General features: G+C 36.6%; 3 protein-coding genes across 8 annotated transcripts; 1 reads left to right on the plus strand and 2 right to left on the minus strand.

Moving 5' to 3' along the window:
- Positions 1-24,289: 24,289 nt before the first annotated feature.
- On the minus strand, positions 24,290-67,868 carry LOC140673098 (ankyrin repeat and SAM domain-containing protein 1A). Of its 2 annotated transcripts, XM_072905758.1 has the most exons (18): positions 67,596-67,868; positions 58,516-58,596; positions 58,214-58,370; positions 57,817-57,962; positions 57,531-57,653; positions 54,455-54,681; positions 53,839-54,046; positions 51,771-51,980; positions 51,143-51,419; positions 50,263-50,940; positions 47,148-47,322; positions 32,796-33,110; positions 32,327-32,454; positions 31,869-32,249; positions 29,872-30,186; positions 28,979-29,134; positions 28,755-28,892; positions 24,290-28,646 (listed from the first exon to the last, which is right to left on the minus strand). In XM_072905758.1, the coding sequence occupies exons 1-18, from the start codon at positions 67,697-67,699 to the stop codon at positions 28,041-28,043; spliced, it is 4,425 nt and encodes a 1,474-aa protein (XP_072761859.1). In that variant the 5' UTR covers positions 67,700-67,868; the 3' UTR covers positions 24,290-28,040. The 2 variants fall into 2 exon arrangements, with proteins under 2 accessions (XP_072761859.1, XP_072761866.1); XM_072905765.1 differs by lacking the exon at positions 51,771-51,980.
- A 142-nt stretch (positions 67,869-68,010) lies between these two features.
- On the plus strand, positions 68,011-73,513 carry LOC140673335 (transmembrane 7 superfamily member 3). Its single transcript, XM_072906272.1, has 8 exons — positions 68,011-68,227; positions 68,788-69,129; positions 69,536-69,804; positions 70,481-70,649; positions 70,931-71,098; positions 71,203-71,355; positions 72,358-72,621; positions 72,691-73,513. Exons 1-8 carry the CDS (start codon positions 68,134-68,136, stop codon positions 72,900-72,902), a joined length of 1,671 nt encoding a protein of 556 aa, XP_072762373.1. The 5' UTR covers positions 68,011-68,133; the 3' UTR covers positions 72,903-73,513.
- On the minus strand, positions 73,488-108,961 carry Toy (paired box 6 protein twin of eyeless). Of its 5 annotated transcripts, none has more exons than XM_072905898.1 (11): positions 108,125-108,961; positions 101,926-102,223; positions 101,284-101,442; positions 93,802-94,054; positions 93,094-93,274; positions 89,667-89,943; positions 87,944-88,108; positions 87,478-87,548; positions 82,772-82,998; positions 82,192-82,454; positions 73,488-79,156 (listed from the first exon to the last, which is right to left on the minus strand). In XM_072905898.1, the coding sequence occupies exons 2-11, from the start codon at positions 101,936-101,938 to the stop codon at positions 79,068-79,070; spliced, it is 1,698 nt and encodes a 565-aa protein (XP_072761999.1). In that variant the 5' UTR covers positions 101,939-102,223; positions 108,125-108,961; the 3' UTR covers positions 73,488-79,067. The 5 variants fall into 5 exon arrangements, with proteins under 5 accessions (XP_072761999.1, XP_072762173.1, XP_072762080.1 ...); XM_072906072.1 differs by having other exon boundaries at positions 87,466-87,548; positions 101,323-101,442; positions 108,125-108,960; XM_072905979.1 differs by having other exon boundaries at positions 87,466-87,548; positions 101,314-101,442; positions 108,125-108,960.
- Between the last annotated feature and the right edge of the window lie 26,319 nt (positions 108,962-135,280).

Genomic DNA, 135,280 nt, shown 5'->3' on the forward strand with positions numbered 1-135,280 from the left:
GCTGCATCATTCAAGTGCTGCATTCTTTTATTAAAAAGGCTATTATTATTGTAGCAATATTTGTATATTGCTTATAAAAATAATCAAATTCTTTCTCTTAATATTATTAAAGTACAGCTTATTTTTTTTCAAACAAATATAATAATTTTGAGTGATTTTATATACATTATATATACACACAAATATATATATATATATATATATATATATATATATATATATATATATATATATATACATTAAATATATTAAATATGAAACATATATAAAATAAGCCTATTAAAATAAACAACAGCATAAACATAAACTTAATAAATACAATAATATTTAATTGCGTTCCAGTAGTATCATTGTAATACGTGATCAATCTTCAATTCTATTATTTTTTTCAGATATATATTTATTTTATATTTCTTTTTGCTAGACTAATCAGTAAAGAAATTGTGATCGCAAAAACTTGTCTATCTGACCAGAATAAAAAAGCAAAGTTTTTTTATGTAGTGAGAGAATCTAGCGATTGCTCAGTTCCCATATGTCAGTCCCAAGAGTGTGCCTTGGCTTTACTTTTTGTCTTTTCTTCCGGCAAAGTTTTTAAGCGAGAGAGAACACATTTACGACGTACATTCCGTTTCTTAGATGACTATGACAAACTTTTATAAAATAAAATGGTAAACTATTACGCGGTTTTGATAGGTTAAAATCGTTAGAAAATGGCGTTTATTTAAATTATTAAGCAAACCAATATATAAGGTATATTTTATTTATCTTAATTAAATTGTCACAATACTTAATATAAAAATTGATTTTTTTTATAGTCATGTAAAAAATATTATACCTTTATTTTGAATTTTACTTACACAATATTAAAGTATTTTAATCAATCTCTCGTTTAAGGAAACCAATGCAAACAAAGTATTAGTGAACAGAACGTTTTATTTTTTTAAATACCCGCAGGTTACATACGCGATGTGAATTAATAAATTATGTGCAAACCCCCGACCACTTTTTCCATTGCATTTTGTTTCAATCTCCATATTCAGATAAATATTTTCGCCTAATTGTTAGTTAATAAGCCGTAAAGCATGAAAAAATTAATAATTTTCGTATAAATGGAACATAATGATATCACCCGCTAAATCGAATTGCGGGGAAAAAACGCCGAATGATTGCAATGCATTTCGATGGTGGGAGGATACTGCACAAATCAGGATCGCTGGTCACGATAAAACAATTCTACAAAATGCTCTCTAGATTAAAATGCGTACAAAATGAGAAGCGCAAATTACCGAACAAATTGTTGGCGTATTATCGAATGCAGCGCTTGTAAAAGTAATATTCGTATTTCAAAAATGAAGGATGATCGTACACCGTGAAGAGTGCATTTCGCAAGCTCATTACACGACCGAGCATGAATGCAAAAATCTCTGGTTACGGGTATGGTAATCGAGAACGTTCACAGAATAATTCCCTTCTTCTCTTTATAACGAATCCTCGCCATCGGTGTACCAGCTGCGCGGAAAAAGTCGATCTGCATACTCCGCAACGTCCGTCGGAAGGAAATCGCTCTGACGGTCGTCGATCGAGCATGACGAAGCGCTTGTGCGATTTCCTGGTTCAGCGAAAAATCGTTACGATCGGCCTTCGTGACCGGCCTAATCGCAATGACAACGCAATTGTAAAACGTATGCGATGTAAAACGTATTTTTCCTATCCATCGCAGTTCGCTAACATTATAAATGATGCTCGCATTTTTTACTTTTTTTACATCGTCTTTCTACAGTCGATTTCATTAAAATTGATACGCTATTGAAAAACTTACTTATTCTTCGCAAGTTCATAGCTGACGTCGCGAAATCGTAAAATATCACTCATCAAATTTGGCCATTTAGTAGAGTACATTGTATCACGCGAAACGTGAAAATGTTTCAGTTTCCAGTAAAGCATCTTAGTTTCCGAGGCACGCGCGTTTCCAGCAACAGAGAGTTTACCTAAGTCCCACTCTCAGCTGTCAGCACGCGCTGATTCGCGAAATCAACGAGACCCGTGTGCTTTCACATACTTCGTCAGAAAAATTCGTGCGAAGTGTTCGGATGTGCTATTGTTTTCCCGACCCATTGTATCGACCGTTTATCAAATAGCTGCAGTTAATCCGGTTATGGGTGGTCGCGCGCGAGTCGAAGACGGCGGCGGGAGATCGCAGACAGAGAAAAGCGGGATGCTTCGGGGGCGGATAGAGCGGGGGGTTCGCTGATTGCAGCGAGTAATGACGGCAGCCGAGGGGTGTGCAGTAGCTTGGAAGTAAGTAAAAATTTTAAATTTAGTTACAGCTCGCGCGCGACCCCCGATTCGGCATCGTCTAACATTCGTTCTCGGCGGTTTACGAATCCCGCGAATGTATGGCGGAACAGGATGAGTCAGCGAGCATAGTAATCGTGGTGATTACGTAACGACGAGAATGACAATAATTTCATGCGAGGCAGGGCTGACAAAATATTGTGTACAAAAATATATCTTTCAAATAAAAATATAAAATAATTTAAAAAATATATACTTGTAAAATAAAAAATGCATGATATATGTCGCTGTAAAAATGTCATTCGAGAAACAAAATACATAAATACTCTGAAGGGTTTTATTCTGAAAATTTAATTCGAGATACACAAAATAGAAAAATATATTTTGCATTTCAAATATTCAGGCATTCATGTATTTGACGCACTGTCCAGCCCTGTAGGATAACGTCGCGAGGAGACCAATGATCCGGGTGTTGTTCGTGTTCATCGGGAACTGTGTCGGCGTCAGGAGGGTGGTTGCGAGCTTTAATAAGAGCTGCCGAATTTCACACTGACTTGACGGAGTCGGGCCGGGGGAAAGTTTTTCGCGGCGGCAATACCACCCCCGAGTAGCGGCCGGAGATCCGAAGGGACGAGCGGGGTGAAATCGAGGGCCGGGCAGGAAGGGAAAAGATTCGGTGAGGGGGGGGGGGTCGGGGGAAATTGGAAGGGAGGCGTGCGGTTGATCGGCTCGAATAAAGTTTAGGTCGCGCTCCGCGCGCGTGCCCGCGCCACGCACACGCGCGTTTCGTATATATAGCAGGCGAGCTAAGCGATCGACAGCCGGATTATTGGAGTATTAGAACTTGTCTCATAACTCACGGACCTAATGGCCTCTGACCCAGCGATTCGGCGCTGCGCTGCGTATTGCCTTTGACGCGGCGGAGGATATATGTCGGTTCGCCGCTCTGCACTTTGTCTGCCACGAACGCGCTCTTATTTTTTTTTCTTTTTTCGCTTTATTGTTTTTGGGCGACTCAAGAGTATAAACGATTGTGCAGATATCAGGCTTGAATTTTTAGCTGGTATATACATTTTCTACAAGCTCATTATCTTTATTCTTCTATATATCTTTCATTCTTTGTATAAGACATAAATATATAAATTTATTTTATACATAGAAAGCTTGCAGAGAAGTTTAAGCAAGAAGTTTTAAGTAATCTCGATAAAAAATGCGCTTGCAAAACATTATTGTTCCAACAATAGCGTTTTAATTATTGAATAAAATATTTATAAATAGAGTGTATCTCAAGAGAATAATATTCTGTACTCTCGCCAGAAACTAGTTCAGGTTAAACATAGAGTCGAAAAAATCAAGATTGCAAAAATCGAGGGCGCAGAGCCAAGATTCGTTTCACGAGGGACGCTCTGGTCAGGAAAGCGAACAGCTGCGAGCATGCCAGTTCGCACTCGAGAGAGCGCATCAGACGGACTCGCAACAGGATTGTTTTAATGCCATTTAAACTAATCGAATTAGAGAACGAACCGATGTGACGATACGACGATAAAAAAGGCCTGGGGAGGGGGAGGTAGGACTAGGACGGGAAGGGGGAGGGGGAAATAGGGGGAAAAAGGTAGCTGAGACTCGGATACGGGACGAAGGGCGGAAGGGGCTTTGGGACAGAGACGGGGGGGTGTACGGATGGGCACGCAAAAGGGGCGCGTGGATGTGCAACAACAACCCCTCAGCCTCCTGCAAACTCCGCAGCTGCCAGGCGCAGCGCCCGCTCGACCGGAAGTAACGCGACTACTGCCTACAACACGTCTCCGTCTCGCTCTCCTGCTGTCTATCTCGCTGCTGCCACCCTCCTTCGCTCCGCGTGCGCGCTCTCTGTTTCTCTCTGTCACTTCTCTTTCTCTCCTACTCTCATCATCACCCGCTACCGACTCGTACACCCCTCCACTGTCATTTACATGCGTACACACTCAGGGGATGATGCGCGTCTCTCTATCTTGCTCTCTCCCTCCCTCCCTCCCTCCCTCTCTCTCTCTCTCTCTCTCTCTCTCTCTCTCTCTCTCTCACTCTCACTCTCTCTCTTTCTCTCTATCTCTCTCGCGGTTGACTCCGCGCGGGAACACGATTTTCAGTGAGCGGAAGAGAAATGCACGGTTCTCTTTCACTGAAAAGAAACTCGACGTCGCGACATCCACGTCAACGCCGGCTATGACATCCCGACACGCTCACTAGTTGAAGAAATAACCACTCCAAAACATTTTTACACGATTTGCATAAACGTTATGTGTTGATAGCTTTTAATTTAATAAATTTTTCTAAGTCTAGTATTTCTTCCTAAAATATTTTTAAAACTATATAAAAAGCGTATTTTCAATATTTGTAAACGATTGCATTCAGCGCATGATTTAATACGTATGTAAATCGCAATATTTTAAATGACGTACCTTCTATACATCCACTTTTGATTCTTGTAGTGTACGAAATGTATTCGCGTCGAATCAAATTTTTTCTAGATGAACAACTTTGCACGTGCTTATTGAATGCGTGTCATTTATAAAGAGAACACGCATCTGACATGTAACAGCTATATATCTATATAAATCGTGCATCTTTCTCTAGGTATCTCTTATATTGTATTTCTTAATTAATAAATAATAATTAATTTGAATTAAAGTATTTAAAATATTTAAAAATTAATTTAATAGTTAGTTAAGTAAATTGCTGTTCAAAATTCGTGTTAATTTTTCTTTTTATTTACATATAATTTATTACATTTATACAAATAAATTAATATACTATTATTTGTAACAATGTTTAGCACTAACAATGTATTTTCTCCGCTATAAGAAAATTCATAGTTCTTTAATGTACTAACAAAAGGTGTCAAAACATGGCAATATTAGTTGTCGCATTGCAATGAGCATCACAATGTAGATAATACATATCTACATACCTTAAACGACAAATTAAATTGTTCCGCGACACCCCACCGCATATTGGGTGTATAGTATGCTTATTGCCTATTACAAGTCTCCTCTTTATTCTCTCTTTACCTGTTGTCCTCGTCAGTAAATTACGCACACCCTCTTCTTTCATTAATGCCTTTAAAAGGCACTCCAATACTACGTATCCGTTTATTTGAAGACATGATTATTCGATGATGTAATGTACGATTATGAAATAGCTTCTCGTAATATTATATAATAATTAATGAGGTAATATCGTGACTATAAAAGATCACCGTAATGAAATCGATTTACATTAATAATGATTATTTAGCTACAATATAAAAAATAGTAGAAAAATACGTATAATTATAAAAGCATTAAAGAAGCAGCAAATTGAGAATAAATGGCGTATTCTTTCTGGAAATTTATAAAATATTTGCATCGTCAGAGGTTTACGCCTCACTATAGCGGCAAATACTTAAAGTTTCTTGTAAAACAATTTCCAATTAAAAATCGTAACAATTAGCGATCTTTTTCGAACTCTACGGAATCTTAAAAGCCAAGAGTCACGATGTCAATTCCGTGAATCAAAGAATAGACGAGAGAGGAAATGCCGAACGCAAGAGCATAAAACTCGCGCGCGCGTCGCCGCGTCGCATGCCGCATGCGGTCCATGTGCTTCTACGCGCACGGAACCACGCGCCGATCCAACCCTCCGTCAAAAGCACCACAAGAGCGACCGGTAGCAACCCTCCTATCGACGTCGCTCCGCCCCTTGCCACCACTCTTGTTGCACCCCGATAGACGTCTGGCGCGTATAGTCGCCTATGGGGTTGCAACCCCGGTCGGTGCAACGCCATCGGGATCCGCCGGCATCCCTTTTCACTCCGTGCAACCCTTCAACGATGCGCTCGACCATCCGTCCGTCCATCCGTCCGTCCATCCGCATCCCTCTCGACGATCTACATTCCGTGCCATCCATCTCATCCGCCGTGGCAGATGCGGATTCTCGTCGTTTCCAAATCAACGACACTAACTTTTCGCGGATGCTCCTCTTCTCCATCTTCCGTCCCTTTCTTCTCGAAACTTTCAACCTTCGTCTGTTAGCTTTCATTTTCCCGGCACAACGGTGTTACTTGTTTCTTTGTTTACCAGGTCGCGTATTTGCGAATACATACACACGCATAAGGCAGAACCATTTTTCTTTGAATACTTAGCATGACACGAAAGTAAAAGAAGAAAAGTTTCAAGGGTTCCTTCTTGCATCATGTGTTAGACGTCTGGTCTGATTACAGAGAAGCGTGGCTTGCTCGCTTATTAAAAAAAAAGTAACCCTTTTTCTACATTATATTTAATCGATATGTAAACACTAGGTGTATTGGAAGCATTAAAATTTATAAAAATGCTATGTGATGTTATAACTCATATTGTTATTAATATATACGTATATATAATTAAATTTTTTAATAATATAAAATCGTAATTAAATATTACGTATTTGAAAAAAAGAAATCTATAAAACACGTCTCCAGATTAGATGTTAACTAAAACTTTTAATTAAAATAAAAATAGATATTTTTTAAATAATAAATATTGCATATTATTCGATTAATATATACATATATATATATATATATTAAATATGTTCATAAAAGCAAAATTAATACATTGCTAGTTTCAGTTCAATTTTGAATGTTCTCATAATTTTACGTATTGTTATTTCTTTATTCATAATTTAAAAAATGAAATGTAATGAAAAACATCAAAGTAAATGGTGGAGAGATAAAACTTTTTAAAGAGATAAAAAATTTTAATTAATTAATATAAAACATGTTTTCATTACTCGATATATATTATAAGATATTACAATTACTTGCTGATAGATCTAATTTCTGCAACATTTTTATTTTGTATAGTATATGATATTTTTATATCATTTATATTTTATATTGTGCATCTAATACATTAGCTAGCATCTCCGTGAATTAGGTATTCACCCTGATGCAAATTATTCTGTCGAGGCATTAATTTGCATATTGCTGAAGTATGTTTTTAAGTCTTAAACTTTCAAATTATATTCGTAGTACATCAACAGCAAAGAAACCATCTTCGAATATTATATGCAAAGATCTCGCAATTTGCTAGTTTGTCGAACATTTCATTGTCGACATTTCATTTTACAGTAATCTATCCTTTTGTTAGATTAAATCCCTTTGATTATATTATATTTAATAATTCTAACATATTCTTTTGCATATACATTTAATTAAAATAAGTAACGCAATTGTAAATAGACGAACGAATTTTTCGTCAGTGAAAATTATAAATACTACGGGAATGATATTTCGAATCTTCTTTTATAAATATTCTAATTCGAAGAAACATGGATAATTCTATAATATTCTTCGCCGCATTTTTATGTATCCTTGTAATTCACGATGAAGAGGACACATCGACTTTAAATCTCGGGCAAACGGGCAACCTGCAGACCTTGCTACGAATCTCCTTTCATTAGTTGAAGTGGGAAACCATCCAGCCAGCCCAATCAGCCAACCAACCAACCAACCTATCTACCTACCTGCCAACTAACCATACATCCAACCACCGCAACGACCTATTCACCACCACCACCACTATGAACATGGCATCACTGCGAACCGAAGCCTCCATGTTCCACTCTCGTTTATAGCACCCGACTTCTAATCTTACGTGCGGTTGACTCGTTTTCAATGAATACAATGCCATGGTAGATCATATCAAATATAAAAACGGAAAATTAACGAGTGCTTCAATTGTCTCGTAGCTCGTTGCTCGACCAATCTGAATTGGCATTTCCACCGGTTCGGCACTTTGTCGAATTAAATATTATAGGAACGATAGTAGGAACAAAAGGTGGAGCGGGAAAAAAAGCATAAAATATCGATATCATACTCGAGCATCGGACTTGTTGGAGATCTCGATAATATGATGAAGTACAATAAACGCGCGATTCGATAAAACCGCAGATTGAATTAATGGATAGACGTACGTTTTCTTCGAAAGGCGTTTGTAGACACGCACGCGCTAGTATTCCAATCTCTTTATTTCATATCCTTTGATGTTCACAAAATTCGCTGGTGAAGATTTCATATTAAAAGTAGTTGAACACGCACAGTTTAGAACGTAGAACCATTTTATTAATATTGATTAACTTCAATCTGAATTTAAATTATACTTTTTTGCCTTGTTCTAAATCTAATTCTAGAGAAGATAATTTATATTATTAGCGATTTATTGCGATTATGCTTTCTTTGTACTTAGTCTCGCTTACGAGGACTTGAACCCACTTCGTTAGGCGATCTACTTCCCGTTGTTTCCAAAGCACAAGCAAACTATGCACTTTATCCCCTAAACAACTACCAATGCCTTTAACCCACTTACAGCCCCAACATGTAAACAGATATTCACGACTAAAGTCCGCTCAAGTCGATCAATCCAGATCTGGATGATAGCACACCAACTGTAATATTCAATTTTCCAACGCACAATGCAAAATTATGCGAACAAATGCATGTCCCAACGTAAGTAAAGTAATTTAGCCGCACGGTAAGAAAGAATGCACATGCAAAAAATATGCACATGAATAAAAAATTCGATTAACCAGAGGTATATCGGATATCGGAGTCCTTCGCATCATTTCACTACATCCTCATACATAATATGCACGCCATATACGAACGTGGAAAGTTATAAAAGGAGTATATTCCCGTAATATCATGACGAAGAATGATAATCTCTTATGTCAGAGTTCCGGAATATTTTTTATATTCCACTCTACTACAGAGCTAATTATACATAAAATATCGATTGAATCGTAATTGACGATGCATAATTTTTTGAAAGTTATATCCATCACAATTATATAAAGTAAAATTCTTATATAAAAATATATAAATCTAATTGTAAGTAAAATAAGTCGAATGTATAGTGTTCAAATATTTTCAAGGATTTATTGATAAACGTAATATGATAAACAACACAAATGTCATTTACACGTAACGATTTTTTTGTAATTTTTTAATGATTTAAGAGAAAGATGGCAATGAAAATAATATGAGACCAAAAAAGACATTCTCTTCGTAGATGTACACAAAATGGTACTTTTTCAAGATGCAATAAGCTCGTGCGCTGTGTTTGAAACGAGTATCATAGTCACCGACTTGAAAAGGCCGAGCCAAAGAGGAGAGACGTAGCAAAAAGCGTCGGTCACGCATAATGTGAGAGGATGAATGTAAAAGAGAGATCGTAATTAACTTTCCGCATTTTTTTTCGATAACGTGCACCACCACGATGACAACGCGCGTAATAGTCAAGTATTCAGAATACGCGCACCGAGTTCATCTAAGGACTCTCGATCCTTCGATTGCTCGTACGTAGGCACGAATGCGAGTAGAAGGTAAAGACTTCTTCTATTACCGCTCCTCGACGTTGTCGCTACCGCTGCCGACGCTGATGCCTCCGCTATCTCTTCAATCCTTCCAGTGAGAGGGATCTCTCCCGGTAGTCGGTGCACAAAGCTTATTATGCCGGCTCGACTCTCTTCGTCCAAGGAGCTCCGGCAGCGTGCTCGCTCTGCCATGACACAAGCTAAGTTGATGGCACTCGACGAACATCCTTCCTGTCTACATCCCTGAATCGGTGGAATGCTTTTGCCCCGTGCGTCTCTACTTCCTAGCCTCCTCTCTTGTTCCCTTTACTCTTCGTCTCTTGACAAATTATATATACATACATATATATATATATGTATGTATGTATATATATTTTTATCTTTGCTACAGCATAATCAACATAAAATTATAAAAGCTTTTTTTAGTATTAAATGCATATTTAAATCAAACAGTATTGCAATCACTAATGATAGTTGTGCTTAAGTAGCGAAGTTTTAAATTGAAAAACCGTAGAGAATAAGCGAAATAGCCGAATTTCGCATCGGTCGATGCTGTACCGCGGAGTTCCGCGGCTCAACTGATCGCCGTTTACCTCGAAAAGCCTTATATAGGTTTCCCCGAATTTTGTGGTCCACTTAACTAGAAAACCTGGTGCTTATCCGACTCCGGAGCCGCTGCAAAATTACACGCTCCGGCTTATCAAGCCGTGAAACCGGTATTAAGCGTCAGACGAACGAACGCGCGGGAGCCGCTGCACGCGCACGAGAGGAACCTTCGCCTGCCTTCGCCAAAGAGCGGACCCAGAATGCACCAGTAAACTCGTTTCCTGGGGTCCCTGTGTGTAACTGTGTATAGGCGTTTCGTTCACCTGACCGATCACCCCGACGTTATACCGATCAGAACGTCCTGAGCGACTTACAAACGCCGGAGGGCCCTCGTGTTCAATTTTGCAAACAAACTTCTGACATTGTAGTTGCTTGCGATTTGTACGATGTTAACGACAAGAGTGGTGGGTAAATATAAACTATATTAAAAATATATTTATATAAAGTTTCTAAAAAAAAGTTTGCACATAACCAATGAGAATGAAGAAAATAATTGTGAAAATAAAGCCTTAATAATATAATATTAAAATTGTTACAATGTGCATCTATAAATATTCCCTTTATATTTATTATTATTAGACACTGATGTGCACAGACGAAGAATGGAAAACAGCAAACAATGCCGACATTAAATATTTATAGTTTAAGTTTGTCTAATGTATAAAATCGTATGCATTGCAACCAAAACAATGTCACAAATCGCGTAATTTTGTTGTCCCAATAATCAATCGCCGTAATATGATATAAAATGACGCCAGTGAATTGGACAATTCTATTAATTACTTAACCCGTATTTCATCAATCTCTCGAGTACTCGACGCCCGACTGCTTTTGAATCACTGCTTTATATCATATTGTAAAACACCGTTAAATTGCGCGACGTAATTGTACTCGGTAGATTAAATCAAACATTCCTCATTGATATTCTAGACGAAATTTAAATCAAAATTCCATTAGGAATATTCGAGTAATTATGTCATTATTCTCTGTCATACAATTCTGTTTACTATTCCGATTCTTGTAAATTGCTCTTTCACAGCTATCGAATTCAGCATTATTGTGATTTCTTTCATAAACATAATCGCTATATTTCTATCAAATATACTTTTTTTCGCTTTTTATCAAAATTAAACAAAAGCTGCGATACAAAAAATACAGAATAAATAATAAATAAAAAATATATGTATATTCTGTACATGTATTAAATGAGAAATAGAATATATATATATATATATATATATTGTGTTAAAAATTAAACATATTTTGTAAAAGTATTTAATAAATAATACTACATCTAAACTTTTTTTATATAAAAAATAACATGAAAATAATATGAAAATTTTTTATCGATCTTTTCTGTAAATGTTCTTTTTAATAATATAATGGCGCAGTACGCGGTCAGTGCTTTATTCTTCATTGAGGAAACAAAGGCTGCAACTTCGTAGCTTCAAAACAAAAGAACAGTGAGGAACCAAAAAGGGAGACAAGAGAGAGAACGATGCCGAGGGAAAAAGGATAGCGATGGCAATAAGGCGGATGAGAAACTTGGATACAGAAACAGATGCCTGCATTCTTGTTGCCCGACTTCACCCCCTTCAAGCCAACCCCTGCAATAACTGACTGCGGAGGCGCAACTAAGTTCTCTCTTGACAGAAAGTTTCTTTTTTTCTGCCTAATCTCTGACGGTTAGTAAATGAAGCTCATGTCAAAATGTAAATAAAAAAGACTCTTCAAGAGAACAATTAATAAAACAAAATGTTTTAGAAACTCATTATTAATAAAATAAAAAATAATATAAATTATATAAAAATATTATTTGTATATCTCTTATAAATATTTTATAGGTCAACACACAAGAGCGAATATTTATTATACCACGAATTGTTTTATATAAAAATATTCTGCATTTACAATTCCTTTTTATAACAATAAATGCGAGAGAAATGTATGAATCACGAGTGCACTCACCACAAAATATCCGATGAAAAATTAATGATATTTCTACGTTGTCAAAGCTTTCGACGATAACGATAATGACATAATTTTGTTGTGACATTGCGCTTCTTCCGCCCTTTTGGCATTATATTATTCCGCGTTCAGCCTGCGAAATGACACACCATATTCACGCATGCGTCAAAAATGGGGTGCAGGCAGATATGCGCGAACGATATAACCAGAAAACGTGCGAAATGACGGCTGCGAATTTCCGCAGAAACAATTTGACGCGTCTAAGAAGAAATCCATGCTTTGGTTTTAGCAGAGACTTTCATAAGCTTTTAAGCGCGTATTAGTATTAAACGTTTCCAAAATATCACTACTCATTATTTCATATTTATCATGACTATCTAAAATTACTCCATTAAAATATATTATTCTTTTATTCTTTTTTCGTTAAATACAAGATAATGAGAATGCAGCATAATAATTAAGAAATATATATCTTTGATTACAAATAAATTATCGAAGATAAGAGCTATCAGTTGAAATCAATTTAATAATAAATCTCAACTGTGCTTTAATACTTATAACAGTTATATAATATGAGATATTTCGCACATTTTTCTGAGATCGAGCGACTCGAAGCATAATCTTCGTAATCCCTTTTCTCGCAAAACGAAAACGTTTCTCGGTTGATCGGCGCCCGTCCATAGATGCCGACGTGAGAATCGACTGTGCGCCCGTGACGGCATCGATTTCAACTCCGGCGAACAATGTACGTGACTACGAGTGCCCAGAAACGAGAAAAGCCCCTCATTCTCCCCCCAAAACTTCGTCCCACCCCCGTCGCGCCACCCCTAACCGTAGTCGTGTTCCCTCCGTGCATCCTACGGCGGTTGTGCGCGACGTCGAGTAAGTCAAGCGTTCCGCACACAATGGAAACGGCTTAAACGGCAGTAATTATATTTGCGGGTGAGTGTCGGCTGGATAGCGAGAGGCTGCGAGTTGACAATGAAAAGACGGCTGGAAAATGTAATGACGTCGACAACGCCGTCGACGTTGTTCTACTCATTTATTGCATCGAATAATTCATCCGACGCGAATAATACAGAAGTTGTGCTTTTTCAACGTTATCTTGATATCTCGATATATAAAAAAAATCACATAGAAAACTCTCATAAAAATATTTTTTCTCGCGACACCGCATTTGACGTTTACGTTACACGTAACATCTACAGTGCGGACGTTGGGCGTGCGACAAGACGAGCGAGCGAGCGTGGTGCACCCCCGCCTCGTTATTAATGGCAATACAAATCTCGAGAGTCATCGAGCGCTCTTCAATCTGAATGCCTTCTGCTCGTGACGTCACGCGGAACCGGCCGATTACTCTGCCATTCTTGGATGTCTCTCTCGTTCCCTCTCTCTGTTTCTGTCGATCTCTCTCGCGTTTCGCGTCGCCTAGCGTTTCAGCCTCCCTCCCTCGAACTCGATAAAGTTTGTTGTGTTTTTATTCCCGGTGAGTATATGACTCAATCGGTTCGACTTTGAGACCGCGTAGCATAAGTGCGCGTAGAGGCGCGCGTGCCCCCAATGGGAGAACCCTCGAGGGCGCGTATCATCGAGACCGATGCACGAGCCCTGGTTCGTCGGCGCGAGCCGGATAGAGAAGAATGAGACGAGGAGAGAAAGGAACGTAGAACCTTCAATTAACTTCCCTGATTACATCGTGCCCACATGTGGTGGCACTCTTGAAATCCTCGTCGCGTGCGCCCGGCCACGCTTTTTCTCTCTCCCTCGCTATAGCTCTTAAATTATTTAATTGCGCCGCGCGTTACTTCCCCACTCCAGTATGGCTTTCGCGCTTTCTTTGTGCTTGTCAAGCAGCGTTCAAACAGACTTAACCGTCTGGTACTTTGGATCGGCAATCGAGATGAATAAGTAATAAGAGCGAATTAATGATAGCGGATCGATATTGCTATTGTCGATGGTGATAAAATATCGATGTGTTTTTTACCTGCATGTCGTGTGCGTAAACGAAAGTCTGTAATAACTGTTGTAGTGGCTGGATGATCGCTCACTATGAAAACTATTTTCTAAAAATTTCTATTTTAGTCACAAATACCCCGAGGCAGTTCCATTCGAGTCATCCTTGTGACAATATTTACATGGGACAACCATTCTCTGTCTCTATTAAATTTTGCATTTGATTTTTAAACTGCCCTTTCATACATTTTAAAAATAAATAATTTTAACATTATATTATACAGCGTTTCTGCACTGCTTTTAATAACTAAAAAATAATTAGTACATAAATATGACTAACAACCATTTCGAAGATTATTTTAAAAACATTACAAAAACGCAATAATTAAAAGTACAATACAGTTTTAAAGATTCGGTAACGTAAAAAAAAAAAAAAATCAAAGAAATCAATTTAAAAGAAAATTCTGTCGCATAGTATGGACAAATGATCGATCACATATGCACATATCTTTATTTTTAACGAAAACAATTCTTTAATCATACATTATTAAAGACACATGGTGTCGCTAAAATAAACGCGAGCTGTCTTTCTCTATTAATGAGATGCGTTACTCGATACACCGGAAGTGACGGCGTGAAAGGACATTGGCGATGTAAGCGTCAACCTTTAGCGACCAGAGAACATCGGTTCTCTCTCTCTCTCTATTACCGTGAATCGAATGATAATGAGATTGTTTGACGGTGTCGGATGCGGTGTCAGCGCCTCGGCTGGTCTTCTCCCTCGATCATTGCCGGCGGCTACTATTCTCAAACTATCCGCAGCTCGCATAGTGTACATACCTACCTACCTCCAATCGCCTGCTACTCTCCCTACGTGCACCTGTGCGAATGCGTGCACATGGACACACACTCCCTATCCACGAACTATAATGCAAGTCAGCGATGCATCGGGCGTCAATAACGAGATGCAGGAAGTGCGGACGTAGGTAGTTCATCGACGTGGCGTACATTGGGAGGGAGACAGAGAAAGAGAGAAAGAGAGAGAGTGGGAGGGGGAAGGAGGGAAGGAGGGAGGGAGGGAGGGAGGGAGAGAGACAAATGATAAAAGTAGAACGGAACAATAGAATGCCGGAAGAGAAATAAAGAGAAAAACTTAAACAGAAGAAAAGAGAACTATGTCAGAAGGAATTAGGAGTATAAAAGGGAAAGAGAGCAAAGAGAATAAAAAAGATAAAATCGAAGATTAAGAGAGTAACGAAAGAGAGGAGTAGAGAGATATATACATATACACACATACACGAGAGAGACAATACAGGTTGACTAGTAAACTCCGGCATCCACCCTTTTCCCCGAGGGTATGAAATCGGGGGTGAGGTCGACGGCCGAAGGCACTGATATCCGCCCAAATGACTGCCACGTAATCACCGGCTAATTATCCGATAGATACCCGGGAGCTTCCTCTCTCTCCCTCTCTCTCTGTTCCTCCTCTACCAATCTCTTCATCGACGCTTGGTATCAGCCATAGCTATTGCGAGACAGCGGTGAATTGCCAAAGGGAGAACGAAACGAGAAGCGAGAAACAGAGAGGAATACTATCAATATGGCGTATGCATGCTGGTCCATACGGAAAAGCATAGGTCCTACATCAATTCTAACAGCGAATTAACAATACTGGCAACGATCAATCATCCGTAACTGCATTATAAATGGTACATGCACATATATATAATGTATAAAATTAAAAGTTATGAAACAAATTTATCATCTTCCTTCACTTGGAACTATGTGAGGATATAGATAAAAATTAAAATTTACTTGATTTGATAATTTTTTTTCACTTCTTTCACACTGTAGTATTTTTGTGAAATACATTTTGTTAATATTTTTTCTGTTTAAAAAGCGATTTTAATAATAAATTAGGTGATAAAAGGAATTCACACTTCAACGGAGACGTAAAATCGTAATTACGTTTGTAAAACATTACTAGGACGTTCGTAATCTGTTTTCATGTAATTTGTTTTCATTGAATAACTACCTGTTTATATTGCTTTATTAATGAAAACTCTCCGAGAGGATCTCTGTGACACATTATATGCATAGCTGATACACGCAAACTAAATAGCAGCAATGCTAAATTCATTGATATCGTACATTTCGCACTGTTATATCGTCATTAACTCACATGCAAATAATATGTCTATAATTCCTTAAACTTCCTTTATGCAGTTTATTAATCTTCACAACTAATTGTAAGAATCTATTATACACAACAATATTTAATGTTTGACAAATCTTTTAGTTATGATGCAAATTAAATACATAAACTCCAATTCTCGGATATATATATATATATATATATATATATATATATGTATATATGTATATGTATATATATATGTATATATGTATATGTATATGTATATACGGAAAAATATATTATTATATCAATATAATTCAACAGAAGATATTTTGTCTGCCAGATACGATTTCTCGCAAATAAATCTTTGATCCAAATGCTGCAAAGATTCTTTTTATTCATAATTCCAAACAAATTAGATGACATAAACGTTTCATATCGGCATACATTATTCAAAGCAATTGTCGGGCGAGAGAAATAAAGTGTTCAATATAATTCTATTTTAGTAATGAAATATCGACGGTAAGAATTCAGCTACTACTACTATTTCCGTAAAATCCAATTACTTACTCAGAGGCACGTTTTTCGCTCATCGTTCAACTCGCGGGTCACCGTTATCCCGAAAGATTTACTTTCATCGTAAGCATCAGCGCGGAAGAACCGACCGACCTCGCCAGGCTGGCCGATTCAGACCAACGGCCGAAAGTCGGGCGCAGTTCGACGCGTTCCAAAACTTCCACGCTCGGCCTCGTTGCGGAATAATTAGTTAACGGTACTTACGTGTATGTACGTGTGTGTACATGTCCGAGTGTGCGTCGCATCGTATCCCTGTGCCCCGTGCGTTGCGTGCACCGTCTCTTTGCCGCATCTCTTAGATAACATCTAGATCCCGCTCGTCCTAAGTCTGACTGACGTTTCTGTGCAGGCGTGTCCCCGGGTGTCCTCGTCGTTGAGGACCTCTCTCCACTGATCTCGTAGATCCCGGTCGATGTTTTTTCTCGTCAAACGCTCTCCCCTACATCTCAACAATCTCTCATTCGAATAAGGTCAATCTCCCTTCTCCCCCTCCCCTTCTTACGTGTGCCAAGCGCGGCGAAAAACACAATTCCGCCGTTTTTCGGCCACGTGGCCGCGCGACACAATGCCGATTCATCGCGGCGACACGTAACAAATCTGGCCACGCACCGTTTGTCTCGGAGTTTGTACAAGCATTCGTCATGGCTCGAATCGAGGAAATGTGCCTCGTCGCTGTTAAAAAGATACAATCAAGAAGGTACTTTGATATACGATTGACATTCTCTTTGCTACTTTTATTTATAATCAATCTTTAAATATCGAACAAAATTCGGTAACATATATTAGTAATGTTACTGAAATTACTTATTTCTATTTTGTAAAATGATAATTAAAGAAATGAATGGGGAATTTTAGAACGACAAAGAAAAACGTATAATGTCTTATATAAATATTATTATAGAAAGGTCGAACGATATCGTTTCTGAAAATTTGCTTATTAAAATAGAGATTTTTATAAAATAGCTTTTGAAGTTTTTCAACATGAAACTATTATATCTATTACAAACTATTATTACAGATGTATGCGAGAAAGGATTGTCGTGTCTTGTTTTACTTTTTATTAGACTATGATTATCTACAGGATACATATAAAATCTTTACATTTTTTATTAATTAAAGAAAGTAGATAGTAAACAATTATATAGATAATAGCGTAAACAAGACTTTATTGATTATCTTTGCAAATTTAAATAAACGAATTTGATGATTAATTAAAATCCAAGTCTTCAGTTTACGTATACATATCTACATACGCATTTTTTCCGCGCTTATCGACAACTGGCCGTTCCATCAGTGGACAAAATAAACAACGAAGAAGGAAGAGCAAGAGATCGAGAGCGCGCGACCGGACGGTCTGATAGGAAAAATACGGTCGCTCGTTCGAGTGAAGTATTTCAATGAATATGAAAGTGACGGGCGCGTAATCCAGGGCAAATTTATCTGACCTCCTGGATATATCTCCCTCGCGTTGACCTGGGTCCACCACAGTGGAGGAAGTAGCGCGGATGGGGCGGGGCGGAACAGAAAGGCCCGAGAACCCCTCGCAGCAGATAACGTATCGCGGCTCGCGTCACCGTCGAGGACCCCATTCGTTTTATCCGCAGCCACCGCGTATATTACGCCTTGCCGCGGATCCGTAAGGATTGACATATAACTCATGCCCGATGACCTTTTTACGCTCCACCGAGGCACGAGGGACGGGCAAGGCCGCGGCGAGCGCGTTAATTAATTTGCACGACCCACGTCTCGTCAGTCTCTCCGATTACTCTACGCCTCTCGTCTTTTGGGAAACTTTCGGTGCAGTGATTCGTGCAATACGCCCGTAAGCGTCGACATTTTTCCACGTTAATCAACCATGATACTCAATTCTCCAACTTTATCACGCAAAGAAAATAGATGTATTAATATTAATGCTAATGTATTTTCACCCTTCGATCTTCTTACTTTCACCATAGAATTGATTACATCGAGAGACACAATTCTCTCGCTCTCTCTGTAGAGTTTTAATATTAATTATTAAGTAATTTTTTATCTGATAGAGAGTAAGATTTCAGAAATTTACAATTATTTATAGTTTCCTTTTTTAAAATGTGTTGTACATAATGTAATATATAGTTTAAATTTGAGAATAAAAGAAAGAAAAATATAAAATGTGCATATGATTTTAGCAATAAATAAAAAATAAAATTTCTCGTTAACGATGAGAGCGACAGTACGATCGAAGATGTTCAACGTCTTTGCGTGGTCGAGACGGCAAGATGATCGATGGAACAACAAGCGGATGACATTTTCTCGAGTAAATTGGATGGCTCTCGGAAAGAAAGCAGAAGCAGAGATATATGGGATACAAAAAGGGGAAGAGGCACGATTTGTCGAAAGAATAGGCCTGTCGACGGAACGGAGCACGATCTCGTCACTGAAATCGGCGATTTGCTCTTGCCAAGCACGTCGTTCTTTGCGGATCCAAGGTTTTTAGGATTCTCTCGACCGACTTGCGCGTCGAAGCCGTCACGCGCTTGTTTGCACGCACCTGCGTATATATAACAACGTCACGCACACACCGCGCGTTCGTTTATTTCTTTTGTTCCGCCCCGTAGCTAGGGGTGCTTGCCTAAGAGGGTGGGAGTGATTTCGACAGTCGGAGAGACGTGTCAGATCTTGGCAATAAGCGAGACGAAAGTCAAAAATATGAAACGCGTTATAATAGTCCCGAGTTCGTTATCAAAACGATTTGTCAAACCGAAATCCTGCAAATTGTATCTCCATTTTTCTTTATTTCAACAATACAAGTTTTGCCTTCTTTATACTATCATGCTGATGTGGAGATATTCTTAAAAAAATATTCCAGACAAAGATAAAGATAAATTGTTTTCTTAAATGATATCTCTTTCGTCTAGTATTTCTCTTTTAATTTTATAATTGTTGAGTATTTTGTATTTCACATTAGAGTTATATAAAATGATTTTTGCTACATTATATATTGTATATTCGGCTGCTTCGATAATAACATTCCAAGATAATATTTTTGAAGCTCAGTTCAAACAATTGTTGTATTCGAAGAAAATTCCGAAGTTTTGTTTTTACAACGCGGCTTGTAATTGCATTTTCCACTGAAAACCACGGAAAGTTTCGCATGCAGTCTCAGGTGTCAAGACTTGTGCGGACTAACTTCCTGAAAACGTGCCGGCTTGCCAATTGATTCTCAGCACTTTCTCGACAAATTTTAACGACGAAACTTCCAGGCTTTCTATTATTTTGCTGCGTTTCACCGGTACGATTTTAGGTTTGTTTGGGAAGATAATAGGCAAGCTTGCCCGCCGCCACAGCAAGAGAGGCCCGCATCGTATAACAATTTACTGGCTAATCGAAAAACTTTGTTAAGACTGAAACTTGGTTAATTAGCATCTTTGCCGAACTGCCTGCTTACCTTGCGGACCCGCTTCGTTGATCGGAAGAGGAAAGAAGAAATTATACAAAGTACAAGCTGCATTATCGATTCGGCGACTAACAATACTAATTTCACTTAGGAAAAGTTGAGGTCGCTTATAACACGGCTGTACATATTCTTCAAAGAATAAACTTCATCTTATATTAATTAGTAAGAATCGTAAATGAATTTTCTCAACACACGACAAATATGTAGATTTATCGCAAGACGTTATGAGATAACAGAATAAATCAATATTTAAATTAAGTAATTTAATTAAATAGATAATGTATATAAAAAAAGTAGGTAAAATAGGATTAGGAAAAAAAATTTACCTAGGCTTGAATAAATCATCAATGATTTCCCGCAAAGTATTTGTTTTATTTTCTTCAAGGCGTTATAGATATCCAGGGAATAATCTCTGTCTCATATATATATCATTCTAGTAAACATGAACAATAATAAATACAATGTATACAAGAACGTATATATAAGAAGTTTGCATCTAATCAGGCTGCTCGGTATAAAATAGCGCATTTATTATATGGCATCCCCTTCGACAACAGCTCCATAAGGATTTGTTCCTTTTGATTTCAAAAGACACCGACAGTTTATATGTCTTTTCTTTCTTTCTTTCTTTCTTTCTTTCTTTCTCTCTCTCTCTCTCTCTCTCTCTCTCTCTCTCTCTCTCTCTCTCTCTCTCTCGCTCTTTCGCTCTCACTCTCGCTCTATCTTTCTTTATATATTTGAGTACGTACTTACACTCGACCGCACAAATCCTATGTATGTCCTCGACTCGTAGCCGACGCGCCGGACTTCTCGAGTGCGCGCGCGAGATCGTAAAGCATACATAAATATTCATAGCGCGAAGTTTTCCCGGCGAATATCCTATTCACTTCCGTCGCGCTAGTATCTGAGAGTCTAAGGCTTTGTCGAGTCGACGTCAAGGAGGATCGACATCGTCGGCGTCGCATATCGCACGGTTCTACGACTAGCGAGTACACTCTCCGTTTTATTGCTCCACCGTGAATCTTGAGAATATACAACGATCAAGCCACTGTTCCCTGCCACATCAAATCATAAACATCCCGAGATCGAGCACCGTAAACGTTTTGATGTCTATAATGAAGGAAAAGGTGGAAATATAATATAGTTATTATGCATTTGATCTTATTTGATTTAATTTAAAATTAGATATTTCTGAAAGATCTATCTGTATTTTCCTGTGATATAAACGCAAATTATGTATAATTAATTACTAATCACACATTCGTAAATTGTATATTTTTCATAAACCTAGGTCACGTCTTGGTATCTCACACACAAGCTTCTATTTTTTCACATTCCTACTGTTTTTCTGTCAATTATATTGCAAAGCCACAATAGATAATAATAAATTATTTCTGATATAATATAATATAAAGGACGTTAAAATAAAAAAATCTGCACTATAGAAATCGACAGTTTAACAATGACATAAATACAATTGAGCGACAATCGTAATTACATTGTTCTTTTATAAGAATTTTTATTGTAAACTCACTTTCTTGTTAAAATCTTATCCTGCAATTAATTATGATTACATATTTAATTGCGCCATAATTATATATGGAGCGCTGTTGGGTAATAATATACAGATGATTCGTAAAAAAAACTTATTATTTTTTTTAACGGTGCGTAATAAGTAGCGAATGCAACACGATATTTCGGTTCGACTTCTACGTCTAATACAGATGTGGCACAATAATCACCAACAATTTTAATGCTTACCATGAAGATGATGGTAAACATTATGGTTATTCATCAAGTTCGACGAATACATCGTATAGGTACGTATTGATAAATTGCTTTCTACAATATGAATCATTTCCATAAAAATTATTTAATTGAAGTAATTGAATTGTAAACTGAGATTATTGATTTCTTGTCTTTTTTAAATTCTGCTTTCAAAAAAAGAGAGAAAGAGAGATAAATAAAAATAAAAAAAGAGAGAAAAAGAGAGAGAAAGAAGTCGCTTAAATTTCAATTAACTAAAACTAATATTTATGAGAACATTGTGTGTGAAATACAAAGCAAAGTTATATCCAGTTTTTTTCCGAATGTTCCATCCGTACAACATTCGATCCAAAATACGTGACCATTCGATACCAGAGATTTGTCTACTCTTCCGTTCCAACGATCATAGCATTTCGCGCCGTGACATTTCGACTTTTAAATCGCTTCTGGTTCACTTATTTTACATTTACTCTCGCTCCCGCTATGTACACTTCTACATACAAATGTGCGTATGTAAAAAGATTCATCTTTCATATTTTGTTCCTCTGTGGCCCAATTATTCCATTCGCTTTCAAGTGAATACAATTTCATTCCGTTTCGGTATTCCTTTAATACAATCTTGAACGTATTCAGAAGATACAAGCCCGTTGCAAAAAATGCCTGATTTCTCTAATGAGAAATTCTATCAAAGAGAAAGAGGAAATTTACAGAGTATAGCTTAAGACTAATAAAGAATAGCGCTAATAAAAAGTTGCTTCAACATGTACATGTGCAACGATCTAAGTGATTACAGATAGGTAGATTACGTGTTCTATTATTTTTTGCAAGCGATAAATATGTAAGCCTTAAGATATCAATTTAAAAACGCACTACAACTACTGTCACAGTCGATTAAATTATTGTTACAAAAGTTGAAAAGTAATAATTATTAATTTTAATACCGTATTAGGAAATGTAATTATTTATTTATTTCGGCAGTGAAAAATATTATTAGCTTGGCATTTATTGCCAAATTTATTGCAAGAAAGATACGCGCACAATTGCAATTTTATCGATGAATTTAACATTGTAAATCTACGTATGAGTAATCACGATTTGAATTACAATTAAAAAAAATATTTATGAAATATCTAACGAACAATAGTACATTACATTAACAAAGATGAATACAATTCTTATAAGCGCTAAATCCTTCGCCTTGAATTTTTTTTATTTTTCATATATCTTAAGAGTGTAAAAGATCGATATAGTGTTGGGATTGAATGGTGACGAAATCAATGACATATAATTCTCTTAAAATTCTTAAAAATTGACAACATCAAGAATTCGATCAAGCTATAAACTCATCAAAATTATTAAATATAAAACTTATCAAAATTATATCTGTTTTAATGTCTGCATCGACCGATATTTGTGCGCTTGATACAAAGCGCCAGACGCGAGTGCATACGTACACAATTACAGCTGTTAATAATTAACGATGTACACACCCTCCCTCGATAACACACCGTCGACTATGCGGAATTAAAGTTCAACTTCCAGCTGGCCATTACACGAGCGGAAAACGACCAAAGAACAAAGAAAATTAGCGTTCGCGAAAAATGTAAAAACATCTATTTACGTATGTATGTGCGCGTGTGTATGTATCTCGTGGAATGCCGCTCTTTTTACCGAGCTACATCTTGTGTGTGCGCGTGTATTATCCTACACATTCATCTCGCTTCACGAACTCTTACTGGCGCAGGTACGCGGTTAATACCGGGGAATATATCATATTTTTCGGAATTAATAACTTTCCGGGACTAGATCGACTCGTAGATTTCGTATATTAAAAAGTACGAAGTTCGTGCTCTCCGAAATATTAACTCCCGGCTTTAATATCCCTGGTTACGCGAAAATCAGGAACAGTTGCATTTCGTGTGTAACGATCCGCGAAATGCATCCAACTACGGCCTTAAAAGCGCACGAATTCGCGCTCGCGATCGAAACGAAGGTAATATCGACAACTGTACACAGATTTTTTTTTTTTCAACAACCACACAAAGGACTGTGGATACGCTACCACCGGAATCAGTTTACAACGATGCACATTTATGTATAGAATTAAAACGCTATTGTCGAAACCGTGTTGTATAATCGTTTTTAGAATCGGTCTTATTACATATACACATAAAATAACAACGTTATAACAAAAAAATCATGTTTTATTGTCAGCGTTCGGTGAATAACAAAAAATATACAGAAATAATAAGTTCATAAATAACGATGTAAGTCATGATATATAATTGTTAGAATGTCATTCTATGTGATGCTATTTATATATCTAAACCTCTATATTCAAAGAGAGAGAGGAATCTAAATACATTTCAGGGAATTGCACTGTTGCAGGACCTTTATAGAGTTAACCGACGACGCGTCAAAATGCATTTGCTATGCAAATTTGATTGGCGTAAAGCAAACGAAACTCTCGTTTATTGACATGTATGCGATAAATACATTCGGCTATATAATTATATACAATACCACATTCATATAAAATTAGTATGTATGAATTTTAAAAATGTTTATAATGGCGCTATTACTAATTGTTATACTGTCAATTCTGTTAAAATTATGTGCAACAAAACTTCATGTGCAAGTTACAAAAGAAAAAATTATCTAACAATAAATCATATTAAAGAACAATGGCTAATATGTTACGATAATCATTAAATGTACAAATCACAATGAAATAAATCATCACTCATAATCTCTTTGGTATTAATGAAAGAAACTGATTCACGGTGGTCCGTGTAATTTCCTATATGTATGTATATATGTACATATATTCTAAAAATCGTACTATATAATATAATATCGACAGCACACATATCTTATGCCGCTATCGGTACCAATCGGGCACAAGGTTAAATTCCATGCTTTTGTGAAAAAGTGCAGCGACGAGATGCACTGCCCTTAATACTCTAACGATAATCCGTAACGAGCAAAATGTTCTTGCTAGTTCTTGCTTGGTCCAAGAATCAATCTTTTCTTTTTGTGCGAAAGATTTTACGTTTCTCAAAACCCATCAATATCGATCTCAATGTCTCAACGAGTTTGTCTTCTGGATAATCGCAATAATTCGCACCTAGATCGGGTATATAAAAAGAAAGAATAATATAAGGAATAATCCGCCATTCACAAATATATATATATATATGAGTTTTGTAATATTTATATTACGTAATAATTCACGCCATTAATATGCTTTTTATTCCTATTATTATTTCTTATATTAATATTGATCGGCGGTTTAGGGTCTTAGGATAACGTGCACTTGTCAATGTATTGTATATTATATCTAAAAAATGAGCAAAAGGGAAAATTACAGGCAATATATTTACTCTATTATTATTTTCTTTTTCTTACGAAATATTTTCTCGGTAGACAAACAGTGAGATCGAATTGAAAATGTACGCGACAGGCTCGCGCATTGGCACTATTAATTGCATTGCGCGAATTTACACGAACAAATCAATTGAATTCGTTCGCTGTCGCGGCAAAATTATCGCGCGATCATCAATTGTTACGTACCTGCTTCTCCTCCTTGTTTCTTATACTGTATATCATTAAATGGTACCTATCGACACATCGATACAACATGCTGCTCCCTACCGACACTACTCACTAAACATAGCTGCTACATGAATACATCAAATGCGTAGAATACTTAATAGTTATGTCTCACGAAAATTTCAAATCATCGATGTTCACATTTATCTTGTATACCTTAATTGTTAACGTATAATGAATTATGTTGTAAACGTGACAAAGTGTACGTATAGCTATCGAGTGATGGTGGTGTATCGTTTTGGCAGTTTGTCGTTTTTCTTTCTTTCTCTAACGGCTCTCCCTACGATTATCCCTAAGTTCCATTATTATCTGTTTTTCTGTCTTTCTGTCTGTCTTTCATATAGTATTTTTCACAAATATATAAATATGTATCTATACATATTTATATTATATGTTTCTTTGGTTTAAATGAAATAAACAAACAAAGAGAGGATCTAATTAATAAGACTACATATATAAAATTTCGTTTCGCTGTAGATTCTTTTCGTTATATATATATATATATATATATATATATATATATATATATATATATACCGTCCAATGCATGGGATATATCATTAAATAGATCTTGTAAGATAATTACCCAATTTTTTTAGGCCCGCATGTTGTAAAAATGGAACAATATCCGTATTACGTTATATACGTACAACGTTATATACCAATATAATGTCATATTATCGGATATTTTTCGTGCAAACCGGTAATCTTAGTCTCAACTAGTTTCGACTCTGTCGATTCTCTATCTTTTCTAGATTATATAATTTTAATTGTATCATAGGTGAAGAGAGAGAAGAGAAAGTCAAGTTAATCATACTTTTTGCTAACTAGAAGTGACGTATATGTATATATAGTTGACATTTTGAATCGCAATCAATTGCGATGTATCTAAGAATTTTTTTTCTTATTTTTCGACGAGTAACGTTCGAGTATCAAATAGAAGTCGATAGATATTTGACATTACGCTCGCATATATTTTCTGTGTTCACGAGCTTCATCAAATAAATATATTAAAGTCTTTCTCTTTTCGATTCTGTTTTTTTTTCTATAAATGTAAATTACACTAAAAACACGAAATATAAAACGAGATAAGGACCCTCAGTCTTGAAGAATGAAACGATTGTAACTCGAAATCGGAACTTGGGATCGGGGAATGAGAAAATCACGAAGAGAACACGGGAAGAGTACGGAACGGATTCGTTGGTCACCGTTTACGTTTTACGAAGGATCGATATTGAGCATATGTGTTAGCACGTCACACTTTTTCCTCTTTTTTTTTTCCGCGTCTTTTCCTTTCCTGTGGTCCGCTAATAAATATCAATGCTATGAATAGCATTTCGATAAATAATATAATCGATTCACACATCGGACAAAAATCGGATATCTACAAACCGCCGAGCGTAATCGCGATAGATTAAAGCTGCACATTGAGAACTGCACATCCATTATTATAGCGCTTTCACACCTCGCTAGATAATATCGTGGTGAGCGTATCCATGCTCATTCTTTTTATCATTAAATCGTGACATAATAATAATACTGCTTATTATAACGACGCGTTGTAAGGAAGAAAGATCTAATGCGTTTCATTGTTCGCCGGAAGTATGTACGGCGAACGATCAATTAGTTACCTCGATGAATCACTTTGGCCAATACACGCTTCGCATATAGTTCAAGATCACAGTGTCACTGTTGTAAAATCAGTCGAATATCAATCTGAAGGTGCAGAATATTGCGACGACGCTACTTACCTTCGTCATTCTCGAGGCCATATGTGTCATTCGTTAAATTCCATAATAATCGAATATCTCCCCTTCCAGCGATGAATGTATACATGGCGTGTACTTACACGCCACCATAAATACATATTTACGTCACTGAAAGTGACGGAATCAAATCGGATAAAAAGTGATAAAAGACATTTCTGACAAAGATATTTCTTCTTACGCGTTAAGGAACCATACTAATTGCTAATCGTATAATATCAGGAATCGATCAAGAGAATATCGTTCGCATTTTTGCAATTGTTATTAATCTCGAAATCTCGCGAGTCGTGTATCTATATAAATGATACTTTGCTTAAATGTTTACGCGAATTTTGCGAATAATAACAAACTGTAACCGTCTCACACGTCCATCGTAAATGTCATTGAATATGCTGCTAAATTGAAAAGTCGAAAAGTCGTTATGACAGTTACTTCTATTGTTTATGCAATCCAAAGAATTCAGAAATAGAAGATTTTGTCATTTATATTGAAGCGAAAGCAACGCATTTCCATCACATCGAACGCTATCGCGATGCAGTTCAACCCGAGACACGATTTAGAGTTCCTCGGAAAGCGCGATCGGAGCTCTGGAACCGGGTTTCATATCCTTCACTCCGATACCAATATCATCTACCGGTGCCGGTGCTAACTTCAATTGATTACCGTTTACCTTGATGTCGTTGACAGAATGAGAACGACCATGGGTGACCAAGGGCTTAGTGGTCTGATTAGTGGTGCTGTTCGAGTTAGAGCTGGTGATCGAATTCGTGCTGGGGCTTGAGACAGAATTCGAGCTTGGATTGCAGTTCGCGGTGGTCGTCGAGCTGGAACTGGAATTGGAGTTACTGTCCTGCGTTGGATTTGGATTAACGGTATGGAGATTTGGATTCGGTATGGACTTTGATCGCGATTTCATCTTGGGATTCGCGCACGCCGTGGAATTGGAAGCCAGAGTATGATCCGTGTCTCGACTGATGGGATCGGTTGCGGAATCAGGAGACACGGACATTTTGGTCATCGACTTCGACGATCCGGCGAGAGTTGTTAGTTGATTGGCAGATTGAGACCGAATCGCGTGGCCACCGATCTTGTCCTTTAATGCCATTTGATAAGCTACCTCGAAAGCTTGACCCAAAGTCAATATGACCTCTGTCGCTTGATCCTGTAATCCAATAGTTGCGCTCCATACGTATTCGCCATAAATTAAATAGTAAAAGAATATGCAGTGTAAGAGCAATTTTTCCTACAACTCTCTAAAATAGATATTTACCATTGTTGAGACGCAAAATACATGACAGAAGTGTTTGCTACTGGTGTGATCCTTTGTGATGTACGCAAAGTGAGTAAGATCGTCAGCGTCCTGACAGGCGCAATGAATATTGCGAATTTCGTGTTCGCAAATTGGCTCCTGTCGTATTAGTTATGAAAAAGTTAAATTTCTAAATTTTCATCTTATACGCTTAGTATTTTCCGTCAGAGATAAAAAAATCTTACGTTAGTCACCGTGTTGAGAAAACGAACGCCACGATAAGAAATCGCCAGCATAATGTTAAGGACTCTCGGTTCTAGAAATGGCTTCTTCAGCTTCTGTATCGACTTTTTCGTCGACTCGGTACCACGTAATTCCTTGACGAAGGTGGAGCCCAGATACTATATTATTTAGAAATAGAAAGAATTTTTTTTCTAAAAATCGACAGCACAAAATTTAATAGAAATTATTATGCTTATAAAATTAATCACAAATTTTGTAACTACTATACTATACGTTAAACAATTCTGAATGTAAATTGATTCTTTTGAATTGGAAAATTCCGAGCAATTAATAGAGACAGAGCAATTTTCTGCACGAAGCTTATTATCGTATGTCACGAATTAACTATAATCACATCAGCCTTGAAGCGATTTAACGAGTGTTATAATTCACTCGTCACACATAATCAACGGAAGAAGACAACAGATAAAATCACAACAAAATAGTACAATTATACAATAATAAACTTATGCTAAAAGCTTATAATAATAACTTTTTTATAACGTTAATATAGTAACTCTTGTTTACAACACAAATAACGTATTTTTTAAGTAAAACACTTCACATGCATAATCCGCGTAGTTTACGATACAACAATTATATCTCGAAAGATAAGAAAAATTCACGTGTAGTTTTTCATAATTGCAATAATTGCAAAATATTTGCGATTTAAAGTAGCGTTTTATGTAAAGTATGGTAAAACAATCTGATATCTACTGAAAATTGTTTACTACTCGTTACGTTGCTCATTACGTTTACAGAATAAAAAGAGAGAGAGAGAGAGAACGAAATGTGTTTTTTTTTTTTCAAAAATACAAGATAAACATAAGCAAACATAAAAGCAGAAAGCACTTACATTAGCGACGTACGTGACGCAGCCGGTGACTAGAGCCTTCGGTTGGTGCCTCCACTGGGTCTTGAGGGTGGATGGCACGCCAAAAAGCAGTTCGGACGGAGCTCTGATCTCAAGCTGTTCCGGCGCCGAGATCGCTCCATTATGCGAACTAGGTCGTTGGGGTGGTTGGGGTGCCGGCCTGTTTTTACGATGCCTTAATGTACCCGTGGCCGCCGAATTCGTTCCGCCGGTTATCGACGTGCCACCGTTACCGTCTACCGTTGCTTCCGGCAATTTCTCCCGTATCTCCTCCTTCAGCTGCTGTATATTCGTCTTCTGCGAAAATAACAGTACGACCAGATTTGAGAGCTGCCTCGCATCACCCGGCGGATTATCCGACCAGCAATCCCGAATATATCAAGAAAATTATACAGGTCGTTCGTTCGCAGAATACATAATCTTTATGTAACGTAGTAAATGTGTAATAAATAATAATAATGTTTTTTGTGCTTTAGAATTGTGGATATTTATTAGTTTTTTTATTATCGCGAAAAATATTTAAATTGTCCAAATTTACTTTCTCTTCAATCATCGCAAAAAAATTGCATACCAAAACAAAGTTGTTTTTATACACTCTTACAGATAAATTCCAATTTCTGTGCAATTCCAAATAGAAACTGCCATGTCTGCCCCGAGGTTGCAATTTCTCTGACAGATATTTTTTTATAACTTTATAGTGACAAGAATCTGTTGAACTAATCGATTTTAACGAAATGTTGGGGCATGTGCAATGTAAAAAAAACTATTGCACCATTCTTTTATACGACATATTACGAAGTCGAATTCGTCCCGGGTTTACTTTGTGCGGCGTGCAATTACCCTTGTAAACGCATTGCGTTGCAAACCACATTCATGCTACACCAAAAAGAAACCTTTTACTAGCTATGCCAGAACACTGCATTGTTGTAGCATCGATATCACGATATTTCAGATATTGCAAATAAATTGGATTCGAACCGGATAGGCGCGACACTCGAATTCGGATTACAATCCGTATCGTTCGCTCCATCTGGCTTCTGAATATAATTCTAGGTATTGCCATTGTGACAAATTGCAGAAGACTTGGGCGAAAGAGAGATGAAATGAAAACTCGAGAGAGAACGAGTAAAATTTGAACGTTGGAGAGCGTATGGTCTACAACGAAAATCCGCAGGCGTTACCAGCGAGAATGCTAGCGGAGTCAAACTACGGTTCGTTGGATCCGATAGCTGCGAAAAATCAAGGGAGGAGAAGGCTAGTTGAAAGGGCAGAAGAGACCAATTTGTCGGGATTATCGAGCGCGAGAATGATGCGAGCCGAATGAATCCGGTCGCCGGAGACGTTTACGAGATTTAATGAGCTAATTAAGAGAACACGAGCGGGGAGACACGGGCGAACAGTGCGATGTACTTATCGACGCCTAACACGGTGAAGGCATCCGAACAAAAAGCATCGAGTGGCGCTCGAATGATCATCGCCGAGAGAGAGCACGTACGCGCGTGCATCACAATACCAAGTCTCCAATTAGCTACGATATTTAGATTATAACGCGATCGAGCGAGCAAAATGCGTCGGGAACGATCAGGCTTGCCATACCATCCAATTCTCGATTGCTGGTGCATCCTACCCTCGGCCTGCGAAGTGTTTGCTCTTGTCAGACACCCTCGTTCAACGCATTCTGCATTGAATTTTTCTACATCTCGATTCACGAAATATGTTGAATATTTCAAATTATAATTTATCAATAAAAATTATTTTGCACTATATATATTTGTTAACTCTTATTTTCTTATGCTTCTCTTAATTAATAAGCAAAGTGAGTTTTTATATATGTTTTTAATTCATATTAATTTCTATAATTTATTTACATGTATATAAAATTGATATATCCGTCAAGGATATTTTAAACGTCATTTACACAAATAAATTAATGTTGTATCAATATATTTGAAACAATTTAATCTGTGTTAATCACTTACCAATGTATTGAGATCCTTATTCAAGTCTTCCAAGTTTGTTCCCGTACCATTTCGAGTTTCCGCGCGCGCACTATTCGGGCCATTTACGGATGCAAGGATGCGTTTGCGATGCGCCGGCTTTTGGATCTCTAGGACTGCCGCCAGCTCGACCTCCCAGATTCGTTTGACCCGATCCATGTCAGTGTACAGATGCTTTCTAAACGTCTCCGTATAATTTTCCAGGTGGATGCTTTTCAGCCACTCCTCTACCGATTGGCCGTGACTGCCGCTACGCTTTTCCACTCGTTTGTTCAGCAACCCGACCGCATCCATGATCATCGCCCGTTCTTGATCGCTGCTGATCCCCATGTCGCGCAAATCCGACTCGTCCAACACCCCGTTCTGCAACCACGCGATTAAACGATTTCCCGCATGTTTTGCGATCGCAATCGTAATACGTGAAACGCATGTCTACTCACTATGAACTCGAGATCGTCGAAGCCATAGTTGACGAAGAGAGACTCGTAATCCGACAAACTTAAAGTGGACAACCATTGACCCACTGATGTGGAAACAACTGGACTGCTGCTAGTGTCTGAACTTAAACCTGATTTATACAAAATAAAAAATACAAAATATTTTTTGCTAAGAATTTGCCAAAATATCAACTTTAACGAATTTTAACAAAACATTACAAATACGCAAGATACAAAAAGTAATATATATATATAATATATAATTATAATTATTTAATATATGTATAATAATATAGTATAATTTAATACAAGAAAAAAAGTAAAACATTAATATACGTAGATAATTTCTAAAAAATTTACACAAATATTACCTCATTATAAGTTATACAAACTAATCTACGATTGAGAAGTTGTTCAAGATCAATATTATTATCGATGCAAAGAAAAATCACGTATGGTGAGATAAGATTACCTAGCCTCGTTTGAAATTCTTTCTCGAGCTCACTGACGAACACCGATTCTCTCACAAGACCAGTTCCGAACGATGCCATAATCTCCGAGATCTTTGCCCATTCCTCCTGCTCGTCGAAGGGACTCATTATGCTAAGGGACTTCTCGTCCCTGTCGCGATCCCGGTCGCCGGAAAGCCGAAAGGCGACTTCGCCGTCCTCGAGACGATCTCCACCCCCGCCGTCGCTACCAGTTCCCATCCCGGTCTGACCATAGACGTTCCGTAAGCGACGCAAAGTACGTGGTCGTTCAGCCGTGACGGAGCCCTTTAACAAACCTATCGGTATGCCAATTTAGATTAGATTACTATAGCTCTTCTCTTTAAATTCTCATATAATTACATATGTACAATTTCACATATCGCTCTTAAATATAAATTTTAAATTATATGTTTGTTTGGAATTATATAAAGACAAAAATTGAATGCTTGCTTTTTATAGTTTGCTTATTTTTATAATTATATGAAATATTTGAATGTTTCGTCCTCTCATTTTCGTCAAAGAATTTGTCATGAAAATTTCGTAAAACAGCAACATTAAAAGAGATTCTATAAATTATACATATACATCATATTTTATCGTTGCGATTTTTGTTATTTCTGTCAAAATCTAGAATCGAATTAATGCACTTCAAAGTTTACAACGATTATTGGTCGCTCTTCATTCCACAATTTCGACACCCTTCAAACGCATGTATTAACTATTTGCCATGAGTTCTCATAATACATATGCATCACAAACTGACGGATTTACAAATATGTTGAATATTCATTGCAGATTCCTTATTGCTTAACGCTTCGACGAGAATTAGCTCCTGGAGCTAAGGCAAACAAAATTATCTTACAATATACATATATGATTCTTATACAAACTTTTATAGTTTTCCTAAAACTTATGATTTCAAATCTGTATCTATATTTATCTTTCATGCAACACAAAGTATCGGTGAAAAATAATAATATCAATTAAAAACTCTCTAAATGTCAGAATAAAAAATTTAAGTTTACGCTTATTCAAATGTAGTTAACAATAAACTCATATTGAAAAGAAAATTCTTATGAATTATATTTAATTACATAGAAAGGAAAAATAGTGACATCTTTGCGAGTACTATACTTTCTCTCTGTGCAATGAAAAGATATTCAACGTGTGATCTCATGGCTCTTCTCGTAATTTCCTCTCAAGCGCGCGCGCACTCCGACATTGCATTCCTTCGCATCACATAAGTGCGAATAATTTCCCAATTTCCCCCTTTTCTCGTTCCTTTCTACGGTCCTTCGCTCATTTATATCACCGACCCTACACATATGTCGCGTAAAAAAGGTGCTTGTTACAGGTCTGCGTTTTGTAAGCCCTTCAAAGACGTATCGTTATTTGCGACAATCGACATCCCGTGTGAGAACATGCGATAGAAATCTTTTCATACAAATTCCGCAAATGAGGATTCACCGGTAGAATATAAGAGAAAAAAAAGGACTAATTTAACTCGTCGTCTCACGAATGTTTATTCAAAAACGTCTTGTGTTCTTCCCAGATTCGTCCAGGAGACGCGCATACAAACATGCTCAGATACACGCAAACATACACGCGTGTCCATAATGAAAAGCTCATAAAAATATTAAACAGAAGCGAGAAGAAGGAGAGAGAGTAAAACGTATACACGTTTTGCGAGAGAAGCAAACGTACGTAATTTTAATTAAAGCTCCATCACGGAGGGCGTCGTCTGCTTACCGCTGCCGCTCTTCAGTCATACACACGACACACACATATACACAGTTAGATATGTATAGTTATTCAAGTTCATATACACAAATTATTACATAAATATCCTCATCTTTTCAGCTTTCGCTGTTCATTCTTTTTAGTTACCGTCTGAGAAATATTCATTTGACTAATATCTATTTAGTGTAGTTTCATGAAAAGTAAGGACGGCTAAATATCTTCAAGGCAACTAAAAATATTAATAAATATTCTTTTAAATTCTTGTTTTAAACAAAAGTTTAAAAATATATGAAAACTGTCACGATTGAAAAAAATATGACTACTTAAGCTTGACAATTGTTTTCTTAGAAGTTTTTTAAAGCTATCCTTGGACCACTTAAATTATGACATTATGCCAAGGTGAACAAAGTAAACGATTAAAAGTTTATTATTACCATTGCATAATAAATGATTGCAAATTTAAAAATATTACATAAGCGATTGGAAAATTAGTCTTTTCTTTCATTTATATTTTACGATATTTCAACGTAAAATTTTTGTATCTCAATCACGATTAATCTCTAATAAAATTAATAAATAATAATAATTAATCTCTAATAAAAAAGTGTATATCATCTGTTTATTTTAATTCTCTTTTTCGTCGTCATAATTTTCTATTAAAATAGGAGGACAATCTGTGCAATGCTGCTACAATTTTTATAGACTATAAACATTAAAGTAATTCTTGCGTAAATAAGTGCGTGTGTCGCGCGACTTCCGGGATTTTGTCAAGAAAAGGAAGAAAAACCGGATTTTAGTGGATATTAAAAATGTATAATCATTAAGCGGCTCGTAAACGATGCGCCGTTACATTTTTAGAATCTGTTCGTGCGCTACTAGATCGACCAGAGACGTTATTAAAATTCACAATAAACTCAGTCTTATACCACACAAATCACCACCAGATAAAGACTTGTAATAACCAAACTTCCGCCTAGATAAGTACTGACAAATTACAAATAATATTCACCAAAAAAATCCTGAAACGACATATTGATCACAATTTTATAGCAATTTACTAGAAATCGGTTTTAATTTCTCACGAAATTTTAACGCGTTCATTTTCTTATATTAATGTTTATATTGGAATAAACTGGTAAAAGAGGATTTTTTTTAACACTATTAGATCGTAGATAAAATTCTACAAACCAAATAATGTTACGTCATCGTCCATAAATTACTTCAGCCTTCATTTAATTCTTAGCAGTATTATCCACTAGTAGTCTATTTATCTCCTTAAGTAACAAAGAAATTCCCTAATATTACTATTATCTTCCTAATTATGAGACTATACAAATGTCGAGGAACGATAATATACGCTATTGCCTCACACCATAGAATATAATCATTTAAGCTGCATTAAATTCACGATCAATTAAACTTAATTGGCCGTAGGTGCGACAAATTCTTAGATGAATTACAACTCTTGTGAAATCGTTACTCACAATAGAACCAGTGATCCGTGACCTATGTAAGCAATAACGGTTCCTATAGATAATTGCTGACCTTGCATATAGTCAGAATATAATGCGAAAATTCCTCGTTTGGAATTATAATGATATATATAATTCCATCTGTTTATAATGCGTTTTTATGCTTTACTCGATAATGTATTCACTAATATTTTATATATATGTATGATACATATAATAAGTAAAAATGTATCTTCAAATGTAATTCATATACACTTCTTTCAAATTATTAAAAATTTAAAAATTATTTTTTTACACATAAAATAGATGATTATTAAAATTAAATTAATTTAAAAAAAATTAATTATAACAAATCTATATTTAGTATCTTCTAATTATTATTTATATAATACATACACGCGCGTATAAGCATCTGTCGGATTCCGAGATTCTTTGTCTGGTTTATTATATGGATTACCTTTCAAAGATAATCATTATCTACATCAAATAAGAGGCGTGCCGTGTCACAAACGATTGCTGTATCGATTCTCTGGCAATGAGTGTTAACCGCCGATTATACAGTAATTAGCTATTCGAATTGTTAATTCGTTACTCGAATCTTTCAGCCAACGTATTATTGCATTCGATGCTTTGACATTGAGACGAATGTAACGTGCAAAATCATTTCGTGGAAGACCTTCGTTATAGGAAGTATTAATACTAAAGTGAACAAGAGCCGAATGAGAATGATGCCTGCGATTGATGTGGATTTGACTGGGAACCTTTAATGGCTTCCATCCTCATATCGCCCTATTCAATTATTCATGATGGAAATTTCGCGATCCAAAACATTTTATCATTTAAATTTGACACGCAATTTTTTCTGTTTTTTATGTTAGACTATTTTTATTAAAAAAAGAAAACATATATAGAATAAAATCCGTCGTGTTTACATCTCTATAAATTTCATATTGATTCAAAATGTATTGAATCATTATCTCAAATATTTTAGTCAGAGATTTATTGATCGAAATTTTTTAGTTCAACCTGTCATGATTTTATGTAGAAAACAGTAGCGAGATTCGCTTTATTCATGCCACGCGTCTAACTTTTGTTTTTATATACAACCTATACGGCAGCATTATTTTACACCATATTCATTAAGCAATGAAAAAGCAGAATTTTAAAACAATAATGTTTATCATGTACGTATATGATTGGTAAAATATTTTTCCTCAAACATGAAAACAAGCAAAATTATATTGTTTTACCGAAACATAGCGTACGCTAGAATTTTTATCAGTAATTATAAATACGTATAATGGATAAATTAATGAAAAATAGAACGGCTTATATTTCTGCTGTGACATAATTTCTGTTACGTTTGTTCTCAATATCACATGTATCTAATACTCGTAAGTTAATGTTATAATGTAATACTTGTAGCAAGACATGTGCCAAAACTAAAGATAGAATGTTGCCTAAGAATAACAGAATCGCGAATCTAAAATAAACGAGGCGAATAACACTCGGCGAAAATCCCTTGATTTGTGTGCAAATAGCTAAATATATACAATTTCGTTAAATTCAAATGTATAAGTATGTCCCTAATATATGTATAAATTCTTTTCAAGTAACAAATTAGCATATCTATTTTATACAATGTGACGATTTCTTTTATTTGTCTTTCCTTTTTCTTATATACATATAATATTCCATATAAGGAACTAAATAAGTGTGTGCACTCAGCTCTAGAATATAATCAGAAAACAATCAGAGAAATCAAGTGAAATTAAATCACACTTTCGAAAATTCGAAAAATTATTATATTAATAATTAAGGAGATATATGTAGTTTCGATAAGATAATATTGTTGTATAAATATCATAAATGTAACTATTATACGTTCCTTAAATAAAAGCTTTAAGACCGTACATATTTTACTCGTCATAGTAAACAGCCCGATATCTCAACAAGTACAAACTAAAAAAAAAAAAACTTTGTTACTTCCATAAAGTTTTCTTTTCGACTGGTCTTTCGTGATGTAATTGCCAAGAACATACTATTATAACATCAAACAACGTAACGAGCAACAAGTATCGCGCTTCTTGCGAGGCACGCCAGGAACTTTGGACACGTAGTGTTCTGCGGAGTGCACGCGGCGTGACAGCGGACACACATACAAATACGCGCGGCTTGGATATACACATACACAGAAGGTACATACCCACAGACACAAGACTGTCCCCCTATTTCAGACGCTGCTTGATGTCCATTCCTCGTCCCTCAACGCCGTCTTTCTCTTTCTCCCTGTCGTTCTCTTTCGCACCAAATAAACCTCAACACGCGTCCCTTTTTTTTTAGTCTCTTTAAAGCACATACGCCCCTTGGAGAATCCTCTCACTTTGACCAACCGACGAACGATTGTCCAGCAACAGCTTCCTGACCGACGATGGTATGCTTCGCGTGTACGATCCACCTGTCTGATCGATCGGCACAACAATGAGGAAACGACCGGGCTGTTCGATCGCGAGCGATCACGTCTCCCACCGCCTTGCGCAGGCACGTGAGCACCGCGCCGCTTCTGAAACGGCGACGAATTCCAAGCAAGTTTCGGGATTCCAACTAAAACTTCGTCGTCTGGAAATTCACGGCAACAAACGTGCTCGAAGTTAATCACCCAACTGGTCGTCGACGGTATCTTCCGCCTCGGAACGCGCGTTAGAGACTTTGCTTCAGTTCACTATTCTCTTCAACTTGTATTTGGTGCATGCGTTAAAGTGCGCAAACTCTGCTCTAGATTGATGCCTCGGGTTGTAAACGTCAACAGGTATATGGCTTAATTCACTAGAAATCGACTGCAACCAGGTCGACTGACCTGCTCAAGGCCATCCGATGGTCGTCGACCGACATGGTCGGCACATCACAATCCATTCTGTTAACGATATCGAAGTTTCAAAATCATGAATTCTTCCACGCGACTGTTATACACGACCGTAAAGGAGATGCTGAAGATCACGCTTGAAACCGCACGCACTTTTGGACTCGCGGCTTCTTATGTCGCTTATACTAAAATCGGTCAAGCGATGTATATGCGCTGGACTCTTCGGTGTGTCACGAGTCTGGTTAACGAGACGACTAATTCGAACGTGTTAGGTCCACGAGGAGGAGGTGGTCGTGATGGCAGTGGTAGTGGTGGCAGTATAAAAGGTGGCGGGGAGGAGGCGAGGACGGACTTTAGTCCACGCCACCCGCACACACTCTCGTCTGACAATAATATACGCGAGAGAAAGCGCGTACAGGAGGAACCGTGAAGAGAAAAAAGAAAGGAAACGAAGCCGAGAGCGGGACCGTAATGGTCGTGTTGGTGCAACGGCCCAGTGTGTTAGTAGCATGGAAAGATGACCTCAGAGATGGGACTATCATTCTCTGGGACCCCAGACTGAAACGCGACACTTGCTGCACTTGTTAGTGAGGTGAGGATCTCTCCGACCTTGCTTTCTTATTATCCGGTCACAGCGCTCGATCATTCATCTTGTCCCTTCTATTGATGCCGAGATGCAACGCAAAATTGTTGAAAATATTTATTTTTATGCAGATGTATTCTGATGATATTCCAAAAGAATATTTCAAAAGGTTAGTTTTTTTAAGTTAGTTTATCAAATTATTTTAGTTATTCAATCTATTCCGAGGTATTTATTATTAAATCTTTGATTTTCTAATATTAATATTGCTTTTCGTGATAATAATTTCACAATTTCTGATATTAATATGATAATCGATTTTTTTCTTATCGACACTGTTTTATATAAGCGTATTCGATATGAGATACGCGATAAAATTCTGTCAAATTTATAAAAACGATTTTTTTATAAGTTAGGAATACTGAAACTAACTGCACGACTATTACGATTTGAAGCGCCGGAAAGAGCTCCTCTTACCGGGACTTTCATCGACTGTCGACATTCGGCGGACATGACCTGCCTTGCTAAAATATGTTCACGATGCGGACGTGACGTGACGAACTTGACTGAATTCATATAGTTAATCGTAAAATATTTTTAGATAATATTTTTAGTAAATATTTTAGATGAAATATCTACAGAATAGGAATATATAAAATATATATGTATGTATACCCAAATAAAAGATATTTATTCACATTTTACCTAAATTAATTCTCCATTAGCGGTATTTAAATGTATAAATTTCGTTACATATGCTATTATGAGCTTTAGAAATTTACAACACAAATCTTGAAAAAAATCAAAACATAGCACGAATACTGATATTCGTACGTTTACAAATAGAAAAGGAAATCTACTAGATTTTGATCTAATTATTGTGATGTAACAAATAAAAAATAAAGTTAACTTAGATAAAATAAAACTGTTATATGTAACTTCATATTTTCGTGTATATTTATATGCGTATAATTTTATATGCATTGTCACGCGTACGTGCGTCGGTATAGTCCATACGATTAAGTTTCATGTTATTCAAAATTAAAATATACAATCGATATATTTTGTTTCTTAAATATTTAATTTATATGTACATATGTATATGTATATATAAACTTCTTACAAAAATTAGAGAAACATCTAATTTAAAAAAAAAATTCAGTAAAATTCAGCCAGCTAAAATTTCATTAAAAATGAATAAAATTTAAAAAAAAGAGATTTAAAGAAAACTTAGAAACTTTATTTTCAAAAGATATTCCTATTAATTTTGTTGCGTTTGAATTTAAATTTCGTTCATTTTTAACGAAGTTAAAGCTGGCTGAATTTTGTCTAATTTTTTTAAGAAAATTAGATATTCTAATTTTTGTAAAAAGTTTATATATTCATATATTTATGTGTGCGTGTGCGTGTGTGTGTGTGCATTTGAGTGTAGAAAATTTTTATTATATATATAGTATATTATATAATATATAATAATATGTAATTATAATTTATATATAATTATATACAATTATAATATACATATATATATATATATATATATACATATATGTGTGTGTGTGTGTCAGATTTTATAATATAGTAATATAAAAATGTATAAATTCATTATAACATCAAGATACTTTCAAAAATTGTCATAATAATAAAGCGTTATCTCTCAGACGACTGTTGGTGTCGCGCAGTCGACAAGTTCATTAATCCGCTTTTCTAGGAGACTTCTTGGAGGTCATGACTAATACAACATGAAATGGTATAATACGCATTAAAATGCTGCGTATTATGCGTGCCCGTATAGAACGCGAGAAACTCACTCTTTTCCCACCACGATTAAAAGTTGCAGACTTAAATTCTCATCATCTTAACAACTTCAATCGTACTAATCTGAAAAGAGGCACATAAGCCTTGATAACTATCGCGCCCTTTTACCACTTATGTAATGAGACGCACACATATACACACGCACATACACATACTTTTCCAAATCATGACACTATCAGAAAATCATGCACGGCAGGAAATTTTACGTAACGGGAAGGCTAATTACCGATTAGCAAATTACAGATTAAGGCCACAAGATAATATTTTGGTGTCCCAACACTTGTGCTTGTTAATGATTACGAAGGTGCGAAATGCTTTGCCTCTGCAATTGCGAGTATTCACTAGTACAGACGGAATTGCGAGTTCTTAGCGCGACGAAAGATTACTTCGAACCGAAGCGTTACCGCCAAAAGAACGAAGCGACTTCGTATCGCGTGAGTCACATCCCACGATCCACACATTCCAGCGTGATGTCATAACGTGGCAGTCACGCACACATCGCAATGGTCAAGCGCGGCTGCCGGGAAATAAACCGAGCAAAGTATTTTTTTCCTGGATACGAGTCACCGTTACTGCTAAACGCGCGGTATAGTTGACATGTTAACGATAGCAGCAGAACAAACAGAGAATAAAAAACCTTGTTTGTGCCATCTATCGAAAGTGACATCTTAGCACTAAAAATTGTCATAATAATCAATGTTTATTATGACTGTTATATATGTGTAAATAATCAAAATATTAAAAAAACGCTGCTTTTCATATAGAAATATTTACATATTTATATTATTTTTATATTTTTTTCTTATTTACATATTTTTATACTAAATCTTAAAAATTTAAGCATTTATACAGGAAATATGAGATATGTTATAATTAGAAATTTATTATTTTTAATTGTTTATTCTTGAATTATTTTTTTCTTAAATATACTCATTTGTATATTATATGTTATTTTTTTTTTTTAAGTAAGAGATTTCAAAACTTTATATATAAATATAAAAAACTCTCAAAATAAATTTATTAATATGTTTTTCTTTCTTTAAAATAAATTATCCAGTTATATTCTTCGTTTCAAGACAATTTAAATTAATTGTTATTTAAATTAAGTAATAGATGCTAGTTTTAATACAATTAACCACCGATTCAATGATTGAGATATTCATTACCGAATGGAAAGCGTTACTAATTGCAAAATGCGCAACATCCATGATTTATGAAACTGCCAATGACGAGTGAACGTAACTAATGAAGTATGACCTTTCGTAGCGTCCGGTAGAAAGTAATTTGTTGCATACATGTTGCTTATTATGTCAACATAATTTTTCACTGCAGGTAAAAAAAAATTTGACCCTAATAGCTACCTTTTCTTCATATAGCAACGAGAAGCGGGACAGACATTGAACGTTATCGAATGCATCGCGCTATCACATGACAAACAGGGTCACAAACGGAAAGTCGGTTATTCTAGAACAATGGTGGCTTATTTTCACAGCGCTAAATCCATAATCACATAAAGGGACTCTATAATTTCGTGCATGGAGTTTATTGTTCTTCCTGATCCGACAACAAAGGCAGCCATATACTTTTCCGTTATGGTTATAAATGGAACACCATGAAAAAATTAACTATAGTTGAAAGTGCATTTCTGCTTCTTTCGAGGAAATAGTTAAAACCACAATTAGATTTTCTCACCGTAAAATAAATCGCAATAATTATGTATCAATCTGTTTATATAAAACAGACGATCTGTGTGTGTGTGTGTGTGTGTGATACATAATTTTATTTTCTAATAAGTTTTGAAATCGTTCAGCTTTATCATTCTTTGGTCTACAGTTATTTTACTATGTTGACAAAGAGATTAGACAGAGAGATTATACACACCAAATATATTTTCATTGCGAAATAAGAAAATTATTAAATGTAACATCTTATTAAATGTAATGTCGCAATTGAAAAAGAAACATTCCGAGAGATATTTTTATGTTTAATAAGGCACGAAGAGAGTTTAAAAAAGAATTAGAAATTGAATAAGTCAAATTATCAATGTTAAATTAATTTCTCACGGTGTTTCAATTACTACATACTAAATGATTATACATATATATGTTGACGCAATTTATTATGAGTTAATATTGTTGGAAACGCATGGTCAGTTTGTATTCACTTGTAATGCGTATCCTACCGGATGTCATAATGTCGTTCGCCAAGGAAGCAATGTAACTATCCACTTTTCAGCCATAAGTATAACGCAATTCGCATTAAAATAAGTTGTAATGTTTCTAAATAAAATTCTTCAATAAAGCTATAACCTAGGACAATTGAGTCACTTGATAGAATTATAATAAGAGCCAAGTTCGTCTTTATCATCTTTATCGTCTTTATCTTTAGAGAGATAACGCGTTGATAATGTACGATATCGAAAAAAGTATATTTTATGTCCGACAAAGTATTATCAATAAATATTACTCTCATATAATTGCTTTGAATTTCTGCGTAATCACGTCATATCACAGAAGATGTAATGCATCATATCAATAAAAAATTATTTTAAAAAATCAATATAAAATTTCATAAAATAAAATTTATATAATTTCTATTAAGTTCTATAATTTCTTATATATATAATAAAAATAACATATCATTCATGAAGATTCATTTTGCTCCAATTTTGACCTATCTTTCGAAATACAATATGTATTATAATTTCGTTTGCATACACTCTCATGTCTCATTGTCTTATATACACAATGTATGAGACACTATTACGCTAATAATCACTAAAAATCACATATAATATTTAAAGATAATATGCAGTCAAAAAAACAATAAAATCCAAAAACATGCATATGTATAAAGTATATATGTATACCGCGATCCCTTGTGCTATTCCTTGTGCTATTTGTCAAACATAATTAATAAATCCGTTATTCGTATTCCTATCTCATATACATAACTTGAAAACGTCATTGCACATATAATTTAATTATACATATAATTAAGAATATATAGAAAGTGACAGTGTTCAAATATCAAATATCAAAGTGCTAAAATTCAAATATCATAGTACTAAAACACCTAAAAATGAGAAAAACAGAATGTTGATCTTATATATACTATTAATTGTTTTACACATATAATTTTATACATACATATATATCTAAAAAAATTACATAAAATACATAATGTCTCGTAATAAAATATTAATGACAATAACTCCATTTCCAATATAATATTCAAATTATTTTTTCAAACTAGTTTCTTATTAAACTTAAAAATTTATCTTGCTTGTTATTTATATTCTTTTATATTAAAATCTTATTTATATTTTATCATATTTGAGATAGAATTATTAAAAAAAAGTTTATTATAAAATATTGTCATTTATTCTATCATTTTATAAGTATTGAATAAAGATTATATCAAAAACACAACGAACATATTTGCAATTTGATACAATATTATTGATAACCTAGAAATTTTTGCCAAAGCTCAGAGGAGAGACAAAAGCGACAAAATGACTCAAGACATCGCATACAATAGCAGCATAATATTTATTAGCACATCAAAGATATTATAATAGACACTATAATTTCTTACATTTACAATGTAAATATATCTCGCATATTTATATAATTTGTATACATATACACAGACGTTGAGTCCTACTAATGTATTTAGGCGAAACATTTGACGCAAAATAAAATATTAATCGCAAAATAATATCTTTGTCACCACAGACGAATTTAATGCGTCACATGACAATTCTGTTTTTTATTTTAGCTTCTCTTAAATATATTCAAATAAAAGATCACAAAATTGATCACAATATGTTTAATAATTTGTCTATTAACTGTGTAGTTAAGAACTGCACTTATTCATACTTAGAATGAATAAATACATCTTTGTATATATATGCTGCAAATTAATTAATTTATATAAAATAAATATAAAAATGTGTGCAAATATTATTTTATATATTAATATATATATTAATATTTTTATAATATTAGCCATTTTTAGAATGGAAGAGAAATACAATATTTATTTTTAATAATATATTATGAGTAGGAGAGTAATATTTTAAATATTTTGTAATATTAGAAAGAAGAGAAACGTCAAAATCACAGATATTTATCTGTAAAAGACTGTGCAATAACATACAAACATACGAACTTTGTATATGTAACATTAATCTCTTCTGGAATTATCAAATGTGTCATGATTTTATTTGCGACAACGATTTTAATAGACTAGCTATGATATTTACCACTTATGTCAAGTAACATACGATCGAAATCCTGCATACATTTTTGCAAGAAGATAAAAGCTGATAAAAGTGAAGATATGTAATACTTAGCGATATGTAGGTACATCACGAGTGAAAATTGCAAAACAAGAAATAATATACTAATCTAAAAGGAACTATTTATTTTGTAATCGTATATATGTGCAAGACCTAATACGTTTAACATTTCTATGCAATGAATGCGAAATTAATACTCTGTTTCCGATATTTTTATTACAAATTGTCGTTCGCTACGAAGGATTCCATCTAATCCATTAGATTAACCGAGAATAACCATCGATAACCGGGAGCACCGAATTGGTCCGAATAACGAACTCAGATCGTTAGCTTTTTTACGCAACGATTGTGCTTGCACGGCACGTCTTTCACTTTGCGTCGGCAAAGATTGAAATCCAGATTCGACGAATATTCTATTATTACAGAAAGACTGAGGTCGTTTCGAAGAACAGATGCATCGATTAATATTCCATATCGACAATACTCAAATTAAAAAAAAATAAAATTTTAATAGAAATTTTAATAAAAATAAAATTGCTTTCAAACAATCACAACATGACTGAAATTTCGATTTTCTTCAGTGCTTGTGACATTAAAGTATGTCCGACTCAATTAACCCGAAAAAAATCTATGTCGCGCATTACACGCAATATAAGTTTCTTTCTTTTACAAGGAAAAAAACTTTACGTAATTTATTTATTCTTTTGGAAGCAAAACACACCAAGGGTTTTTTCGGTGCAATATTATAAAAGGGCGAGTGTATAATAAAATATTTTTCAAAAAGGTTAATGAAAATATAAATATCATTATGTTGATTAAATATCATAGGGACACAGGCATGCGAACAATTCTAATACATATACCATAGTTTGCACATAATATGCAAAATATCTATCTTATGAAATCTTTTTATTTCAATTTCTCTGATAATGTGTATAAGACAGTTTTATATTAAATTCAAATAATCCAGCTATATATATATAAGCAATAGAATAAATTATAGTTGCAAGCATTGTATGTATATAATGCTCTAATAATGTATCTCTTAGATACATAATCACACAGAAAGACTAGTTGGTTATTTTATATCTTATTATACGGATGAGAATAAGACCTGTATGCATTAGGATATTTCAGTGTCTTTCTTGTAAAGATAAAATCTTTTTCATAAAGGTATCATCCTACTTTCACGCAGACGCTATAAATATATATTTATATCAATAACAATGCGTCAAGACGAAAACAACTTAATATATACGTAAATCATTGCAATATCAGCACCAGGATTTTTTTTAAATACCATTATACATATGTACAATTCAGCTCATAGTTTTCTGCTATTTTTATCAACGAGTGAACGACATATCGTGTACTCAAACAATGGGCAGGTCGAGAGACTTGCTCTAGAGTGCGTAACCCCGGAAATGTCCCAATCGTCGCTCTAGCGGTGTTTGAGGCAGACGATAAAAAGACAGAAACGTAACACAACGGTTATGCATGTACACGTGGGCAGAAAGAAGCGTCATGCGGTGCAGCCAAGCGTGCGTTGCTGTTTACCTGCGAACGGCACGTCGCCGAAGTATTCCTCGACATTGTCGGTGGACATGCTCTTGTCGGACAGAGATACGCTGGATAGCGAACCGCTTGACGCATCCAAAGATCCAGCGGTGGGAAACTGCAGCAGATCCTCATCCGTTTCCGTCTCCATGTCGCGAGATCTTCGCTTGTACACCTATTGATGATAAATCAGCGCCATTTGAGAAAGAAGCGCGATTCTTCGCCTAAAGTTTACAATATTGCGTAAATACTGCAAAAAAAAGGTATTTCAACGCTTCGGTTTCCGAGTATTGAACATGTGCCATCGATCATGTCGTACTGATCATGTTGTTGGATTTATGACAGTTGCGTTTTACAATTTGCCCGCGACCGCTATTACTCTGCGCGTATCACCGTTATCGCAAAATTGTCAACATTCGTATTTTATATACGGATATTTACAGTCGATATAAAAATTCCCCCCTGTGAGTTGCGTCGCACCGCGTTAGCAAAGCGCACGAAAAATGAAGCCAATCCTATCGCGATGAAAATTTATTGAAACGAAACGTCCGCGCGCGCAGGCACACGAGAAATATGCCATGTAAATCGGAGGGAAAATAAATACGCGTGGTCAACCTAAAGCATATTTATTTATTCAAATAAAAATCTATACCTTTTGACATTAATTCTTTCGATTCTGCTGACGGCGAGTCATAAATGACAAATATAATACGATTTTTTCCAGCACTCTGAAATTTTATGATCCGCAGAGAATTGTTGCTGCAACTGTTGATGCAACACACATGTATCAGAATTATTTTATACATAAAAAATAAATTTTTTTTTTTATAAAAAAAAAGGTGATAGATATATGTAAGCGTGTGAGCGTGTGTTTATATGTATGTGTGCAAATAGCCTCAATACTAGAATAATTAAAGCTATAATTCGATTCAATTTATACAGATCACTCACACATACACGTATGTATTTTTATATTTTGTGATATTAATAACTGCAATCAAAACGGTCAACGTAACGACGCCTCTTATATTTAATAGCAACGCGTATAAACCACCGAGAATTGCATTACGCCACTAAAAGAGACTTGGCGTTTGATTTACTAAGTGTAAACTGCGAGACAGCAACCCACTATTTCATCGCACGTTGTAGAAAGGCTCTAACGCAATTAAAATTTGACATCAGAGGCTCGACAGACGCTCGCGGTATCATCTGTAAAATGCCGAGAGCGTCTCGAGGAGACAGCCGGAAACCGTCGCTACAAATTCGCGAATTTCTCTCTCTTATGGCAACGGAGAACGAGCGTTCGTGAGGCGAAGTCAGACAGGCATAGAAGCCGAGGGCTTCATTATTCAAAGGGTGTCGGCATCTTGCATTCTGCCGCTCTACTGGATTCGCGGAAGTTGACGGGTGAGAAGCAACCATCCGTAGACGAATGGTTCTCCCATCTCTTCGTCCTTCCTCATGTTCTCCGATAGATTCACGGAGACCTATGCTGTCTTCAGATGCCGTTCGATTCCTGTTATCGAATCATATCAACCGCTCAACGAATTGAGAATATGTTATTCAAATACATCGCAAGTCGACCAATGACGTTACGATATTGGCTGCGTAAATCAAGCAATGTAGTTAACTGTTAGCTTCCCGAAATATCTTTTCAATTGTTCACATATTATATAGTTAACGCCAATAAAACGGCTTATATTTTTTAAATTCATTTAAATTTATAGGCAGAAAATAGGATCGTTCTGCACTCAATGAAGACGAGAGATTTACGAGTCATCAAGTACTGAAAAGATGTATGAAACGTCGTAAGGAAAATATATATATCTACCAAACAAATGATCCGCATAATGAAGAAATCGATCATATCTCAAACAAGCAATGTTATACGGCAGCACACGAGCTCACCGTCTTCACCGCGTTCGCCCCTTTCGCGGACTCCTTTCCGGATATATTCACTGTGAGATATTTCGTCAAGCGTGTATAGCCGACTGAAAGACACGGATTGCGAATGCATATAGGGAACGGCAGAGAGAAGCCGCGATGGATGGCGGAGAGATATCGTGGAAAGAGCAGAGAGAGAACGAGAAAGAGAGAGAGAGAGAGAAAGAGAGAGATAGAGAGAGAGAGAGAGAGGAGCAAGAGTGTGTTGGAAGCTGCGTGGTATGCTATGGATATCCATTTGCTGTAGATGGGAACTGAACGTAGTCGGTCTCACAGCAGAATGATCATAGGACGACGCGCAAACGGTAGCAAACGAGCGAGACAAGCCGAAGGCGGTGGGAGCGAGGTGGATCGACTCCTTGTAAATCGCATCACAGATCAAACACAACTTGTATATTAAACGTAACCTGGTAAGACGCCATGTTGACTGCTTATCTACTGTCCAAGACACCAGGTCAAGTGAGAGCGTTAATGACGTTCTTTAGCGAGTACACGTTGCCAGGTACTTGTGTCACGAGTGACTTAAAGGACGGTTCTGGACGAATATTTTAAAGATATCCGCGATTTCGTGGATAAACCATCAAGTAGTTCGGAATCTGCGCAATTTGACGCACCAGCGGGACTATATCTTGGTATTCCTGACATATGAAACGGATATACATATAAACGTCTGCCTGTACTTCCAAGGAGCAGCCGAGGATGCAAAATTGAACGCCGCCGTTGCATGCTTCGCCGAGTACTGCGCGACGAATTGCAGAAACGCTTCCATTTGCCTGTCGTTTCAAACGAACTGCAGAATTCTCGCGGGGAATTGAGAATCTTGCATATACGCTCGCCCGAATTAATGCGGAAATCGGAAACGATATTAGTTGCTTAATGAATTGTTGATTTATAACTCGTCCACGTAACTTCTTGAGATAACTTTATTATGCAAAAGTTACACTTTTTTCAAAGAATTCCGTAGAAAGATATTAGAAAATAGAAAAATCTTTCCTTCAATAAATACGTTCGACAATTATTTTACGCAAGATTATAATATTGTAACATATAATTATGTAACAACGATTATATTAGACATGTCATAAATTATTCCCTACCTTTCTTGCGTCGTACGTGCACCAACGTGCCGTCCTTGCGAATAATAATTAGTAAGAGGGTAATCAGTATTTACCTGGCTGAGTGGACGAATGCGGTCGTGAATTGACTTTTCCGCTTGCATGGCAGACGGTGGCGGATGATCGGGAGTTGGCGGCTGAACGTAATGCGTAGGACTGGTCGGTAGCATCATTTGCACGCGTTTGAGACGTTTGTCGGTGGCTTCGCGATTCTCCGGATGTCCGTCCGTCATCTCACGCTTCTCGTCGAGCAGACTTTCTTGGGAAGACTTCAGAGTGAGAAAGGCATTCGACACGAACGTTTGTTCCTGGATAGCTGTGTCACCGTCGCTGCAGGGTGACTTATCGGTACACGGGCTGCTCTCTGGTTCGTAATTGTCATAAGCGTGTCTGCGTAATTTTCTTCGCGGATTCAACATCTTGACTGGCCGATTTTCGTAGATAGACGTTATGGCTACCGGCTCTACGTTGGATTCACGCTTCTCGTCGGTTCCACCCAGTCGTGATCTCATTTCTACGTACTGGTCCACGCTTCGAGTGACGTGTCGCAACTGCTCGCGTCGTTTTTGCAACTGTTCAAGATCAATGTGACTACGCGCACCGCTGCGCGCTAGGAATAAATATTCGTAATTACTCGGTCCTACGGAACTGTCAGCGGATAAAGACATTTGTGTCTGCAGATGCGTCGGGGATACCGAAAGATTTCGCCTGGGTGGTTTTTTGGGCGGTGTTGGCTGCGAAAGAAGAAGCGAACATTTCTTCACGGTTTCGCGAGGTTATCTCTTTAAGGTCAAATATTGAAAAAAAAATCATTTATTTAAAAAAGGACGAATATATATTTTTTTAATTTTTTTTCCCCCGATTTATATATACACATGCTCTGTCACAAATCTTTCCGCGTTCGTAACATTAATTTAGATTAATTGATATTCTTACCGAGACTTTACTGTTGGAAGCGGGACTGTGTAGCGAGCTGGACAGGGGAGCCATTGGCAAGTAAATCCCGGCAGCACTGGAATCGTTGGGCAAACAACGGCGATCCCGTGGGCTAGGTCCGCCGACGCTCGAGGATGACGACACGCTCAATTGGTCGGACTCTCTGCCGCCCCCGTATCCCGTGGGCAATGTCAAGGACAGGTCCTCCGACACGAAACTACCCTCCATTGTGCCGCGTGGCACGGGTGGAGTTTGGTACAGTCCGTTATCGGAGCCCCTGTGCAACCAAAAGTCAGGGTCTCAATGGGACCGATCGGCGATCTATTATTGATCGATGATAAATCGAGAACGTCGGAAGCGTACGCTTCTGCTCGATTAATCAGTGAGAAATAGAAAGTCTCACGTTTTCGCTGTTTTATTTTGTATGCGTTCTAACAGTATATCTCGAAATAAATATATGGGGTATTTGCAGGAGTTTTGAACAACATTAAATACGTATGAATATTTCTCAATAAATATTTTACATACAAATGCATGCATGTAAGCAATCGCTAAACTCAACATTACTTCAATATTAAGATGTTGTTTCTAATGCAACTACAGTGCAAAATGTTTGTATGTATATTACCGTGTAGTGTCGAGTGGTAATGTTCGTTTGGTAGTGTTTTGTGGTATATCTTCAGGGGTTTGGTCGGAACTTTCGAGAGTATTTATAGAGTTGAGAGTGTCGGATAAGGACATAAAGACGCTGTCGAAGACGGAACTGAGGTCGGAGTCCTCTGTCTGCTGGAGGACCCTTCGTACTCCGTTCATCGGTTCCTCGTTCTGCTCGTCTTCACTGAAACGCGCATTCCGTCATCGATTACCAACAATCAATCGCACATTCAAAGCCAAGCAATAATCTCGTAAATCGATCAAACCGAAATAATTATGCATCAGTAACATAGAATTTAACTAATGTTTGTAAAAACAGCCGATAGATTTTATATCACACTAACGTTCACAATATTAATGTATTCAATATTAAAAATTATATCATTTGCAAATGACAAAGTTATTGCTTAAATAAATTAAAATACGTAAAAGCAAAGAGCATATTATGTAAAGATATAAATGTAAATTGCATAGAGAAAAACTACTTTCACTGACACACAACGATTCAATTGAAGACATTCACGAGCAAGTGTTGATTTTTAATGAGGCCACCTTGACGAAGATAAAACATAGCGAACAACACGCGAAAGAGGAGCGAAAAAGGAACTCGTAGCCCTCGGAGACTGCATGCTCGAAAACAGAACAGAAAAGGGAGAGAACGATGGTTATTAGTTTTATGCTGAGACGGGCTAACATTTACATTGTTTAACGTGATGGATTCATTTCGAAACGACCAAACTGGGGCTACCGACGTCAAACATTGATGGTGGAAGTGCGGAACATCAACGGCAGATCCCACGTTCTCTCTCCTTCTTTCTCTCCCTTCATCACATGCGTATATATCGCATATCTCTGTTTCTCCTTCGTTCGCTCCCTTACTTTCTCTCTCTCTCTCTCTCTCTCTCTCTCTCTCTCTCTCTCTCTCTCTCTCTCTCTCTCTCTCTCTCTCTCTCTCTCTCTCTCTCTCTCTCTCTCTCTCTCTCTCTCTCTCTAAAAAACCATCTCTCTATCGCCCTACGTCTTCGTCTTTCTCTTTCTCGCTCGCTGTATGCCCGAGCCAGTCGGGTTTAGTAGCTAGAACGGTAGCGCTGGCACAGAGTACCAATGGGGTGATGCAACGGGGTGACCTAGGGGCGAACGAGGCGGTCGGACCCACCATCTCGCCTGCCTACATCAGGAAAATTAAACCAAGCCAAGCGGTGCTTAACGCGCTGGGGCTACATGCGGCCGTGCCACCTCCTCCAACCTCTTCATCCACCTTCGCGTTTCACCCCCGGCGCTATTCCATATCCAGGTTCCCTTTTCGGTCCGAGAACCTCCACCTCCAACCTTCTCTACTTTCTACGGATAAGAGCGGCAGTGGTAGCAACAGCACTAGCACCGCCGTCATCATGCCGGTGCTTGGCCGGTACTCACTCATTCACTCCGCGCTCCGTCCACGTCTCTACGCTTTTGTTTGTCCAACATCTCCTATATTAAAGCACAGCCGCGATTGCTGTACACAGAGAAAGAGAGAAAGAGAGAAAGAGAAAGAGAGTCTTTTTGCAAAATATTACGAACCCCGCGCTTACCCAATGCAATACCATCGCAGGTTTTATTCTCGAAGAAAAGATTTCTACAAAGATGATTTAAATGATACTTTCTTACTGCACATGCGAAATCATAATATGCTTGAGTAATTATATATGAGAATATATACATATATATATTGTTACGCCCGGAAACACAACAATATTATTACTACATGTATGCTACTAGAATGAATATTAATTAATATTTTAATATCTATAAGAAGATTCACAAAGTAAGACGCTGTCTTACTGTTCATGTATCTAATATTGGCGCAATATTTCACTTGGTGTAATGTTTGATTATTACCAAATTACGAACATATACTACATACAACAAACATAATCCATCACAGTATTATGACATTAAAATGGGAAAATAAAGTTCGACACGTAAATATAAAACAATGCTATACTAAATATGAAAAAAAATATTGCATACAGCACACACTCAAATTGAATGAAAATACTTACAAAGAAGTGCCGGAAACTCGACGATCGTCGTCCCGAGGCTTGTGATAAAATTGCCATTGAGTAGGCGACGTCCCTTCCGCAGGGGAAAGATCATCCCCCGGACGAACATTTTCGTAGGGGCTACCCAATGAGTCGCCACCCTGCACCGGAATTGGCGGCAAGTTCTCGCTGTCGGCATCGCTTTCCACACCGGAGGAAGACCGATGTCCTGTTCAATAAAATCATGTGTAAATATAAAATAGAATTGCAATACAGCGAATAAAAAGGAGAAATAACAAAAATATTGAAAAATTGTATTACTTTTGTTTAGTACATTTTCAGAAATAAAAATCTACGTAATCATAATTATTGCACAATAGTAAGATATAATACTAAATTACAGAAACATGTTATTTTGTGTTTCGCGACAGGGACAGAGTTCAGGATTAATTGCATCTTCAGCTGTGCATAACATAACGTTATGCAAATACACGCAAATCTTTATACGTGGCCAAGAGCGATTTAATTAAATGCGTTGCGGTAAACTAGAAATGTACGTTCCCTCCACTAATTACATAACTCCTTGTACACCGGTCATGATGCTACGAAAATAAATTACATGCAAACGCGACCTTACTTTTTATCACCGCTGTGATATCTTGAGTGACGTGCGGCGGAAACTGTCCCAGAAGATCAAGCACCGTGTTCTGTCGAGAATCCCTGATGCCCAAATCCACCCCACGATCTAAAAGCGCCCGTACAACTTCCATCTTGCCGCAGAGCGCGGCCTCGTGCATCGCGGTACCCGCTGACGTTCTCGTATTGACGTCAACTCCAGCGGCAAGAAGGACCTCCACAACCGCTCTGTAATAATATTATACGAACATCTCATCGCATTTCACTTCTCGTCTCCAGTACAAGTAGTAACAAAGATAAAATTTCTAAACTTTCACACAATTATTCAAAATGGCTATATTTATGTAAGACGGGATTAAAATTTGTTGTACTTCGTTAAATAAAATAAAAAATAAAAATAATCTTAATAAAAATATTGAGAAGTAAAGTAATAATCTGTTGGCTGTAATATTTGAAGCTTACAATAATTCTCGGATGGGACAGAGACTAGTTTTTAAAGGTTTTAAGCGACATCCAATGATCGAAACATCTCGATTCTGCGACTTGAGCTGTCCATCCTACGAGCTATCAAAACTTTATCAAAAATGCATTTGCCATCAGCATTTAATCGAAAGCTTAAAATGCAGATTTCGTGCATGGTACGCCCTCTTTCCATCAAGTTAGGTGCATACCATGCACCGACTACCGATGACCGCAGCCGTCCGTCGCATATAGGATTGGCGGCTGAAGATCGGATTCGTATGCATCTATGTTGTTATTACCGTAGCATAGGGGTATTTGTATACTGGCTTACCGAGAGCACCGATATTGAATCCGATAATAGACATTACTCCGCGTCCGTCCTCCCCTCCCCTCCCCAAACTGATCCCTCTCCGCCTGTAACCCCCTCGTCCTCCTATTCTAGCCCCATATAGCTACATTGGTAGATCCACTAAATATCGTGATGCGCGCGTGAAACGCGTGCGTGAGTTCGACCATCGCAATGTACGCACTCCCCGTACGTGACCGCGTGCGCGCATATACATATACCTCAGAGATTCTCAAACTTACCGAGATCTTGTAATATACCTAATAAATAGTTAGAGCGGAAGATAGTTATCGCTAAATAATATCAAGAATATATTTATAACATTTATTATAGAAAAGATAAAAAAGAATGTAAAATACTAAAAATACTAAAAAAAACGTAAAAAAAAGTATGATTTTTTTTAACTATTATGTATATAGTCCTTTAACATTATTAGCATATATATATATATATTTGGTCGTGAATTACGGATTACAGGAAGTTTTATATATATATATATATATATAATAACTTCCTGTGATCCGTAATTCACGACCAAATACAGAGGCGCATTTATATAGACTTTTTATTAACTCATCGAACTTTTCGTCATCCCTTAAGTTCTTTCTATAGTTTGAGAAACGCTGATCTAGCCCAAACGTTCAAACAGTTCGTGCGTACGCGTTCGCACTCGTATAGGCGCAAACGTCTCGCGCGCCGTTATTTAACCAAAATTCGAGCGATAAAATGTCACGTTTTGCACGCTCTCTCTCCCTCTCTCTCTCTCTCTCTCTCTCTCTCTCTCTCTCTCTCTCTCTCTCTCTCTCTCATGTTCACCCCACATCGCCTATCTCCGACCAATTCTGTTGCACCCTCGCGCCGGCATCGACTGAAAATGCAGCCACCGGACTGTATATCGCGATACGATCGTATTATAAGCGGCAAGCGCCGGTTAAAGCGATTACCGGCTGCGAGGCTGCATAGAAAAACCGGCGTTATACCCGATTACAATGTGACTGCCGTTTCGTGGCGATTCACGATTCGATTCGACCGCCAATCGGACTGTTACCTCCGCTCATCCTCTCGCTATCCGCCACTTTCGTCTCCATAGCGTCGATTATATAAAAAGCTCAAAGCGGGATTACAGACTAACATCACTCGGTTAAACGAGAGCGTATCGTATGACACCAAATTGTGAAATGGCTAGGAAACGGAGACGTTAGGGTATGTGTAATACCGAAATAAAATTTGCTACTAACCTAAGAGACTAATGATCTTTCACAATCATCGAAGAATATAGCGGCGGTTATATATAATCTTCACCATCTGATCACACACTGGGTCGACGTAATCGATTATCCGCTTGCTTCTTTGTCATCCTATTACGCGGTTCAATTAATTGAATAATATTACACAAGATATATGATTATGATTATGACATTATTTATCTATATAGAAGCTTCTTCCACTCCAGTTCAATACTTGACGTGTGGCTTATTTTACTCATAATATTTTGTATTTTATATTCGTCATATATTTTATATAAACAGTACGTAATACTAGAAACCGATATTTTTTTCGAGATACAGAAGAATGGTATTTTACCAAAGTCGCGACCATTCGTTGCTACGGTCGCGATTAATATAGGTCGATACGTTTCGGCGGCAGTGATTAATACGATTCTCGTAATCGGGAGGCGGTCAACAATCCGCACGGATGGACAGAGCGGCTGCCGGTGTGATGCGATCGGATGCATTCGCGTGGCTCGAGGAGGGACGAGAGGGCAATCGACGGGATAGTAATATGGAACGTGTAACCAATAGAGGGTTGGATCGGATCATGCCAGTCGAAGGACGCATATATCGCATTCGACGGGATTACGCAACGCGGTGCTCTCTGATTGGCTCTAATGGCTAGCGCTGCAAATGGCTCGACATCGTTATGGTTAGCTCGAACGAATCCATTGTTGTACTTGGACACAATACACGTTGCGTATTATTCAGTAATTAGTGTGACCATTTCGCGGGAAGAAGTGATACGCGGTCCTTAGATAAACACAGATGAATACACAAATAATGGCGCTGGCGTCACTAATATGGTCACCGTTATAAAGTATAAGTAAATTATGAAAAAAAGACAAAAATTTCAAATATTCTTGCATTTTCAAAATAAGATTATTTCATGAAAAAGTTACTTCCCTCAAATATAATAATTGAAAGTTAATCTTAACAAATCTTTTTGACAATTATATAAAAAATTATTCTCTTATACATACATCAGTAACTCTTACCTGTGACCATTGCGTGAAGCTAAATGCAAAGGCGTATGCGGGAAGATCAAAGATGAGGAAGAATTACGAAGTGATTCGATTAATTCGGGATGCGTTCGCACGAGTAACTCGACAGTTTCCAATCTGTAAAAAACGCCATGATTAAAGATTACGATTACATGTCGATTAAACCTTTATCGAAAATATGCTGTACCGATCGTGAAATTAAATTTAACTTACAAATACTGTCAAGTATATTATAAAAATATTTGAAAAACTGAAAGATATAGTGATATGTGTAATTTACCTGCCATATTGTGCAGCCAGGTCAAGCGCAGATTCTCCGCGGCTGTTGCGGATACTAGGGTCGCATCCGTACTGCAACAGCTGTGCCACCACTTCCGTATGCCCATACTGTGCGGCACAATGTAGTGCGGTTTCATTATCCTGTGTCTGTAATCAAATATTTAGAGTTTTTTTGAGAGAAATAATACCTATTGATTCGTTATATATCTCACTAAATATAAACTCGAAATTATAAAGTCTGCATTCAAACTACAATAGACATTACTTGTAACGTGCATACAATTTCTCATATAATGAAACATTTTAAAACTCTTGAAATACATCCTGACATGATCAATTTACGTCCTTATAATGTCACAAAACTTTCGTAAGATCGATAGTTACTAACTGTTACTAACCGCAAGATTCACTTTCGGTACCGACGGACCTTGGCTGAGAATTAATCGTACAATTTCCGCGTCACCCGCCCAAGCTGCCAAATGAAGCGGCGAGGAACCCTTAGCATCAACAACATTGGTGGAAGCCTCATATTGGAGCAGTAATCTGACCACGTCTCTGCAAATAAAAATTTAACAAAACATTAGATAAAATAACAAATCTTACAATTTAACAAATGGGAGCATCCAACATTTTAATAATATATCAAAATATTACAATATTTTTTTCTTTTTTATAAAAAAGATTATTTAAGATACTGTACCTGTGTCCATTCAGAGCTGCATGATGAAGAGCTGAGTATCCACTGGCATCTTGCACATTAGCTCCTGGTCCTCGACGTAAACTGCAAATATAAATATTAATCTCAATTGTATGATAGAATAAATGATCAATCAAAACTCTTGGGTCCTCATTGTTAAATTGTGATGGATAATTTAAATAATTTTGCAAAATATCATTAGTATTATAGAAATGCATAAAATATTAGAAAATAAAATATTTCTAAAATATGCGAGGATTCACAAACTAAAGTCAAATTTAATTCACAAACTAAAAGTCAATTGTTTGTAACTCAAAAGTTAGTAATGTTTCGATATCGAATTAATCGGCATGATCCTTTGTTTTGCTTCTAATATTCGTGATTTGAAGAAAGTGCATGACTTTCAGAACGTTATGTACAGTGCTAAAAGGTGGTGCGTTAGGCAAAAAAATATCGGCGAGTCGTGGACGATTAGATGGTGCAATGTGCTGCGAAAATAGGAACAGGCTTGCTAATGAAGCTTCCTGCGTCTAACACATGTTCTCATTACGCGCCTTTGTTGCGTTCGCGCGGAGATAAATGTCGCGCCCCCGCAAACACCGTGTAAACGACGGCTCCCTCGGGAAAAGCGGAAGAGACGCGTTATATAGCGCACTCCTCTCCAGCGACTTATGACTCCCGCCCTCGTCGCTTTCCTGCTTCCTTTTATTGAATCGGATATCCAGATATTCCTGCAACGCTTTGCCCATAGAGGAATTTCTCGTTATCCCATCTCTCTCCAAGTAGATTTGATTGGAGGAACGAAGGGTAGAACGGGACCGGCAGCTATTCAGCCGCCCTCGAAGCGTTGAGTATCCGCGTTCAAAGGCGCTCGAATTGACTGGATTTCGAGAATATCCAGAAAAAGGGCCGAATAAAGTTTGTATAAAAGTAAATTTCTTTTTTATTTTTACCAAGCGTGAAGATAAGAGAGTATTAACCGTTATGAAAAAAAATTAAGCGCATAATCAAAAAAAATTTTTTAAAAACTTACAGTAGAAATATTGGCTATGTGAATAAAATTTTTAGTAATAATGATCGATTTATGTGAAAAGCTGCAGTTAATATTTTCATTTTATATGTAGCATTTTGAAGTTCAAATGATTTTAACTATACTTAGCGTGCCGAAGTAACATAATAAGTTCTAACTAACAGTATTTTAATATTGTATACATAATAATAAAATTATTGTAAATTAATAATAATAAGATTATTGTAAATCTAATTAATCCACCAAATGCAATGTTTATTATTTTCTCATTATTCTAAGGCTCTACGAAAATTAAATTCTAATGTTATGAACGTTAGAAAAACATTAGCTAAAGAATATTATTAAAACAAATATATATATTATATTATTACGATGATCAAATTTTAATGTTATGATATATACCATATTTTTGGGGAAAATAAATAATTATTAATCTACATGTGATCTACATGTAATCTATATAATCAATCATTTTTCTAATATAATCGCATCGAAGTACGTCTTAATGAGAAATGTTATAAGCAGCAGTAATATTGACCTTATATAAGTTCTATAGGTGACTAATAAATGCCATAACACATGAGAGAACGATATTTGCACAGCTCTTATATAACTTCGATATGAAGAGTAAAGCGCAAAAACATATATACGAATATATGTTGCACCCTCAATCTATCCTTCAGAAAACAAACTTACGAATATGAAGAAACTATAAATGAGTTTTTTTTTTTTATTGAGAATCTAACAATAGATAAATGTTATATTTGTTATATATAAAGTGCATAGGGCAAAATATATTCAAACATTCATCAAACGCTTTGATATGCAAGGCAATTGATCAAACGTGATCGTGCAGAGCGATCGTTTTAATTGATAATTAAATTCAAAACGCAATCTATAATTAAATCACCGATTGCTATCGCCATTCGTATTAGTTCCAAGCGATCTAAATCGCTAGAATCCGTTATCGACCGCAAACTCGCACGTATATGAGGGAATGCAGGGACTTTTCCCTCGTCAAGGGAGCGTATACACACATTTCAATCCCACACGCCCATGTGACGTCGCCGTCAAAGCATCGCGCTCAGTTTACAAAACAATTACGTAAGCGGGAGATTTTTTTCCACTACAAGCGGTACATCAAAGCGCGTCGTCATTAACTAACGTCGTCATTAACCCCTCGAAGATATACACACTTTAAATCGCTGACTTTCTGTAGACGGCACACGACGATCAACGTAGACTCGAACTCTCCCCTTCAGCTTCTCGAGAAACTCTTATACCATTGTAATGGAGATCAAAAAAAAATTGTATCGTACAAAAGCGACATTACAAGTCTGGCAAAATGGGCGTATCACTCAGCTCAAAGGAAAACCGCGTGGAAAGAAAAAAAATAATATCGCTTGCATCAAAAAAAAGTATGCGAGATTTATTTTCCATCATTTAGAGTGCATCTTTAATTATCGATTTCTAGCATCAATTTTTTTCCCTAGTGTTAATTTCTTTTTTCTTTGCGGTACAATTTGTAAACTTTAAGCCATAATTGCAAATTTCTCTCTCTCTCTCTCTCTCTCTCTTTCTTTCTCTCTCTTTCTATGTTACTATTTCTCTTTCTCTTTCGATATCATCAAGCCCAAACGCGGGGAGTGTTTGTTTTCCGCGCCCTAACAACAAGGGTGACGTACAATTCTTAAAGCTCGTACACGCTGCACCATCATGCGTACACATTTCCGCACACATACACGTGAGTGCGAAGTACACACACAGAGACTATATCGGAATGACCAAGAAGCACTCGCGTGTCGACCCTGACGGTTAGTGAAGAACATTTGACTCTCTTTTTCTACTTCTCTCCTTCTTCCCTATATCGCCCTTTCGCTTTTCGTTCGCCCCATTCATCGAGTTCATCCGCTCTCCCAAGTTCCTTAATTAAACTCTGAAGATTGTCTGCAAAAAGGACATCATTCGGTACCCCGGGAACGTTACGAATGAAACGACGAAGGGACAGGAGAAATATAGACAGGAAGGACGACGATCATTGGTGGAAAGACCGTCTGTCAGACACCGTATAATAGTAATTTCTTGTTGGTCTTAATTAAGAAGTTACGCGATCGAAACGAATATCATGGGTCAACTTTCAGTACTGTTTACATAAACATACATATATATAATATATATATGACCAGAAGACCTTGAGCTATAATATAACATTGTTATATATATATAAAACAAGATTATATTATAGGTCTTCTGGAGTTTAAATTTGAAAAAAGGCAATCTGACAATAATGTCGCACAAGACGGATCTGTGAGTTCGCTGAACGTTTTTGCGTTTATATTTACATTTTTGTCAAATCCTCCATTGTTTTTGTTACTACTTTGTTAATGGATATTTGAATACTTTTTTTAATTGAACCGATGTGACGTGTCAGTAAAAAGATTCACTCTTAATAATAACTAACATCGTAACTTACAATTAGACAACATCAGATCCTCAATTTTTTATATATTTTTATTTATTTTTTGTTATATTTATTTGAATCACTATTAATTTATCGTTATAATTTATTTTATTATTATAGTCTTGAATAAATTTATCATTAATTCAACAGTGTAGAGAATCTAGTAAAGAACTAAAACGTTTGCGCTTTAAATTTTTGTTATATGTATTCCTTATTATATTTTTGTATTAATTTATTTTTTAATCCACGTTTTTTGTACCCTTCTTTTTTATAATTTGCTATTATTTGGTTTCATTTCTACTTATGACTTGTAATTTCTTCGCGTATTATAATTTTTTATGTATCTTTAAACATTTATTTGTAACATTTTAACGTATTAAATTTCGCTTTCGTACAGTTTTTAAATTTGACTTTATTTACTTTTTATATGTATGTTTACTTGTTCCTTAAATTCTTGTATACTTCATTTATATTAAAAAAAAGTTTTGAACAATATCATTCTTGTGCATAAAAGTTTTATACACAAATATTTTATAAATATACAATTATTTAAATAAATATTTAAATTTATCAATCAGAAAATAAATAAATAAAAATTTTATCACACACACACACACACGTGTATATCACATATATACATATATATACACGTATATATATATATATATATATATATATATATATATATATATATGTAGATTTTTTTTTATCATTTTATATAAATTTATTTTTTAATTTTTATTTATATTTTTATTTTATATATTTTTATTTATAAATAATGTTATATAAATATATGTATAAATATATATTTAAGGCGTGTGTGTGATCGTAACTATTGTTTCTTGTCCAACTTGAACAAAAGGAATTAAGACTTACTTAAATAGCACACTTATAGCCTAATGAGCAATATCTTTGTTAATAGTATGAATCAAAAATAGTATGTTAATAATTTAAATCAGAAATATGGGAAACATTGCAAATATTTAAATAAATAATTTAAATAAAAAAGTTTATTTTTAAACTACTACCTCATAAAATATGTATATACAATAATAGTAATATTATAAAGAATATTATAAATAATATTATAAAGAAATTTTTTAATTCAAATTCCATAGAGAGAACTTGTGCTACAGTATAAAGTAATATTCTTTCAAAAATAATGAGAAAACGATTTTATGAATCTTGTTTTCGTCATAATTACTATATTATTTTAGAAATATTTGAAATAGTATATTTATGGATTATAACAATGCGATGCGATAACATGTTTGCATACAAACATAATATATTAATGAAGTTTCTATAAATATCTTAAGAATAGAAGAAGACAAATATAAAACACGGATAAACGAACTTCTATAGAGCTCTTTTCGATGCCGTGAACGTGAGTATTTAGCGCAAACGCACCCTTCTGCCGGAGGCAAAGCGTAGAGGAAAACTAGGCTGACAGAGAGAAGAAGAGAAAGAGAAAGCGGATAAAGAGGAAGAAGGAAGAGAGACAGAGATGGGAAAGGAACGGAGAGAGAACAAGAGTGTGAGGGAAGCTGCGAGGGTGTATACGTGCGAGGGGTGCTAGGGCATCAATCGATAGTTTCCTCCGGCAAAGAAGAGAGCTTGTACGTGCTGACGTAGCCGAATGTCCTTCTTCAAGAACACTTCACGACAGGTGCCTAAAAAAAAGCTACTAAAGCATTTGCATTTAATGCAGTTATAGAATGCTTTAAAAGCAATAACAGTAGAATAAATATGAACTTGATTTTTCTTCGATAAAAAATGAATAAAATATTATAATTCAACAATAAAAATATGTCAGTTTAAATATTGTGAATCATTGTAATACAATCATATTACTAAAATTTATCGAATTTCAATCATGATATAATCAATTTATCAAAAAATTATTTCCAATAAATTCAAACTTACTATATCATATACAAAAATTATAAACCTCTATATTACATATAATTTGCGCTGTACATATATATATTGATCTTCTTACATTTTTCCACGTGCGAAAAAAATTTTCATTGTCCTTTCTCATGAAGTTACGGTTAAAATTATCACATTGATACAAAGTCAATAGCGTGCAGCGAACAAAGGATAAACACATTCGCGGGCGCTCGTACATGAAAAGTGGTGCGTCCACTTCGCGATTAGCATCGCAAAATATTCTTGGCTCCCCCGCCGGAGTGATGCCAAGGGGCTCGGGGACGCTCTCTCAGGGCGGTCGCGTTTTATATTGCTTTTCTGTGATCTCGACGAAGAGGGCAAAAAGGCAAGCGCGCGTCAAGCGGTGAAGAGATCGCGGAGCAGCGAAGAGAGATCGCGCGGGAGAACTTGCCGCAGGCTGGCTTTGTAGTTATGAACAAGTTGCACAGTACCGACGACAGACACAAGAGACAATTCATTAGAGAAGCGATGCGTTTGTCATGATACATAGAATCACCGACATCGAATTGCCTCTTTTCTATCAACTCTTAAGAAAAGATGAGAAAAACTGCAAACTTTCTTTTTTCTCTCTCTTCAATTACATATCTTTTACATATATTTGCAATATTTAAATTACATAAATATTATATATTATATAATATTTAATTATGATAAAATTCTGTTGCATTTTCATTAAATTATTGATTTTTTTATAATTTTTTATAATGGATTTAATAATAAGTTGATATTTTTGCTTTCAAACATCACGAATCACAGCTTAATTTAAAGATTTATTCCAAATTAAGATATAATTGACATTAGAAATTTGAGAAACTTGTTATAATCAAATTCTTATTTTAAACCTTGATATTCATCTCATCTAAGAAAAAATGAGACAAATAGTGTATATTTGTCAATATTCTTTATTTACATTTATCTTGATAGGAAGCTTGCTCTAGAATAATAAATAGATTTTCTCTCTTTCTCTCTCATACTTGTCGTCTCTTACCTCTGCATCAATCGAGCGACGCAACTGCTCTTAAAATGCGTGAATGCGTTCGTAGCACGTGCGCACGCACGCATGCAAGCACGAGTATCTCAAAAAAAAAAAAAAAAAACGGTGAGCTTCTTGCGCCGCCGCCACAGCATGACTTAATTAAGGGAAGGGCGAGGAGCGTCGACAAAGTCCGTCTTTGTCGAGGAGTTCGCGGCACTGGGTCAATAAAGAGCGCCGCCGAGTCGACGACGGTGTTTCACTAATTACACGAGCATCGCTCGCTCGAAACGACACGATCGGCAATCGCGGTGTAATTAAATGAAGCGAGGACGCGACGCGATAATAAATTCATTTGGATTCGCTTCTCAAACTTCGATCGATTCGCTTTACACATTTAGTGATTATCGCCTGTTTATATGCGATGATACAAATATTAAAATTTTTTTATATGATATAAATTTTAAATAATATCTTGAATAATTAATATATTATATTTATAGTCCGTTTTTAGTATCAAACATTTAAAAAAAATTGAGTCCCTCTCTCTCTCTCTCTCACAAATCTGAGATTTATTTATTTAAATACACAAAGATCATAGTCAGAATATAAATACACAAGCTTACGGTAGTAGCTTTATGATTACATATAACATAAAATAAAAATAAAAATTTAACATAGAGACTTGATTTAAAAATTTAGATCAATTAATGAATCATCAGTCAAAATATGTTATATCGCAAAATATATATAGAAATATTAAAATACATGTCGATTAACATTTAGTAAAAAATATGAAGTAACTTCTTAATTTATTCTCAACATGATCTATTAAAATCTATGATTAAACTTATATTTTATGTCATTCTAAATATATGAACTTATAAAATAATATTATGCAAAAAATGAAACAGTATAGATTGTGCTTTAGTATCACGCAAATTGATGCGAATATCACATCGCTTGATAGGCGTACAGCAGCGCTTGATAGATGAATGAAGGATTGTTTTACTCTGATTTTGACGATAATGACGACATTGCGTATACACCGGTCGTTAATTTATTTCCACGCGAAACTTTTTCGTCGAGCTCGAAGCGCTCGTTCACGTCTATCCGATTATTCGTCAGCGCGTTCTCGCGAATAAATGCGAAATTACGGGACATTCCCACGGTAATACATGCGCTCGCAAAATCGTTTGCAATTAGCGTTAATTCATTCACGAAGGATTTAATAGTGCCTGCGCCGTGTGAAAAGAGGTAAAATGAAACTGATCACCAGTCTCCGTTCTTTCGCAAGGCCTATTGCACGCCACGTTATCGGACCCTTGAAAATAAATAGGCATTCGCCAAATAGATCCATCTATCTATCACCGCAAATAGAAAATGGAGCGATTCGATAAGCGCGTTGCAGGCAACGCTCGGAGATAGATATATATATATATATATATATATATATATATATATATATATATAGAGAGAGAGAGAGAGAGAGAGAGAGAGGAGTAATATGATTATATTCACATGTTTCATGCGCGTAATAAAACTTTACATTCTTAGATTCTTGCTTTTTATATGTATGTATATTTCTGTGTCGTTATATAATTTTTTAACATTATGCAAAAAACAATATAAATTCTAAATAATGTTAATTATCATATATTAATAATCTAGAAAAGGAAATACATTCATGCCTTCAGATAATTGACAAGCAAAGTCCTTGCTCGATATCAACGCATTTGCATGAAACGTTACAGTATACGCACGATATGATTCATGGTCACGATAAAAATAATTAACAAGTGTTGGACAAAATGCTGCTATTGACATACATCACAATTATATTTTAATTATTTTTTTGATAATAAAATTTAGTGGCTATATTCGTGTTTTACTTTCATTATTACATAATATAATATTCTCACCAAATTAAAAGTAATTTGGTGAGAATTAAATAAGAAAATATCGAAATAAAATTATTATACTAAACGTGACATATATTGAACCAGTGTTTATATTAGACTAAATAAATTTAACACCATACGCTATTAAATTAATACGTGTTATTAAATCAAAACAGAAATCTCGATAACACGAATGTGCTTATGACCGAGATTAAAGGTGGAAACGCGGACAATGATTATATAATTAATAATAAAACTAACGGCAAAAATCCTGAAGAGTTAATCATGATAGCCGAGGATTAATCGAACGACGCGATATGTTCGATTGAGCGTGAGAGAATTATAATAAGAAGCGTTAACATATAAAAAAAAGAAAAGACCTATATGTATACTCATTTATCGCCAGAGTCCATTTACCTCGCTCACGTGAGTTTCTCCATCGGTTGCCGCGAAGAAAATTACGAAATCGAGCAAATTGTGCATAGGACGAGAAGTATCTTTGCAATAACCTTATCGGCGAAACACGAATCGGAGTACGTCAAAATGAGCACGAGATGTGTTCGGCGACGGTTCGATAATGGAATGCGCGAGACGATGTCTCGTGCCCATGTCGACGATTCTGGGCGAAATCGAAGAGATGGATGTGTTAAATCGCCGAAAAGCCAAGGGACACAGTACGGGATCAGGAACGAAGAAATTATCTTGATAATGAGGAAAGGCGGCGGCGAGCAAAAGTGTCAAGCTCGCTGCAACAGTGACACCCACCTTGCCAGTGGACCACTCCTCTTGGCTCGCTGACCGAGGATCTTCTCGACTACGGTGACGTTGCCGCTTCTCGCTGCCTCGAGCAGCTCCTGATCCTTGCCCATAGTCCATTTACACCGCGATCAAGTCGCGATGTTCGCCTGCACACTTGTCAATTTATGTTTTCACTACGATTACTCGCGTTTCATTGATCCAACGTAGCCATCTTGAATGAGCTGGCGCGCCGTCACGCGGCGACCTCGCGAGGCTACAGCGTACGAGACTACGGTTCACGAGACTATGTGAGCGCGAGCAGGAAAGCATTGAATGAATGGTGCAAGCGAGATGGCAAGAGCCTAGCACGTGACGCGCGCGCGGCGCTGCGACGTGTACGAGCGCTGCGAGCGTGAACGAGCGTGGAGAGCCGAACAGAGCCGAACAGAACCGAGTGTCGCATAACAGCTGTTGCTTGATGCTGATTTTTCGTCACAACGATAACGCCGGTTCAGATTTAAACAACGATTTAAACGAGTAAGTACGTTATACACAGTGTGTCGAAATGAAACGAATTGTTTTTACCTTTCTGTTGACCCTGACATTATTTCTCGATGAGACAACGACGTTAGAAAATACGACCATCGAACCAGTATCTGGTAAGCTATAACCTCAATGTTTCGCGAATTTCTCAGGCAACTTGTAAATATATACATAACACATATACGAAGTACATATATGTTATGTATCCGTGACTATGTTCAATAAATGATAATTGATTAATTGTTTTATGATAAGATTTTTTTGAATTTATACGTCCATTATACGCATAAACATGTGTATAACACATATACGAAATATATGTGTTATGTATCCGTGACTGTTTAATAAATGATAATTGATTGATTGTTTTATGATAAGATTTTTTGAATTTATACGTCCATTATACGCAATTACTATTCAACGGAATACATACATGTCTTGTGATTTTACTCAAGATTACAAAATATGGATCAATAACTGCATATATAGATTCTCTATATTTTTTGTTGTATATTAAACATATCAAGAATTATTTATAGATTATTCGCACTCTGGTGACAATAGATAGATAAATTGCAAAAAATTTAATTTCTTTTAATAACAAAATATATTATATTTATAATATAATTATCTTCATTAGAGAGTATATATAGAAGTTTGATATATTACATTACAGATAATGTCGGAATAATAATATCTTTAAGGAATCATAATAAGAATAATGCATTCAAACAACAAATAAATTTGATTCCGTTCAATCGTTTAAACATAACTGTAACAGATATTCCACCGGATATTTGGTTTATTATATTACAAATTCATACATTTCAATATAATGCCACAATAGCTTATGACAAAGCACTGCTTGATAAAGTGTCAAGCAAAAGTCTATTTGGATCAAACATCGGTTTGTACTTAAAAATACATGACATAACAACCCCAATACAGGTCTTTTTGAAGCACAATAATCTACACAATCTCGATGCTTTACTCGTGATTGTCGCATACGATCGAAATGGTAAGTACAAATAATATTAATGAATTATATATATCTTTCATATTTTCCTTTTTCGAAGAACATTTAAGCGAATTAAATTTGATGATAGGAAAATGGTGCCAATTAAAATAATACAAAATTAATGGTTATATTACAAGATAATTGTGTGCAAGGGAATATTATCTGCCTGATAAAGACCGAAAAATTATATATTGTAGTAAATTAAATACTATATGTTGATCGCGCGACGAGTAAATCGTAAATCATACCAAGATACGTATTCGATTAATTTGTGATACATTTCCATTATTAGTCGTGTGTGAATTGAATAGCTAATCGTTTTCAACGGTGAAAGTAATGGCAAAATTGGTTGAGTATCGAGAGAATTCACCAACGTCGTTCATTGGTTGATTATTGTTCTCCGCAGCGCCGATACCGGGTGGCTGTAACATGGAATTCGATATTGAGGTTGCGCCGTATCAAAAGCTGCATACAGAAAATGAAATGATAATAGTCGATACACAGCCAGCCTCGAGGCTCGTTGATAACGGATTGCCGACCCTTTGTGAAAAAAATCCGGTGCAACACAAAATGTACCGTCTTTATCTGCCTAGACAGGATTTTACTCCGGACACATACTTCGAGGCGATCGCGAGTATGCTGACCCCGCAAGACATTGTACAGAATGGCGACGAGGTATCTTATAGTATTAATCTGGAAAGATGAAATTTTAGTTCTAAAAGATTTGTAAAATTTATTATATGTATTATATGTTATCATCACGTTTATCATTTCCTCTAATTCAATTTATTATGATTTGTATGCATTATAATTACGCGGAAAAAATAACATATTAAAAATTACAATATAATTTTTATATACTCGTAAAGCTTACATATACCTTATTAACTTAAGAGAAAAAAAATCGTATTTTTATTTAATAATATAAATAGTGACATTTTTATATATTCAATGATATTATATATATTTGATATATTTTACAAAGAATTATCTATTTATTCAAACATTTTGATGCACAAATACAAACACACAACCGTTAACAAACAATAAAAAATACATTTATAATTTATAATTTTTATAATAATAAATATCTTAATATCATATATTCTAGCTTTTTATAATAAATGTTTAAAAGGAAATTTTTCCTGTAATTTATATTAGAATATTTTCTCCGTGTAGAATAGGGAGATTTATAATATAACAATGAGATTAGTCGATAAAAACAATTAATGAAGATTATCAAATCTTGGCTTTTATTTTCATAAAATATGTTTTATAATTTATAATTAAAAAGAATTAACATAGTGATAAATATTTCTCTCTCTCTCTCTCTCTCTTTCTCTCTTACTAGATACCACCTTCTCTTACAAGTTCTATGAGACGTATTTATAGTGCATACACTGGTACAGGATCTGTTTATGCCGTAGTTGCCAGTTATGGCAATTACTCTTCAGCTTATACTCCGATTTTTACATATGCTTGTAGCCCGTTACTGTATCCGGAGACTTGTCAAGTTTTAAGTATGTTTTATATCACAAATTTTTCTTTAAGCCATATGTTTATATTTTTCATGATAATAGTGAGTTTTACTTGAAATTTTATATATTCCTGATAATTTTTTTTTATGAATCAATAATATATAATAGACGGATTATTTCGGGAGCAATAAAAATAAGCTTTCTTAATTTTTTCAGATTTTTCTCTAGTTTTCTAACGAATTTTTTCAATTAATATTGTAAAACTATGAAATTATACGTGTATGTAAATTGTTAAGTAATTTGTCGTTTTATCGCTCTTTTAGATGACACGTTTGCAAAGATAATTTGCGCGTTGGTTCTAATCACAGGTTTTTTCTCAATTATTATCGGACATAAATATTCTTATATAGATCATTTAATATCGAGTTGTATGATGGGTGGTATTTTTGGATACACACTAGCAGTAGGCATCAGTGATTACAGTACTGCAAGTAATTATACATCAGATTCTATATTAAAAATTTCAATGAAATGATATGTATTAACTTACCTCGAAGTGTACGCAGGTTTTCAAAGCTGTTTTTATCTTTTGCAGTTAACATTCTGATAGGTTTAACATCTGCCATTGTTGCCGTAATCTTATCGGCATTCTTACGTTCGACTTACGAATTAATAGATATGTTCTGTATCGTATGCAATCTCCCGTTGGGATTCCTGTGTGCATGCATCGCATACCTCTATACTCCAGGTACATGTTATATTTTAAACAGAATCGCGTTTCATAAAATAATTACACAGTTTATAACATTAAACAAATATAAGAAATATATAAGTTATTTTACGCGCTCAATTTCTTCTCGGTTCCAGATGATTTTCTAATTTAATTAATATTTTATCCGCGAAAATGAAAGTTAATTTATATTTTTCATCGTTGAATATTATAAGTCTTGTAAGTTTACGAAATACGACTGAGGATATGTAGCATACGTGGAAAGCGAAGACGGGAGGGAATCGTAGTCTCTCTACGTCGCGATGCTCGCGAAGGGCTGTTGCGAATTATAGGAAAATAATGAAAGCCAGGCTTAAAAGCGGAGGGATAGAGCGCGCGACCGTGGGTGGGAGCACCGTCGCTACCCCAAAGTTAGTTCGAGTTTGGCGAAGGGATGAGAGGCGCACAGTCAGTTTCTCCCCGTAGCTTCTATCAATGCTGGCCGCTCATGTGGAAACCTCGCCCGTCGAATCCCCCATGCAGAAGCGGTATAGCGCATTCACGTTGCCTCCCACCTTTCTCACCATAACGCCGCGACTACCCTTCGCCACCCTCGCTCAAACACGAACGCAAAAATGTGTTCAACGTCGTGCGCGGAATCGCACACGCGCGCGCGTAACATCGGTCTCCCCCCCTTTCGGTGCGAACTCCCACAGCACGGTATAACCAGCTTGGAAGATTCGCATTTACCTAATTGTGTCCCCGTATTTATTCTGCGCCGGGACCTATTTAGATTACACGATGCGTGCGTACGCAACTGCACAGGCCGATCTATCCCGTCGACAGATGATCGCGATCGTTGTTTACTTTGAATCCACCGTTCGGCACGCCGATATTAAAACGCACGATTATCCTGTAAGCATCCTCTCGCTCGTTAATTAGATGGTCGAAATTTTTGCGCGCGATATTGGTTAAGTATATGTTAAAATTATGATGATTAAAATGAGTATTATGATTTATAATATGTTATATTTTTTGTAGCATGGATGTTTTATGTTCTGGCAAATGATTGGTTATTCTGGCCTCTGTTCGTAAGCTTAATACTTATAGTGGCTACACTTTTAACAAAGATGCCATATATTGCGAAAATACTTACGCGTGTTATTTTTGGATCTTATTTCGTTATTATCGCTATTGATTATTATACCGAAAGTAATTTCAAATATATTATTCTTACTTTGATCAGAAGAGTCACTATATCTGAGTTCCGTTTAGCATTTGTATATCCACCATATCAAAATGCAGGTATGTTTTCTATTTTGTGAAAATAATTCGATATTGACATATTCGATTTTGAGACTAAATTGTTTTCAGATGTAATTTTAACAATTATCTGGTCAGTGCTGATAATAGCGCAATTTATTATACAAGGTTGCGTCAAATGGTGTGACAAAGAAATACCTATGTTACAATCTATAAGAGATAATACAGAAAGAACAGCTTTGTTCACAAAACATACAAAAGGATTTTTTGGTTGTCGACATTATTATTATCGGCCAAATATACATAATAATTATGGTGTATAATAACATATATGTGTATCAATATTACTTATATAAACTAAGATTTAAGTTTTTCAAATTTATTGAAATTTTTATTACTTTCACGCTAGATCCTAAAAATAATTATTTTCTTTATCTTCATTAACAGGTAATGTCAAATTATATTTCAGTTAATAACGTACAAGGACAAACAGGAACATAAGTATAATACAAACCTTCTATGTTTATCATTTTGTGCTAAAAAATATAATATATGCATTAGTTAAAAAATGAAAAATTATGTGCAACAATGATGTACAACATTTACATTTAATATGCAAATTGTATTTTTTGTTTATTTTAATTTATTTTTGTGATTATTTAGTGATTGCGATATTTATTCTCATTTTAATTATACAAAATGTATATTTTTTACGTAATTGATTTGTAAAGCATGTAATGAACAATTGTGAATTAGAAAAGATAAAGAGTTGTGCATCATTGTAAATACTTTCTAATAAATATTTTTATAATTTTTTTCTAATACATTCTGTAAGAAAGAGAGTTTATATTTGGTGTTTGTATAGGACAAAGAATGTACATTAATGTTATGAATAAAGACATAAGATATGATTTGGCATTAAAATGAAATAACATTTATTGAATCGAGATAGTGACACCTAACAGTTCTCTATTTCCTACTACTTACAATCTTAAAGTTAATCACAGCAACAATATTATCTCATTATTCACAACACTTACATAGATTATACTGTCGTAATAATATATTATTCTCATTAATAAATTTGTTAATACTCATACACTGTAGTTGTTATTAGAGTAGTATTATTACAGATAATAAGAAAGTCGCGTAACCACTTCCGTAATAATGTTTGTTGCATAACGATTAAAGCATAATTTCGCTGGAACGCATTTTACATGCATAAAAATTGCGGTAACGTTCAGTTCGCAAAAGTTCTATGGAAATTCATAAAGGTAACATAATAAATGAGAGTCACTTTAATCTACTTCTCGCGAAATGCACAGCCTGTTGCAAGTGCACCTCGTGTTTGTAGAGAATCCCTCATGGAAACGTGTACGATATGCGACCATTCGTGGAGATTCATACGAATTCATTTCAAAGTACTTTTTACTAATAGTAGTAAACGTCGATGAAAGTGTTACAAATATTTCCAGAGTTTATTTTTTAGATTTTATAATTTCATCTCATTTCAGTAAAAAAAAATTATAAGTCGTGAAATATTTGCATGACACATTCAAGTTTTGATAAATTTTATTTTTACTCTTGCTGAAAGAAAAAGATCGATCAAAGACTAGAGTAAATATACATGTAATCTTGAAATATTAATTAATTAATACAGGAATGTCGAAAATGTATGAAAAAGCACCAAATGTTACAATCTACTGCGAATCATCATCGTTCTTTCATTTGGATTCTCTGAACACGGAATACATATTTCATATCGTTTCTTATATTTTCTTATTTCTTTCTCTATTTTGAAGTTATGTTATAACGTATATAATATGGCAATATTTGTACAAACAACAAAATTATAAAATATTTTATAAATCTAACAAAAGGTCGTAAAGAAAACTGTACATGCAATTTAATACTGAAAAAATTTCAAATATTTCTTTTACATTAGAAGAAATTGATATATAACAAGGAAGTGGTACATTGGTATGTAGATTAAATAAAAATTATTTCGAACTGAAAGTTTATCCTTGCGAGATTTTAAAGCGACGGTGTCTAGATATACTGCAGATTTCCACTTTTAGATTTCATGCTGCTTTGTTTTCGTTTTCTTCCAAAAATATAAATTTACTAATATACAGTACACACATCATTTCCTCGTTAAGTGTTCTTCGTGTACAAACGTTACACAAGTTTACACGAGCTCTACGTGACCGTATAAACGACAACGAGAAACGAACGTCGCTCTTCTCTAGATGGTATAACTTTACATACTTCACACGTTACTGTTTAACACAATGTGTATCGTTCATGTTTAACTGTTGGCTGCTGTTTAATCGTAGAATTCGTCACCTACATTTATTACGATGCGCGTGAGCATTATCGATTAAACGATTGTTATGCGTTATCGAAAAAAAATTAAATGCTTGCAAAAATTCACATTGCAACAGAAATATCGGAAATGCTGTCCCCTGAAAAAGTCGAGTTCTGGAACGATAAAATTCGAAAATATCGTGTCATTCACTGTTTTCATGCCGTTTTTTTCACACTTACGAATCAGTGACTAATTATTTAACGCGATCGTGCAGCGCGACTCAATTACTAAAAAACGTGCTACAATCCTGGCAACTGGTGATCGAAATACACCGATTATATGTATCGCTCATACACACACCTGTCGAAATACAATAAGGCTCGATCCACACTATCGATCCGTTCACTTTGCTCACATTCCGTTCCAATCATATTCCTTAATCATATTGACACTCCAGTCGCTCACGATCCACTCTCGGTCCAATCCTAATAAGTTAGACAATCCTTTATACTAATTTAATGAGTATTTCATTTAAAAATTCACAAAATCAATACATTAAAATTTGTCTTATTTTTCTATACATGTTTATGTAAAAATTAAGAGATATATCAATAATTATAATTATAAAGCGGTATACATATAAGTATCTTTCAAATGACCAAGATTTTTTTTAATTCATATTGCTTCACTGTTCGACATTGATAAATTGCGAGAACTGACGATTGATCGAGTTTGTTCACACTATTGATGCAGGTCCGGACAAGTTCGATAACGTTCCAGCGGGACTGTTTCGAAGAATCATTGCTGGAGCGAGATCGGACCGAAACTTGAGTGTTACTCAATATATAAGCATGGATACGTGCATTATAAACAATAAAAGAATATTTAATCGAACTGCGAGCGGAAGGAATGGGCCGATAGTGTGGATCGAGCCTAAGATCGTGCAAGTGATCAGATATAACATTTCTTCTTGCAATTCAAGATTATGCCGTTTGTCGTGTATAATAGAATTATCAAATTTAATTTGATTACTAAAATTAAATTACTTTAAACATTTTATAATGTAATGTGTTCCTTATAAAAAAAAAGATTGTATCTATATTACAGCAAATAATACAATTGCCTTATACACATAAATAATTCGGAAGATTAGTTTCTATATTTTCTTTTAAATAATACATACGTGATATATTACGTAAACTTTTTAAATTTTTTGGCATTTCTGTTGGTTTATTTGATATGCATTCTCTATATATTGAGATTCGTTCCAAAAACTCGTTTTGAACAAAAAATTCATACAACGTGTTTCGCAAAATGATAGGTGAATAAATGTAGGCTCAGATTATTTGATTTTATTAAAGTTCTGCTGCTTCACGGTATAAGTAACGGAGTCGTCACTTTGGTGAGGAAAAACATTGAATACACGGATAAGATGTTGCATAATCTATAAGATGGATACGTTCGAACGTAACTGGAATTTGTATGACTTACGTAGGTACGTGTATATACAGCGATAATTATTTCTAATTTACAGTACTGGTCTAAAGAGAGTAACAAATGCTATCTTACAGTCATTTTTATACAGCATAATCGAAAGAATGTGCTTCGATCGTGTGTGCGGCGACATTTAACGAGTTTGATGCCGATGAAATTTCTCGTTACTGCGAACACAAATATTCGCGATCCGCTTGAAAGGAATCCGCTTCTTCGATCCGTTAGCTCAGCGATACATTTACATTAATAACAATAAATACCGACGTGAACGTCCATGCTACTTGCCTCCTTCGGGCGTTACTTTGACACTTATGAAATCTCTCTATAGTTACGTCGGTTTACTTTTTTTTACGACTTCATACGTCACTGGGTTTTCATTATGGTAATAACGATGATATAAGCTATGGATTGGATTGTCTTAATCTAGAAATTCTTCTGTATCTTGGATCGGGATAAACATTCTTATGGAGAGACATGTATTATAAATGAGGAGTTTAAATCGAACATTTCAATCTGCTGTAATTGCTCGTAAATCTGTCAAATAGTTTACGCGAGGTTTAGAAAAATGCTATTCGTGATGCTACGTCAAGGAGATCTGAAATTTTAATATTACTATTCTCGACATATTCTGCACACTGATCTCGAGAGATGAGAGAGGTTTCATTATATTTATAATATAATTCAAAACACGCGCGTGTGGCGACTCTTATGCATTTGCGTGTCCAGTTGCATTTGCAAAACGGGACAAATCTCAACATGGGAAGAACCATCCACATTAATAATAATAACAATAATAATATCTTTATCAATAAAGTGCAATAAATAAAAAACTACAAAATTTAAAAAAGAGAATTTAATTTTTTCGAAAAAGAATATAAATAAAATATATGATATATATTATAAAAATAAATATATATACAAGTGCTATTGTTCCCTGGATATATCTTTCTGGCATTTTCCGCAAACTGGTCGGATCGATATACACGGTTCACAAATGGACGTAGACAAGGACTGCAGCATCCTCTCGAGAGTGGTGTCTTCCGACGCCATATCTGCCGGCAGACACGATGGCCGGTCTCGCCGAAAAAAGCTACCCTCCAGGCAGCTATCAACCCTCGCAACCGTTCCCTCCCGCAACGAAATCAGCCTCATCGGGAAACTACCACCCTAAACTCTCGCGAGAATATATTTCGGCGGGAGCCCGCCTACGTGTCTGCGGCTCCCTTTCAATTTCCACGCGGTTCGCGGCCGCCCTTACACGAAGGAAAATATTTGCCGGAAACCGATACAACATGCGGCAAACAATATGCGCTCGGTGGTATCCAATAAATCCGGTAATAAAGCTCGCCGATGCCGAAAAACGAGAACGGCTGTAAATTTAATGAACGCTCTTGACATCGATTGAACTTTGGGAAACGAAAAAGAGAATTTGCGCACGTTAAAATAAAAAAAAAAAAATTATTTTTTCATTATATTATGATGATACTTATTAAAGAGATTCTTCCATTATTGATGGTTCTTCACGCGAAAGTCCTTGATATAATAAAGATGGTAATATAACATAAATCACACACACTATCGTGAATAGGTAAGTACCCTGCGTGACCCGGGTCATGCGTATATATCTACGAAATCTAGATCAGACACGAAGTGGAAGATGGGTAAAGTCGATTGGTTCCAGCTCGAATTATAAAACTTATTGTGCTCTCTAAAATTCCGCTCTGTAATCGAATCGTTAGTAAAAAATCTCTTCGTTCGATTTCAAAGAGAAGTTAATTGCAACGAGCTACTGCTTCTTTCATGCAAAAATTTCGCAACGGTACATTCTATTACGATCGTCAATGCGGGCGTTGGCAAACTTACAAATTGTTCAAGAGGGAAGGAATCTATTCTATCTCCTAATCTAATGGAATAGTTTCATAGATAGGTATTGCCTTTCAGAAAATTGACGGTCGTAAACATTCGAGGACGCGAGTTATTAATCCGGTTTGCGAGCAGATACGCGCGATTAATAGTATATATATTTTTACGAACAATAAAGTATTGTCAGATCAATCGGAACATGCTATAAATTAGTTGCCACATTATTTATTAAGCATGCACTTGACAATGTTCCTGTCCAGATAAAACTGTTTTGCCAGATTATTTAAAAAATATTCATTAATAAATAAATTACCGCGAAAATGGACAAACAAAATTTTTTAACTTACAAGACAACGGAGAGAAATGTCAGACAGTTGCGTCATCGTTCAGGATTAAGTTTATTCCACGCACAACCGACACTAACTACGCGTCTTCGATGCGATCGGCGCGGTATCACGCTGTCAAGCGCCAACTGTCAAGCGAGCTTTCTCTTCATAGCGTCTTTCTCTCTCCACTAGTCTAATTGTGGTATCGCGACGGCGATCATCGCCGTCGGCAACCAAGCGCAAGAAGGACACCTTGTTAAGGATCACTGCGCGACGGAGCACGTCACGAGAAATCAGTCGTTTCACTCACTGGTGTCGGAATTGTGCACGGGAGTGGTCGCCGGTGTGTTAGGGGCCTGATGCTGCGTCGACTGCGTCGGTATCCCAAGGGAGGCGAGGAGTGGTCGGGGCACTGCGCCCGGGGTGACGCTCGGCGGCGGCGGCGGGCTCTCCTGGCCTACGAGTAAACTCGCGGGCGGGAACCCGAAGAGCTGGGATCACTGGAGCCTCGGCCAATAGTTGCCCGTCAGATCCGGGGTCTGCGAGGGTATCTGCACCGGCACCGAGACGCCCGCCGATATCACTCCTGAAACAATTTGAACCGTCGGAGGATTGAGCGCGCGTTGCGACGGACGGGGAACTGTCGAGGCTTTGAGAAATGGAACGACGAGATAGGAAGTATCTCGAGTGAAACGTCAAGAACGGATGACAAGACTGAGCGTACAGCAAGAGGCAAAAATTTCATTTTATTATGGTGCTATGGTTGCTATGGTATTATTAGTTATATCAAAATTGATCCATTATTCTAATATGAAATATAATTGCCTTTGTTACTTTAATATTATATTTCACTCATCTCGTCTACATTTTACTATTTAATGATTTAATTCATTTCTTCTTTATAACATTGCTAGTTGAGCATCCACTTTGATTAAGGAAATTTATACAATTTCAACGACTCGCAACGGCTGTAAGTAGAACGCGTCGTTAATCGCGTGAAACGCAGCGAGACTAATTTGCTAAAAATGACCGAGTACATATTTACGGAAGACGACGCGAGACGCACTCGCAAGTATCGCTCTTAACGACGGTTGCATAAATAGGATTCGGTTATGATAGCGCACAGCGGCTTCGTACACTTCTGCAATTTGAATTAAACACCTTAACGAGCTGCGTCTAATCCAATATAAACTTCCGCAAAAGCATTTACACTCTATGCAACCTCGTGTCGTAACTTTATTCTTCACGTAGGCTATAATTATGACATAAATACAAAACAGGCAATTTGGCGAACCTTATAACAAGGATGCATACCATGATTACACGTTAACCGCATAGCCTACTTTATGATATTAACACGTCGTGAATATTGAACTGATACGGAAACTGATAGTGATACACCTTATAGTAGAAGAGAGAGAGAGAGAGAGAGAGAGAGAGAGAGAGAAAGAGAGAGAGAGAGAGAGAGAGGGATGTAATCTTGTTAATTATAATATTTACGCTTCTGAAATTTAATTCGCCAACAGCATATATTGTATTATCGAAGCACGTTTAATTTAGAAGTCTCGAAATAACTTTTATTTAATCGCGCGATTAAATTCTAAAGATACCTTGCACAGACATTCTATTGCATCTCGATAATCTCCAGAATTTCATCTTCAGCTTCATATCCGACGAATGCTGTCACTTTGATGGTGAGGGATTAATCGAATATCCGTGACTCTCGTTCACCGTCCACGTCCGCCAGCTGCGAGACAACTCGCGCGATTACGCTCGTTTCCGCGGTCGAACTCCGCTAACTCTCCGAGGGAAACGGCTACTTAGCTATGAAAACGGCGCCGTTAGAGTCATCGGGACACCGCGCGGCGCTAACGAGCGCGGTGAAAGTCCTTACGGCGCTCGTGCACGTAAAGCGATTATGATGGATAACCCGCGGCTCGTTCCGCACGTAAGGAGCAGGAGAGACGTGCGGCGGTGGAGAGAGGAACGGTGAGAAAACGACGAGGGGGAGGAGGGAAGGACGGAGGGCGAAAAAGCGGAAAAGAAGAAAGAAGTGGCGAGAGAAGAGTGAGTGGAACGGCGAGAGGGACAGCGGGGTGGGATTCACTGCGCGCGTGTTTCGCAGTATTCCACCATTCCGGCTTGCGCTCCGCTCCGTTCCTGTAGATACGGCCGCGCACCCCGTATTTCCTCCCCTTTGGGTTCGCACGTTATTGAGCGCTCGCCCAGCCGAGGCGAGACCCAACCCATCCACATCCTCTGTTCACCCCTGTATATCCTCAGGAGGGAGAGGAAGCAAGAGAGAGTGAGAGAGAGAGAGAGAGAGGGACGAGAAATGGAGAAAGAGACGAAAGGGGGCCCGGAGGGTGACGAGAGGGACGGATAGATGGATAGACACGAAAGAGTGAGCACACCCTCTCGAGGGTGAAAGGGTGTAGAGACGAAAGGGATGAGAGAAAGGGAGAGAACGAGGCGGCGCAGGCTGCGAGAGGAGGCGCGACCCTCCGTGGCTTTTGCTAAACGAGAAGCGAAGGGATGAGATGTGGAGATAGACGAAGAAAAGAGATGATGGGGAAAGGGAGATAGGAAGAGAGCCGGGAGAGAAAAGAAAGAGCCGAGCGGAGGAGCCAAGCGTACGTAAAAAGAGGGAGGGTAGCGGAGTTGAGAAAATGGAAAATTCACCAGCTACATCGGCGGGGTTGGAAAACCGCCGAACATCCCATTCTTCGATTCAGCCCAGCGACGCCATGCGAGATTTGTTTTAAAATCCTTTTACAATTCCGTGGTCGAGCGTGGAGCCGCGACCGTGCCATTGCCCGCTCGCTCTTTCATCCTTCTCTTACACCCTCTCTCTTTGTCTCTCTCTCTCTCTCTCTCTCTCTCTCTCTCTCTCTCTCTCTCTCTCTCTCTCTCTCTCTCTCTCTCCCTCTATTTCTCTCTCTCTTTCTGTTAGCAAGACTATGTAGATTGCGTGTGAAGAGGTGCTCCCAGGTAATTCTCGACGCTTTATTTCGCGCTTTGAGCCGACTAGAACACGGGAAAGAAACAGCGGCTGTGCCAAGCGAAAATTGGAAACGAAAACCTCTATTGGTTTTCGGTGTAGATTTATTCGTTTTGTTATTGCTCTCTCGTCTTTATATATATGCCGTGTTTCTCGAACGTTCAACATAAAAAAAAAATTTCAAATAATCTAATAATATAAATATAATCGAAAGATATAATTTTTAAATAATTGGAAAGCATCGAGAAAAAACTTTGGCAGCAAATATTCAGTTAATATTCATATATGAAAAAGCTCTAGTACTCTTTTCTAATACTAGATTACAATGTAAAATTTTAAGCAAATTAAAAAAATTGATAAAATGAGTAAAAGATAATTAAAACAAAATTAAATTAAATCTGTTGAATAGAAGAAAATTTCATTAAGAAAAAAAATATTCTTACAAGATTGATCGATTAAGAATATTGTCTTAGATTAAAAAAAAAGGAAGCGGCATTTTCTGTAAAATAATAATTTTGCTCCTCCTAAACTAAATAAACATTTGCCGTTCTTTACGTAAATAATTTTATATTATTCTAAGTAACCTTGAAAACGAAGAAAAAAATTAGTCGAGAACTCACCGGTCGCGGTCGAGGTCGTTGGTTGGTAGGGTGCTCCACCTGGTCCGGTTGGTTGTCCTCCTGGCGTCGCGGGGGTGCCGCCGTGAGATGTCGGGATGCCACGATGAGGTTGCGAGTGCGCGGCCGCGGCCGCGCTGTGCGCGTGAGAATAGGATTGCGTAAGCGAGTGAAGAGGCTCGTGAAACACGTATGCCGGGTAACCTTCGGCGCGTTGCTGAAGACAGCTTCCACCCATTGATCCGCCCAGGCTGCTTGACATAGAGCTATAGGCAAAAAAAAAAAAAAACGCAGGATAACGCAATGTTATCATTGATACATATTGTCCAGTCATACTGAATTTTAAATTACGACACGCGTATAATCAAATTTATCGAATGAAGCTCAAAAAGCAACTCTTTTATCAAGATATTTTTAAAGTTAACGTTTCCAGAGAGAACATATTTTTTTGCGAAAAAGATTGAACGAAATTTTAATTTTCACAAGACAATGAATTTCAACCAAGTTATCGAACGTATCCCATATTTATTCTTGCATATAATTTTTGTATTTATGAAACAATGCTTTATCGAAAATTTCCTACCTATACGTGTCGGGCATAGTGGCGATTGGTTGCGGTATCGACGAGTACATGGCGTTGAATCCGGCATTTAAGGGCAATCGTGGTGTCGCGGGGGTAGCCGCGGGAGGCGCGGCACCGCTGCTACCTCCGCCGCTACCGCCAGCCACCACCTGATCGACGGCCGCTCTTCTCTGGTTCCGTAATTTCTCCTCTCGACGCCACTTCGCCCTGCGATTACTGAACCACACCTGCAACCGACACAATGACGATGCCTTTGTCACGACAAGTGTGCAGCCGCACACTCGGCGCTGCCGACACGTTATTTCGCATCATCCGCACTCGTTCGCGCTCGTTCACACTTCACGATTCTCTTCTGCTTCCTCCCCGGAGAGAACACCCTCAGATCCTCCCTGAACCATCCTGCCGTCTCTCGCTCCTCTCTCTTTCTCTCTCCTCTGTTTTTTGTCTACGAACCTCTCGTGGACTCTTCGAGGTAGCGTGAAATCTATCACCCAGACACTTCTTTCCGCATCTCGTGCGAATGACCGCGCTACTTTTTATGAGACGTTTTATAAGATGTTCCTCTAATTTGTTAATTGCGATTGAACAGTTGTCAAACGAAAAATTGATTTACTCTTGCTCGTTTCGGTCCCTTTTTATTCAGCTTCGTTCGCTCTAATTTCTCGCGAGTATTCTTTCTACATGTTCTTATCTGTCACCCCTTCGCAGTTCGCGCATTTACATACATGTATCTTTTTTCAAGCGCCTAATTGTATTACAAACCGCATCAAACCCAATATTCGAGAAGAAGCGTACTGTAGATAACACACGGTTGTAATCGTGCGAGTCTTACACTAATCGTATCGATCAAAAAATAGGTCCTCGATTATTTCTATCTCCAATGTTATTAGATCTTTAAAATATCGATTATATATATAACTTTAACCTTTATGTCCTATCGACTTCTTTTCTCTTTGCAGAATTATAATTAGAAAAAGATAAAAAGTACGTCAGTAGATTATATTATATAAATGCGTTTGTATCAAAATAATAAAAATAGTAAAGAATTAATATCATGAATAATTGTTCCTTTATTATGCGGGATATCTTAAATGACACGATACAAACTTATAAAATGAATCGAGATTTAAGTGCAACGCCTGCACGGATTTTCTGATTTTTTGTGATTCTCTTCAGCGATAAGAGGATTTGTCCCCTTCGATATAGGTTTTCCCTCGTCGGCGCTTAGAACAATCCATGAACCGTACATTTGGCTTTTTCCTAAGACTTTTTCTATGTCTACACTGCAGCAGTCGCGTATTCAATCGCATGAATTTTACGAATAGACAGTTATAATTTCGCTATACTCTCGAATTGTGTTTTTACGCGTACAAAAATATTTTAATATCATATTATCTGCAAATTACATTTTACTTTTTAATCAAGCGTTATTTTCTTAAAATTTTTTTATTCAATAATTATTTCATTTTAATGATAAATATCGTACAACTTTTACTCTTGTAATCAATCAAATTGATCATCGATCGAAGAAAAGAGAGAGAGAGACAGAAATTCGATTCTAATAAATTATATTTAGCACAACCGGGACAAGTTTTCGAAAGAGAGATTTACATGTTTTCGCATGCTACTCTGCACGGCTAAAAATAGAAGACAAAGCAATAACAGCAATTTCCATTCTTGTCGATTTTGGTGTAACGAATTACCGCGTGTGCGATACGGAAAAAAGGGGGATGTTTTTCGCAACGGAAAGAAATGTCATCAACGTAGAAATACAAGCCTTCCGCAATCTCACGTATAACACCGCGCGCTATGAGCATGACGAGGGTCCTCGATTGAATCAAAAAATAAATTCCATCCTCCTGTCCTCCCGTTGGCGCAGCAAATCGTGTTCGACCATCCCACCGTCAAATATCTGCCATTCGCCCGCAGCGGGTTTCTTCCGCCCAATACCATCGTCCCTCGTAAACTCATCCTCCCTCATTCCGAAAACTCGTCCGAATCGATCCGTGCGAAAGTCTGTGATCCGAACATATTCGGTGTTACTCAAAGAACACGGTCTCTCCTTCCAGCATCGTCAATGGCCGAAATGTAGCGCGGAGACCGGTTCTCAACGCCGGTTTCCGACCTTGAAACTCTCCGACCTTGGGCATATTCGCGATGCGCCAACTGCAAGCGCAAGAAATTCATTTGTTTGCACGTTTCACCGGAGCTTTAGAAAATTAGTAGAGCATATGATAATACTATCAAGTCGGCTTCGCGAAATATTTCATTCCGATAAAAAAAAAAAAAAAAAAAATAAAAAAGAAAAAAGTATATAAACAATATTTTCTTTTTGAAAAAAGGGAATCGCGGCGATTCTAACGGCAGACTCCGCAACAGCTAATATCCTAATAACTTTATGCTTTATTTTTCGTACTTGTTTTTACTTAGGGTCCTCGAAAGCATACATGGAAGAAAAATCCCATTTAATCCTCGTGTAGCGTATCGGCCATCGCGCTCGCGCAAGTCGACTTAGGGAACGGCGAGAATGATAATCGGCCGGCGACGGACGTGCCAGCAGCACGACGTGGCGAATCTCGTGGCCATGGTCGGAGTATATAGGTGGAAAACCGAGGGCCAATCGGAGGGCGACCTCCCTCGGGACCCGACGTTGCCATGGTTGCGTCCGAGAACCCTCTTAGGCCTTCCGCGCGATCCCTCGCGGCTCGGGCGGGTTGCGTTTACATGCCGCGCCATGCCGTACCAAGCCGCTACGCGCGTTACGTTTTGTGTTCCATCAGAGTGCCGGCACTTCACTCTCCGTCTTTCGCATGCCATTCGAGGATCGTCCGCAACGATCGGACCAACTCGGCGATTCTTCTCTTTTTTACCCTCTTTGCCTCGACTATCTTTTTCCACTCTCCCTCTTTCGATTCCGTTCGGTCTTCCTTCATTCTCTCTATTTCTCTCTCTTTCTCTTTCCCTCTTTTCTCTCCCTCTTCTCCTCGTGGAACTTCTCCTTTTCCCTCTCGCGCCGGAACTCCCGGTTTCCTGCACTTAGCAAGATCAATACCAGCCAACGAGGCTTGAAAACATGCGTCAACATGGTCTTGCACTGTTTGTACGTCCACATAACGCTCAGCGCGCCCGGTTACTACCACCACACCGAACCCCGCCGGCCACTTCGTCGACCCTCCCGTCTCTTCATCGCGGTGGTACAGGTGAGAGGCGGGTGAGAGGAGGGTAAGCGCGGTCAAACAATATTCGATAAGGCTGCGTATATATTAACGGCTCAAAATGTTGATATTATAATTATAATTATGCAACATGGTATTTTGCATCTCTCTTATGATTAAAAAGTAAAAGGGATATTATCAAAATGGGAATTGTTAAATAGCAGAAAGTGTCAACAAATATTGTGCAAATGTTTACATATGTAATATTCAATTAATGGCATTGAAAATAATGATATTTCAATATTTCTAATAATCGTTTAGAATAGGTTATTGTGACAGATGAAAATGTAATTTTAACCGGCAGGATTGTGATACAGCTGTCAAGTTATTTATAACGAAGTGCAGCGAAACGACGTAACAAATTAAAAAATAGATTATATAATCGGTTGATTCAAACAATTAAAAGTCGACAAGCATTTTAAAAAAATACAAAGAACATTGTAAAAATAACATAAAGGCATCTTAAGATTTCAAGTATCTCAATGTTTTAGAAATATCTTGAATTCTCTTGGATTGTTTAGTTTTAATTCTGTATTTATATCGTAGTAACTTTACATGTGTCGCAATTGTTGCCATGTTATATGAATGTGAAGTTGCTCCGCGATAAAAGAAAAAAAGCGATGAAGAATTTGCGGAAAAGCTACAAGGAATCATTGCGATGGAACCGCTTCCTATAAATGCGAACTAAAGTTTCACGAGTTTTCCTGATCTTATAATTTAAATGAACGTGATTCTGATCTACCAAGACTCTGCCTCTCATTCTCCGAGATTCTTGACTTTGCCGATGCAATCAAAGATTCTTCAAATTTGTCGAACTTTCCAACTTCTTTAGAACGTTGACCGACATTTAACTATCTTCTCACGATGTTCCATAGAGTATTTGTATTTCCATATTATTGTCGTTTATCAAATTATACTTTATCGAAAAATATATTTTTAGAACTTAATATATAGAGAGAATAAAATGTAATGAGAGATACTTATTATTATTAATTAATTAATGTGCTGTCTAAGAAATATATACAAGTGCCATTTTAGCATCTTCGTGAATTATAAATTCTAATAAATAAATAAATCGTGTAAACATCTGTCGCACTAATCGATGGGAAAAGTAACGCGTGTAAATTCCATATAAGAATTCATAAATGATGGCAAAGTAGCGAGCGAAAGAGGTGACGAAATCCCATTGGAAGTCTCACGAGCGGCTCCAAGCCGTCGGAGGTATTTAATGTTCTCCACGTACAACCACGTGGTCACACGTTAAAAGCATTTAATGAAAGGGCGTCGTCGCACTTACGCCGGTCGACCCTCCCGGGAGAAACGGACGGAATAAGAAGAGAGAAAGACGCGCCCGCGGGGAGAACGCGAGGAAGAGAGGAAAGAGAAGATGTAGAGGGGTTGCAGAGAGAGGGGCAGTTGGGTGGAGCGAGTGTCGGTGGAGGAAGCGCATACACGCCGTATTCGCACATTCACACTCACCTGGATACGTGCCTCAGGTAATCCGATCTTCTCGGCGAGACGCTCCCGTGCAAACACGTCCGGGTAATGTGTCCGCTCGAATTCTGAAACGAAACCAGTTTGCAACAAGTGCTCGTTATTTAGCCGCATCGTCGGCATTAATTATCGTGATACACGGAGCTTGCCGGCCATCGCGCATTTTCTCTCAACCGACGAATATCAGAGAAATATTGAGTAGACTGAGAAGACTACAATCTTGATGTCAAGATATCGACTTTGTGTTGCAAACGAATATACATATAATAAAAAAAAGTTATTATTTGAAACTTGAATTATTAGAGACCACAAGCTAAGAAGTTGCTTATATTAATTCAATTAAGCAAACAACAACGATCAAAGAATTCGCAATCGAGAAAGCACATGATTTATGGGAAATCGTGTACAAAGACAAGTACAGATTGTCAAGATTGATAACTTTTTGATTGGATTTTATACTAACCTTTCTCGAGGCTGTCTATCTGCTCGTTAGAGAAGGAAGTTCGGTTGCGCTGCAATTTCCTTTTCAGCCTCAGCCGCACCTGCGAGTCCTCATCTCCGGAGGAATTGTGCTCCGAATTACCGTCCGAAGTTGTCTCCTGCTGATGCGATAATAGAGAACCGGTATCTGAAACAAGAATTAATTGCTTCCATTTTAATCTATTGTTTCATTAATCTTAAATATGTTTCGCTCATTTCGCACGCGCGCGACCGTAGCCCCTCGTCAAATTCGGTGGGCCGCGATTACTTTCCGCCTCCGCGCATCGTACCCTCGTCTCTTTCCATTCCTCCCGATGCCTTCCCGGCGTCTCTCCTCTACTCTGTTCTTCGTCTTCGTCCCTCCGCTATCACGCGATGGAGAGATGTACATATACGTACGCCCTTATGCTCGCATACATAGGTATGTCTGTATATATATATGTAACAGCATATATATATATATATATATATATATATATATATATATACTGTTCGCTCGTCAGCTGCTCGCTTTCTCGTTCGCTCATCTCAATCCCCGCGCAACCCCCAATTGGACTCGACCCGACGAAACCCCCTCAACTAGAAATACCGGCACCCCAAACACGCCTCTATCTCTGTCTCTCTCTTTCCCCTTTCTCTCTCCCTTTCATTCTTCCTCCCCTCGTCACCCTAACCGTCTGCCCCCGTTCGTCTTCTTCCCGCGGAACCCACCCACCTCCTCGCGAATATCCCTGCGCGTAACGACCAGACCGGGAACGATCCTCGGCAGTCCGCTGCAGACGGATCGTTGGCTTTAATTTTCTAGGTGACGACGCACGCCCGGCGAAGAAAGAGAGGAGATTAGCCGATGCTCTCTACGATCCGGTCGCTTAATGCGCTCGCTTCGGCCAAAATGGCAGCGATCGACCGTTCGATGCATTCTTGTGCATTCAAGTGTGCACTCAATGGCACTTAACGAACGGGAAGTACATAACGTAAAGTATGAATCATTATTTACAAGTAATATAGATTTAAGATTATGTACTTTTGTCTCATTTGTCTTTAGTTATTAACGTTAGTTCTAATATGACATATTATTAATACTTTGAAACATGTCGTCTAATAAAATCTGCAAAAATAAAGTTGAATACGAATCTAATTTAAACTTGCTTATTGATTACTTTTGTATTTGAAGAAAATTTAATATTTTGACCGAAATAATTGAGAAACACTTTTGCATCCGCGGAAAATACGTTCGCAATGAAAGCACTTTTCTACCTGTCATTTTACCGCAGTTCACGTAATCTGCCTATTGAGAGCGACCAACATCTGGATTTGTCATTCGCGGACTGATTCTGGCTATAAGAACCGAACCGCAGGCCCGATTTCTGTGATCCTATTAGACCTATAGCGTTGTACAGCGGATCCCTTTTTCCTACTCGACCGCGTTTGTACACGTGCATTATACGAGGTGTCAAAAACTTGGAGTCGCTCAACCCTCGAATTAGATAATGCGGGAAAGAATATAATAGTTTAAAGATATCTTTAAAATTGAGATATTGTATATTGTATATACATATTCAAAAGCAAATAATTTTGTTTGTCTAAATAAATTAATGAACACGGGGTTGCGTAATTATTAAAATGATAGCTCGAACATTAACAATTAATCTTAGTAGATTTTTCTACACTTTATTACGGTAAATACGAAATAAATTAAAATTTACCGCTCCGCTTTAGCAAAGAATCATCGCGTCCGTGAAGTTGACTACCAGGCAAGAGAGTCTGGCCGGATCCAGGAGTTGCCGCCGTTGGAATTCCCGTGGCCAAGGGATGATGGGAAGGTGTCGCCGAATACCACGCCGGCGGCCAGCCTGCTGCCTGCCCGTTAAACATTCTCAGCTTATCGTAGACACTCTCGGCGCCCTGATGCGCTTGCACCGCGGCCGCCTGTTGCTCCTTCTGCGAGGCCAGGTTCCTGAGTACCCTGTTAATGGACGACACCTGCAAAGAAAAAGAAATTTGCGCTGAGAATCAATTATCCATATTTATTAATTTAATCTTATACTAGAGTAGGAGAGAAACGAAATACTTATATTTCTTATTGTATTACTTATTGGAGTTTTTTTTTATAAAAGTTATAAATAAATTTAAAAATATCTATATAAATTTATTAATCAGATTATTATTGTAAAATAATATTTATTTTATTTTAAATTTTACATAAATTAAACAAATGTTACTTTAATATGTATAGATAATATAATCTTTAATATTGAGTAAAGATACTTTTCTTTTTAAATTATTTTTATGTGATTAACGATGTATAAATCTTTTCAATTTTTAATCATATATAAATTCTAAAACTATATAAAATTGTGGAATAAAAGATTATCTTTTTTTCTAATTATTTTACTATTGGTTTCTAATTTTTAAAAAATAATATCTTTTAGAGAAAAAAATTACCATGTTTTTGATACTAACGACTAACAATGTATCTCTATGCAAGATACCTCCGTCATCCATTTGCAATGGATCAAGGAAAAGAGAGCTATAGAAGCGAAACGGGCCGGGACGCGGCTCTTTGTAAACTCTCGCGACCGCAGCCACTCGTCGTCGCACGAGAATCATTTCCGTCGTCGTAGCTGTGCACTGATTGTCCGCCCCCTCGTCGTCTCTCACGCGGGATCCTTCTTCCTCTTTTTCGTCCTCCCGCGGTCGGGGGATGCAAATGGGAGCGGGGATCGTATCCAGATGAAAGGACACCGCCGTCCAATTATTATTACATAAAACGGTCTCCACGGCTCTTTGTCCCCTTCCAATCCAAGCACGGTTGTCGTAGTCATCGTCTTCATCTTGCGTCCGCGACTGAGCCAGTGGCTAACTCCAAAGTTATAACGAGCCCGCGTACAACATGGGGATCCAAGCATCGCACTCTCGACTTTCACATAATGGTCCTCGGCGCACTCCATACGCACACCAAATCCGTTCTCCACACCCTTTTACACTGAGCTTGGTGCACCAGATATATATACATATATATATATATATATATATATATATTTGGATTGGTGTGTGTATATCACAGCCGTTAATGCAGCGGACGTCGGATATTGAGCGGAGCTTCTTAATTACGAGATCGACCGAGAACTTCGACAAGAGTGGCATGAGTATGTGCAAAGCCGAGCCTTCTCGTATAGTTTGACTTAAAACCGATGGAATAATGGCCAGGCGACGCTGAGAGAACGTCGTTAGTACAGTACGCGACATACGGCCGTTTATTAGAACCAGATTAAAGACGAGATATAATGTATCCCGACTCAGAATTCGAGGGTTTGATTATGTCCAGTTATTGCATACATTCTTGATTATTACATTCGCTATCGTAGTTACAGGTCGCGAGTCGGAATTTCGTAATCGTTCTTAATCTTTAACATAACGATCGTTACAACGTTGGTCAAATGGTTCAGAAAGCGGTAGGATTTCGCTTGAATTCAATTTCTCAAGTATACTTGAGTATTGCAAAATATCGATTCTCGATGTTTTTATCGGTCGATAACATCTAACTACGCTTGTAGCTCATCGAGCATACGTAATTCCAACCGTCTCGGCTTGTCCTGACGCCGTGAGATAATAACAGGCGGATAGCGGAAGCGACGTTTCGAGATGAGTTAGCCCCGGCTAACCCAGACCAGGCTCTCCGTCATCAGACCGTCTATCCAGCCTGGATGCCGGGAGAGACAGAGAAAGAGAGGGATCCCGGTTGTATGCTCCGCACCGCTCCACTCTCGCCGCACAACAGCCGCAGCGTCGATGCAGGCCATTACACGCGCGACCGGACACGAATAATTGTGCAACACGCTTAACTGATCCCATTCACCCTGATTCTACCCGCTCCCGTTCGCTCTCGCCGCCGACTAACCCCCGCCGCACCCTCGGCATCACCCTCAGTGCGATGTGTACCAGCCGCAACAGCCAACGCCACTACCGACGCTACCAGCGATCGACTAGTACTCGAGAGAAGATCGAAAGAAATTGCAGTCAGTCAAATAACGTCTTTTCTTCTTCTCATGTCTTTAGTTAATGTTCGAGAACAATTGTAGAGTGTTATTCTCGGTTCGCCAATAATCTTAAAAATTTTGTATATTGATTTTGAATACTAAATTTTACACAGTAAAAAAAAATTATTAGAAAAAACTTAAAAATGTTATTAATAAAAACGGCACCATTTTCAAAGAGAGAATATATGATAAAGATTAAATCTAATTAAGCGATATATATAGAGTGATGTTCTCTCAAATGTAACGTCGCTACTGACCGATGCGTTACATGCTCGACGACAGGCTAACACGTGCCAGAACGCTCTGATTGATCATCCTCCCACACCCCCCCCCTCACCAACTTTCTTCATTCGATGGTTCCTAGGAACACACCGATAGGAGCGAAGTTCCTCCACGAGCCGATGGATAACGACTTGTACGCGTGCCATCCCCCTCGGTATTCCTGACGGTATCCGATAGGGAGAGTATTACCGCGAGGGAGAGTGTTCTCGAAGAAGCCAGACGAGGACGATCGACCGCGCGAAATATTCTCGTAGGTCGATCGGCAGAAGGGATCACAAGGTTTGGGCAGGATGTTTGGTAGACGGATAGACGTACGACCGGAGAGGATTCTTCGAGTTGGGAGAAGGGCGATCAGCGCCCGGGAGGGTGGACAATGCCGAGGTCCGCGTAATGGACCGATTACCCCACCCAGCCGATCGCATTGACGAGACTTTGATTAGGGTCGAGTGGCCGGATCCGACGGGTAAGTACACCCGACCGGCTGCGCGCCACGATAAGTCGACGGCGGATTACGCGTAAACTTATACCGTGTCCAATCAATGGCCCAATATGACGCCGACACAGCGGGAAAATTTATTCGCACGCGTCGCGGTAAGTACGATAATCTACGCGAGTCGCGGCTTGCAATTTTGAAAAACTAGAATTTGCGCAATATGTCCGCTTATTCTATATTCTATATTCGTTTTAATATACAATTTTTTACTACCTACGTTTATTCAAGTAAAATTTATAATATAAAAATTTAGTATATTAATTAATTATCAGCCTTAATTAGATTAAACAAATTTTTTAATTCGACGTTTTTACTTACGCTGGGTATATTGTCGTTATTGCATACGCCCTCCTGCAAAAGTCGATCACGAATCTCCCAGGCGAAGATCGAGGGACATTCTCGTTTATAATCGGCGATTTTGTTGACCACAGGTGTTGTTGCCACTCGTGGCTTACTACCACCGATCGCCCGTGGCTTAATCGAGCCAGTCTCATAATACCTGCGAAAGGAGATATTGTTATTTTCGCTTACATGTTAACGTTACGTCGTGGCAAGTCTTTTGAACATGGTATGGTTATTGAAAAAAAATGTGAGAAACTTTATAAAAGGGGAATATCATTGGGTGAAAGCTCTAACTTTATTAATATTCTGAAATTCCTGTGAGAAAATTGTGACGTGATGATCACGGAAATATAACGTGAAAAATAACGTAAAATATAACATGAAAAATTGAGATGTAATATAAAAATTCGCTTGTTATCATATATCCAATTATTTTAAAATCTCAGCATCAAAATAAAATTATTAAAAATAGAAGTAAAATTTTATGAATTTTGTCACAATATATCAAGTGGCTTTACTAATTATATCAGAAAAAGTAGCAGTTGTGTTCTACAACTATTCTGATTAATTGGATTTAGACAACAATCATACATTTTATTATTACATCAATGTGAGTTTAATTTTTTTAAATGATCTTATTCATGATTTCGAAAAAGACAGAGATTAATATTCAATGATGCTTACCTGCCAAGGATCTTGGAGACACATCCGTTGCTGACTTGCAAAATGCGCGATATATCGCATGGTCTAGCCCCGCTGTGAGCCAACTCGACGATCTTCTGCCTCGTGGAGTCCGGCAACGGTCGGCCATTGACGTAAACGCCGCCAAGCTGGTTAACCCCGCTGTGTCCTGCAGCCGAGCACCCAAATATTGAGTTCTGTCCGACCATAGAACCCCCGCCAATACCCGCACCACCCCCGTGCATCAAGTCTTCCTCTGTGAATCAAAACGCGCGCAACGTGTACGTCACTTCGCTAGAACATCTGATTGGTAAACAGCGGAGAGAGTACGCGTACCGAACGCGTTCTTATTAGTCTAATTAGCGTTCGCGCCTGTCGCACGGATCCGAAGCGTTAGATTGAACACCAAGGGAGATGTTTGCGTCGCGATCACACGCTCCGACGCCCAGCGGATGTCACGTAACGAAGATCAGTTTGACCCTTGCGCGCCGATTAATTCGCTGCCGTGTGCCTTATTACGAGCGTTACACGTACTACGTACGGTGCATCGCGTCCGGAGGATGCGCCGAAATGGAAATATATCGCGTAGATGCATCTGATATTCACGACGACAGTAATTGCGATGCAAAGGGACAATGGTAAACATAACAAACAGATATGCAGTGCATTGTGCAGTTCAATAATTATGTAGGAGAAATTGTGTAACGTTTGCAATAAAGTTTATAGAATATACATTAAAAGTTGATTTGCTTAGAAGATATAACGTCAATGAGCGATTGAAAAGATATTAGACTTCACGGTGAACAAAAGCTCTTTTGCTTTTTATACATGTATCCTGATGCAAAAGTGGACCTTCCAGCTTTCTTTGTCACTTTGTTAAATTCCTATGGTGCAACGTGAGGAAAAGGAGAAGTTCTCCCAACGAGAAGATATCGTGACGGCGCACAGACGACGGGAGCCAACGTTGCTAAATGCATCTTGCAATTAACGAATTTAATTAATTCCCGCTTTTGCTCCGCGCAAAGCGACAAGAAATAGTTGGAATGTAATCTTGGATGGTCCGTGCCGCCTCTGTCGCTGTGCGAAACCACTTCGTATAACAACACGAAGTGGTTTTCTCGCTTGCTGTTCCTCCGCTTGTCGCTTTCTTCCATCCTTACGCCACTTCTGTTGTGCCTCATTTTCGCCGACGCGAGAAGATATAAAATTTCACACTCCTTTCGCGATCATTCGATGTTCCATATATAAAAATATCAAGGGCAGAGATGGCGACAATTCAGAAACTAATATTTTATGTTATTTTTAATATTTAATGAACGTATCATTGGAACACTTATTATTGCACAATTTTTACAAATTTAAATTAATGACATTTATTTCAAAACAAAATTATTTTATAAAATTTTTAAATGATTTTACATGACAGCTAAAAGATTCTGAGAGACACAAACACGATCAAGATCTATTAATTTCTATAAATCTGTCTCTATAGAAGAAATGTTTTTCTTCTCCGCGACTATCGGTTGACAATCATCTGTTCGTTAGCCTACAATTCTATGCCCATCATAAAAAGCTTCAACCACTTCAGCATTATAACCAGAGCTTTTTAAGCGAGCTTCGAGTAAAAGAAATAACGGATATGGAATAGAGGTAGAGAACGAGAAATTGAAGTTGAGAGTCTTATAAATAAATCCATAGCGCCGAAGAAATTTTCAAGGAGATGCTTCTTGTACATCTTTTTATTGCGATAACAATTCGGAAATCCGAGAAGAAACAAATAATGCGATCTCTTTTTAGAACATGATTTTCTAGACATTTTCAATTTCATGCCTTAATAATAGTGGAAACTATAAAATACATTGGCAAAATCTTTTCTTTCCAAAATATTAAAAAAAAAAACATTCGAGAATGGATTGGATAAAAAAAATATTAAGATACAATATTAACGTGATTTTGTGTGACAAAGATTGATTCTCATTATCAACTTGTCCATTTTAATCGTCGCCACTTTTCGCAAACTTGCATCTCGATATGAGTTTAAAAAGTTTCTTTAACTATGCGCGCGATGAACAATAGACAATCACAATAAAGACAAATAAATTTTTCTAGTCAATTTTTCTTTGCGGCACTTTCCATAATTTCTTTCATAATTAATAGATATTCATCTTACTAAAGTTAATAAGAGCAGTAGATCCACGGACGCATAAGATCATGATCAGCGATCGCACTTACAGTGCAATAAACTTTGATGACTTGTACAATTATGTACCGTATTAAAACTGATTATATTTGAATATTAATAATAAATAAAAATTAATAATATTAAATTATATATATTTTCTTTTAAAGTACAACTGATTATCTCAACATTATCAACTTATTATCCGAAAAACAAAGAGATAAAATTTCCCGCCATAATATATATTGATGTATATTTTGCTTTAATTATGATTTAATGATCATATTTCAATTGAAAATTATTTAATTTACAAATCTGATTCAAAGATGCTTCCGAGTATTTTTCCGAATCACTTCACCTTTCGGCTGAATGGTTTGCCTTAAAAATAAGCGGTCAAAGTGAGAACGCGTCGTTGACAGTTCCGTTCTTTGAAGGGACGGCGCACGAGTCTGTGCTGTTTTTCACAAGTTTAATTCGTTACAAAGGGGACAAGTGTGCATGACTTAGTTGCACATGTACGCGCGCGCGAGGTACACCCTTTACGTTCATCGTCTTTCGCCTCCTGCCGTCCTCTCTCGCAGGGCGGCCACCCCCGACAGAGGGGGACGATGTCGGCGAGAGGGCTCGAATATCGTCAACCCGTGCACACAACCGCCGGCCGCACACATTCTTTATATATAATTTCGCGTTAATCTACGCGGCGGTGCGGCGTAAAAGCAAGTCGCGCCGCAAAGTGAGGCAAAAAGGTTCCACTTGGCTGAGCGTGAAACGGGACACAGATTAAATCCCATCCTGTGCAACCCCGGCGCACGACGTCGCGACACCCTCGTCCTCCCCGACGCTTTTCTCCCACCCCCCGCGTCAGTTCGCTCAGTCCGCTTGGTCGAGCCACCCTCTACCGCCCTCGCCAAACATCTCCCGAATTTCTGCGCCAAGCAAGAGGCGGTCTTCAAGCGCAGAAATAACAATCGTCAGTATTTAAGATGCGATGAGAATCGACGTAGCAACGTTATATCTGAATCAACTGCACAATTAGATCATTTATAAAATTTTCATTAAATCTATTTAACCAAGGATTAATTAAAAGATTAATTTGCTAGAGATATTAAATTTCTAAACGCTTGTAAAAATTTATAGAGATACAAACGTTATGGTATGTTTCACAATTTTCAAAACACTTGATCAATTTTCGAAACATTAAGTTCTGTAGAGAGCAAGAGCGCAAGAGAAAATAAGATAAAATAGGATAACATTAAAACAATATACTATATAATTTAATAAGCTTAAAAAATCGTTAAGAATAGCTCTCTTATAAATAATAATATTTCAAACATTAAGTGCTGTAGAGAGCAAGGACGAAAAACAAAATAAAAAGAAATAAAATAATATTAAACTAATATAATTTAATAAGCATAATTCCACATATGAAATAAATTAGTACAAAACAACGTATAAAATTAATAGTTGAAACGTTAAGAATAACAAGGAGATAGCGAACGTTTCGAGCTCCTGTTTGAGCCTTCTTCAGCGCAGTAATATAATCATAATGAAAGTCATAAATATAAAAATACAAATAATTTCAAAAAACGGAACTGATCTTTACAGAACGCAGTAAACAATGTTTAATATAAAAAACGATGAAAAACGGTAAAAAAACATACGCTAAAAGTTATTGTTGCCGGTATGTATAATCCTTCATGGTTGGTGGGCCACGAAAAATTAATAAAAGTATTATTTATAGATTCATGAGACTTGGCTGCAATGCCGGTTGAATCCTATATTGGCATAGTTAAATAATTTTAAATTACCAATACATCGAGTCACCAAACTGTACAATCAGTTGAGTATCTACTTAGAATGTCAAAATTGTTTACTGCGTTCCGTTAAGGCCAGTTCAGGTTTTTTACAAAATTTTATATTTACAACTTTTTATTACGATTACATAATTGCGCTGAAGAAGGCTCAAATCGGGGCCCGAAACGTTCGCTATTCTCATGATATTCTTAATGTTTAAATTATAAATTTTATATAATATTCGGTACTAACTATTTTCATATGTATATTTAAGCTTATTGAATTATATAATTTATTATTGTTTTAATGTTATCCTATTTTATTTTATTTTGTCTTGTGTCCTTGCTCTTTACAGCACTTAATGTTTCAAATATTATTATTTATAAGAGAGCTATTCTTAACGGTTTTTTGATCAATTTTGTGTGAGCCACTGCATATATCCTAGACGGGCAAACATTAAACCCATTGGAAAGAAACGATTGATCGTTACTCGATAATAGAAACAAAACAACTCACAATCAGCGAAGCGGTTAATACGCCACTCCAATTTCCAACGATGACAGAAAGTTTGCAGCGGAATAGTTGTTTAATGGGATGTAATAATAGTTTGCAGATAATTAGTCTCGCGTTGCGACTCGAAACCGGCTGAACGTAATCAGTTACAGAATGTGTCGGTTCCGAATTCATTTAACGAATTGCTGTTTATCCGTCGGCATCCATAAAAAATATCTCGCTTTCATGGCCAAAATTACTTTCACCTGTCGCGTCGCACGTACGTTAAATAATATAATTATGCGCCATATTTAACATTGATAATACGTCGACCGCGCATTAATGAGATTCAGAGATAAACTATCCACACAACTTTCGTCATTAATATAATACAAACAATTCTAAAAAAAATATTGTGATTGCAAAAGTATATAAAATGTTATTGCATTACTAGTGAAAAAAGATACATGAGATCAACTCGCTTGATAAAAAAAATTTACGAGCATATAAGCAATTGATTATTAATGATTATTTAATTATTGATATAAATAATTCATATCGCAAGGCAAGTTTCAAGATATTTACTCCAGAATTGTCACCGCATTAACGTTCGCATTGCTCGATGTTCCAGGTTATTTCCAAGAACAGTTGCGCAGCATAACGGATGCAAGGCGCTTCCGGAATCGACGCGTTCGTCGAGTATCACCGGCTAAATGTTATTATCACATCAGGGTGAAGATCTCGAAGGATGAGCAAACCTGCGCGCGGCACAGCCTCCGAGCGTTTCGTGATAAACTCATGGCACCGCCGCGCCGGAGAGAGAACTTCATCTCGTGGGCGCCCTTCAGCGACATCAAAGATGGCATGCCAAGCATACGCTCTCTAATGAGTTGAATCGCGGTAAGAGTAGAGACGCTCTCGCGTGCTTCCCGAGCGACGACGAATTCATTACGGACGGTGTTAAGAGGCGGCGGCACGGTATTAGCAGCCACCGTCTCTGACAGCGCACACTCATTACCGTACCCGTTATTATTGACACCGTGCGTAAGGCAGATCATTTTCTCTCCCTCTCTCTCTCTTTCTTTCTCTCCCTTTTTTTTCTCTACACAGCTTTTCACTGTAAATATTCACTGAAATTGTACCACAGCGGGATTAGTTACTATTCATTCGCGCTAGTTACTATTCACGGATAACAAGATGCTTTGCGTGAGAATGCACGAGATAACACAATAATCTCGACGCCGCGAGCGTAGCCACAGTACGATTAAATAAATTTTGCGTCAGTAATTTTGCGTGAGGTAACGGACCGCGAAATCCTGACTTGATATTTAACGCTCATCGTATTAAACGAACCATTATCACAATGAAGGAAAAAAGACAACAGTAATCCCCTTAATATCGTAAAAATAAATTAATCTAATATTAATATATTGTTTGCGTATGGAGTTTCTCAATCGTGCCATTAAAATTCTATTGATGTTTAAATTTTTCATATAAACGAGTTATCTTTGACTTAATACTCTCCGCTTAATGTTCTCCGGTTGTGACGAAATATGTCGCGAATATCTGCGAAAGGATTAATCAATGGCTACTCGTACAGAAAGCATCCCAAAATTCGCATGCAGCTGCTTTTAAACTAATTGAGTAATTTATACAGCATATTTTTTCTTCACAATATGGCAGCCATGCAATCTGAAGAAATAAATCGGCACATTCCTTCACATATGCCTACCTACTAGCAAAAGTTATCGGCGAACCTCGCAGACGTATTGCACAGCCGTATCTATTGATTGGTCGCGGGGATAATCCCGCACCGCCGACATTTATTATCCTCTTGGAGCAACGGAAGCAGGTAATCTCCGCAGTCTCCCTGGCACGCGCGAGATCCGATCCCGTAACCAACGCACGGGGCCTGGCGCCCATAACCATTAACAAATCTCGCGTAACGACGAGAACGAAATAAAGCGCTCTCATGAATCGGGCGTTTGATTCAAATAGCTACTGGGAATTTTATGGAGAACCGAAGAGTAAAAGGCAGTTTGTTCTCTGAGATATATATATATATATATATATGTAGTACGCAAGAAAAGAGAGAGAAAGAGAGAGCGCAAGAGGGGGCAGATTAGTGGTTGGACGGATGAAAGAGGGGTGCGCTCGTGCCACGCGAGCATTGCCCGCCTTGGAACTATACATGAATACTCCTCGGAAGGGGACCGATGAAAAACGAGAGAGAAAGAAAGAGAAAAAAAGAGAGAGAGAGAGAGAGAGAGGGGGGGGAAGCACTTATATTTTTCAAGTCCCATTATAATCTCGCGTGGACCATAGTATAGCGTAACGCGATCCCGCGTCTCCGCTCTCGAACAGAGAAAGATTACGTTGCATCGAGATAAATTGGCAGTCTAAGCGCCCCCAATCCCTCTTCCACCCCTTATTACGAAAAGAAGGTTCGAGCTGGTCGACCGATTGTTACCGGATGTGTATCGGTGCTGGCGGGTCGCGCGGACGAATCTTTCGAGGTGCAAGAAGGCCTCCACTCTTCGCCACCCTTCGGTGTCGCTGGCGAAGGGGCCGCTGGCCCGACAGAAGCCGGTCAAAGGCGTGTCAAATTACCGACTAACCCCCGAGGGTAACCGCGAGTCCACCTAAGCTCATAAGCATACGCGTATTTACTCGTTTCTTTCCTGTATAATTCGCGAGATCGCAATTTTGCTGGAAGAACCGTGAGTCTCCATCAAAACCATCTACTTAATAAAACTTTTAATCGAGCGATAATACATCAAGATTTATTATTAAAAAATGTGTGAAAAGTCATTAGCGAAACTAATTACCAAAAACACATATTATGATTAAATATGACATTACAACATCTTTAATATCTACAAAATGATATATGATTCTTAAAGTTTTTAGTATTATGAGTTGCTGTATTATTCACGTTCATTCTCTTATTGTTATCGAAAATAAACGCGACAGAGCGATTAACTACTTAATTAGGAACTAAAATGCGTGTACTTGCGTACTTGTTACTGGATCTGTACTGATTATCGCACCGAAATTACCAGCAAGTAGACAGTGTTGACAGTTGCTTCTTTCTATAATCGTCTGGTTTGCCGAGTGATAGTCGGATAGCTCGCAAGCAACCGCGGTAATTGGAGCATCCGCAAAAATACACGGCAGTTCTGGAATTTATAGAAAGAGTCGATTTTCTGTCGTTAAAATAAACGTTTTAATATTATTAAACCCGATGCAATAGCGAGAGGATCGAAAAATTTGCTCATCTGTACATTTTGTTCTGTTTCAATACAGTATACTTTTCCAATTAAAATAAAAAAATTATTCGATAATTACAATTTCTAGAGTTGCAAGTTTTTCGTTTTCATTCCATTCACACTTCCAATTAATAAATACAAGTGTTTTATGTTTAGTAATTAATGACACTTTTTATCACAGAATAAATCAATTATAAAGGTCTCGTAAATAACTCCATCCGTTCGACAAGAGTTTCTATCAAAAGACACATCCATCGACTCTCTACCGAATGAAACTTTGAAAAAGTCAACTTATCGACCACCCTCTCAATACTATTCTAAATCACAATCACTAAACATCCCGTCTCGTCTCGCGTTCGTTCGCGTAAAATTAAGCAAATTGATTCCACCGACCTTTATGCGGCATCTTCCAGAAGGGCGGCTCGGGGGTGGGCGAGCAAGGGTTGGCCACCCCCGCGCCCAACAGGGTTCTTGCCGCGTGCAGCGCCGCCGCCGCAGCCTCCCTGCTCCGCGCTGCCGCAGCGCTCGGCGGATAATCCGGAGCGCTGTCACTTTCGGCGATACCGCCGCCACCGCTACCTCCGCAAGGACGAAGGTGCAGGCTCAGCCGACCGCCGCCACTGCCGCCTCCGCCGCCGCTCCCGCCGCCGCCGTCTCCACCGCCGCCACCTCCGGCCACGCTAACACAGTGCTAAAATCATTCCGAATGGCTCGGTCAAATTTCTCCTGTATAATTTGCTCTTCCGAGCAACTCGAGCCGATTGTTGATATTTACATGTAAGCATTAGTTGAAAGAACACAACGCTATTCATTTTAAAAAATAGATATAATTATAAATAGATTTATAACTATACTTAGATAATAAATCAAGATCTAATAATCATTCAATAAAATACACTTATCGCAATAAGTTTGTTCGATAGATGTACTTTTTATGGAGAGTTTATTAATAACATTTTTCTATTTTAATAAAAAAATAAGGCTACAATAATTAACTAAAAAGAAGTTAAAGGAGCAGACAAACTGAATGAAAATTAAAATATAACAAACTAAATTCGCAAAACTTTAATAAATATTATATATAAAAGTAATACAAGACAGAAGATTATAAAATGCAAAATAACAAATGTTTCTGTTTCCTACCTGGACTCTTATCAGTTTATAATTACAATTAAAAGACGGTCAATGAAGAAAAACAAAACAATTGTACGAAATACATTGAAAATAAAACAAAATGTCAAAAAATTAATAAAATATAAACAAAATATAAACGCAGAAAAAATAACTTTTTTTGTTTATTTTTTTGTCTTGTATTGCTTTTATATATTTATTAAACTTTTAGTTTTTTTATACTTAAATTCTCACTCAGTTTGCCTGCTCTTTTAACCCCTTCTTATTTACTTGCTATTTTAATTTTCTTGAAACAAAAATTATATAAGTGCACAATTTTGTTTCTATTAAATTTTATGATAGAGTACACAGTATCATATCAATAGCGTACACAGTAACATAATTATACAAACCAAATTTTAAAAATGAAAAAAGAAGAGGAGGTAATAATTGCGTTTTATTTAGAGCAAAAACTGAAAGATGAAAATCCATCATCGTTATCACAAAAAAAAAAAAAAAAAAAAAAAACATGTTGCACGTAAACATGTTAAAATACATATAACATGCTATAACACCGATATCGTATTATCGGAGCTGGATAATATCGCCGATAATGCCGTAACTCTCACGGGGAATATATCCGCGGCGCGATGATTATTTAGTGCAGAGCGCGATCAAAAACCAATTTCAACCGTAACGACATAACGTATCGACAGCATGGATTATTAACAGATGCGAGCGCGTTTCGATTTCACGTCATTCTTAATCGTATTATAAAATTTTTACTTGTGGCTCGCCAAAAGGGGACCCGTCAGCCAACGGCGGTGAATCACTTAGCCGACAGCAACTAGCGAACGATGTTAACGATTAGCCGCGTCCGAAATTATGTTACATATGTTTCTACAATAATTTTTTTATAAATTCATAACAATATACAGAAATTCAATTGATCCCAGTACCTTTTCGGGGTGCGGAGCGACGCGATGCGACGCGATGCATTGCACACGCCCTTCTGTGCGCGTAAATAACGTGGCTTCAAAGAACATAATTCGGGGGATTATCGCTTGCGAAACGCGGTAAATATTGGCGCCGTCGAAACTGGTTCGCCAAAAGCAAATTTCAAAGTGCGCCAAAAAATAAATAGCACCCGAACAAATAATAAACATTGCCGCGTCGGCGGTAAATTTTCAAATTTTTCCAAGGCTGATTACATCCCGCATAAATTTGTTCGTATTACTTCACGCGCAGTAGATCTAGCGAAAATGTGTACAATATCGAAATGTCAGAAAGATTTTTTCACGCTGTCGTAAAATTAATACAATTAGGATATATAATTGATAGAATTTGGATTAAAATTTAAATCTATTTTTTTTTCAAAAACAAGTGTTTTTTTTCATTCCTATATTTGCAATATAATTAATGAAGTGACTTAATAATCGCGAATAAATTATAGATATTGATATGCTGCATAGTATTTCATATTTTGTAACAATAAATCATTATATCCATAAGAAAGTAAATATGCAATATTATGCTTTGAAACTAATTGTAAGTATGTATACTTTGACTTTGAAATATTGCATAATTATCAGTAGTTATTCTATTTTTACAACTGCACCCGGAAATTTATGTTATATGTATATACATGAGAAATGAGTAGCACTCATAACGATACGTACTGCAATTTATTTGTACTCCTACCTGCTATTTATCAAATCTTTCGATAATTAAACGATGTATTACATAAACAAAGATAATTAGTGCAAGTTATTTAAAACCATTCCTGAAAAATGTTGTGAAAAAATCGCCACGAAGAGAAATAATGTAATCACACCGTCGCATTATCGAATAATACCTAATAGTAGTATTGCTTTCGAGACAATATCCTGACGATCGAGAAATCCGACATGTAGGCGCGAGCGCAGCGCATCTATGCGCATTCCGGCGTGCCCCTCGTCTCATCACGGTTAATCATCACACGCCGGCGTGTGTCGAGACGAGCGTTAATTGTCATTCGGCCCGGCTCGTAGATCATTAGCTCCTTTCAAGCCCAGTCGCGGTAACGTCACGACGGCCGACGGCAAAGCGGGGGACATCAATACCCGCGCCTGACCGGATCGAAAAGTGCAAGCTGTAAAGCGGCGAGCCAAGGGTCGTTAAACGTGGTCGACCGCGAGATCATTCCGCTTCTTGTCGCGACTCATTCTCGAGACGCTACTTCTTAGGAGAGAAAGAGAGAGAGAGAGAGAGAGAAAGTATACTCGTCGGGCTACGAGATCTCGATTGGATCCCGCTGTCAAAACGCGTTTCCGCGCGACTCTAGCAGAAGGATGAATAATTTAATCTTTGATACTGTATATACATATATATATATATATATATTGTATACATACTTTATTTGACATTACGAGAATGTTTCCTCGCGGTAGCAATCTATGTCACTTTGTTAGTTAAAGAATAAAAATAAATAGCAAAAAATGCATAAATATCACTGTATACGAATATACGTTACGGAATGTACTTCTCCCATATCATATGTTGGTGGATAATATGTAATGTTTATTGTATCTAAATGAATTTGACATTTCTGTTTAAGACAATATCCTGTAACACAATTATTGGTGACACAAGCATCGTTTGATAAATTTGTTATGTTTTGACATAAAGAAATCGTTAAATTATCTTTTTTATATCGACAAATTTATTATGTATAAACTGAAGACTGATGGCACTTACATAATTACAACATTTTCAAATTATCAGTTATTAAAAAACGCGAAGAGATCTAGGAACAGTACGTTATTTCACACAAACAGGACTTACAGGACTTTTAGTTAGCGAGGTACGAGATGAAATTACTGCCCCAGAACTATCCGACAGTTGGGGAACGCGACGTGCAGAACGCGACGGAGATCTGAGGAACGAGCTGCGTTTAGTCTCGTTGAAACGACACGACATCGCGCGCTACCTTCTCGGCACACAAAAGCAGAATATTTCGCAGACGACCTGCGTCGAGTGCGAAAAGCAAAAGTTTAAGCACGATGCATTAATTTGCGCTAATTAGAATGCCGGCAGTAAACTGCGAACGCGTACGTCGCGCACTACGTCACGCTAATTCGAATCGGATACACAAGTTAATCGTTTTTAATTCTCCGACGCACTTCATACGTGTACAATAAGTAGCTATCAAATATATCGCGCATTTCTCCATATAATAATATAATTTGATTTTCTTTAAAGACTGAGAAAGAAAGAAAGAGAAATGCAAACTCTATAATCATTTTTCCATCTTAAAAAGACAATTGAAACTAATACGTATCTGTTGATTAATTTTCTGTGTACCAATTTTTTATAATATACATATAAACATTTTTTGATGAGGTAAAGATTTATATTAATTATGCAACACACAATTAAAGGAAAAATTAATTAGACATTTTTGCAATACATGAAACGTTAATATCAATCGATCTAACAGAAAAACCACAAAAGAAAAGACAAAATTAGTAAATAATAGAAATTAAGATTTTTCTTAACTCTGTCCCTTTTTCCTCCGCTTCAGCGCTTTAGGCACGACAAAGGGCTTTTCACGAAATCTCTGAAGTATGCTTTCTTTGTCAAGCACTCGAGAAGAGACATCTGTTATTTTCTGAGATTGTATCACTTTCAATGAGCAAAACGTGTTCGTTTCTTTCGTTTAGAAATAATATCAACAATGTGTCTCTCGAATAAATGATAAGAAAAGTTCAAATATTGTATTATATGGAATTCTATAGTTACATAAAATTACTTCTGATGAAAAATAATTTAACGCTCTTCTTTCATAATTTTCCTTTAAAAATTACAAGTATTGTTTACGAAGGAGATAATAAAAACGTTACGATTTACTCATTAAAATTTAAATATAAAGAATAACGAAGAGAAAGAGAGAGAAAGCTATGCAAAAAGCTATAAAATTAAAATTCACATTTATAGTAAAATTTTTTATAATGGAGATAATAAAATTCTCTAAATAGCGAAATATAAGAGTAATTTTAGACTACAATGTATAAAGACGTAAAATATAAAATGATAACAATAAGAGGATGACTAATGAAAACTTTTCTCTCGTTTTTCACTCTACTTAAAACGTAATTTCATCGTATGTACAAGTTTTATCATCAAGTTACACAACTTCAAATTCAAATTGATTCTAGAACGAGATCAGAACATAAATAGAATATCTCTTGTACGTTAAAAAAATCGAAGCTCTCATAAAAGGCACCGCGATATTGCCTCTCGCGCTTTCGTTAAACAAGTGCGATGCATTCCGCTTGCAATCGACAGCTTTTTTTCACGATCATAATGAGGTACTCGGGCGTTAACAACGCCATTGTGCCACGCGCAATTTGTAGCTAACCGTCGCACCGCGCCGCGCGTCCGAGTTATTACCTCTATTTCGGTTTATTACACTTTTCTATAGATAGTAAGAGGCAATTCTGCAGGAAAAATTCGTTTTCTTTGCTACTGTTGTTGTCGAGCAACAAGATATATTGCTCTACACTTATTGTACAAATAAAATAAAAGAAGCTCGTAATTTTGTTAAATCAAACCTTGATTAAATCGAAAAAACGTACTTTATAAAAATTGATAATTCCTAATCATGGAAATAGCCTACTATGAAAATAAAATAATTATGATAAAATCCATACATGTAATTTGAGAAATCACATTTCTCAAAGATTTCATGTGTTAGATATCGCTAAAATTGTTTATATTTAACCAAATGAAAATTATATAAAATAATACGAAAAATAATGATTATATAATATAATATAAAAAATATGTGAAAAGAAAATATAATAAAAATATTACATTGTTAATGAATCAATTTACTAAAGAATCATAAATGTTTTTTAATATTCAGACTTTGTATCAAACATTATCTAAAATTGATTACATAAAATCCCGAACATTAAAATTAATTTATTTAATTAATAATTGTAGTTTACTTATACATTCTTTTTTCTAAATGTAATAATTATTTAATTGTATCAGTAATCAGATGTTAGAAATTAATATAACGTAGATAATGTAGAAAGTCTGACGGTTACTTGCAACATAAAGTGCTTCAAAAGTCAAAAGAGATATAATTAATCCGTTGAAGAACATAATTTTAAAAAAATCCAGAAAACCCTCTCTAATTTTTTTTCATGGAATCGTTATTATTAATTAGTATAATTTAATAATTACTATAATAAATCAAAAGAAAGTATTATATTTGACAATGGATAATCACGTATCGAAAATTTTTTTAATTTAAACATAAATTAATTAACTGCCTATAATACAAGTTTTGTTTTTAACATTTTACTAATCATACTAATCACGTTTAAAAGAAAAGTTTGCGTCTGCAAATAATAATCTTAAGCTTTCACAGAGCTGATAAAATATGAAGATATTAAAAAGTGATTTTTTAATCGCAAACTGAATGCGAACGTACCGTGTCGAGAATGGCCGTGGTCAGGCCGGATCCAACCACCAGCTGAAAGCACAATCCGCGACGACGTTGCTCCGCTCACACGGTACTTTCCCAGCAGGGCTCCCGTGGATCGGAGCTCTCGCGCTCCTCAGTGCGACGAAGGAATCTCAAGGAGTCAGCTGCCGACGAATGGATATGTCGCTGCTCAACTTCTGATCTCACTGATACACTAGAATTGCACAGTTTAACGAGAGTACATCGAATCTTGCCACGTCGATGAATCCACACTGTTGACGATTAAACGCGAATTGTCGCTGTCAATGATGAACGAGGCACGATGACAGATCCGAGAGATCGGGACCACGTCTCCCCCTCGGGATCACGGCGGTATGTGGTATGTAGCAAATATTCACGAGATTCTTTGTCAAGAGCGAGAAGCGCGCGCAACGTTCAAATATCAACGCCGTACCTTCCGCGTTACAAAAGAAACAAGAATATCCAGGAGCTGTCTTGACGATAATGCTTTCCGGGTACGAGAACGTAGAGAAGCACGGCTCTTCTCGACGGTTTATCGGAGTTTATCGCGCCTGGCTGGCTGCGGACGAGATGCTGCGAGCCAGAGTGCAGTTGAACGCGCGGCGTCGGTGGAGAGGAAAGAAGCACGTGCCCGACTCCCAAAACAGGGGTGCAGTGACGCGTCGCTGCTGCGGTGCACGGCGCCCGATTGACCACCAGAGTCTGCCTTCCCGCATGCGGAGATCCCTGCCGCACGATTTCGGCGCCCCCACCCCTAAGCGCGTTCCCTCGTACACACCGTCTCCCTTCGGTCGGTGTTGTTCTCTCCCTGCGCCTCACGCCGTCTCTCCGTTCCTCGTCCTTTCTCCTTCTTCTCCCCTCCCCCCCTCCCTCCCTGCCCATTCACGCTCCTTCTCTCTCCTTCGTCCTGTGCAAGCGGAGCGCCGACCAAGCAGTTGCCTTGCCTCCGGGCAACGTTGCCCCTGACGAGGCTTCTCAACCAGGACCAGCGCTGGTATCTGGGTGGAGCCATACCAACAGTGGCGTGGCCGCCGCTCGTCACGCTCGCCGACAGTGGGGATAAACTACAATCGTGCCGCGCAGCTCGACTCGGCACGGCGTCGCGCAACTCCAAGCGGCGCTTTTGATGCGGCCTGATCACCCCGATCTGACATTCTACCGGAGGCGGCGCCTATCATGGGCGGTGCTCCGTTCCCCGGCCTGATCGGGGCACCCCGACGACGCCATTGTTTTCGGCGCGGGATGCCGCGGAACGCAGCGCGTGCGAGGTTCACGCCGACGCCCGGCGTCGCGACGCCACTCTCGCACGCAACGCCGTCGCCAGCCGTCGCCCGTCGCCCGTCGTTGTCCGCCGTCGCCCGTCTCTTTCTTGTTTCTATCTTCTACCTCTGCCTAAGCTGTTCCATCAGGATTTTTCGCGCCTCCACGAGGTAAGTCTCTTGTGTGCACGTGTGTGTGTGACAAAAAAAAAAAATGCGCAATTACGATGCTACTTGAGTCTCACGTAAATTTCTTCTTTTCTCCACGCGTGCGACGCCGGCTTCTTTGTCTTTTTCTCCTTCGCTATCCTTTTTTGTCAAAGTGAGTTATAATGCTACAGTGGGATCATTGAAACACTTACTCGAAAATTTTTAATCATTTTTCCTTAATATTAAAACGTATTAATTGACTTAAATCTATACATATAACGATGTATATGGATATCATGCATTGTTATATCAACAACATTTTGATGGTTATTGAATTTTTTATTAAATATTTCATTGTATTTGATTCGCTGTAATTTATAAAATTAATAAAAACAATGTTATTATCTTCTTTAACAATTAAAGTTTACGTTTGAAAGAAGTTTTCTATTAATAGATTACTTTCGTAATGTTGATTAATTTATTTCTCCACAATTATAAATAATATAAATAAATTTTATTGATTTTGTCGAACTTGATTTTCTTCATGATCTTACCGATTCATATATATTTTGAATACGAGATGGATAAGAATAGTTTGACGTGGATGGACAGTTTGACATCTTGATACCATTTTTACGCGTAACGTCCATCATGCAATCATCGTCATAATCCACCCTTCGATTTATCTGTCTTCGACAATCTATTCGATTTTTTTCATCTCCAATTTTGTTTGTATATACAGTTGCATATATGCATGAGCATTGTGTGTTAGTGTACGTGGAACTTTATCCAACCCTTTTCTTTGCACCCCTTTTTTCTTGTCTTTATTTTATCTTTCACGTTTTCTCCGTCTATACATATAAGTGGGAGTTAACATAAGGGAGACGCGGTGGGATTCCGCTAAAAGAACTTACTCTAATGAGAGATAATGGCAGTCGCGAGTAAAAACCAGCGTTTGCTCTTTCTTTGAGAATTAGCGAACGCTTTAAAACGATTACCTTGCATACAAAGCAAGTCATACGAAGCAGTCGCGCGGAACTAAAACAAATTCATCTTTGTAATATATATTTAGCAACTAATGGCTGATAGTTGAGTTAAAAGATAATATTTATTTATTTTATAATACTTATTTTTTATATCTACTATATATTTGTATGTATATAATTTATAATATTATAATATTTATAGTACAAGATATTGAATAAAAAAAATGCTACTGTGCTTATACAGTACTGGCCAAAAATATATCCTTTAGTATTTTTGAGTATAATTTTATTTAAAGTGCATTGGATATTTATAATATCATAATATATGTTTTAATAGTAAATACAACTTACCAAATAAAGTATTTTTCATAAAATAATATAAAAATTTAATTTTAATAATATAAAAAATTAATTTTATAAGTAAGTAAATTAAATTAAATTTATGCTAAAAAATCCTAAAGGTGATATATTTTTGGCTGGTACTGTACATATAACATATATATATATATATATATATATATATATTGTCTGCGTATATATATAAAACTTAAAATACATTACAACAAAAACGTAATCTTTATTTCTAATGTGTGAATTCGCTAAATAAAATAATTAGTAGGAATTTTTCGATAAAATAATAATTGCTATGGGCGATTAAAAAAAATCTTTTTATGGAATCTGTAATTTGTCGTTGAAGGGATCAATATAAGTGCTAGATTATGGAAAAAGATAGAAATCAACCCTTTCGCTTAAAATAAATACCATAAGAGAGTCGAGATTCCTTTGCTCAATCGGACGGAACAGGTGGGACCAATTAAGCGCCAATTACCTGCGTATCTAGCTCTTTCTCGCCAGCGTGGCAATCGGCGCGATTAACAACGCTCTCGGGGCAAATAACGCAGTAAAAAAATGCAACATAGATACAATGTGAGCCGTCGAGAAAGTTACACCCAGCCGATGCGCAAATTATTTCATCATTCGTCATGGCGGATAAAATCTCCCCCGTCGCTCGCGAAAAAAAAATCTCGTCGACTACCAATTATTTTTATATTCGAAAAACACATGTGCTTGCCGATTGTTTGTACCAATCATAACTTCACATTGCTGGTATTATACGACAGAAAATTGATTTTACAATACGATTTTATTCCACACGTTGTTCTCTGCCATTAGTAATGTGCGAGTGGAAATAAAAAACTGCATCAGCCTGATATAACCGTCGATAAAAGCATTTGACATTTATAATAAAATAAATTGAAGTTTGTAGGAGATAAAAGTGAAAAAAAATATTATACAAGATCGTATATTCTCAATTACATAAACATTTCTTTTAATATTCAGTTATAGTTTATTTTCTATTTTCAAGACATTTCTAAATTTTCACAAATGCAATTTTTCTCTTTTATATATTTACACAATAAAAAAGTAAGAAGAAGAATTAAAAGTTATCTAAATATTGTAGAATTTGTTGTACTTGTGTGCATTTGTATCAAGCAGTATTTCCAGAATTAAAGCGTTTTATCACGAATATATACACAAGGACATACAGTACATAGTCGAAGAGTAGGTATCTAATTATCAGGCAAGGTGATCTCGCTATCCTCACGACACTAAATACGTGTATCCGACCGAGTATGTAATTAATCAGCCAGGCGTGATTAATCGAAGCCGGAGCACGAGAATCGATGTCGTGCGTAGAACGTTCAACGAAAGTTCTGTCCTGTCTGGCCTTCGAAATAACCGATAAAGAGAGGACTATAGTTAACGAGGGATGACAACATAAGCGATTTGGTGAAAATAAAAGTGTAAAAACGAAATAGTCAAGTGACAGAATAATACGGAAGAGGTAGAGTTTTAAAATTTTAATAAATATACCTGAATTTTTTAGCGAAAAAAGTTTCCCATGCTTACTAGTCGCAATTTCACTTTTTTTTTGTGTGGCTACTTTTATTTCGAAAGTAAACTTAAATCAAACTTTGAAGGTTTTAATTGCATTTTAACTTCATCACCGCTGAATTACATCTTATACCTTTACTTGATATTTAAAAAATATATATTTTATTTTAATTTGTTGTTTTATTTTACTTTAAAATTGTTGACTTACGTAAGATTTATCTGTAAGATAAATATATATGTATCACGTTCCGAGAAACGATTTATCGAGAGGCTTTTAATGCGCTTTTAATCGGATTCACAAAGTTACAAGAACGATATCAATTGGACAGTATGCGAAAATCATTAGGATAAATAACGTCTTTATGTGCTATAGCCACGCTAATATTCTCTGCAGCTATAGTATAGGTAGCCTTCCGTTGATAGCCATGAAACACGGGGAAACAAGTCGCTGTCAAAGTTCGGTAGCGTATCTTTCGACACGGTTCTCGTGTATCTTTCGGCTTTAGCCACCGCGTACAATTGGATTTATCAAGTCGGAATCGAAACGCGACAAATCCCATGTGTACGTGCGATTGTCTGCGATATACAACATTGACATTTCGGATAATCGCTGATGCAAAACTAAGTTAATTAGAATCTATACAGTTTTCCTCCTTATTGATACAATTCTTCACAAATATGTCTAAATACGTTGAAAAAAATGGATATTTATAAATAGTAAATACATGTAAATAAATATTTTTTTCCCCTCTCTTTCCACTTTCATTATCGTAATATTATTCCAAACTCTTATATTCTTTTTTCGTCGTATCGTTATTAATTTTTCGCAATATCGTTGGCAAATTTGTATATGCAGACTTCATACATTTCTGCTTATTATTGTATCGAATATTGTACAAAACAACTAACGCTTAGCGGTATTTTTAATCGAACCGATTTCATACGCAACAGTGTTATTCGAACGTTTAACACGAACAGAATACTATCGAGGCCGCATTGTTGGCAGCATTTTCATCCGAAGCATTTACAATTCCTCTTTATTGCCTTTCGGCTTATCCGGATTGCGCCTCGCGCATTTACGAGTTGTATTTCATCCTGATAATCGCCATTAAGTTAACGAACTGCAATACGGGCATTTGAACGCATGGAACACGCGGGGATTAATGTACATTAATAAAATTATCCGTGTGAACAATGGATTATGCGCTCGCGGGCTTTAAATGTGTCGTTTCACGACAAAAAGAGATCGGCGCAGTGATTATTGGAACAAAAAAAATTACGCGGAACAAAGATACGCCGCCGAGAATAATAATTACAATTTGCCAGTAATTGATTTAGCCATGTACGTATAATAACAACAGCGGTAACAATCGAGCAATTTACTACAAACGCGATATCTGCTTTTACTGTGTGTATACATTCGTTTCAAAAAAATATATATAATGAAGTAAACATATAAATAATACGCAAGTTATATATAATGAGATATTTCGTACAAACAATAGCGAGTGAATGAGAGCGAGGATGTATATTTGAATATATCCAGTAATATTTGCGTGTGTCAAAATCGACTATTCATGCATAAGAATGAGTATAAACTGCACCTCGATATCGGCGCTTTTTAAAGGCCAACTGTGCCGAAACGAGTTACCCTCGCGAAATTTTCGCCGTCGAACGTCGTATCGGATTACTCTCCGCGATCGCCCTTCTACGAGTTAACGCTCATTACGTGGAACTCGAGGACCCGTAAAACACGGCGGCGTTAGGTGAATTTTATTATACTCTGATTTCAGGCTTCGGCGCCCGGCGACGCGGGTCTCGCAGCAGCAAGTGCATCTCTTTGCGGCGAACGGGGCGCCCGACATCGCGGTGTAATCAGACACCGGCGCAAGAAGGAAGACGCGGAAGGGAGGAAGGAGCAGAGACGTAAATGTAATTGGAAACATCCGAGAGGGAGATTTGCCTCGTTTCTGATCCACGCCGCGCGGCCTGTGGCCTGTGGCCTGTCTGTTTCCATTCTTCCTTTGGACTGTTCGTCGCAATGCAAGCGCCATGCCGCCACTTTTTCTCGCGTTCATCTGTGAACTTTCGCGAGGTATGATAACTTACGAGATTATGTGTTATCGTGTTTTCGGGATAAATTGTCATCTTTTTTTTTTTTTTTTTTTTTTTTTTTTTGGAATTGCCGACTATTATATTAAATATAAAAGACTTTCGTAGTAATAAATCATCGTCGATAGTAATTAAAGAGATATGAATACGGCTCGCTCTATAATTATGCAATTTGTCAGATAATATGTTCTTTTTTTAATAATATGTTCTTTTTTACGCGACTTCAAAGATATTATATTTACGCGAGAGTCTCACGACACACGCATGGCTAAGGGAGGAAAGCGCTTTCTTTGTGACGACGTTTACCATTACGTAGCTTGCAGCTTTGTAAATGGCAGGGCGCGCGCGTCACGCATGATTAAGCAGAACTCGGCGATAATGCGCTGCGTGCGGCTCTTCGGCGTAAAGAAGGTGTAAATACCTTCCGATGATTCCTCGTCCAAGGATCGAAGCGGATCGCGCAAAGGGAGCCGACACGGAGGCGGCTCCTTTCTCGTCGATAGTTTCAATGGAGAGTTTTTCTCATAGAGAGCCACTCACGTTCCCCTTCTCTTTCTCTCTCTTTCTCCCTTTTCCCATCCCGAGATACGCGTGTGCACGGAAAACGATAAAAAAGACGAGATCTCAAAAGGTACGCGGAGCACCGCCTCTGATGAATGCCGCAACCAGTTGGCCACCATGTTTTCCCTCCGCCGGTGTGTGTACGCCCTACTCTCCGAAACATCCCCTGTACCGCGTCCCTCCGTGTGCCGACTTCCAACCCCTCGCAAAACCGCGATTGAACCCTTGTACATCCAGCGCGTACATACTGCGTATACTACGGCATACAGAGGTGATTTTACGTGCGCTTTGTGAGCGAGGAATAAGTAACTTGTACAGTTGTCGAGCAATGCTGCAGAAATGTACACTAATAAATTGAATTTGCAACCAGTGGCTTTATAGAGCAAGGACGAAAAATTATTGATATTGCTTCGCGAAGGGATGTGCATGCTATATTAATAGTATATACAATTCACTGATAAAAAATTGACATATGTATATAATGATAGAAAAAGGAGAGAGAAGCCGAACAACAAAACTTAAAATGAAAATTTCGATAAATATTGATTAAAATTCTTCATTCAATTTTACCAACAGGATGTCAATATTACGTTATCGTCTCTAATTTAAAAACGTGCAAAGATTGTTTGTAAAAAAACGCTCTTTGGTATTATTACTTCGTAATAACGGATCGGACGTATACAAAATGCACGACGGGCAGAAAAGAAAAGGCAAAGGTGAAGAAAGAGGAAAGCGCAGAGAAAGATAGCAAAAAAAGGAAAAAAAAGTCGGCGCGGACAGAGAGCGAAGAAGAGAAAGCCGGCCGATAAACAAACTGTCGAGGATCGCGGCACTTTAATCTTCCTTTAGAGGCATCGGCCGCTCTTTGCGGCATTGAATGGAAAGAGAACAGGAGTGGAAGGGGGGACCCGACCCCACCCTCCCATCTCTCCCTCCTCGGTGCACTCGACCCCGCGACTCATTATGGCAACATGCGGTAAGTATGCTCGCGTTTAAGTCTCGGTTCTACCCTTCGGGCGGAGGCTACCCCAAACGACGTCTCGGTGTTAGTTACACATGTATATATGTGCCCGTCGCAAAAAGCGATAGTCGAGAGCCAGGAACACGACGAAGGTTACCGCATTACGGCACTGTCGAAACCGGCGAGGTCGGAGACAGGGTGGAGGAGCATCCCTTATTTCGCGGCGGGGCTCGTTGCACGGCTCGGCGCATCCGAATAGTCTCACTCCCTTGATCCGGGGTTCCAGGTGGTTCCTGACCCCCTCTCTCCCTCGGACATACTCTCGAAAATTAGGCATCGTGGATACTGAGCCGATGGTATGCGTTTTACAGCTGCAACGCGATAGAAACTCCCAGAAACCAGCGCGTGTTTATATCTTTGTCCTTCTGGTCTTCCGTCTTTAAAGAATACGATATTCTCTGTTTTCTCTTAAATTCACTATACAAAGTTCACTATTCACTAGATACAAAGTTTAGTTGAATTTTTATGGAAATTTAATAAAATTAGTGAGTAGAAAATTATTTACATTACTAGAGTTTTGCGGAAGAACAAATATTAAAGAAGGTATACACATTTCGAAACATTGAGCAGCTTGTAAAACGAGCCTACACTTGAAGAAATTTCAAACTATCTTTTCGGCTACTACTAGATTTATAAGAAAAAAGAGAAATGAAATATAAATATGTATTCCCACAAACTTTCTTAGTCACTTTTGCAGTTGAAATATTGACAAGACTTCATAATATACTTCTTACGAAAACTTTCGTTGAAACTTGAAATTCTACAATTTAAGCTAAGCCATCTTTATAAAAAAAAAAAAAAAAAAAAAAGAGCATTTACATAACCGAATATTTCATTCCTGCAAAAAATAATCACGACAAACATCGAATGCAAAGTTTTTATTAAACAAACGAAACCGAAAATCAAATCATTGCAGTTGGACGTAAATGCAAGATGCGAACCAACTCCATTATGTCTGTCGCTACTTGGAGCAATATCGCGCGGGTAGCGCTTAAATTCTCAGAGAGAGAGTGCGATCAGGTAAGGGAAGAAGAGCGACGGCAGAGAATACGGGATACTAAGGCCCGGATATAATCCCTGGTGGTGACGGCGGCCGATGCCGACGTGGTGGGACTTACCCCCACCTCTCGTACCGAGTGTTAACCCTCGGGTAAGCGGCAACGATACCGCCGAGGTCTGAAAGGCCGCTGCGAATAACGCGCTTACGCGCGATCATCCGACCGCGATTCTCGATGCCCGTGACAGATCGTGCCGCGGCGTCCTTGTGAATATCGCGGGGCTAAAGCCTGCGCTAAAGAGCGAAAAGAGCCTGGATGGAAAGAAGGGAGAGGGGCGCTAAATCTTTCGTGGATGGTCGGGCGCGCGCTTCGTCTCTCGGTGACAATACGGTGTAGATTACTTTTCAGAATAGGCGGCGTGACGTAAACGCGTCCCGGCGGTTTTCCTTTCCGAACAATACCTGTGTTTACCGACACAATTTGGCTCGGATTTAGGCGTAAATGCATGCGCGCCTAAATGCGTGTGTGCCAAGTGATGCGTAGAGTATCTAGCTTCGAAATTCTGTATATACGAATGTTTATATATCGTTATTTACATTGGAAAACAAAAAAAAATTATAATGTTTTATAATGTTAAAAATTTGTATATGTTATTGAAATATAAAACAATGAACAAGAGAAGGGTGATTAGAATTATTTGCATTATCGATCGACAAATATTCAGCAGACTGAGTAATATTTATATATAATATTAGTTAGAAGATAAGAAATGACATAATATTCCTTTTAATAAAAATCTGGTCTTTTTAATTTTCTTAGTTATTTCTGGAAGTATTCAGTTATCCTCTTAAATTAATCTTCCAGAAATGCGGTTGTTGAACTGGTTTGGTAGCTGAGAAGGCGCATCACACGGTGAATAATATTACTTCACGCGGCACGATATTAACGCGGACATCTCAAGAAGTTAGAAAAGGGTCGAGCATAGCGCGTCGCGATCGAGATTGATTTGATCTACCTCCGACAGGGTGCCAGACGAAACGATATGCCTAGATATTGGAGCCTGATGAAGGCTTCTCGAATGTCGTATCGGACAAAGAGCTGGAGAAAAAGAGAGAGAAAGAGAAAATGGGAGATAAAGAGAGAAAGAGAGACAGAAAAAGATTGAAATAGAATGGAAGACTGCGCGAGAGGGACGCATTCCTAGACAGCTTACCATCGCATCAGCTATCGCACAGTTTCTCACATCCAGAGATGGCGGATTTGTTTCTGCCTCTTATCCTGCGCCAAAGACACAGTTTCTTGAAAGTCGCGGCTCTTTGTACAAAGATACTCTGAGGAAGAACGATGTTATCTTTGAAAAATTTGAAACAACAGGATCACGTAGCACTGTTGTGTATGTTGTTTTCTTTTATTTATTAAGATTATCAGATACCTAAAACATAATTAATGTATAAAATGAATTGAATATTAATTAATATTTTATATATTTTATATAGACATTGTTTATATATTATACTCTTCATATTTGCTGTATTAAATAACTATATATGATAGATGTTATTTTTTTTAGAAAAATATAAAATTTTGGCTTTTTATTAAAGACGTCGTTCCGGCTTTTCACGATTTATGTGTAAGAAGCGACAATCGCGACAAGTGTTCATTATTCCTGTATTATCCCGACCCGTTAAAACGATCAGCGTAACGCGTCTATAAAACATAGCACTTATCCGAATCTTTAACGGTAGATGGGTGAAAGCGCCGATATTTATGGAGTACTGATTACATCGTATAATAGCAAGTCGACTCACTGGGCGCGCTCCCCTAATGCATAGATCCCTCTTCTATTACAGAAAGCCAGTCGAGTGTGAAGTATTATCATACAAATATAATCCTCCCTCGCGACTCTCTGCTCGGAGAAATAATATTTGTCCCGATCGTACGACCAATTATCTTAACTTGTGCGATATGTTAACGTGCATATATATGCATACATGGAAGAAAGAAATATACTTTCTCTTCTTCGAGTATCGTGCATGTTTATAGACGAATAAATATTGCATTCATACGCGACATAGTATAAATGTATTATTTTTTCGCTCTTCATATTATTTTATACTGTAAAAAAAAATCTGTCTTTTCATATAACAATATTTTATAACAATTTTATTATCACTGACAATTATACTTTTTTAAATTGCCTACAATAATTAATAAAGAGTACTTTTTCACAAATATAAAATTTCAAATAGTTTTTTTACTAAAATTCTAGATATATATTAAAGTTTTTACCATCTTTCTAGTGCTATTTGTTTTATATTTTCTACTTATATAGAGGAAAAAGATATTATACTCTAGTCTATAAAAAAAAGAAAAAGTAAGGAACGTTTTGCAATTGGCTTGGTCTTACCAAGGAAATGATGATGTTCCGTAAGATCACATATTTCCGATATCGAAGAAATGTCTGATACATAGTGATACGCGATAAGATATAAAACAGTTGTATAAAGGGCGATTTGCGCGAAAGTAGAAGAAATTTTATTCGATCACGATGTATAACCGATGACATTAATATAGCTATTTATTTTTCTTCTAATTTTCTACGAAACAGTTAACTTTCTGATGATCTGCGCGAAATCGACTATATCGCCATATAAAAAAATCGGTTCGACAATGATTCGTTTTCTCCATAGCTCGACAAGTGAAATTGCCTATGAGAATCTAAATCAATCTTCTAAATCAATCTACGACGGCATTTATCGAAACACATCCCTCAATCTCACTGGATTTCAGATAGTAATGTCCAAGGCATTAGAAGCAGAATCGATGGCCCTGGGATTTCTTCCTGCATGGATATTTATCTCTACACTTGTTCGTATAGCGGAACATTGATGTAAACCTCAGCTTAACGTTTGTAATTTTTTCTATCTTCAGTCATTGTTATTATGTAATAATATTTGGAAGTTAAATCAAAACAATAAAAAAATACATTTTTTATTATTACTTTTGGTGAAATTAATTGAGGAATATTTATAAATCTTCTGTAAAAATATTTCTCTTTAAAATATATCTTTTAAAAATAAAATTATTGCATATACATATACTATATGCATAGATGTATGTACATATGTGCACACGGAGAAAATTTTATATTAAAAATTACTGTGGTATGTAATAACTGTGGACCATTAGGAATCATTCTAAAGTAAAGTGTTATGTAAAATTATAAAAATTACATCAATTTACGCAATTTTTACAGTTTTACATAGCATTTTAACTTAGAGTGATCCTTACTGTGATTCCTAATGGTTCACAGTTACTACATAGTAATTTTTAATATAAAATTTTTGCCGTGTATATGTATATATATATAGGTATTTTAAGAAATAGTTTATCTTTTTATTGGTTTAAATTTACAATTTTTATTTTTTATTTAAAAAAATCGCTGCATATGCATTGAATTTGATTAATATTTGATATTTACTATAGAAACGTCTTTATATTAAATTCAGTACAAAGCATATAATCCAGCTTTCTGACAAGTCACCACATAAGCGCAGTTTTATCCACATTGTCGAATCACTAGCAGCAACTAATATAGTAGCATTCAAATTAGATGCCTCGTTTCCTCTTGCGGGGTTTCCCTCCCGCCGTGACAGATATATCGAGAATTAACATCGTCAAAAATGGAAAAAAGTGCACGGGATATGGTAGCAGAGGAGACAGGACCTTGTTCTTCCAAAAGGCTCCAAGATTCTCGGCATCAGCAAAGCATTCCTCATGTCAGAACATCACTGTGCATCTAATCTTCGGCGAAGAGGGAATTGAACGAGGTCAGCGGGGTGCTTCCACGAGAGGCTACTGGTTTCTCGTTTGTGCGTGCCCTCGTCAAACTCGGGAGCTCGTGTACAGTCGTCCTCGGGAAGACATCTCAACGTGAATCCCGTATCCCGCTACGTCCGTCTTCAACGTCCTTACGAATTTCAGCAGTGACTTCGCGAACCGACCTGCGCAGAGGGAAACCAACGAAGAAACCCGACTCTTTTTTTTCGGAGATCATTGTGAAGGGCATTAGCTGGAAGTGGAATGAGACAGGTCATTCCAAGACCCAAATTGATATGAAGAAAACCGCCTCATACAGGTAGCCGGTACAGGTACAGGTACAGATATCGGACAGTCGAGCTCATCGTTGATCTTATTAAAAATCAAGAGAAATTACTTTTTTTTAATCAATTAAAATATAAATGCAAATTCTAAAAGAAGTTACATTCAGACGATTGAAATACAAGGATGCAAAATTCAGTATTTTTGAATAAATTAATTTGTTAAAATATTCACGTAAGTCTTGATTGGAAATGTTCGATGACGATGTACGGTGATATACGAAATACGGTACAAGCAAAATCTTCGAAACGTTACTTCAAAAGTTTCTTGATTTTTCGATGGTGTACGATACATTGACGTGCGAGATTATGCGCGAATACGTCTTGCAGTCGCGTTCCTTGTATGACAACGAGATCACTCAGTCCGGTGACAGGGGTGCGTTCGGCCACGTTTTGGTGTACGCGTGATGAGAAAGACGATGGAGACGGGACGAGGAAGCGAGCGGAGGGAGAGGAGACGTACGTTCGAGAAATAGAAAGAGAAAAGACGAACACGGAGCAGCAGTGAACAAACGGACCACCCCGTCTGCGAGCGATCATGTCCCGATCACGTAAACTAGCCGCCCCCTCATCCATCATGCCTTCGTCATGCGCTATCACGTGTTACCGGTCTCTCTGCCAAGTTTCTCTCCTCTAATAATTCTTTTTTTACCGCGTCTCCTCTCTCGCGATGCCGCAAATTGGCGCTGAAGAACGCGTGGAACTGGTTGCATCGACCGGTCATCATTCTCAGACAACTTATAGAGTGAAGCATATATTTATCATATGTTTGTGACGCTTAGAGAGGTTATATATATAAAACTGCAATTCGTCCTTTTTTTAATAAAGAGAGAAAGGTTTTTATTAGGTATATGATATAAATATATTTTATAAATATTAATCAAAATAAAACAAATTTTAGAGAATGTTTGAATAAAAGGTTTTATATTTGATACTATATTAAAAAATATAAAAACACTATAATTTATAAAATTTTAACTAGAAACTAGAATTTATAAATTTTTTTTTAAATTGAGAAAAATATTGTATAGAACTACTTTTTTCACTGTCACTAAAAATGGCCACTCGCTTTTCTACGTATTATTTCGCAATCTGATGATTTTACAAATTAAAACTGCGAACACCAATGATTAGAAATTGTAATGATACGGTTAATGCACCTTATTCAGTATCTTGTACGGTTCCATAATTCTATGTTATACGTTTGGAGTGGCTTTCATAACACGGGTAGCAGCAATCCAGCGTTCTCCGCTGGACAGTGGATCGCTAATTGCTGATTGATCATTTCTGAATAACGCAATTAACCGAGCGAGGTGCCTGCGCGATTGCAAAGGGAATATCAGGCGGATTGCGAAAAGGGTGCTTTAAGTCGGCGATTCGAGACAAGAGGCTTCTGCAATAGTCTGCAATAATCAACTCTTGCATCGTATATCAATTGTACTTATATCTCTCTAGTTTCGTCACTTTCATATATTCGCAGGATATATAATATTCGTATATAAATATCATACATCATATATCATTGAGATTATGTTACTAATAAAAGAATAATGGAAAAATAAAACTTTCAAGAGGGAGAGAAAGAGAGAGAGAGAGAGAGAGAGAGAGAGAGAGAGAGAGAGAGAGAGAAAGTGAGAGAATGTATATAATGATTAGAGAACAAAGTTACGTATATGCGTGGTTTTATTTGCGCATGTGGGACTATATTTAAAACTATTATATTTAATTAAGCTTTTAGATTATTTGAGGATTTTCTCTCAAATAAATCTCTGACGTAACGCTCGTGCATTAAAATATTGAGAAACGGATCGGGACTCGATAGAGTGCTGACAGCCGGGGGCGTGAGAGGGTGAGAAACGTAGGGCAGAAAATGAATAAAGGAGATTCTGTCGGCACGTGCGAGAGCTACCGACCGCAAAAGAGGCGGCTTATATTATTATAACGTGGGCAGGTGGGCGAGACCGTCTATTGATGGCGCTAACGAGGGATCGGTAATTATTATCCACGACTTAACTCCTAGCTGTTCGTGCAAAGACCTTTTATTGTGATGGTTCTCTCTTCTTCAACCGAATCAATTTGACACGTGGGAATTTCGTAACACGCCTACAACTATCAATTTAATAAGCATTATAACTATATCTGACCACACAAATTATGCTGCTTGATTGTCATAATACTTATACGTTTTTTTACAGATGTTTTTTTATAGTATATGTATATTTGCGGACGTTAAAATATTTCAAATTTATTTTTTGCGGCATACTTTTAAACATGTCTTTCAGTTTTGTTATAATTATGTATGTTAATTATATTGTTACTATTTTACGAAAGAATACGTTAAAGTATACTTTCCTTCATTTTTTTCATTGTTTATCACTTGTATAGAATTAGTCGAGATTTACATTATACGGTTCTTGAGATTTGATGAAGTTATTGACCCTTGTTATTGTACCTGCGTACCGCAGCGATTATATACTTTCAACGCATTAGTGTGAAAGCACATTTACCTGCCCAGTCAAAGTAAACGATCCATCATTGTGTCAACGGATCATTATAGTTTTTAAAGTATTTGGTATGTTCTCGTATCTAGGATTCTTATTTTGTTCGCAACTGAAGATGATGTTTATAAAACGGAGGAAAATTTGGACATATCAAATAAAAGAGTATATAAATTAAATAAATAGTATATATTATAAATTACACACATATATAGATATATATATATATATATATATATATATATATATATATAATTCCTTTATTTGATATGTTCAAATTTTTCTTTATTTATACATATATCTATATATACATATAGTTATTTCTTTTTGTTATTATGTTGATATTAATTTTTTTATTCATACTTACGCACTCTGGACATTCTACTGAAATTACTACTTAAATAATAAGATGTGTAAATTTAGTTCAAAATTGACTTGTAAAGTAAACCTTGAAAAAGGAAATAATATGTGACCTGGCACATAATTGTGTTTAGTAAATACTTAAGTAGTTAGACTACCATTGTAAATGTAAGTATCGGAAAAAAATTAAAACACTTTGTTTGACCTTTTACACATAGTTTATGTGGAAAACAAACATGTAAAAAATATCTTTTTGCAACATGTACATATATACAAAGAAATTATAAAAGATTTTAATCTTCCGAAATGTAAGGAAACTAAATGGATTATATATTATTTTTGTCAAAAACCTATAAGATTTCACTTAATACTTAGACCCTTATTGACATCATAATCCTTTTTAAATGATAAAATCTTTCCAAGATAATAGATCGAACGGATAGAAATAATTTAGTTTTTGCTCTACCATTTGAAAATCGCCGCCAGAAAGGATTCAAATCTTTCCTGATCAATATGAAAAACAGATCAAAGTTGATGTTACAATGCGAATATACAACTTCTCAGTCTCATTAGTAACAGAGATTTAGATAGTTGGATATTTATAATCCCTTTTGCTAGTTTTCTCCTTTTTACTATTTAATCTATCCGACGAAAAGTGACAAAACTATCGAGTGTTTTGCAGTTGGCGATATGGGTTCATCTCCATGACCTGCTATCTGATTCTAAAGGATTTAGAGAGGATGATCTTACTTTACAAGGGACGTTTGTTAGTCCGTTTTCAAACATTTCGAAAAATTTACCATATACTACCTAATACTACCTACTACCCTATATAGTACCGATATACTACCTACCCTTAAGATTTAAGCTCTCAGCGAAATGCGGTTGCGGTGCGTTTGATTCTAACATAGAGCTGTCATATCGAGCCATGAGACGACTGGGACAAGGATGAAGACAGGGGGGAGGTCAATAGACTATATCGTGTCAAAAATTAAAACAAAAATTTATTCTTTATTTTTTTCTCAATATAAACATATATATATATATATATTCTTTACTTTTTTCTCAATATGAACAAAAATATACTCTTCTTAACATAAAAAGTATTCTTAACATTTCGAATATTTATAATTATCGATAAGTAAACGACCAAAATAAAAAAAAACCAAAAAATTTACTTTTACATTAGAGTATTTACTTTTTTCAAAATATATAGATTCTATATATATTTTATTATTCTATGTTATAGAGCAATGTCTATTTTTTCTATTATTATTTTATTTTTGTGACATAACATTGATATTTTTAATAATTTAGAAACAAATCAGTACATATCGTAAAGTTAAAATGAGATATAATTTAATATTTATTAGCGGGTTGACCGAGACATTTAGTGGCTCGACCGGGACGACCGGGACTTGTTCTTTAAACCGGGACATGTACCGGGACGTATGGCAGCCTTATTCTAACAGTATACTTGACTGACACAACATTGTCACAAAAAATCAAACAAAAATATCTGTGAGCAGACTGTAATATTGTTAATATTATATCAATTACATTTTATAATTCTGCCCGAGTTCGTTTTTCTGCTTCGCAGGATTTAATCCGAGGTAGAAACATCTTTTAGCTACTTAATTAAAAGATATCAATTTTTAACAAAAGAAGTGGTGCATATAACACGTACAGATCCAGTAAAAATAACACTTAATTGAATTTTTTTATTTTACATCGGAGTTTAACGTAAATTGTTACATTTCATGAATATATAATCGTAAATATTAAAATTAAAGAAGATATCTGATTGACATGAACGTCGTAGTAGCATAATGCCAGTCTTTGATGTAATAAGAATCGCGAGAAGACGTCTTCAATGAATGTGGATAAAAGAGTAAGAGCCGGATAAATGGGAGCGCGGGAAATCAAGAAATAAACGAAAAAGCCGCGAGTGTGCCGGTATGTATTGAGGCTGCCTACCACGCACTTTAATGTCCCCCGTTCTCTTGCGCTCGTTACTGAAATGAATGCCCGATACATACGCATCGCGATGGTAGGTTCTGCCGAGTCGTTGGTTCAGACGAGGAGCGAGATAAACGAGGATGAGCGCGGGGGAGACGCGAAGAAAGAGAGATCCAGCTTTCGAGTTGAGAGTAACGAGAAAGAGAAAGAGAGAGAGAGAGAGTGAGAGAGAGAGAGAGAGGCGGTGGCGGTCTCTGAAAGATGTCGGCCGCTTTGATGTTCACCGCTCGTCATCTTACGCGTTACCTCACCGCAGCTACGAGAACGAATGGCAATGCACCCTCTCGACCTGCGAACGTGTGTGAGAGCGCACATGTATATTATAGACGTTATGTATATTCACGTACGCACCATCATCCGAGGATCGTACGCGCGGAGAGTGGAATTGCGTGCCGCGGCACCCCTAGGCTCTATCGTACTCTCGACTGCTCGTCTCGATACTCGTCACGATAGCGTGGGCCCCCCTTGTGAAACACCCCCTCTAGACTGCGCCCTTCGACCTCCCGCCGACGATACAGTTTGCAAACAGCGTAAAAATGCCACTCGATTATTCTCTCCTGCGATACGAATCGGTTGAAGGTGATGAAGTCGATTGGCAATGAAGAAGGTGATGAAGCGAAATAAATATTTTCGGTTGAGACTCAGTTGGTGCAAGCCAAACAGATGAGATAAAGTTTATGCCCTAAAGATTTCTTAAACTTAATTAAAGTAGTTTGACATCAATTTTTTTCAATATGAAGTAATTGTAATATTTGTAAAATAAATAGGATAATAAAAACGTTAAATACAAGTTTTATTAAAAAAATATTATGTTGATATTCTAAACTCAGTAAACATGCGTAGATGCGACGGTTTTAATAAATATTTACAATCACGCGATACCGTCGGCAATATGAGAGTAACATATCCTGTAATATAAAGCAATCATTAAAATCAAACCTGGAATAGCGAAGCGATGGCACAGTTAATTGCACTGGCGAGCGATTGAATCGGGCGAAGAAATCACTATGTCGTAAGAGATCCATCGTTCGCGATGATATCACGATGATCACGACCTCAATCGGCGCTCCAACATCAATACTCATTAATGTTTATCGCATCGGCGATCGGATCGTGCAGTTGACAAAGATTTCACTGAGGCCGACGGTAACCATAACGAATGATCCACCAGTGAGCATGCAGGTCTCGTCTCTACAGATGACGATGTATTAAGACCGAAAACCTGGACTGTCCTCGAGAAGAGAGTCGGCTACTATTCGAAAGACCAACACAAATGATTTAGTAGTCGATCGTGGATGCTGGCAATCACACGGCAGCTCTTCTGAGAGAAACTCAGTGGATCTCTTTAAATGTTTTTAAATCACGAAAGCTCCTTGGCTGTTAATTCCACATTCTTTGAAGAAAAGAAAAATAATTACAGATTTAAAATTTTTGATAATTATCCTAGACGTTATTTATATATCTTGTCGTCACACGTGATCGACAATACAAGCCGTTTGACGAGTTTTTAAATTTTTTTATTATACAATTATTGTTTTGTAATTGATCATATTTGTTTTTGTTATATAGGATTAACAAATAAGCCGTTAAAAATTATTTACGATAACATGATAAGTTAATAGCAAATTTATTAGTAAACAGAAATCTAAAAAATAATTATTTTCAATAAAATTTCTTGTTTTTCTTTAGTATTAAATATTAAAAATATTTTTACAGTAGGTTATATTGAAAATATTTTAAAATACAAAATTTTTTTATATTAATATAGCAATCGGTTGACTTTTTAAAAATTAAAACATATCAGAATATAAGCATATGTCAGAATTTAAGCATATGTTCGCTAAATTTTATAGGATTCAAAAACTACATTTTTCAATATGTGTGTGTGAAACGCTCTCGCTTGACAAATGTCTTTTATCGAGCAGCAGTATAGTCGCAGTTTACAATTATTGTAGTCTGTTGGGCGCAAAATGAAGTGGTCCAAATGGTCTCTCATGGGACTACGTCCTTTTCGAAGGGTTCGATTGAATGCTAGGCGCTTCTTCAAGAATCCTACCTACAATTCGTCACTAGCGAAAAATTGCCTCAATGAAGAAATACGACGCCTTTATGAACTGGTTCACCTGCATCGCGTTCTTAAAATTATTGTGAGTATAAGACCGGACTCCTTGACCGGACAGTAGCGATTCCATTGATTCCTTTTTTCATTGAATTCCTTTTATTGTCGGGAGAAAACGGAAGAATCGCGCAGTCAGGATGAATCGTCCTCGCACTTTCGAGAAGGCCACCGTGAATGAATGAACGGCATTACTCGTCGCGAGGACAATATTGTTCGATGTCCTCGTGAGCGACACGTTCTCGAGATAACAATTCTTCCCGGTTCTTTCGCTGACTCTTTTCTCGTACAAGTTGTGACGAGCGAATGAGTTATTCGTCGAATAAACACGTGGATATTCTTAAAATAGTCAAATTTATTGTCAGTATAGCAGGAAGTAATTTAGTATATTGCATGATTAATGAAAATTTTGTTTATTTTTTACAAAATCGAATATTGAAGAAAAATAGAAATTATATAACGGCACTAGAATATAGAAATTTCTTTTCAACGACGGATATCGATTTTTATAATGCTATTATTAAGTATTATTTATGCTGCGCCGATAATTGCACGATATTATTTTTTCTCTTAGTCGTTACTACAATATTATTTTCCGACATATTGCGGAAAATGACACAATTTATCCCTATGGTCAAAACAGCTTATGAACGTCGATGCCAACAACGTACCAATTGTCCCCAAAGCTTTGTACTGATGTAATCAGGGAATATATAGGGGGATCGCAACTAATTGTAATCGCGTAACGGACCCGTGCAGGATGACGAGAGGCGTCACAAAGAATTGATTTTACCAATTGTAATCTTGTAGGGAAATTCGGTGCGGTATGTCTCATCATTTGGATTGCGTCCTTGAAATATTAAATGTATATATATTTCCATTTTATTAATGAATCTAACAATAAGTCAAAATTAGAAACAGATATTTAATTATATATTTATAATATTATATGTAGTAATATATATTTATATAACATATGTATCTTCATAATTTTTCTAATGTACATCTATAAATTCATTTCTTTCTTTTTTACTTTTGTGAAAACATTTCATTAAACATAAATAATTATATATTATACATACTAAAAAATATATTATATACATATGATAAAAGTGTCTATGAAGAATATACAATGCTTATATTTTCAGGAACAAGACAGTGTCTTTAAGAACACATGTAAACATATAGAAATGAGAATAATAGATTAATATAAATTTATACTTTTTTATATTTATACAGAGTTACAAAAAAGACAGATTTATCCTAAGATATCAACTATGTTGATACTAAAATTTCGCCATCCAACAAAACTCTTCCACTACGCATGCTCACACATAGCATTACTATGGAGGACGAAATCAAAGGCAGCGATGAGTTCGTACAAGTGGCCAACATCATCCGTATCAAAAGGCATCGGCTTCCCTTTCACCGGTATACAAAACGAGCGGCGGCCACACTGCGTCGACGATGCGAGAAAGGCTGCTGGGCGGTCGTCGCGTAATCAATCAGTATCGTGGGAGCACCAAAGCCTACGTTGATGTTCGCATAGCCCTGCAGAAAACTATAAGCGTCTATCATCGCGCGCGATTCAATATTCGCCAGTACCGTTCCTAGAATTGGTAAATCTTGCGCGATATTTCTTTTGTGACTATTTTAAAGAAAATCCTGTTTTCATTTTTCAGTTTTCAATGCAAAATTATTCGTGATTTTATAGATATTTGATATTTTGATGTGATATTAAAATTCAAATAGCAAATAATTAAATATAAATTAAAATAATTACGAAGACTTTATATATGTAAAATATATATACATATATATGGAGAAGATTGAATACAAGAAGCAAAGCAATATATTATACATGGACATTCTCTGTTTAATAGTATAATTTTTAGAAATCGCCACTGTTGCACTCCAGACGGCCTAACGCGATACCTACCTACGATCTCAAGAGTACAAAGTAACGCAATGCAAGTCGATTACGCCACTGACGAGTGCATTGTGCAGTCATGGCGAGTAAACGAGTCACGCTGCGTCACGCTTCGACTCACCGTTGCCGCCGTCATCGTCACGGCTGCGATAGCCCTTCTCCTGTGCAAACACCCCCCATCAATCCCGTCATGCGTACACGGGGTGAATTGCGTTACGTCGCCTCCAGTTTGCACCGCGGGCCCACACTTTGCGCTGGCTAATAATGATCACCAGGGACGCGGTGAGTATAATGAGGTTGACAAGTCGTCGACGATGATGATGGACTGCGTTCGCGATAGAAACGAGGGGGTTGAAATAGGCCCTTCGCGACCCCCCCCCCCCGCTACTGAGAAGATTCGACACGGCCAGCTGGAACAGCCGCGCTGTTCCGCCTTTTCGTTCTCTGTATTTCCGGGGGATGATATCTTCGGCCTATATACACGGGCGCTCGCAATAGGGGGCAAGATATATTAAACATAAAGTTTACTTTTTTTATTTTGGAAATATGTAAATATGTATGTATAGATAGAGATAAATAATTTCCAAGAGCTATAATATAAATTATATATTTTTTTTAAATAACACATTTAAATAAAGAATAAGTAATATTCAAAGGGAATTATTTTAAAATATTTATGTAATGTCAATTTTAGAACAAGTGTTTATTACGTTTAATCAATACATGAAAAATGTTCTCGACTTTAAATTTATAAAGATATTTTATAATATTAAAAAGTCATTTTTGTAGAGACGCCTATGCTCACGTGTTGACGCGTTGCGTTATGATGAGCATGTAGAGCCGATTATCGTATACATATTTTATGTGAATGACTTTCATGTTTCGCGTGTTGGGTACATACATGGTGAACCCTCCTGGAACTCAAGTAGCCGAGTTGCGAGAATCTCTTTATTATGCAAAGACTGAATTTTTATTCATAAGGGTTGGTCACAGTTATGCTACGATTTTGGGGCTGTAGACATTTCAGAGATTGATGACATATTTGCATGCATTAAACATAGTTTATTTTTATTGCAACAAATGTATTTGGAACATACAAATCAATCTCAAAATGTATCGATATTACAGTAAGACACTAAAATAACAGTATACTTTTAAATATATCAAATATCGACAATATGAATATTGATATTGACTACATGTGATGCATATAGAGAAATATATAAGTCTCAACAGATAACTCTTTGAGGTGAACAAGTTCTTGGCGCCCTCTACTTGTAACCAGTTGATGATAGAAAGGATTTCTAGATTTAAATATGTAGAAAAAGTATATATATATTTTGTGATGCAATTGGAAAATGAAAATAATGGCCTATAACTGGTAAAATGAATAAAATAAAATTAATTTAATAATTATTCAAAAAATATTGCTATTTTAGTGCTATTTTTATAAGTATTTCTTTTGCTGAATATTAAAAAAAATAAATATATGTTAGATTGAATGGAAAGCGCAAAATTTAAGAAAATAAATGATAAATTATAATATATCCTACATAAAGCTTTACTCATTTTATCTTATTTAATTTATCTTATTGATTATTTCGTTATCTACAATACCTTTTATTCAAGAATATCTCTTAAACGTGATGTTGATACCATTATACCTTGGAAACATGTTTAATCGATCACGAACTTTCGATTTATTATGAAATGACTTTTGTTGTATGAGATCACAAATATAAGAAACCGTGAACATAAAATATTAGTGAGATATTACATTCATGATAACATCCGTTTTCAAGGCTGCGAATATACTCACACAATCTTGCCCGTAGGACACAACCGGTTCCATTAAGTTTCTCTATAATCTTGTAAATGGGTGCACTTGGTTGCACATACATTTATGATATTCTTATGAAATAAGTAGTCTTTCGAAATTAATAACTTTTGAACACACATACACAAATTTAATCTGCAAACTAAATATGTATACATGCATATAAAATTTTAGTTATATTACGTTTATATACGTGCACATACACACACACACATGTATAAATATATATATATATATATATATATATATATATATATATATATAATTAAATTATTATTAGTAATTATTAAATTATTATTTATACTCATTCTTATACGCACTTTTATTTAAAATATTTAAAATTTTTTAAAAAGAATTTGAATATGATTATTTGATATTACTTTTAATATAATGTTTAAGGTAATTAAATAATAATTAATTTGATAATTATTACTAATTAAGTTGAAATTTTCAAAATGTCCGTGAAGCAAAATTTCTGTAAATTATAGCTTGTAGGATGTACATAATTATACAATTTTATCGGTTCTATGCGCGCTCTTTCTAGGTTGCTTAAGATATGCTATGAGGATATAAAGATATGCTATGAGGAAAAGAGTTTCACATACGCAGTATGCGGTCTTTGCATCTTCAGCCCGTTACACGACCTCTTCACACTCATTTCCTCGCTATTGTGACTTGTAATTACCGCATCGTTTTGCGGCGGTCGCAGCTGTGAAATCTTGAAATGCATTATCTTGCGCGAAGGCAAGAAAGCCAAGTAATGGCTTATTGCATTTTTTACACTCGGTTGTCACGAACGAAAGACAATATTCGAAAAATTAAAGCAATCATTTAGCTTGCTTATTGTTAGTAAAACTTTGATTTTTTTTACTACTTATTTTATAATGTATTTTTAATATCCAACATGTAATGTGTTTCTAACCAATATGTAAACTTAAATTTAAACAAATTAAAATCTACATGAAAATAATTTGTGATAAGGTTTCACCTATGCATCCTTGAAACTAAAGTTTTGTGTAAAGTTTTCAATTTGTAATCGCTTATAATTTCTTAAGCACTATTAATGATGTCTTTCAACAGAAGTTGATTTTAAAAATGTAAAAAATGATGGAAATAAAAAAGATGATAAACTTGTAATATCTCGCACAGGGTCTTATATGTAGTACAAGTTCTTGAGTAAGATACGAATACGTGTCCATGATTGTATACGTGTTCAGAACGTGCTATCCATGACCTTCACCTTACCTGGTTTCTGTGACTGATTATTTCTCGACAAGAAACGTTTTAAGCTAGCAATTCAGTCAGTCTGTTCGATATTTTACAGATATCAGTATAACATGGAGAATCCGCTGGAAGGGAATTCTTTGCTATAAATGCAGGCTTTGCGGTTCAGCTTATGTATCACGGAAAATAGCGGTAACCGCAATCTGAAGATCATGCAGTATATGGGCAGACTCGTGATACGTTATTAACCCTGGAGAAACCAATTTTTTTTTGCGGTTATATATATTTTCTCTTTATGATTACAAAATGTAGATCTATCTAGACGGAATATGTCGCATTTATCAAAACTGATTTGTTTGTGTTTCGATAAACTTTATCAAGTTTTCACATTAGAAACATCGGATATTTTCTGTAAAATTCAATAATGTTAACCTTTGTGTATGATCACACAAAGGTTTTTTTCCTATTTCTGGTCATATATCATCATGTCACAATCTTATCACAGTGTTAGCTGTTTCAAAGTGCTTAAAAAAAATCTACAAAAATTTTTTCTATACATTTCTTGATATTTGTAGAAAATGATTATGTACACAAGAAAAGATAAAAGTAAATTTTAAGCATGTTTTTCTATTGATTCAAATGTTATTTTATTGTTTAAATATCGATATCAAAATGACTCATATATGATCTTTAAGGATAAAAAAAATAATCATATTATTATAATAATTAGATACGCAATAATTATACTTAAATACAATCTTTATTTGTAATTCACGCGCAAAGATAAAAATTTAAATTTGAAGGACACACTCGAGTTGAACAGAGAATCTTTAAGATCATCTCGCGACACAATGAAACATTGACACAATTGCAAGTGCTGCGAGGCTCTCGATGTAGGCTGAATTTAAATGCCTTTCACCGGCAGCACGATCATGTAATACTCCAAGTAACACGTAATAACTGGATCTGAAATAAACATTCAATCGGTGAAGATGGTCCCAAAAATCGTCTCGCTTATCACGAGCGTATTCCAAAATTCTTTGCTGTTCGGCCGCATTAATATAAGACTAATTGTAAGCGCTAACATAGGTATTAGAGAGAAAAGACAATTGAATCTATTTGCTGGCGAATGAACGTGAGAACGGAAACGAACGCTAGAGGTAGCGCAAATTAAGCTTTATTGTTAAGGAACGGCAGGAAGAGGCATTATCGTAAGAAGGAAGTTAGTAGGTAATGAAACGGCGCGAATCAGTTCAAGCATTATGAAATGGATTACCATTATCAAATCTCGCAAAACGACGATTAAATCTAAGTTAACTATCTAAGATTACTACATATACTATTTATACCGTATTAAAAAACTAATAGGCTAGTTCAGGAATATTAAAATAACTGAACATTTTTCTATACATAAGCAAAACGATAATTTTACTATATTTTATTAGTTTGTACAATCTTTTTTTGTTTAACGATATAAGCATTTTAATCTTTTTTATTTTTTTTCTCTTAGTTTCTCTTTCATCTTCTTTTGTATTTTTTATTTTTGAAGAGAATTAGAATTATTTAATTCTAACAACATTAATAGCACTGGTACTGCCAGCTGACATTTATACACATTTAAACGCAGATTTTTTTTTAAATAAAGATAATTAACACACAGTGGAAATATACTTTGATAAAAATGGAAAATAATATGTAAATCGGATTAGAAACGGTTTTTACTATTATTACGCATTATACAGAATATAATTGACATCGTTCTCTCACTTGCACAGTGAAGGTTATAATGTATGAAGAGTATAATAAGTCATTATAAAACATTATATTTTTGTGTATTCTCTTTTTAATGTTTTAATAAAATATTAAATTAAAAAAAAAAATAAAATATATAATAAAAATGTGATAAAGGCTAGTAACAAAATAAATATTTAAATAATATATATATATATATATATATATAGTTACTTCTAATAATTAATTTCTTCTATATAATTCATTTGATTAAATTACAATT

Source organism: Anoplolepis gracilipes, chromosome 1 (assembly GCF_047496725.1).
Source record: "Anoplolepis gracilipes chromosome 1, ASM4749672v1, whole genome shotgun sequence".
NCBI lineage: Eukaryota > Metazoa > Arthropoda > Insecta > Hymenoptera > Formicidae > Anoplolepis > Anoplolepis gracilipes.

Bases quoted from the DNA above. Each gene is read 5' to 3' on its own strand.
- LOC140673098 (XM_072905758.1), bottom strand. From the start codon at position 67,699: ATGGGCAAGGATCAGGAGCTGCTCGAGGCAGCGAGAAGCGGCAACGTC. The intron at 51,981-53,838 runs GTAAGTATTTTC...TGCGCGTTTCAG, and splicing joins CGAGTTTCCGGCACTTCTTT to TGAAGACGAGCAGAACGAGG. The intron at 47,323-50,262 runs GTAAATACTGAT...TATCATCAATAG, and splicing joins GCATTCGTCCACTCAGCCAG to GTGTACAAGCGAAGATCTCG.
- LOC140673335 (XM_072906272.1), top strand. From the start codon at position 68,134: ATGAAACGAATTGTTTTTACCTTTCTGTTGACCCTGACATTATTTCTC. The intron at 71,356-72,357 runs GTACATGTTATA...TATTTTTTGTAG, and splicing joins CGCATACCTCTATACTCCAG to CATGGATGTTTTATGTTCTG. The intron at 72,622-72,690 runs GTATGTTTTCTA...AATTGTTTTCAG, and splicing joins TCCACCATATCAAAATGCAG to ATGTAATTTTAACAATTATC.
- Toy (XM_072905812.1), bottom strand. The intron at 82,455-82,771 runs GTAGGAAATTTT...TTTTGCCTATAG, and splicing joins ACTATGCCCGACACGTATAG to CTCTATGTCAAGCAGCCTGG. The intron at 79,157-82,191 runs GTGAGTTCTCGA...AAATTGTTTCAG, and splicing joins AACGACCTCGACCGCGACCG to GAGTGATATCGGCGGGCGTC.